The 142183-nt window shown below is 43.5% G+C and overlaps 8 protein-coding genes and 1 pseudogene across 18 annotated transcripts in view; 6 read left to right on the top strand and 3 right to left on the bottom strand.

Annotated features, from left to right (window-relative positions):
• The first annotated feature begins 38 nt into the window (after positions 1-38).
• Positions 39-36504, top strand: skib (v-ski avian sarcoma viral oncogene homolog b). The gene is made up of 7 exons (XM_014166256.2): positions 39-1394; positions 32288-32401; positions 32667-32770; positions 32974-33227; positions 33558-33841; positions 33981-34211; positions 34361-36504. Exons 1-7 carry the CDS (start codon positions 495-497, stop codon positions 34571-34573), a joined length of 2100 nt encoding a protein of 699 aa, XP_014021731.1. The 5' UTR covers positions 39-494; the 3' UTR covers positions 34574-36504.
• An 8711-nt stretch (positions 36505-45215) lies between these two features.
• Positions 45216-59915, top strand: plch2b (phospholipase C, eta 2b). Its single transcript, XM_014166251.2, has 21 exons — positions 45216-46498; positions 47645-47791; positions 48064-48307; positions 48622-48751; positions 51389-51559; positions 51659-51752; positions 51924-52127; positions 54588-54708; positions 54814-54985; positions 55147-55254; positions 55691-55765; positions 56150-56250; positions 56361-56449; positions 56584-56769; positions 56924-57031; positions 57183-57307; positions 57416-57500; positions 57679-57825; positions 58006-58085; positions 58238-59444; positions 59649-59915. The coding sequence occupies exons 1-21, from the start codon at positions 45793-45795 to the stop codon at positions 59663-59665; spliced, it is 4317 nt and encodes a 1438-aa protein (XP_014021726.2). The 5' UTR covers positions 45216-45792; the 3' UTR covers positions 59666-59915.
• A 23-nt stretch (positions 59916-59938) lies between these two features.
• Positions 59939-65222, bottom strand: si:dkey-183j2.10 (glutamate receptor U1). Of its 3 annotated transcripts, none has more exons than XM_014166253.2 (10): positions 64944-65222; positions 64695-64780; positions 62973-63007; positions 62648-62827; positions 62253-62476; positions 62039-62136; positions 61718-61935; positions 61322-61541; positions 60907-61151; positions 59939-60761 (listed from the first exon to the last, which is right to left on the bottom strand). In XM_014166253.2, exons 2-10 carry the CDS (start codon positions 64762-64764, stop codon positions 60651-60653), a joined length of 1401 nt encoding a protein of 466 aa, XP_014021728.2. In that variant the 5' UTR covers positions 64765-64780; positions 64944-65222; the 3' UTR covers positions 59939-60650. The 3 variants fall into 3 exon arrangements, with proteins under 3 accessions (XP_014021728.2, XP_014021729.2, XP_014021730.2); XM_014166254.2 differs by having other exon boundaries at positions 64695-64815; positions 64944-65067; XM_014166255.2 differs by lacking the exon at positions 64695-64780 and having other exon boundaries at positions 64944-65103.
• A 2381-nt stretch (positions 65223-67603) lies between these two features.
• brpf3a (bromodomain and PHD finger containing, 3a) lies at positions 67604-88326 on the top strand. 3 transcript variants are annotated; one of them, XM_014166244.2, is made up of 13 exons: positions 67606-67950; positions 73873-75381; positions 75625-75781; positions 75871-76002; positions 76187-76315; positions 76430-76742; positions 76857-77144; positions 78323-78892; positions 80850-80919; positions 81016-81092; positions 83695-83792; positions 86624-86778; positions 86997-88326. In XM_014166244.2, the coding sequence occupies exons 2-13, from the start codon at positions 73892-73894 to the stop codon at positions 87190-87192; spliced, it is 3675 nt and encodes a 1224-aa protein (XP_014021719.2). In that variant the 5' UTR covers positions 67606-67950; positions 73873-73891; the 3' UTR covers positions 87193-88326. The 3 variants fall into 3 exon arrangements, 2 of the variants coding, with proteins under 2 accessions (XP_014021720.1, XP_014021719.2); XR_006761429.1 differs by lacking the exons at positions 86624-86778; positions 86997-88326 and adding an exon at positions 80615-80668 and having other exon boundaries at positions 67604-67950; positions 83695-83794; XM_014166245.2 differs by lacking the exon at positions 78323-78892 and having other exon boundaries at positions 67604-67950.
• Positions 88327-88383: 57 nt separating this feature from the next.
• On the bottom strand, positions 88384-95528 carry mon1bb (MON1 secretory trafficking family member Bb). 3 transcript variants are annotated; one of them, XM_014166248.2, is made up of 6 exons: positions 95374-95528; positions 94462-94565; positions 93292-93858; positions 92332-93124; positions 89990-90137; positions 88384-89725 (listed from the first exon to the last, which is right to left on the bottom strand). In XM_014166248.2, exons 2-6 carry the CDS (start codon positions 94547-94549, stop codon positions 89504-89506), a joined length of 1818 nt encoding a protein of 605 aa, XP_014021723.2. In that variant the 5' UTR covers positions 94550-94565; positions 95374-95528; the 3' UTR covers positions 88384-89503. The 3 variants fall into 3 exon arrangements, with proteins under 3 accessions (XP_014021723.2, XP_014021724.2, XP_014021725.2); XM_014166249.2 differs by having other exon boundaries at positions 95378-95523; XM_014166250.2 differs by lacking the exon at positions 95374-95528 and adding an exon at positions 94679-94782.
• Positions 95529-96884: 1356 nt separating this feature from the next.
• Positions 96885-110272, top strand: LOC106582802 (T-cell leukemia translocation-altered gene protein homolog). Of its 2 annotated transcripts, none has more exons than XM_014166242.2 (3): positions 96885-97299; positions 102950-103004; positions 109877-110272. In XM_014166242.2, the coding sequence occupies exons 1-3, from the start codon at positions 97089-97091 to the stop codon at positions 109917-109919; spliced, it is 309 nt and encodes a 102-aa protein (XP_014021717.1). In that variant the 5' UTR covers positions 96885-97088; the 3' UTR covers positions 109920-110272. The 2 variants fall into 2 exon arrangements, with proteins under 2 accessions (XP_014021717.1, XP_014021718.1); XM_014166243.2 differs by having other exon boundaries at positions 102950-103038.
• A 925-nt stretch (positions 110273-111197) lies between these two features.
• On the bottom strand, positions 111198-113276 carry LOC123729724 (glycerate kinase-like; annotated as a pseudogene).
• Positions 113277-124151: 10875 nt separating this feature from the next.
• Positions 124152-127920, top strand: LOC106582801 (WD repeat-containing protein 82). 3 transcript variants are annotated; one of them, XM_014166240.2, is made up of 9 exons: positions 124152-124290; positions 125541-125638; positions 126053-126119; positions 126293-126392; positions 126513-126629; positions 126828-126983; positions 127170-127239; positions 127441-127583; positions 127664-127920. In XM_014166240.2, exons 1-9 carry the CDS (start codon positions 124199-124201, stop codon positions 127691-127693), a joined length of 873 nt encoding a protein of 290 aa, XP_014021715.1. In that variant the 5' UTR covers positions 124152-124198; the 3' UTR covers positions 127694-127920. The 3 variants fall into 3 exon arrangements, with proteins under 3 accessions (XP_014021715.1, XP_014021714.1, XP_014021716.1); XM_014166239.2 differs by lacking the exon at positions 124152-124290 and adding an exon at positions 124467-125001; XM_014166241.1 differs by lacking the exon at positions 124152-124290 and adding an exon at positions 125036-125061.
• A 3047-nt stretch (positions 127921-130967) lies between these two features.
• LOC106582800 (twinfilin-2) overlaps positions 130968-142183 on the top strand; it is a 16274-nt gene continuing 5058 nt past the window's right edge. The window contains exons 1-5 of one of the 2 annotated variants that reach the window (XM_014166237.2): positions 130968-131309; positions 141107-141285; positions 141386-141481; positions 141613-141717; positions 141843-141857. In XM_014166237.2, the coding sequence (XP_014021712.1) occupies positions 131213-131309; positions 141107-141285; positions 141386-141481; positions 141613-141717; positions 141843-141857 (492 nt within the window). In that variant the 5' untranslated portion in view covers positions 130968-131212. The remainder of the gene's footprint in view (positions 131310-141106; positions 141286-141385; positions 141482-141612; positions 141718-141842; positions 141858-142183) is intronic. The other variant, XM_014166238.2, reaches the window with a different exon arrangement.

Below are 142183 nucleotides of genomic sequence, written 5' to 3'. Positions count from 1 at the left end.
TTGAGGGAACAGCCAGCTCGGCGAGTCAGTCACATTCCTGGCCGGGATTCAATGACTGAACCAGACACAAACAAACAGAGAGAGAGAGAGAGAGAGAGGGAGAGAGATGGTACAGCTAACTCACTTCACACATTCGCTTAGAGCTAGAGAGCGAGAGCGCCAGACTGCGCAGACTGGGCATATTTGAGGATCACATCGTGCGGACTAGACTGCAGTGGAGAAGAGAAAATGTGTTTCATTTTGACGCTCTTTTTGTGAGTGGTCCGAAGGATTTCCCTTACGTATCTGTGAACTGGGAATTTTGTTTCAGGGTATTAGAACTCAATAGTGTCTTATCCTCGTTTTTAAATGGATAACGCCCCGGTGGTAACCTTCTCTAGTGACATGGAAATGCGCCGCGGTGGATTTACTGAGTCTCTTGCTGGATTTTGAAGACAACTGATTCAAATAGATCGCCTACATTTGAACTCACTTCTCTATATAGTGGTGAAAACATGGAGGCCCCGTCAAGCTTTCAGCCTCATCCCGGACTTCAGCAAACTCTGAAGCAGTTTCATTTGAGTTCCATGAGCTCTCTTGGTGGACCGGCGGCGTTCTCCGCTCGGTGGCACCAGGAAATTCTCTTCAACAAAGATGGAAAAACAGCTGAACTGATGCTGGCCATGCCTGTCCAGACACCACCGGTTATGTCGGGGCCGTTATTCATTCCATCCGACCACACCACCGAAAGGTCCGAAACTGTCCTGGAGCGTGAGCCAATTTCGTGTTTCGTGGTAGGCGGCGAAAAACGTCTGTGTCTGCCGCAGATTCTCAACAGTGTCCTGCGGGATTTCTCGCTTCAGCAGATCAACTCGGTGTGCGACGACCTGCACATCTACTGCTCCCGGTGCACCGCGGACCAGCTGGAGATCCTCAAAGTAGTGGGTATCCTACCTTTCTCTGCCCCATCATGCGGACTGATCACCCAGACGGATGCTGAGCGCCTCTGCAATGCCCTCGTTTACAGTGGTTCCTACCTTTCTCACTGCAACAAGGAGCTGTCTAGCACCATGGAGTTGGAGAGGACGGAAAAAAGTTTCAAAATATACCACGAATGTTTTGGTAGGTGTAAGGGGTTATTTGTCCCAGAACTGTATACTAGTCCCAATGCCGCCTGTATCCAATGCATGGACTGCAGGCTAATGTACCCCACTCACAAGTTTGTGGTCCATAGTCACAAAAGACTAGAGAACCGGACAGTTCACTGGGGGTTCGACTCAGCTAACTGGCGGGCCTATGTTCTCCTGGACCCGGACTATACAGGGAAAGAAGAGAAGGCTCTCCTGGAGCAGCACCTCAAAGAAATCAAAGGCAAATTTGACTTCGTAAACAAGCTCTCAAACAAATCATGCAGGGTAAGTCTGATCAAGTTTATTAAAGTGTGTGTAAAGTGCCTAAACGTCTTTGATGACAGAAATGTAATTTGATTGTAATAACTTGTTTAATTATTAATTCATTATTGGCAGTGATTCCATGATTCAAATAATGGTCCTATTCTATTGGACACCCCTTGTTCTTGTTCTTGTTCTCTCTCTCTCTCTCTCTCTCTCTCTCTCTCTCTCTCTCTCTCTCTCTCTCTCTCTCTCTCTCTCTCTCTCTCTCTCTCTCTCTCTCTCTCTCTCTCTCTCTCTCTCTCTCTCTCTCTCACACACATATATATTCAGTACCAAAAGTTTGAACACACCTACTCATTCAAGGGTTTTTATTTATTTTTGCTATTTTCTATCTTGCAGTGAATAATAGTGAAGACATCAAAACTATGAAATAACACATATGGAATCAAAATATATTTTATATTTGAGATTCTTCAAAGTAGCCACCCTTTGCCTGGATGACAGCTTTTCACACTCTTGGCATTCTCTCAACTAGCTTCACCTGGAATGCTTTTCCAACAGTCTTGAAGGAGTTCCCACATATGCTGAGCACTTGTTGACTGCTTTTCCTTTACTCTGCGGTCCAACTCATCCCAAACCATATCAATTGGCTTGAGGTCGGGTGATTGTGGAGGACAGGTCATCTGATGCAGCACTCCATCACTTTCCTCTGTCAAATAGCCCATACACAGCCTGGAGGTGTGTTGGGTCATTGTCCTGTTGAAAGACAAGTGATAGTCCCACTAAGCGCAAACCAGATGGGATGGCGTATCGCTGCAGAATGCTGTGGTAGACATGCTGATTAAGTGTGCCTTGAATTCAAAATAAATCACTGACAGTGTCACCAGCAAAGCACCCCCACACCATCACACCTCCTCCATGCTTCACGGTGGGAACCAAACATGCAGAGATCATCCGTTCACCTACTCTTCATCTCACAAAGACACAGCGGTTGGAACCAAAAATCTTAATTTGGACTCATCAGACCAAAGGACAGATTTACACCGGTCTAATGTCCATTGCTCATGTTTCTTGGCCCAATCAAGTCTTCTTCTTATTGGTGTCCTTTAGTAGTGATTTCTTTGCAGCCATTCGACCATGAAGGCCTGATTCAGGCAGTTTCCTCTGAAAAGTTGATTTTGAGCTGTGTCTGTTACTTGACCTCTGTGAAGCATTTATTTGGGCTGCAATTTCTGAGGCTGGTAACTAATGAACTTATCCTCTGCAGTAGATGTAACTCTGGGTCTTCCTTTCCTGTGGCGGTTTCATCATAGCGCTTGATGGTTTTTGTGACTGCACTTGAAGTTCTTTACATTTTCCAGATTGACTGACCTTCATGTCTTAAAGTAATGATGGACTGTCGTTTCTCTTTGCTTATTTGAGCTGTTCATGCCATAATATGAACTTTTGACCAAATAGGGCTATCTTCTGTATACCACCCCTACTTTGTACTGATTGGCTCAAACACATTAAGAAGGAAAGAAATTCCACAAATTAACTTTTAACAATGCACACCTGTTAATTGAAATGCATTCCAGGTGACTACCTCATGAAGCTGGTTGAGAGAATGCCAAGAGTGTGCAAAACTGTCATCGAGGCAAAGGGTGGCTACTTTGAAGAATCTCAAATATAAAATATATTTTGATTTGTTGAACACCTTTTTGGGTACTACATGATTCCATATGTGTTATTTCATAGTTTTGATGTCTTCACTATTATAATACAATGTAGAAAATAGTAAAAATAAAGAAAAACCCTTGAATGAGTAGGTGTGTCCAAACTTTTGACTTGTACTGTATATACACACGCATTATTTATTTCCTTCTTTCCCCTGGCTGATTTTTTTGCACATGCACATATATTGGTTTAAATTCACATTTAAAAGGTTTGTTTTAAAATAGAACATTAACATCAACAGAATCTCAAACTACCACACCATTGAGTGGCCCTCCAATCCACTCCCCTTGGGGGAGTTAACCGGACCAGAACCCCCCAGGGTAACTCAAGGGCATCTGCATATGACAAATGGAGCCTCAATTATATATTTTATTCGTCCAAGAGGGGAGGGGTGGGGCTGGGGAATTCATTTTTGGGGTTAGGTTATTAGAGTTTAATGAGCTTTGGGTTATCAAGATGTCTGTGAGAAAGGGCTGTGTTGAACAGGATAGTGTGTGTGTGTGTGTGTGTGTGTGTGTGTGTGTGTGTGTGTGTGTCAGAGGAGACCGGTGGGTGGAGATATAGCAGGACGGCCTCTTCATAATGACTGGTATAGAGGGAATGGAATGATATCAAAACGTGAAAACCATGTGTTTGATACCTTTCCATTCATTCTGTGCCACCAGCCGCCTGTGGTGTGTGTGTGTACATTGACGGATGTGGCGGTGGAAGGTTTTCAGGTTGACCACTTGCCTGTTCTGCCTCTGCCTGGCTCCACGCGAGGATCACAGACGTTTGGAGCGGACAAAGGACGGGGCGACATAGTGGCTGTTTCCCTCAGCTCACAGCAGCTGTTGAGTGGGACTCTGCTAATGACTGGACACTATGTATCACCATGGTGTAACAGCTCCACTCTGAACAGGAGACAGGGCATTTCTCGTAAATTTCGCTCCCAGTGACTTTCAATTTCACTATCAGTGCTACTCACGAAATTGTGGCATTTTTATTGTGCAGTTATAAATGAATGGAGGTCTTTCTCGATCCAAGAGAGGGTTGGTTGAATATTGATGCAGTTCCGTTGTGATGGTAGATGTTCAGACGAGGCATCTCAGAGACAGTTTGCGATGTATTATTTAATGATTAGGTACAAAGAGATGTAAGGACCTTCTGTTGTTGAGGAAACGGAGATCCACTGTACTCGTCCCTTCTGTTATGGTTCCGATCAAACAACATCCTGAATTAGTTCCTAACAAACTACATTGCATTGCAGATTCCATGCATACATTGTCCTCTATTTGTGATTCTACATACATTCTTCATTTATAAGTTGCTTTGTAAAATGGCACCAAATCACACAGCAAACAAGTGAACTTAATCTGTGTCGTTTCGATTTAAGAAATGGACAAAGGAAACTAGACTACAGAGTCGCGGACCTAAAGGGAAAAATGTCTGAGGAAAAACCTCCCCCACCTGTGACTTATAGCTGGTCTCTCAACTGTAGCCATCATGTCATGATATATGTTCAGTGTGTTTCATATTTTCCAAAACTGTGAGGTCTCTGCTGACAGCCTTCGAGTGTCTGATGAAATATATACAGACTGAGCTGAGGCAGGCAGCATCAGGGGGAGTGGTCTCTGTGTGTGTGTGTGTGTGTGTGTGTGTGTGTGTGTGTGTGTGTGTGTGTGTGTGTTTGCCTGCCTGCCATGGTTCACTGTCAGTAGTGTCCCAGTTAGCAGACAGTCAGGCCTGATCCTTAGGGAGCAGCACACCAGTGCTCCCATACATCACTCTGACAGGGGAAGCTGGTGAGAGGCCGGACAGCCGCCAGCAGCCGGCCTTGGCTCGCTTACCCATGAAACAAGAACTCAATATTATTGCCCTGCCTCAGACCAACACTGAGGTCGAGGTGTTTTATCAATCAGTCCAGGATCCACTGTCTGTCTGTCTGTCTGTCTGTCTGGGCCTTCACTTACACTACTGTACATGCAGCGCTGTAAACTAGGCTCAGTTGAGAAACACCTTTTTGCTATTTTTGAGTATTCTCTTTGACTAAAAAGAAAGTCTAGTGATATAATAGATAATAATGAATCAAATGATTTAATTCAAGTACTGTGGAAAATTGGCACAGGGTTTCCACATAGCTAAAGACTTTTATATTATATTTGGTCGAATATCATTGTTCGGGTACAAAGCAGACAGGGATCAGAGGGGGGATGACACCAGAGGACCAGTTGTGTCTGTTTTGAATCAAATCCTGCATTTGGTCATTAAGCCGTTGCCTAGCGTACATATGGGGGCAGATTGGAAGAGAAGAGGCTGTAGGCTCTGATTGAGGAGATGCAGGCCCAGTGGGGCAGGGCCTTGACATGTGTTGTCAAAGGGCCGTGACACCTGACCTCTATCCACAGAGAGTGACCCCACCCACCCCCACTGTATTCACAGCATTCAATCAGATGCCCTTGTGTCCAGTCCACTGGCCAGATGGCTGTCTGATAAAGGACTGAGAGACACAGCAAATGTTTAAATACAAATAACAAACGTTATTCCCAACTACACTACCAACCATGCAAATAAAACAAAACATAGTCCACCAGTCTCCATCATACAGGAAATAAGTCATGAGAGTTAGTACACCAGAATACAATATAAACCTATATGATACACCAAATATTATCAGTATACAAAATAGAATTCAGCCTGTTCTTCTATTTGGTAAGAAAAGTACATAAAATAGGTTTTGTGAGGAATGACAAGAAAATATTTTCTTCCCTATCATTTTCCAATATTTCTCAGTATACGTTTAAGAGGTAAGGGCAACAGCATTAATCTCGTGACTGAGTGGAGAGAGGAAGCGGACTCTGGAGACCCGTGTAGTCTTTACTTAATCAAATTAAACCTCTTCATGCGAGGCCAATTTATTACATTTCTCATCCCATTGTTCTGCTCACTCCATCAAATTCGCCTCAAACCTGGGACCAAACCAATCAACTGAGTATTCTCTGGATGGTGAGGGATGGTGTGTGTTGTATCTGTGTGCCTTTGTACGGGTGTGTGCAACTCAGGGCTAGCGAGACAGTGTGTCTGTTTCGTGATTTGTGTATGAGCGCGTCTTTGTTTAATAGGGATGTGCATTTCTCCTTACAAGCGCGATTCGATACGCATCTAAGATACATGGACTCCAATACGATACAGATAGGAACGATACTTTTAGTTGGAAACGATTCGAATCGATGCGCGAACAATTGTTCTATGACCCCATTCTAAATGAATTTCTGATATTGATGGAGCTCAGGAGCTGGATCTGTCTGAGCTGACTTCTCTGAGCCGAGTGGGCCTGTGTACAGTGTGTGTGCGTGTGTGTGACTGATGTAGTGTGTGGGCTGAGCCATAGGGAGAAGATTTACCATTTACCACTCTCAGATTAGGGGGTTCAATTTATGTTTTTGCGCCGTGACTTTTTTAAATCTGAAATCCTCATCACCGACTGATTAACTTGTCGTATAGCAGATTCAAATGTTTTGAGCTAGTAATACGTCAATATTTGTTATTAGAAATTAGCTATGACATACAAAGCCGATTAATTTAACACCGTTTTGGATTTCACCCGTCTCCAAAGCGAATGGTTTTCACCATTTTGAATTTTATGGAGGAGAGTTGCTCACTTCTCCTGTTCCAACCTGTGAGGCTTGCAAAAAGGATTGCTGTCCTTGTTATGAAATTACACCTTTACCCCGTTCATGTGAAAATGGCCGGATGCACTGACTGTTTAAAGCCGAACTACCCAAACTATTTTGTACGGTGAACCTGGCAATCAATCCAAAAGCCCCATTCAGCAGATAGATCAGCAAGATGTGAGTTGTGTCCATTCTGGTAGCCTACAAAGCTCTGCCGTTAAAACTCAATTTTCTACAGCGCATTTGATAACAATGACCCAGCAAATTAAATTGGTTGTTCCTCACTTAATAAAGCCTATGATTTAATATTGCGACAGCCATTTTTACAAACATCTGAATGCTGAAGGTGCCGCGCAGATATAGCCGACCAATATTAGAACAGGGAAAGGGTAGGTCTACCTATCACGAGCAGTTGCGTCTGCCGCACTGTGCACACACTTATCTGACTTTGAGATCAACGTCACACGCTGTTACATGCATAAAAGTTCGATAGGCTCAATTCAGTCACAACAGAAAAGAGGAATAAAGCAGAAAATAAAATATGAGTAAAAAACTTTTGTGAACCTGAGATTTGTAACGCTTGAATGCTTTTATTTTTATTTTTACCGATGCATGCTTAATTTGGATCGGTTTGGGCTCCCGCGCACCAATGCACTCTCATCTTAAACATTTGAACAGGGGACCGGTGTGTGCAGTATGTGCGTCTAAGTTGTTATGTATTATGCCTGGATCAGCTGGACTGGAAGTTAAAAATGAGCTCACTGACTGCTCATTTCCATTCCCATCTGTTTGCTGACCTCTGGGAAGCCCTGAGGGCACACATGGTGCATCCCCCTGGCCCCTGGCCCCTGGTCAGCCCCTTCTGACCACCACTGACCCAACACAACTCCTCACTGACCAGCACCTCCTCGAAACGGAATAGCCAAGTCCGACCAAGACTCAGTATCTCCAACCCCTGCCTCCAGTCCAACCTAAACCATAGCCTAGTCCCTAAACAGACAGATAATGCAGTGGATAACACACCCAGTCCAGAGTGTTGGTAGAATTCATTGTTTGGAGCTCTGTTCATTTGCCTCTTTTCTAAATCCTTTTGAAAACATGTCCCACTGACCACCAGCTCCCAAGAGAAGTGCATCATGCCATCTCTTCTGTGATTGAAGGCGAGTGGGGGTCAGTGTGTCAGAAAGAAGGTGTGAGGAGCTCACAGGGGTCTTGCCCTCCATTCTCCAGGGGTTGACCCCATGTTAAAAGGGCGTCAGCTGGAGTTCTGTGATGGGTGCTAAAGACCTGCCCCCTCCTTTGTTCCAGAGCCCTGCCATTCAGAGGCTGTGAAGTGCAGCTATCCCTCTTTGTTAATGTCTTGTTTATTTGGGTGGTGCGTGGGTAAAAGGTTGGGGACAGACAGGTAGAGTGGCAATTGAGATGAGACCCTCACCTCCCTTTAAAAGGAGCACTCTCGCGCCCTGAGGTTATTCTCAAGCGTGCTTCTCTTCCTCACGCTCTTGCAAGCTGGGGAATGCGGTGCGATATCTCACTCGTGATGTCAGAGAACCGGGGTTACGCAAGTCACTTTGAATCGTTATTTTCGAATAACAAACAAAAACTCATAACAAAGTGAGGGGATGTCCAATACAAGGCGTACACAATCTCAGTTTAATAAGATATGTCCCAAAAACAGTACTCAAGAGGTAAACTCCTCTGTAGGAGAAGGCCCTTCTAGCCCCATCTAAAAAAAAACGGGACGAGGAAAAGCCGAAGCTTTGTGGACTCAGGAGTACCAGATAGCTGTCTGGGGCTCTGACTGATCTCTAGGTCAATGGAGAGAGTTCTCCTTAACAGAGCCAAGTGGTCTTTGCCATTTGCAAAAAAAGGTGTTCCAGGTAGACCTCTTTTGGGTTCCACGTAGAACCATCTGTGGAAGCTCCTTTTTTCCCCAAAGAGTGTAGAGAGAAGAAACGCCCCTCAGAATCCTATAAAGGGCTACGAGGGTTTGTCAGTGAGCCCTGGAAACCTGTCCTCCCTTAGAACAGGAGAGCAGAATATTTAGGGTTCCCTGCCTTGACGTACAGAAGATCAGCGCCCTCTGGTGGGGAAACCAGAGCGGCACATACCGGAACTGGCTTGACTGTGATAGCTCGCGTCATAGCAATCAGAGGCAAAAGGCCATAGGCACGGGAAAAAAGGGGAACAGTGGATGGCGAAAGACAGATTGCCGTCCTGCTCCGTGTGTCAGTGAGACCGGATGGAGGGCTGACATGCTGACTTCTACCCCTGGCTGAAAACCTGAGAAGACACCGGGGGGAAAGCCTGAGCGAGGAAGGCACTTGGGGGGAACAAACTCGGGTGGGGGAACAAAAAGTGAGTCTCCTCCATTTTCTCATGTGAGAATGGTCACAAAAGTGAGCTGCTGCACAGAGAATAGGATTTTGTCTTAACGCAGGCCTGCCTTCCCACTTCTGCGAAACTGTAGAAACTGTTAAATCCGAAGACAGAGGGGTAGGGCAGAAAGCCCTAGGCTGGCTGACCCTTCTTACCTCCCTTAGGAGTGTTAGCGGAGGGTTAGCGGGGCAGATCCTTGTTGCCGCTGCAGCATAAGACTGCTTCTCTGCAAGTTTGCTTTGGTTCAGGAGCCTGAGTTTTGGCAGACTGCTGCGTTGCTGGGGACCTCTGTCCCCCAAGGCCAGCTTGTTGCCCCTTCCCAGCTGTAAGACTGGGGCAAGATGCAGGAACCAACATGCTGCCATGGGGCCCAGATCTGAGGGGCAGGCAGAAGTTGAAGGCTTCACCTTTCTTTTTTGCGCATGTCACATTTCTGTCACAAAAGTGGGCCCGAACAACTCCTTGGGTCACTGGGGCATCAAGGAGGTCCACTTTTTATTTGTCTGTTAAGCTGGATAAGCTCAGCCAAAGTGCCCCTTCACTCACCACTGCAAGGCTCATAGTACTACCACAGCCTTGAATGGCACTACGAAAGGCAGGGAGGTTCAGGTCTGTCATCATACAGATCTCCTCCCAAGCATCTGGGTCTAGGGTGTCCGATTCCAGTTACTTCCACACTTCCTCCAGTAACTGAACCTGATACGCCAGCAATAAAGAAGTCACATTGAGAGCTCTAATTGCTTGGGCTGAGGTAAAGCGCTCCGCCTTCACATGGAGTGAGGTGCTGGTTTCGTTAGGAACACGGTGTAAGGGGCTGAGGTGGTAAGCCAGTGACGGCTCCACCGTGGGAGGGTTGCCAAACCCAGATTCCTCCATATTGTCCAGGCTCGGGGTACCCCTTGCAAGAATCTTGCTAGTGCGCGGTTTTTCCCATGAGCTCTTAGCTTCCCTGGGGCAAGCTGGTACTGCGGGGAGCAGTTCCCTTACCAGGTATGGGACGGGAGTCTCTTCCCATCGTATAGGTCCCTTAACAGGAGTAGGGGCTCTCATTGCCGAGTCTGGCCACGGCCCGCTTGCAGACATGAAGGAGCCCAAACTCAGGCCGTTAGATCCGCTGGCCTGAGAGGGCGGGAGAACGGGGTCATCAGCGCAGGAGATGCGGACTATCTCACCTTCCCCTGATACTACGTCGTCAGACAATGAGGCGAGGGAGTTGAGGCTTTCCATGACCTCGCCCCAACTGGGCTTGGTTGCAGAGAGCTGAGCCTCAGCTGTTGCTGTTGGCTCGAAGGCAAGAGGGACTATGGAGATAAAAGCATTAAGCCTCCTCTCCTCAGACCTGACCTCATCAACAGTCTGCAGTGCTCACAGGACTCAGGGTCCTTGAACATCTCTTGGGCATGTTCCTTACACAAGAAATTGATGCATAGAGGGTGGAAATCTTTCCCCGCAATCATGGAACCGCAAGCACAAGAACGAGACGGTTTGAGTGCTGGGCTAGGCTCGTCTTGGGATGGGATAGCAGTGGCCATTGTCAGGAACAAGGCTTGCTAGGGGGACGGAGCAACGCCTGTGTTGTAAGAACAACTTGTAGACGGCGCAAGCTAGCTAGTACCTTGTGGCTGGTGGCTAGCAAATCATAGCTTGTGTAAATGGCGTACTAAGCTAGCTAGTTAGAAGCCTTGCGGCTAACAGCTAGCCATAATGAGCATCATATAACACAATAGCCGCGAGGCTAGTGGGGCGTTAGCTAGCTCAGTGCTAGCTGAAGAAAACCACGTGGGGGCAAAGTTAGCCTTCAGATAGAGTGCTCCCGTGACCGACGGCGTCGTGAAGGCTGGGATGGTCGGTCTAGTTAACACAACAGGCGAATGTAGGTTAAGCTATATGAGAGACAGGAGCTATCAATGTTACCGTGCTAATGAGGTTAGCTTGCCTCTCAGCGAGCTAGCCAAGTTAGCCTTGCAGAGTGGGCTCACTGAATCGCAATAGCTAGCCATGATGCTAGCTACCAACGGAGACTGATAAGTAGAAAGGAATTTCTACACAAAACAAAAACCTTCCGGTTAGTACTCAACCTCTTGACAGGGTTAGAAGACCTGCGATATCCTTCTCGGTTCACTTGTGAGCAGTTAAGCAGGAAAACAGGTAAACAGGTATCCAGAAGATCTGAGGAGAAGAGAAGCGAGAATAACCAGAGGGCGGGAGAGTGCTCCTTTTAAGGTAGGTGAGGAGCTCACCTCATTCGCCACCCTACCTCTCTCTCCAACAGACACTTTTAATAGGTACTTCCGAGAGTAGGCGAACCCCACATGTGAGATATCGAAACAAATAAATTGAAAGAGAACCTATGACTTAGCGCTTTGCTGTGTCCGTCTGTGCCAATGGCACCCTGTTCCATGTTGGGCAGCCAGTCGCCACTGACTGGTCAGTCTGCTGCAAAGCATGCACACCAACCTGAAACTATAGCAACAAGCACACAGCATTATTCCCATTTTTCATAGACTATGAAAAATAGATGAGACATGTTTTTTTGATGGAGTGTAAGTTCTCTTAAGGCGGTGTGCTAGTCAGTCAGAGAAGAAGGAGATTAGGGAGGAGGAGAAGGTATGGCGGAGGAGTAGAGGAGGAGTAGATTATGTAGTCATGCTGAGAACAGATGCCTGGATGGGGTTTGGGGAAACTGTACTGTTCCACTTCCCTCTGTCTGACCCTGATCCACTCACATGTTTTGTAAGACTTACTGCTGCTGACTCTATCTGTGAATTTTGCTTATTTGCTTATTAGAGAACAGGAATTAAAAATATAAGAATATGTCTTACGGACTGGACTGGCTTGCTGCCTGAGACACACACAGGCTTAGTCGTATTAGGAATGATTCAAGGTGTTTCAAGATTCTACCGTTTTTTTGAAGCCACAGACAGTAGAATCTATTTTTCACTTATTATATCCATCTTGGTTTGCCTGTATTTGAACTGGGCTGCAGTGCTAGTCTGTGTTTTGGATCTGTCAGACCACATTGGTGCTGTGCTAGTGTAGCTCCAGTCAGAACGGAGCAAAGCCAGGGCCTGCCGGTGCCATATGACAAATCGGCGTTCTGCTCTCGCCTACATTCCACCCACCAACCACCTCCAAAGCTATCAGGAGGATTAGCTCGCGCAGCTAAACCAAACAGACTGCTCAATGTTCTGACAGCATTTGTTCCAAATCTTGTACATGCCTCTGGTTTGATGGATAATAGCTCACGAATCATGCATTCATTCCAGTTGTAGCTGGTGTCAATTGTAGGCTACGCTACGGTAATTGGATTCTGAAAGGAAAAGTAGTGAATGTTTTAAGGATTTACCACTGCACTCCAGGATATACATAATTTATTTTAGGATTAATTGGCACAGATTAACGTTGAACTCACTGTGGGGTTCAGTACAGAATTCAAACAGACCGTGACGGACAGGAAAGCATCTGTTAGCAGCCAACGTTATAGCAGAAATCGCTAAGTTAAAAAGCCTGGTTTGCCTAAAATGTTGTTTTATAACTGAGTGCAGCATTCAGAGTTCTCACAGAACACACACACGCACAGTCAGTGAGGACACACACACACACACACACACACACACACACACACACACACACACACACACACACACACACACACACACACACACACACACACACAGGCTGGAGTCTCCTCCATACAGTAGGCCTGTGATTGGAGGGACGATGTGGTTGCTAAGCAGAGCTGCTCTTCCTGTGCTAAATAAGAACTTCATACTCTCTCTCTGGCTGGTGGGCTGAGAAGAGTGTGCCAGAGCTGAGCTGCAGAGCACAGCACACACAGTCAGACAAGCAGGCAGGCAGACCTCCCCACATAGACTTACTCACAGCAGAGCAGAGAGACTGTAGGCTACCCTCCTCCACCCTGCACCACAGAGACATCTTCCTATTCCATATAGAATACACACATCTTCCTCCTACAACACATACAGTGGACCTCCTCCCACCTTCTCCTTCTCCCCACAGCACAGAACTCCTCCTCCTCCGTACAGCTCCTCTTCTACCGTATAGAACATAGAAAGCACCTTCTCTACCCTAGCCCACAAAGCTTTTCCCAATTCTCTCAGTCTGGACTACACAGGCCGGTGAGAAGTGAGTGTTTCACTTAGGAGGGATGAGAGCCCACCACCATCCATTTTTGCAGTCGTCCCGCCTTTCCCTCTGCAAATGAAGAGAAAGGGTGACGGTGATGTCAGGATGACCCAGTACCCAGCCTCCATCTCCCCGCTAGCTGAATGAAGGAGTGGGATACTCATTTTCACTCTCTTTCCACTCTGTTATATCCTATCAGGACAGGCTACCATCTTGTGTATCGGCTCTGCCTTGAAGGCAGTGCATTTCATAACTTATAGTGTGGTGTCTTTGCACATCCACCCTGCCTGCAAATTAATAGAGAACCAGTCCTATTAACTACCTCACGACATAGCTAGGCAATCTAGTATCTCCCCTGTGCTACTTTTGTCTGGGCCACAGCTTTGGGATCCGCAGAGCGGCTATTGTCTATGGTCAGTTACAGTGCCGGGGCAGTGCAGTGCTGTTGGCAGGCAGGCTCCCCATATCAAATGAATTCAGCACAGCTGTCTGTATTCTACTGGTCTGTACTAGTCTGAGTTAGACTCGTTTATTCAGTATTACAGGCCCTCTGGGTCCGTCATGGTCACCCCTGTTACTGTGTCCTTTACCCTTAAAGCATCTGCCCAGTTGGACCTTTCTCTCTCTTTTGTTCCTAATGTTTCTCACAGGAAGTGCCCTTATTCAAAAGCCATGATGTGTCGTTGCAGACATGCCATTTCTGATTACTCACCGAAACAGGGCCCAGTCTCTCTCCTTTAATCCCCCCACACACTTCCTCGTTCCCTCGCTGGCATGGCGGCGCTCGCGTTTAGAGAGACAGGCGCACAGATGGGGATGCTATAGGCTCAGAGAGAGAGAGCGAGAGAGAGAGCTTCCTCCCTCTGCAGGGGCCTGAGATGAGGCGGTGACCCTACCAGGGTGGGGCCCTTAGCTGGCGTTGACGGGTGTCTGGCTGGCTTTATTTCAAGCAGGTCACCGGGCCTGGCCAGGCACGGCAGAGAGACACAGACTGGCTCAGCCTGAAACAGAGCTTGGATGCAGGCTTGCCCTTTCTCCCATAACGAGGAATCTATTATAAGCCCAGTGTGGAGTCTCTTATAAACCCAGTGTCTTAAGGCAGGGAATGGGACAGTATCAGGGGAGAGGTTAGCTTACACATCATCTTCGAAATCTGCAAGCTGCTTTTCAGATGATCATCATATAAACTGGGTAATCACCTCTCCTTTTGGCACCAACAGCTTAACCTGCTGCATAGTGAGGAGGAGAGACAAACGTATCCAACTGCTATTGAAGGTGCAGTGACATGACCTTTCTGGATGTGATGTGCCATTTGGCAATGGGGAAGATGAAGGACGGTCTCCTGAGAGGGACAAAGTGAATAAGGAGATGGAATAGGGATTAAGAGATAGGTTACCTTTATGTAATGGAACGTTCTGATTTCACAAATAAAGGTTGGGGAAATTGTTAATACAATGCTATACAGTTACAGTAGTGAAATTACCCTTGACAGAGACAACAATAGAGTAGGTCGGTCTGTGTCCAAAATGGAATGTATGAATTATTCCAGGGCTATGACAGGGCCTTGTTGGGGCCCATCTCCACAAAGACTCCCATCTCTGCATGTCCATATTTAATTCAGGCCTTTCAGCTGCTTAACTGTACAGGCTGTTGATCGAATGAGTCTCTCCAAAGGGATTAGTCACCCTATCGTCAGCCCAGTTCCCTAATTTCTCTTCCTTTGTTGTGGTTCAGGCTGCACTAAATGGGATAAAGGACCTTGGCCGGACACAGTGGGAGGAAGTGGCTTTTGTGTGTCTGGCAGGTGCAGTGGAGTGTGGATGGAGTGACGGTGGGGTTTTTGGTTGTGTGTGTGTGTGTGTCTTTGTTTGTGTGTCTGTGAGTAAGTGTGTGTATGTGCCTCAGCAGGCCAGCAGGCTGTCTTCCCTGTGGCTGAGTGCTGCTGAGATAGACCAGGAACTCTGGATCTGGACTTGAACCCTCAATCACAGGGCTCCTCAGGGGTTTGCAGTAAATTCTTCAGGCGAATGGTTTTCTCTCTCCTTCCTCCTCTCTTTCTCCTCACATCTGGTGAGCAGTGCTAGCGCCCCTGTCATCTTTTACTGCGCTGAGGTCATTTCCACCCTATCGGTAAAGTGGAAACACATGATGTACTGGGTTGGGCCTTGATGGGGCAGGGCTGGCATGGACCAACACGGACACAGGCACGCATTAAATCTACCAACAGCTGCCCAAAACAGCCTTTCTAACTAAGGCAAGTCTCAAACGGCGCAATCAGAGACTTTGAATGTACGTGTTAGAAAGTTTTCGGGAAAAGATAAGTCTCGTCGAGTGAATGCATTAGTACCAATATAATTATCTTCAAAGTCATCTGCAGTATTAAGAGATGTGACGGTGAAGATTCCAGGCATGCTGCAGTTTCCTTTTATCGTGTAAAAAAAAAAAGAGCTACTCTGCAAAAGTATCAAGTAAGCAGTGAGCTCCAGCACCCAGGGCAGAACTGAAGTCTTACTGGAAAACGGATGCATGACTTCTATTTCTGTTGTCCGACAGCTAGGAGGACTCTGTCATAGGCTGACTCTACCAGGCAGCGCTCATTATTGAGGGCACCCTCTTCTCTTCTATATGCCACTGTCTGTCTGTCTGTCTGTCTGTCTGTCTGTCTGTCTGTCTGTCTGTCTGTCTGTCTGTCTGTCTGTCTGTCTGTCTGTCTGTCTGTCTGTCTGTCTGTCTGTCCTCATTCCCTCTGCAGCAGTTTAGCTCACTGCCTTTGTTCTCTCACTTGGCCTGAAACTGGAGAGTATGGAGAGAAGTGCTGAGGCTGCAGTTATATAGCCTGGCTGCCCACAACTCAGACAGTACAGGAGAAACACAGCACCACAGCACATACCCCCACCTCAGTCCCCCTTTATACATACACAGCAACGCCAAGATACAGTCAAATCACGCTAGACTAGAGCCACAGCCACTTGGGTTATGTTTATGTGTTTTTACCGCTTTTACATTTTTTTCTTTTCTTTTTTTTTCTTCTTCTTGGAAGGTACTTGAGCGTTTGTGACACAATGCGGTAAAAAAAAAAACATTTAAGTGCAATCAGGATAATTTTTGGTTTTGAAATGAGCGCAATTGAACTCATTTAAAGTATGTGTGTCTTGACCAAATGCCACCCCAACAAACGATCTATCTGGAAGTCTTTGGGCTAGTAGTGTGAGAGAGATGTTCCATAGACTAGTTGAGAATCCAGCAGGCGTTTTAACAGCAGCCTTGTCAAGTGGCTGGAGAGACAGTAAACTTTTATCACGCTAAATAGCCTGAAGTCACATCCAGCTCTAATGGCTTAGGCAGCCATGGCAGGGGCAAGACCAGGGGTTGCCTGGAGGTCAGGTTGAATTGCAGTACATACATGCTAGTTTCCAACTGGTAGAACAAATAAAGGAGAGAGAAGGAAGGGCATCTGAGGTGAGGAGGGGGAAAGCAGTTGTTATTGGCAGAGCAGATAATCACTTCAGTTGATTAGCTGTAAAAGGAAGACATTCATTGAACCTGACATTTTATATAGAGTTATCCGCGCTCTTTTAACCCTCTCAGACTGCTCTTAATTCAACACAGCCTCTAACCTGGGATGGGAATGAAGTTGTGTCCTGCTTTTTAAATGTGACTCGGTGATAAGAGTCACTGACTGAAAAACCACTAGAGGGTAGAACATATTTCCAAGCTTGTTTGTTAGGGGGAGGTAGTCGCAGAAACTATTGAACGGTTTAGTCGACTTCCTCTATATTTGTTTGTCATTTTTAATTCAACTTTTTTTGACCAAAACTTTACTTTATCAAATGACCTGCTTATGAAACAGTGTTAAGAGAGCTGAAATGTGCTACATTTCATCCAGATTGCTCATTTGGAATCCCTCTAGCCCAGGTGGATATTGTGGATGGGACTGTTTGTTTGTTAGAGAGGTGATCTCAGCACTGGAACAGAATGAAACCATGAGCCGGTCTGTGGGATACCAACCTGAATATAGACCGCTGCGTTTGTTTTGTTTCTCCGTTTCTCAGGGAGAACGTTAGAGGCTGCCAAGGACTTGCATTCACACCCAAGGCACGCAAATAAAACCTCTCGCATATAAAGCCCTACCTGGGTGTAGCCTCTAAATCTGCTGGAAAACATATACCGTCAGTGTTCATGTGTGAGAGGCAGATTTCCACCTCTGTGCCTCTTTCTGGGAGACTAAATGGTGTTGATTGTTTCAGTGGCAGGATGTTTGTGTGTTTTGTTCCAAGCCCTTTTCATAAATGCCCGTTTTTATGTTGCCGAGGTCAACTGGTTTTACTAGACTGGAGAGGCAAGTCCAGAGGCAAGAAGGCTTCCCTACCATCTGGCAGCCATAAAATGGAGAGCGGGAGGGTTTTATAGGACGGCAGGGTGAGACATGGAGGGGAAGAGAGACGGAGTGGATGGTGGACTCTAGTTGCCCCCAAAGCTTCAGAGCTTCCTCCATAGTCTGCATGACAGGTCAGAAGTTCATCGCCTTTTTTTCTATTCCGTTCTTCAATTCCTTGTCGGAAGGTGAAGGGAGGTGGCAACTGATTCAGCAGTCAGCTGGAGTGTAAATGGAAATGAGAGGAGAGTCTTTTGTTGTCGCTGTCAATGTTTTTTGCCAAATGTTGTTCTACCTGAGAGACTTTGTTTCATTAGTGCCTGTAGAGTGCTTAATGTTTTAGCTATGCGCGTTGCTTGTCATTGTGCTGTTGCTATTAGCTTGTTAAATCAGGCAGAGCACCAGCCCCGAGTATCACAGATGGTGCAGAATGATGTGGATGCGTAAACACTGGTGATTCAATGGCTTTAGTGTTGTTTGGGTATGTGTCACCTTCGCAAGGCTCTCTGTATAATGAATGGCTTTGTTTCAGCAGACTATGGGCTCCCGGTCGAATCATCTTTATCATAGAGACAATCTAATAGATGTCCAGCTGTTTTCTTTAAACATCAGCCTGAGATGAAATCACGGCGTTGTTGAACGTGAAAACGGGTCGGTGAGATTCTCAGTTATGTGCTCCTAGATGCCTCTTTTCCTGCTTTAAGAGCCTGAAGTGGAACTCTTTTGGCCCGTCTGTAGCTGGATGCTTTGCCCATTGGTTTCCCAGATTGGGGTTATCGTTTCAGAATGCTGGGGTTCTGTGCTGACTCTGGTACTGATACCTCCCATAGAGACTTCATCGTTTGTAACGCTGCAGCTCAGATATGTCAATCCCTTAGCCCCTCCAAGACATGTGGCTTATATCGAAGCGCAACCTATTCAGTTCATGTCGGGATGTTGGTTCTTTCTGCTATTCTAGTAAAAAAAAAAAAATGTGACGGCGATGAGGTTTCCTGTATTTCCAGATTTATGTTTCAAAATAAATGAACATCCAGTCCTCCAGTCAGTCCTCCTCACAGGAAAATTGAAAGAATTAAAGTCAACATTGATGTTATTTGAATTAGTTAGTAGGCAGGTTGACCTCTTTCCTTGTCTGTCATGGGTTGAGTTTTCAGACCCATGACTTTCCACACAGTTTATCCAGAGAAGAAAAGTGCTGACAGCAAAATAATGAAAGTGTGTTTGGCAGGCACACCCTTGTAGGTTTCTGTTTCACTCAACCACATGAAATGTTTGATCGTTTACAGCTCCACATACAGCACTCCACAGTCACACTGTTTATACAACACATGTAGTGCTCTGGTTGACACAGTGAGCTTATAAAACTGATGTGGTTCATTTTGAACTCATTCAAACCGAAGTTCTACCATGCCTATTTGAGGTAGGCATAGGGTTGTGTTTGATGAGTGGGGTGTGTCTTCTGTCCGTACTGCGGTGATGCATTTCCTACCAGGTCTGTGGTAACCAGATATTCACCACATCACTTTGGATGCATAGTAGAGGTCTTCACGGGTCTATCCGAGACAAGACCTGGGACCCGAGCAGGGTCCAACTTTTCCCTGGGCCCGGGTTGGGTCCTGTTTGATTGTCATCAGCTGATAGACCCGAGTGGACCCGAATGGACCCAACCACAGCTCTGCATAGCCTAGAGCATATTCATTTTACGCTAATAACGTATAGAAGGCCTAGCCAACATATAAAGATCTATTTGTTAACCAGAAGAGCTGATAACTGATAAACATCATTTTTTGTCACTCGGGCACAATCGGGTCTGGTCTAGGTCTGGTTGTCATTGGGTCAATTCGGGTTCAGGTCTGATTGTTCTCAGGTCCGGGTCCCCCCTTTTTTTAAATGATCGGGTCCGTTCGGGTGCGGGTCTGATTGTCTTCGGGTCCAACATTTTGACCCGAAAAGACCTCTATTACAGAGTGAAACTTTGTATGGTGGACTGTAACTGCATTTAATACGAGATACATTCTGCTCTTCCTGTATTGCCGGCAGCAGTAATGTAGTCTGTGTTGATTCACGAGAGGGCCGAGCTACCTCTTATAGCCAACCCCAGGGTGGCAGCAGTTTCTCTTTGAGGTCTGTCTGATGAAGTTTATTGGATTGTCCCTAATGATTATCATAATAATGGCATCAAATACACTTTCATGGCCAAGACCGTTGATTGCACTCGACAAACCCTTCTCCTTCTTTTGAAAGAAAAGCATCAAAGGGTCTCTCACAAGCTGCTGCAGTGAAATAATTCTGCCTGAGATCCACTTAGAGCCTCTTAACATATTTCAGTCTGTGTTTCTCCCTCACTTTCTGTGTCTTGTTGAGATCTCTTGAGTTCCAAGCAAAAGCTTGAGAGAAAAGAAAAGAGGCTGGAAATAATGGGCTCTGCTCTGAGTTAGTGGGTGTATCCACTGCAGTGAATCAGGGGAGAAAAATGTGTCCTGTGTCTCTTTAAGAGCGCTGGCCTGTCTGCAGAATGCATCAGTCCTGTGGAGCAGACACAGGCCAGGAGGAGGGGGGTGGAAGGGAGGAGCGTGGGGTCCAGCGGAGGGAGGGAGAGGAGCAAGAGGGAACAGCCGCAGTCTGGGCCTCCAGCCTCTTGGCTAGACTGCTGAAAGTTATTATTGAGTTCCTGTGCTGGGCCTCCCCTCCCTGTGGCATACTACTCTCTGCTCGCTACTAGACAGACAGGCAGGCAGGCAGGCAGGCAGGCAGGCAGGCAGGCAGGCAGGCAGGCAGGCAGGCAGGCAGGCAGGCAGGCAGGCAGGCAGGCAGGCAGGCAGGCAGGCAGGGAGCGGCGGCAGGCAGGCAGGCAGACAGGCAGACAGACAGACAGACAGACAGACAGACAGACAGACAGACAGACAGACAGACAGACAGACAGACAGACAGACAGACAGACAGACAGACAGACAGACAGAGAAAGCTTATCATGCCCTTTCGCAATGGCCTTACATGCAACAAATAAAGTATAATTTAGTTTGATACTATGTGTTGTAAAGTCTAAAAAAGTGAGTGACCCACACTCCACACAATAGATGAACTGCCTCACAGCTGCTCCTACGGCCCGGGCAGCAGCTGAAAATCCCAGCCTAGCATACTACAGTCTTGGGTTACAGTGTAGTAGACCTGTCCTGTTGTCATTGGGAACAGCCTTAACCAGTCAAGACAAGAAGAACAAGGAGGCTGACTGCTCTTCAATCAGCATTCAGCGCACTAAATTCTCTGCTGGCTGGCTGGCTTGCTAAATGATGAGTATGATTCATGGCTAGTGAGAGGAACACTATACTGACAGCACAGAAACTCTCCGGTCTTTTACAGCGGTTTTCAAAAACGCCTCCTATTCAGGGCGCTTAACGAATAGGGCTTAAGAGATTCAAAAAGATAGATTTAAATTTGCAGTAAAAACAAAAAAAGATATATTTTTTCGATCAAATAAATTGTAAACTGGGTGTTTTTAGAAATCACCGACAGAATAAACCAAGCAGTCTCTCTCCCTCTACCTTGTACTTAACACCAGTGAGAGCTGTAGTAGCTGTGTGGTGATAGAGTTTGCAGGCGCTTGGCAGCTGTCAATGGTCACTGGTCAGAGCTCAGCCACGAGGTCAGAGTGGATTTGCTGCTAGAGAGTTTGGGGCCAGGACCCGGGGAGGCCGTGTAGGGATGACATACTTACACCGTGGCCTCTCCTCAGGCCTGTGCCTTGCCTAGCTGGTTGCCTGTAATCCCCATGCTGGGTTGCAGGCAGCATTAGGCCACAAAGCGCCTGTGTCCTTACGGCTCAGGGCTGAGCTGAGAGACAGGAGACATTTATATAACGCTGTGACTGTACTGGCCTGTCTATCTGTTCTCTTGCTGGCCAGGCCCGACCGGACAGCTCTAAGCTCCAGCTAGCCTGTCTGAGTGACCAGGTTCCCTAGGGTCAGCTGTAGTGACCAGCTGCTGGCTCCGGCCCCGACCCTCCCCGACCTACTGTTCAGTGCTGTTGGCAGGAATACAGACTGCACCACATCACGCACCTGGGGCTCACAGGAACAATATGACGACATTTACCCCCCCCCTCCCTCCCACCCCCATCTCATATACAGTATGTACCAGTGTACCTATGCGCATGTGTTGATTTCAACATGCGTCTCTGTTCATTGTTTCTGCAATCATACAGTCTCCGTTTTAAAGCTGTCTTCATTCATGGTCTGGGAGTGTTTGCTGCTCTGCTCCGTTTGGGGAAAACCCTGGCGTTGAAAATGGGGATTTTTGTCGAGTTCTGTTTGTTAACTCAGAGTTTAGCTGTGCTCCACTGTTTTGTGGTTGCTATGGAGAAAAACACTGGCCCCAGATTCAGAAGAGTGTAATAAAATGATCCAGGAAAAAGAAATGTCCAAGTATTTTCAGGGTCATGAAGCAGACGAAGCGTTACTATGAACTGAGCGATGCTGTGGTCCATCCAATCCCCCCACCAGCCTTCCATTTTAGAACACTCGTATTTATTTTATGGAGGCTCCGAGACCAGGCCCTCTCACCCACATTTCTTGTAAGCAGATCTTGCCTTCCTGTTAATGGGGGGAGGAGGGAGACGAGCCAAATGTTTAAGTATGGAATGTGCCATCTGAGGAACGGATGTTGTGGGTGTTTTTGTCCCCTATTTCCCTCCGAGACAATTCCTTGAGCAAGTGGAAACAAGTGAAATGCTATTTGATCTCTGTCGAATGTTACTATACACACAAAGAAGCACTGCGTTCGTCCTATTACGTTTAAGTCATCCTGCAAGTGGAGCATAAATGAGGAGGACATACACAGACTAGAAACCTTCATGTATTTTGGAAAATTGGTCAGCAATTACTTGGTAGCACACACACACATGCACACACACACACACGCGTGCGCACACACACACACACACACGCGCACACATGCACGCACACACACACGCACACACACACAGACACACACACACACACACACACACACACACACACACACACACACACACACACACACACACACACACACACACACACACACACACGTATAAACCCAGTGATTTTGGAGTAGAATTTTTTTCCTGGCACTCAGCCTCACAGCCACATGCTGGGGCTCCTTAGTTCTCTAAGTGGAGACCTTCACATTTAGAATGTTTCCTGTCATTCTGCATGGGACCATTAGCACCCCTTCCACACTTGTGTTTGTTTTCTGGAAACAATGATTAAGAGGTTACACTCAAAGCGCAAAATAATTAAGCAATTCCGATCCTGTTTTCCAAGTCCCCCCTCACATCTCTGTCGCCAATCACACAAATACAGCCCCATCTTCTAAAGTCACAACATTAGAGACTAAGAACTCATTGGAGTGCATTAGGGCAGGGAATTGCCACGCGCCTCACAAAAGTATGTTGTCACGATACTTCTGGGCTGATACGACATGTATTGTGATTATCACGATTCTATATGTATTGCGTTTTAATACTGTTATTTTATTGCGATTCGATGTTCCTAACATAATGCTCACCATATGTCTGCTGCAGAGAGACAAGAGTCATGAGAAAACGAGTTTTGATCAGTCGTGGAAATAAAAGTGCTGAAAACAAATTGGCTCATTATTTAAAAAGACAATGGAGAACAAGCTATGAAGGGAAAATACTGGAGTTTTGGTGCAGGTACAGCCAACTAGCGCAAAAATAATATTGTGATATTGTCGATACGATACATATCGTCATAAATAATGAACCGATATGTAACTATTTTTCCTTTCCATCATCACTAGAGTGCATATCATGTATTTGGACCCGTTGGGGAGCCTACACTGGAACAGAACAGCCTGAATGGCTTTTATACATTACAATAAGATTTATCACCTTGGTTCAGCCAATTACCTCAAACCCAGTTCCCAGTGCAGACACTGTGTCAGTGAAATGACATCATATGGGACACTGAGCAGTGACGCTAACTTCACCCCACCCTCTTACATGTTTTTTATGACCTCCTCTGCCCCATATCCCGTCCTGTCCCATCCCCTCATACCTCTTAACCTCTCTCTGGCATTCATCCCCTTTTTCATCCTCCCAAATAAACCTGCCACCTGCCCAGCTCCCCATTGGCCTGCCAGGGACCATGTGGTCATGGGGCTCAGCTTACCAGCTCAGGCCAAACCTCAAGTCAGCTGCCCCAGTACTGTTCTCTCTACCTTCTCTAACGCATGTTTCACCGCTGTTTACTATTTGTATTTTGTTGATTTCATTTGTTGGCCAATTCTAATCCAGGCATTTGATGAATTACAGCTACTTGCTAGATGACAGTAACAGCGATGATTCACTATAAAATGGCATAGCACATTTTGGACATCTAATAGATTGCACCAGCAGCCAGTTGGCCAATTCCAGGAGATATCTGTGCAGAGTGCTCTGGAGTCTACTCTCTAGACCAGACTGATCGATGGGCGGCTGGGTGGGGAGACAGCCAGATTATGGCAGGATAAATAGAGACTGAGGGTAGGGCACAAGCAATCCTTCAGACTTTTTCAGACACAATGGATTCTGGGAAGCAGGTTGCTTCCCATGTTGACTCTTTGTCCGCACATAACATTCACAGCGGGGACTAGACACAAGAGTGATGAATTCGGCAAGACAAATTCAATACAAGAGGCATACTCGACACTCGCAATGTAACGTCTCCGTCCCTTGTCGTCAGAGTGAGTTTCAGTTCATTTTGAGTGAGTGCAGAACCCATCACCTCAGTCCAACAGCCAGATGATGTCAGACAGGGGTGCCACTATCACACTTAACTCTGTGCCTGTCCATTTGGCCTGTCAATCACTCAGACAACAGAGGGCCAATCCCCACTAAGTAGCAGTCTCCCTATCATCAATCATCCAGCCCTCCACTTGAAACTCTGTACTGTAGTGTGTAACCACTGTAGCCTCTCTGTTTGGTAGAGTTCTAACTCCCTAATGGAATTGCCTGGTACCTGGTATGTGATATAATGGTCTGTGTATTTGGAGCAGTAACTATTTGGGTTGCGGAGAGGTTAGTCAGTAGGTGCAGAGTGGGTGAAAACACGCTTCGGTGGTGAAATTTCTCATCCTTATGTTTTAAAATACATTTTACCAAGACAAATATGATTCTTCGTGTTCTGAATCGTTCGGTGGGGTCTTTCTCTAACATATCATTAAACATTATATCCAAGAGGTTTGATTTCGTAAGCTAATGCATCCCATAATAAGCGGCGAGTTCTGTTGACAGAGTGGCGACCGCTTTCTCGCAGCGACTTTCGAGGATTTGACATGTTGTGGCGGTCGCCTGCAAAGTTGTTTCCGCGGGTCGCAAAAAGTCGAGTGAACATATTATTATAATTAACACAGAGATACGCTTGTTTCTGTGAGAAATCTTCGGAAAAAGAAAAGATTTGGCATTAATATGAAAAGCGTATCCTAAAATGTGAAAATACTACATGTCATGTTTCATGTCCTCCGGATTCGAGAAGAAAGATGACGAGTTCAACGGTCAATTAGCCTTAATCTTAATCTTCGCATAGTATCCAGCCTAGTTGACGCAATGCTATTTTCCCGATTTTTGACCAGATGTAATTAATTCACCCTAGTTTTGGACATCCTACAAGGGTAAAAGCACCAATAACTTTTGAACTGATTATGATAGAGACATGAGGTTTGGGCCATTCTTTTTCTTAGAGGAGTATTTATTTTACCCATTGGTAAAAAAATAAAAGATGCGTTTTTGATTGGTTATCCAGTGATATTTTAATCGTGTTGATATTACTACTAATCTGTGGGATTCAAATGTAGGCAGTCCAACACTGGATTTACTGTCTCATGATGGTGGCAGTGTGCTTATTGCTGCTACAGTGTGCAGTGTGCTTATTGCAGTCTTTCATGTCGAATGGCCAGATTGACTAATCTGTGGAAATTCAGGTTCTCAGGCAGGACACGTTAGGGGATGGGAGGGATGATGGGTTCTCTATGTGCATAATTTGGCCTAGTTCCTCGCTGGAACTGGGTGGAATTATTATCACCAATGGAAAAGATATTTCTATGACTGAATGTGCATTATTGTCATAGGTAGAAGAGCTCACTAATCTGGACGGCTAATCATATGCATAACATACAATTTGATATATTGGAATGATATTATAATCATCTGCAAAGTAGGTGTAAATGTGCCAGTAGCGCTTTAAGAAATCGTTGTTCGTGTATAGTATGGGTTGAATCCTAACACAATCCTAACATCAATGCATCGTTTTCAGTAGGTCTGCATTGACTGTGTGCATTTTTGCCCTATGAGAGCCTTAATGGCGTATTATAAATTAATGTCATAAAGGGTTGGTCATCTTTCTTCCTCTCATTAACCAACCAGCATCCCCTTTGGCTTCCTGGTTAGCACTGCAGCTGTTCCTGCATTGTAAGTGAACTAAATGTGAATAGAAGCATAAACGTGTGTGTGTGTGCGCACGCGCGTGCTCTCAGTTGCACACAAGCACAGCACTGTATGTTCTAGCACATCAAACCAATAGTGTACTGTTTAATTTTCCAATGCAACAGACACAGTCCATATGGACTGCTCCGAACAGGCATTCTGGGAATTTGACACTATGTCTGTCTAAATATATACCACTCACAGAACGCGTTTCATGTCCAAAGATATCTGGGACTCAGAACCATACCAAACATGCTCATACTAATAACATGTCATCTGTGAGGATATCTTTGTCGTGTCATTTTTAGCCATGTTTGGATAAGGCCTACAGCACATGGAATTATGAACCAGCCCGCTTCCTTTAGTGAAATCCCTCTGTTTTATCTAGGAGGCCAGCTGTTTTAGCCATAATGAGAAAGCGGGTACAGACATGTGATGTTGTTTTGGTTGCTATATTTGAGCTGAATTGGATTTGCTTCCTCCTAGTTACACTGTCTGTTGCCTGCCTGGGACCATTAGAGGAGTCCACTCTTGTCCGGCTCATTCCTGATCTACATGGAAATGTGATATATGAATGTATTTGGATGTCCGAGTAATGGTTCTCTCTACTGCGAAAGCAGCAGCTAATGGGGATCCTAATAAAATACTGAAGTCTGACTGGTTCCTCTGTTTATAGACCTAGACACTCGGCAGCGTTGATGGGTCAACTGCAGCTCACTTAGGGAGTGTGGAAAGGCTGGGGAATATGATAGAACCTTTCATCCTCCGACGTGGCTGTACGTGTCACACTCGCTGCTGTTGGATACAGTAGGTCAGATATGTAACGGACAGACCAGGTCTCGGTCTGTCCAGTCTGCAGCTCAGACCTATCCGAGTCTCAAATCCCAAAGACAATTAGGACAAACAAATCAAGGTGGCTTTGCTGCCGTGCTGTTCTCTTCTCACGACAGCCCCTATCCCTTTCTGTGTGTTCTTTATGGCACGTTGACGGCGTGGCCATGTCGTATGTCACAGTGTTACCATGCTGTTGCAGCTCAGGTTACCTTCTCCCAGAATCCCCTATTGTTGTCACGCTTCCATAGCCGTGTCACCCTGACACACTTTAGCTCAGACAGTGTGAATCAGGATGGGAAGTAGCCTAGACACTTTAGCTCAGACAGTGTGAATCAGGATGGGAAGTAGCCTAGACATTGGAGAATGGTAAAGGAGGATTCGGAAGTCTAGACACTCAGAGGTTTGGTAGCATAGTGCATTGTATTTAGGCGTGGTGCATGCACATGTAAGCCTGACACCAATCAGCTAATCCCAGCCCAGCTGTCATTTAGGAGGTGACCACCAGGCTTAACCTGAATCATGGGACTGTCCTTCCTACACACAGATACCATGAGCACTGAATAGAGGCCTATAGACTTTCCCCCTGACATCCCAGCCCACCCCAGCCCTGCCTCAGACCTCTCTGCCAGAGAGGAAGGGGCGATGCGAGAGGTTCCACTCTCGCCAAAATCTGTCCAAAATAAACCCAATGCGTTTCTACGGGCTTATTTTAGACGTGAGCTTGTCCCCTGCCTTGCCGCCTTTGGGACAACGACTCCAGGGTGGACACGTGAGCATGTGGATATTATAATACAGATCTCTGCCCACTCTCATACGTCCCACTAAGGCTGTTTCCCGGGTGAGCTCTGCCAGTTGGTGTGCCCTTGAGCGAGGCAGAGCCCTTCTAAGCACACTCAGATCTAGGGATTACAGTGAGGGGTTTAGTAGGGGAAAGGAGTCTGAAATGTGAAACTGTTGTGCCTTGTTGCTGTGTATTTAATGCCATGCAATCATGCAGCATGCTGTGGTATTGTGTGACGGAAGCCCGGGGAAGTTCAGCTGGGGAATCTATTTTTGGGCCTTTTCTAAGTGCACTCCTGTGTTTTGTTTTTAGATCATTCCATTTGAGATTTTAGCTTGTGCTTCAGCAAATGCTAAAGGATTAGACGTTTTAGCACTGCTTTCACAGCCAATAGCGTGACAGACATGAAACATTCAAACAACGAGCAGCTGGGACTGATTCAATTAAATTGATCGTACCCACGTTGTACTTTAAATTTAACCTAGATATACAGTGTATTCAGAAAGTATTCAGACCCCTTGACTTTTTCTAAATTGTGTTACATTACAGCCTTATTCTAAAATGTATTAAATACATTTTTCCCCTCATCAATCTACGCACAATACCCCATAATGACAAAGCGAAAACAGTTTTTTTTTATAATGTTTTGCAAAAAAAGACCTTATTTACATAACTATTCAGAGCCTTTTGAGCTCAGGTGCTTCCTGTTTCCATTGATCATCCTTGAGATGTTTCTACAACTTGATTGGAGTCCACCTGTGATAAATTCAATTGATTGGACATGATTTGGAAAGGCACACACCTGTCTATATAAGGTCCCACAGTTGACAGTGCATGTCAGAGCAAAACCCAAACGATGAGGTTGAAGGAATTGTCCGTAGAGCTCCGAGAGAGGATTGTGTGAGGCACAGATCAGGGGAAGGGTACCAAAACATTTCTGCAGCACCCAATGGTCACTCTGACAGAGCTCCAGAGTTCCTCTGTGGAGATGGGAGAACCTTCCAGAAGGACAACCATCTCTGCAGCACTCCACCAATCAGGCCTTTATGGTAGAGTGGCCAGATGGAAGCAAATCCTCAGTAAAAGGCACATGACAGCCCGCTTGGAGTTTGCCTAAAGGCACCTAAAGGACTCTCAGGCCATGAGAAACAAGATTCTCTGGTCTGATGAAACCAAGATTGAACTTTTTAGCCTGAGTGCCAAGCGTCACATCTGGAGGAAACCTGGCACCATCCCTACGGTGAAGCATGGTGGTGACAGCATCATGCTGTGAGGATGTTTTTCAGCGGAAGAGACTGGGAGACTAGTCAGGATCAAGGAAAAGATGAACGGAGCAAAGAACAGAGAGATCCTTGATGAAAACCTGTTCCAGAGGGCTCAGAACCTCAGACTGGGGCGAAGGTTCACCTTCCAACAGGACAATGACCCTAAGCACACAACCAAGACGACGCAGGAGTGGCTTCATGACAAGTTATTGAATGTCTTTGAATGGCCCAGCCATAGCCTGGACCTGAATCCGATCGAACATCTCTGGAGAGACCTGAAAATAGCTGTGCAGCGACGCTCCCCATCCAACCTGACAGAGCTTGAGAGGATCAGCAGAGAAAAATGGGAGAAACTCCCCAAATACAGGTGTGCCAAGCTTGTAGCATCATACACAAGAAGACTTGAGGCTGTAATCGTGCCAAAGATGCTTCAACAAAGTAGAGTAAAGGGTCTGAATACTTCTGTAAATGTGATCTTTCAGTTATTTAACAATTTCATCCATTTTAGAATAAGGCTGTAACGTAATAAAATATGAAAAAAGTCAAGGGGTCTGAATGCTTTCAGAATGCACTGTACATTTGTGTTGCCGTAGCATTTTGCAGTTCTCACCCAGCAGTTTGCATTTTACTATAATACTCATTTGTTGATTGGGCCTGTAGTTGGATCAATAAACTCAGTCAGTCATTGCTTATCAGATCCATGTCAAATGAAGTAAAACAACATTCTCATCTTCTATCACGCTCCAATTGGCATCTATTGGCAAAGATGCAGATAGTCCACTTGGAATACATGGTGTTTATGTGTCTGTTGACAGTTATAGTGGTGTTAGGACGATTTGCCGTGTGGATATTTGCTTATCACTGTATTACCACACTATTATAGGACCGTCGTTTCCAGACAAAGCATGTCTGCACTGTTAGCTCCTGTTTAGCCTACAGGTTTACTTTGAAATGGTCCCCCCTTTATGGCTCCTCAAAGAAATGTCCTACAATAGCGAGTTGAAAAGGACATTGCTTGAATGGACTCTTTAAGAGGAGGCTGTACTTGGCCTTCAAGTATACATTCCTCCAGCTCAGTGCTTCCTCTGTGGTCCCGCTCCCCCCCCCCCACAGCCCGCCCCCTCCCTCGCACTCACCACTCCGTTCCCACAGGGGCCCTGGCCAAAGCAAACTCCTGCGAGGAAGTCTCCCCCTCCCTTTTTCTCTACCTCCCTCTTTCCCTCCTTCTCTCTCTCTCTCCCTTCACTCACTCACTCCATCCTTAGCGGGGCCATGTCGGGTGGTTTGGGCTAGGATTGCAGTGAGGATTGCAGTCATGGGATGTGGTGTGCATCCAGGAGGAGGCTGTTATGTCTCTGATGCTGTGTCTGTGTGGCCTTGTTATGGCTGTGATGTGGTGCTGAGTAAAGCCCGTGTGGCTCCTCTCCTGTGAGATCAGTGTCAGATTTAGCCAGCAGGTCCCTTGTGGTGTCTGGGAGGGTCTGTTTTCTAACTCTGTTATGTCTAGGGCTCCACGTTTTCCTGGAGCTGCAAACCTCAGTGTAGGAATAGTACCAGACAGACTTTGTTGGGAAAACAACAGCGATGGCAGTAATTATAGACTCCGGGTTTCGACCACTCTCCGCTTTTTACAAAAACTCTGGCCTTGAGTGAGGCAGGTGAGGGTTGGAGTCATCGTAGAGTCAGCTGGAGGTCGGGGTTAAATGTCCCGGGCACTAACCTCACAGTCTACTGCCTAACTGTGTGTGTGTCTGTTTGTGTGTGTGTGGTTAGACACTTAGAGAGGAGACAGATGTTTGAGTCAGGGAGGGAGACATGAGAGGAGTGTCCAGACAACTACAGTCATGCCCTCTGCACTTGGGCCTTGTATGATTGTAGCTTTGTGGGCCAGAGGCGCAGCAGAAATGACAAGGTTGCGTGGCATGTTTTAGTCTGAGCACCATCGTACGGTCGACCGAGGCTGGCAGTGCAGTGTGAGACCTAACTGACTGACACCTCCCCCTTGTGATACATTGCCAGAACCACACACTGCTTCTAAGCTAATCAGAACCGTGAGACAGGGTTCATTTACACCAAAGGCGTCAGTCAGTACCAAAGGAAATGTATCTTTCTCCCCTCAACATTATTACAATGTCAAGTGATACACCCTTCAAAAGGATATAGTGGAGTATATTTTCCATTCACGCCTGTCTACTATATACTTTTGTGTTACTTTTATGGGGCGGCAGGTAGCCTAGCGGTTAATAGTGTTGGGCCGGTAACTGAAAGGTCGCCGGTTCGAATCCCCGAGCGGAATAAGTGAGAAATCTGCCGATGTGCCCTTTGAGCAAGGCACTTAACCCTAAATGCTCCTCTAAGTCGCTCTGAATAAGAGCATCTGCGAAATGACTCAAATGTAAACGATACATCCACAGTATATTCAGTCGTGATTTCAACTGAATCATCCACTGACAAGAGGGCCTCTTTGAGGGAGAATGTCATAGCAGTGAGATAAGTAAGATAACTCACAGGTCCGGGCAGGCCTCTCCCACTGCCTTGGTAAACTTATCCGCATCCTGACAAGTGCAGACCTGTGGCTAGATTACTCACCACTGAAGCCAGAAGAGCTGCACGCACTGTCACTTCCTGGATCACTGTTACATGGCCAAACCCGCTGCTGTGTGAAGCCCCTTTGCTCAGTAGGAAAAAGGAGAGCGAGATGTTAGGTTAGCTAGTCCTGTCTTCATCTGAAAACCTATACACTCGCTCTGGATAAGAGCACCTGCTTAAATGACTCAAACGGCAAAAGAATTCCACTGTAATCTTGCTCAGCGGCGCCAGTTGGGGGAAACATTGCGTGACTCTACGATCCGTGCCGAGGTACAGCGGCACCGACAGAACGTTTCACTCCAGTTGTCCGTCAGGTTACAGAAACACTATTCTCAGCCTTCTCTCCCACACAGAGCAGAGAGTATCTCCACTGCACCTGCTGGCGCCTCCCGTACTCAACCCCAGAGCCCCCAGCTCACAGACAGACCTCACCCTGATAGAAACGTCTACCATTCCCCTCACACACTGGATTAGGGCCGCTAGCCGATTTTGTATGGATGAGACTATTTGGACACATGGATGTTTCTCTGAAATACACCTCAAGGTGATTGATGCCAATTACAGTATCGAACACCTCTGAAGGGGACGTTGCGTAAAGATATTTAAACTATCTATCTACGACTTGTGCAGTACAAGTGTGTTACAGACTACTCCGGTAGATGAAGACGGTGATCATTAATAGTCTCTTCCGTATCTCTTTCTCTTCTCTCTATAGCCGCACAGCCCAGTTCCAGCCAAGAAGTTCAAACTGGAGAAAATGCACTCTCCATCTGCCGACAAAGAGAAGCAACCCGATTGGCTACAATCTCTATCAAAGTCAGGGAACAAGGTTTGCTGCTCATGTTCTCTCTTGATTGGGATACATGTGATTTGCTGTAAGGTTAAGGGTCAGGGCCATCCTATACAGAGAGTCCTCGTTGCCTTACCTTATACATATGAGCCCTGTAATTCAGTCAGTTAATTACGTTGTCAATAGTCTCTTTACAAACCAGTCTACATTATGCGATATGATTTCACTGTACCTTTCCAAGGATGTTTTTTGAATTCCCTGTTTCATAACTGTATTATAATGTAAGAATCCTATCTGTTTCCAGGATCTGAAACCGGTCCAGCTGAAACAGAGGCCGTCAGCCTTCCGCCCCTGGTCCCCCAGAAGTACACCTGCTGAGAGGCAGAAGTCTACCAGTCACAATGAGAGGTGAGTCAGAGACAGTCATGCTGTCATGGTTTCTCTCATCCTTTTCACCACACCACGGTAATGGACTGTCAGCCTTTAACACATTGAGGTAACATTCCTAAGGAATTATCATATAACAATGACCAATAACCACATTTTTAACCCGTTGCTAGGATGTCTTACTGTATATTGCTGAACTAACTTGTATTTTCTTATCATAACAGATCAAACCACAAAAATGTGGACACGTCTGTGGTGCCCAATGTGGCCCCAGCTCCGTTGGCCTACCAGAGAGAGGAGCAGGCCCCAGTGGGCCACAGCCAGGCTCCAGGCAGGGGAGACCAGCACATCAGCTCCGGACCAGCATCACAGTGTGGAGACTCACAGCCTGTGGCCAGACTTGTTCACATCAACACAGCCAACGGTGTGGAGGAAATGGAGACTGATGGGGAGATTGAGGTGGATGACTGTGATGACTGTGAGTATGACACACTGTTGTTCAGACATTCTGTAAGAGAAATAGGGCACTAGGACACACTCCAATACTCAAGGACAGGCAACCTAACCCGAGCTAATACGGCAGCAAGACTTTCTGTGGAAATTAGTCTTTACGATACTGGAAGTAGGCTATGGTTAGTTTGCCTGATCCCTGTGAGAGGGTGCCATCTAGTGGCTGGTTTTTGCAGCACAGAGCACACAGGGCAGTCTCAAGTCAAAAGATTTTACTCAGCAGCAGATGTCACTGCTGTTCCAATACTTTTTTAGGCTTCACCCTATAAACATATTGTTTTATTTTTCTGTCTTTCAGACCCACCATCGGTCCCCTCCTTGGCATCCCCTCCATCTGCTTGCTCCAGTATGTCCTGGACCCTGACCCCCCAGACCACAATGAGGCCCCTGGAGGGCCCAGTCCGGCTGGTATTACCAGGGGCACCTTCATGCCCAGAGCTGGACACACTGAGACAGACCCTGTATGGAGGTCTTGACTCCAAGGAGGCCAGGGAGAAGTTCCTGCAGGAGATTGTTAAGATGAGAGTGAAGCAGGAGGAGAAACTAGGGGCAGCGCTGCAGGCCAAACGCAGCCTTCAGCAGGTAAACCTCCCACTCAAGATCCAAAATGGCCGCCTTTTGGCACAACATTTTCAACCGTTTCTCCATGTGTACAATGTGTTTATTTGTGACACAATCTTCAGGACACAACAGAATATTAACCTTTTTTTTTCACCCACAGGAGTTGGATTTTGTGAGGGTGTCCAAGAAAGGGCGTCTTCGAGAGGCCATCGAGGCCAAGCGCAACCTGAGGAAAGAGATAGAACGCCTGCGCATGGAGTGGGACAGGAAGATGAGGGAGGCGGATGAGTCCCGTGGCCATCTGAAAAGAGAGCTGGAGAGAGAGAGGCAGACACGAGTCTGCGACAAAGGCTGTGAGGCTGAACGCCTGCGAGCCAAGTACTCCACACAGGTAGGACCAAGATCCTTCTGATATAGCCTGCACACATAGGTTATCATACAGAAAGAATCACACACACACACACACACACACACATACCTAATCAAGAATAGTTGAGTCACTGCATGTGCTTCCTGACTGATGTGTACCTTCCTTTCCAGATTGAGGAGCTGCAGGTTCAGCTGCAGCAGGCGGAGGCGGACCGAGAGCAGCTGAGAGGGGAGCTACAGCAGGAGAGGGAGGCGCGGCAGAGCCTGGAGAGGGTGGTCAAGGACCTGCAGGCTCAGCTGGGAGGCCCACAGGACAACGCCATGAACCCCCAACACACTAACGCAGAGACACACAGACAGACACAAATTCCCAATGGATCCTGAAGATGCGTGCGCTAGACAGTGTGTGGTTGGAACTAGAGACTTAATGCAAGAGGGTGGATACAGAATGCACTGCGCCTCTTGTTAAGGAAACGAAATTCACCAAATTGTAAGATGTTTGTGGGAGACAAAGACAAGAGGTTTTCATAGAATGAAAAAGACATCTTCCGGTTACTGATATGATAGAAATGGACGTTATTATAATAATATATGATCTTTATAAAATGAACTGGATAAAAGTATGAATACTCATTGTTGTACAGCCTACAGAAGATAAGAACGAAAGTCCATGGAAGACACCTCACAACTGACTTTAGAGCCCACAGTCAGATCTCTGAAGCTGTTCAAGGATTTTATTTTGGTATAAGCTATTTAAAATGTACGAATATAGCTATATAGTGTTACTTGAATATATAGGGGAAAGAGAAGTGATTGTTTTCATGAAATGACAGTAGCAGGTGTAACTCTTGCTAGTGCCACGGAATCTCGGTACACTTTAAGGTATTACAAAGCCACTGGAAACAATGGACACCAGTATACCACTATTGACTTTTTTTCAATCAATCAGCTTGCTTAATTCAAATGTTTTCTCTTTTTTTTGAGGATGTACAGGACATGTTGCATCAGCAGCACTGCTATCCTTCAGGCAACGCTCACATACGTACATATTTACACATTCACATACGAACATATACATGTATGCGCCAGCTTCTCTACCGTGTGTATTTGTGTTCTTGTATTTAAAGCCTGAAGTATTGGGGATTGTGTGGCCTGGAATCAGTTCCACCCACCTTTTGTTCTCATCTTAAATATTTTATGAAAGTGCTACTTTTTACAATTCTTATTCCTTACACTTAATTAGTCTTTTTGAAAATAGTTTTTTGAGATACAGTATATTGTGTATGAAACCAAACTATGTGACAACTGTTTAAATGTGCTTGCCCATGCTAGAATGGAGTTCTGCCCAGTAAATCTAATGTTACCCACATAAAACACCTTTGATATAGCTTTCTCTTTGGTGAATTGAGGTATTTTCCGATTTTGTATCGAGTACTGTAAAATAATTTATATTCCGAAAGAATTTGCTGCTTGTCAACTATAAGCATACATTTTTAGTCACTGGTTTTCGGGCTCTTTGAAAAAGCAACATGTGCAGTTTCAATGAACAACATTTCTACATATATATACAAAATATGGATATATATTTTTGTACTTTACGAAAAGGAATTGCACTTTTTAAAAAGAAAATTTGCATTGTGCATTAAACTCCCTCGTGTTTTTCAACTCACAAATAAACATGAACATAGAACACTTTCATTCAATGAACTCTTATGTAAATACAATGTTCAAGGATGATATTGTAAATAAGATATTTGTCAATAAGTTTGCTTGCTTCACACTTAAATTGCGTATGAATATTATTTTGCCTCTTACTTGAAACCAATAGAAACTCTATATTTGAAATGTTAGTATTATAGTTTCATTATTGTTTCCCTTCGATATCATCTGAAATCAATGGGCATTTAATAGAATGGATTATGCTTCTCTTATTTGATGTATTGTAAGGTGTCTCCCAAAACCCAGACCAAAAATTTTACCCGAAGACGATATCTCACCATCAACCGCTTTATCCGACTTATCAGACAATGCTAAAGCTCCTATTAGGATAAATATTACCCCTTCCTTCTTTGGGTTTCATTCCTAGGTGCCCTCATGTATTGACGAAGAAGATACTTTTATGTCTTACGTATCAGTTACTTTTATTATCTCCCACTGAATACCTGTTGGGTACAATGTACTAGCAATATACGTCGTGTTTATGCTCTTTATTGTAGTTTTGGTTTGGAAGTGGGGTTTGTTTTTGCCGCTTGTTTCAATGTTTCTTTTTTCTTTGGAAAAACTGTATAATAGCCATTAAAATCAAATCAACCATATTCATGAGTGTGTTTTATATCTTATTACAGTCAATGAGTTACACAAAGTGTAACACTGTTATCACGTTTCAAGTTGTATTAGTTGTATGTACAATGGCTTCAGCAAGTATTCATATCACTTGACTTACTCCACATTGTTGTTTTTCAGCCTGAATTCAAATGAATTAAAAATGTATACAGTACCAGTCAAAAGTTTGGACACACCGACTCATTCAAGGGTTTTTTTTTATTTTTATTTTTTACAATTTTCTACATTCTAGAATAATAGTGAAGACATCAAAACTATGAAATACAGTTGAAGTCGGAGGTTTACATAGTGAAGACATAGACAATGACGTAGTAACCAAAAAAGTGTTCAGCAAATCAAAATATATTTTATATTTGAGATTCTTCAATATAGCCACCCTTTGCCTTGATGACAGCTTTGTACACTGTTGGCGTTCTCTCAACCAGTTTCATGATGTAGTCACCTGGAATGCATTTCAATTAACAGGTGTGCCTTGTTATAAGTTAATTTGTGGAATTTCTTTCCTTCTTAATGCGTTTGAGCCAATCAGTTGTGTTGTGACAAGGTAGCGGTGGTATTAGAAGATAGCCCTATTTGGTAAAAGGCCAAGTTCACATTATGGCAAGAACAGCTCAAATAAGCAAACTGGCTCTCATGAGGACCGGCACAGGAAAGGAAGACCCAGAGTGTCATGTCCTGACCATAGTAAGATGTTATTTTCTATGGTAGAGTAGGTCAGGGCGTGACAGGGGGTGTTTTTCTATATTTTGTATTTCTATGTTCATGTTCTAGTTTTGTATTTCTATGATGTTTTGTTTGGGATGATCTCCAATTAGAGGCAGCTGGTCCTCGCTGTCTCTAATTGGAGATCATACTTAAGTAGGGGTTTTTGCCACCTGGGTTTGTGGGAGATTCATTTTGAGTAGTGTATGTTTCACCTCTGAGTCACGGTTTGTTGTTTTTTTGTCATTCAGTTTATTTATGTATTGCATAGTTTCACAGTATAAATAAAATGTGGAACAACACACACGCTGCACTTTGGTCCTCTCATTCCTACGGCAACCGTGACAGAATCTCCCACCACAAAAGGACCAAGCAGCGTGCCCAGGAGGAGCAGGGATCCTGGGCCAGGGAAAGGAGAGAGTGGAGGACGTCCTGGACATGGGAGGAGGTAATGGCAGGGGACAAGACCCTGCCATGGAAGCAGGTGGAGACAGCGAGGGAGGAACGGCAACGTTACGAGGAACATTCACGGCAACGACGGAAGCACAAGAGGCAGCCCACAAGAGATTGGCAGAGTCAGGGTGGAGACCTGAGCCAACTCCCCATGCTTACCATGGGGAGCGAGTGACGAAGCAAGCACCGTGTTATGCGGTGATGCGCACTGTGTCACCAGTGCGCATTCATAGGCCAGTGCGATCTGTGCCCGCGCCCTGCATTTGTCGAGCTAGGTTGAGCATCCAACCAGACCGGGTTGCGCCAGCTCTACGCTCAAGATCTCCAGTGCGCCTCCACGGTCCAGTATATCCTGTGCCTGCCCCACGTACCCGGCCTCCAGTTAGTCTATTCAGCCTGGTACGACCTGTGCCTGCTCCCCGCACTCGCCCTGAGGTGCGTGTCATCAACCCGGTTCCACCTGTACCGGTCCCACGCATCAGGCCTCCAGTGTGCCTCCTCAGTACAGTACGTCCTGTGCCTCCTTTCCACACTCGCCCTGAGGTGCGTGTCATCAGCCCGGTGCCACCTGTACCGGTCCCACGCATCAGGCCTCCAGTGCGCATTCCCAGTCCAGAGCTTCCGGCGACAGTTCCCAGTCCAGAGCTTCCGGCGACAGTTCCCAGTCCGGAACCTCCTGAGACGGCCTACGGTCCGGAACCTCCTCAGACCGGCCTGCGGTCCGGAACCTCCTCAGACGGCCTGCGGTCCGGAACCTCCTGAGACGGCCTGCGACCCGGTACCTCCAGCGGCGGCCTGCGGCCCAAAACCTCCAGCGGCGGCCTGCGGCCCAGAACCTCCAGCGGCGGCCTGCAGCCCAGAACCTCCGGCGATGATCCACGGTCTGGTGGCACAGAAGCAGAGGGATCAGCGGGCGGAGCGGGGGTTACGCCGCGAACCAGAGCTGCCTCCTCTGTTGGAGGATCTGCAGGATAAGAAGGTGATGTGTACTGCACCAGAGCCGCCATAGACAGTAGTTACCCACCCTACCCTCCCCTTTTTTGGGGGGGGGATTTTGTTGTTGTTTTGTTTAGGTGCGGTCGGAGTCCGCACCTTTGGGGGGGGTACTGTCACGTCCTGACCATAGTAAGATGTTATTTTCTATGGTAGAGTAGGTCAGGGTGTGTTTTGTATTTCTATGTTCATGTTCTGGTTTTGTATATCTATGTTGGTTTTGTTTGGGATGATCTCCAATTAGAGGCAGCTGGTCCTCGTTGTCTCTAATTGGAGATCATACTTAAGTAGGGTTTTTTTCCACCTGGGTTTGTGGGAGATTAATTGTGAGTAGTGTATGTTTCACCTCTGCGTCATGGTTTGTTGTTTTTTTGTCATTCAGTATATTTATGTATTGCATAGTTTCACAGTATAAATAAAATGTGGCACGACACACATGCTGCACTTTGGTCCGCTCATTCCTACGACAACCGTGACAGAGTTACATCTACTGCAGAGGATAAGTTCATTAGAGTTAACTGCACCTCAGAAATCGCAGCCCAAATAAATGCTTCACAGAGTTCAAGTTACAGACACATCTCAACATCAACTGTTCAGAGGAGACTGTGTGAATCAGGCCTTCATGGTCGAATTGCTGCAAAGAAACCACTACTAAATAAGAAGAAGAGACTTGCTTGTGCCAAGAAACAGGAGCAATGGACATTAGACCGGTGGAAATCTGTCCTTTTGTCTGATGAGTCCAAATTTGAGATTTTTGGTTCCAACCGCTGTGTCTTTGTGAGAGTCAGAGTTGCCTGCATCCGTAATGGGTCAGCTGTCAAACGACCCCCACTCATCACTGTCAAACGCTCCCTGAAACATTTCAGCGAGCAAGCCTTTCTAATCGACCTTGCCCGGGTATCCTGGAAGGATATTGACCTCATCCCGTTAGTAGAGGATGCCTGGTTATTTAAAAAAAAGCCTTCCTCACCATCTTAAATAAGCATGCCCCATTCAAGAAATGTAGAACCAGGAACAGATATAGCCCTTGGTTCTCTCCAGACCTGACTGCCCTTAACCAACACAAAAACATCCTGTGGCGTTCTGCATTAGCATCGAACAGCCCCTGTGATATGCAACTTTTTAGGGAAGTTAGAAACCAATATACACAGGCAGTTAGAAAAGCCAAGGCTAGCTTTTTCAAGCAGAAATTTGCTTCCTGCAACACAAACTCAAGAAAGTTCTGGGACACTGTAAAGTCTATGGAGAATAACAACACCTCCTCCCAGCTGCCCACTGCACTGAGGATAGGAAACTCTGTCACCTCCGATAAATCTACTATAAGCGAGAATTTCAATAAGCATTTTTCTACGGCTGGCCATGCTTTACACCTGGCTACCCCTACCGCGGTCAACAGCACTGCACCCCCCACAGCTACTCGCCTAAGCCTTCCCCATTTCTCCTTCTCCCAAATCCAGTCAGCTGATGTTCTGAAAGAGCTGCAAAATCTAGACCCCTACAAATCAGCCGGGCTAGACAATCTGGACCCTTTCTTTCTAAAATCATTTGCCGAAATTGTTACAACCCCTATTACTAGCCTGTTCAACCTCTCTTTCGTGTCGTCTGAGATTCCAAAAGATTGGAAAGCAGCTGCTGTCATCCCCCTCTTCAAAGGAGGGGACACTCTTGACCCAAACTGCTACAGACCTATATCTATCCTACCCTGCCTTTCTAAGGTCTTCGAAAGCCAATTCAACAAACAGATTACCGACCATTTTGAATCCCACCGCACCTTCTCCGCTATGCAATCTGGTTTCAGAGCTGGTCATGGGTGCACCTCAGCCACACTCAAGGTCCTAAAAGATATCGTAACCGCCATCAATAAGAAACAATACTGTGCTGCCGTATTCATTGACCTGGCCAAGGCTTTCGACTCTGTCAATCACCACATCCTCATCGGCAGACTCAATAGCCTTGGTTTCTCAAATGATTGCCTCGCCTGGTTCACCAACTACTTCTCTGATAGAGTTCAATGTGTAAAATCGGATGGCCTGTTGTCCGGGCCTCTGGTAGTCTCTATGGGGGTGCCACAGGGTTCAATTCTTGGGCCAACTCTTTTCTCTGTATACATCAATGATGTCGCTCTTGCTGCTGGTGAGTCTCTGATCCACCTCTACGCAGACGACACCATTCTGTATACTTCTGGCCCTTCTTTGGACACTGTGTTAACAACCCTCCAGACGAGCTTCAATGCCATACAACTCTCCTTCCGTGGCCTCCAACTGCTTTTAAATACAAGTAAAACTAAATGCATGCTCTTCAATCGATCGCTGCCTGCACCTGCCCGCCCGTCCAGCATCACTACTCTGGACGGTTCTGACTTAGAATATGTGGACTACTACAAATACCTAGGTGTCTGGTTAGACTGTAACCTCTCCTTCCAGACTCACATCAAACATCTCCAATCCAAAGTTAAATCTAGAATTGGCTTCCTATTTTGCAACAAAGCATCCTTCACTCATGCTGCCAAACATACCCTCGTAAAACTGACCATCCTACCGATCCTCGACTTCGGCGATGTCACTTACAAAATAGCCTCCAATACCCTACTCAATAAACTGGATGCAGTCTATCACAGTGCCATCATTTTGTCACCAAAGCCCCATATACTACCCACCACTGCGACCTGTACGCTCTCATTGGCTGGCCCTCGCTTCATACTCGTCGCCAAACCCACTGGCTCCAGGTCATCTGCAAGACCCTGCTAGGTAAAGTCCCCCCTTATCTCAGTTCACTGGTCACCATAGCAGCACCCACCTGTAGCACGCGCTCCAGTAGGTATATCTCTCTGGTCACCCCCAAAGCCAATTCCTCCTTTGGCCGTCTCTCCTTCCAGTTCTCTGCTGCCAATGACTGGAACGAACTACAAAAATCTCTGAAACTGGAAACACTTATCTCCCTCACTAGCTTTAAGCACCAGCTGTCAGAGCAGCTCACAGATCACTGCACCAGTACATAGCCCATCTATAATTTAGCCCAAACAACTACCCCTTCCCCTACTGTATTTATATATTTATTTTGCTCAATGCACCCCATTATTTATATTTCTGCTTAGCACTTTCTTCCACTGCAAATCTACCATTCCAGTGTTTTACTTGCTATATTGTATTTACTTTGCCACCATGGCCTTTTTTGCCTTTACCTCCCTTATCTCAGCTCATTTGCTCACATTGTATATAGACTTATTTTTCTACTGTATTATTGACTGAATGTTTGTTTTACTCCATGTGTAACTCTGTTGTTGTATGTGTTGAACTGCTTTGCTTTATCTTGGCCAGGTCGCAATTGTAAATGAGAACTTGTTCTCAACTTGCCTTCCTGGTTAAATAAAGGTGAAATAAAATAAAAAAATAAAAGAGTAGGTGAACGGATGATCTCTGCATGTGAAGCATGGAGGAGAAGGTGTGATGGTGTGGGGTTGCCTTGCTGGTGACACTGTCAGTGATTTATTTAGAATTCAAGACACAATTAACCAGCATGGCTACCACAGCATTCTGCAGCGATATGCCATCCCATCTGGTTTGCGCTTTGTGGGACGATCACTTGTTTTTCAACAGGACAATGACCAAACACACCTCCAGGCTGTGTAAGGGCTATTTGACCAAGAAGGAGAGTGATGGAGTGCTGCATCAGATGACATGGCCTCCACAATCACCCGACCTCAACCCAGTTGAGATGGTTTGGGATGAGTTGGACCGCAGAGTGAAGGAAAAGCAGCCAACAAGTGCTCAGCATATGTGGGAATTCCTTCAAGACTGTTGGAAAGGCATTCCAGGTGAAGCTGGTTGAGAGAATGCCAAGAGTGTGCAAAGCTGTCATCAAGGCAAAGAATCTCAAATATAAAATATATTTTTATTTGTTTAACCCTTTTTTGATTACTACATGATTGCATGTGTGTTATTTCATAGTTTTGATGTCTTCACTATTATTCTAGAATGTAGAAAATAATCAAAATAAAGAAAAATCCTTGAATGAGTAGGTGTGTCCAAACTTTTGACTGGTACTGTATGTTCTCACACAATCTACACACAATACTCCCTAATAACAAAGTGAAAACATGTTGTTTGACAATTTTGTAAATGAATTGAAAACTAAATACAGAAATATATAATTTACATAAGTATTCACACCCCTGAGGCAATACATATTAAAATCATCTGTGGCAGTGATTACAGCTGTAAGTCTTTCTGGGTAAGTCTCTAAGACCTTTGCACACCTGGATTGTACAATACTTGCCCATGATTCATTTCAAAATTCTTCAAGCTCTGTCCAATTGGTTGTTGATCATTGCTAGACAACAATTTTGAAGTCTTGTCAAAGATTTTCAAGCAGATGTAAGTCAAAACTGTAACTTGACCACTCAGTAACATTCACTGTCTTCTTGGTAAGCAACTCCAGTGTAGATTTGACCTTGTGTTTAAAGTTATTGTCCTCCTGCTGAAAGGTGAATTAATCTCCCAGTGTTTGATGGAAAACAGACTGAACTAGGTTTTTCTCTAGGATACGGCCTGTCCTTAGCTCCATTCTGTTTATTTTGAATCCTAAAAACTCCCCAGTCCTTAACAATTACAAGCATACCCATAACATGATGCAGCCACAACTATGCTTGAAAGTATGGAGAGTGGTACTCAGTAATGTGCTGTATTGGATTTGCCCCAAACATAACACTTTGTATTCAGGACCAAAAGTGAATTGCTTTAGTGGCTTGTTGCAAACAGGATGCATGTTTTGGAATATGTTCATTCTGTACAGGTTTCCTTCTTTTCACTCTATCAATTAGGTTAGTATTGTGGAGTAACTACAATGTTGTTGATCCATCCTCAGTTTTCTCCTATCACAGTCATTAAACTCTGTAACTGTTTTAAAGTCACAATTGGCCTCATGGTGAAATCTCTGAGCAGTTTTACTTCCTCTCTGGCATCTGAGTTAGGAAGGACGCCTGTATCTGTCAAGGTAACTCTAAATAGCAGGAGGGGTGAAGGCGCAGGAGACCGAGGTACGTGAAACACACGTTTAATTAAATAAGTCCAAAAATGCCGAAACAAGGCAGGGTACAAAACTCCAACAACAGGAATAGAATCCTAGAATGATTCGGGACGCAGCCCAGCAACCCTAATGCCCAAATAGACAGCGGCAGAGGAAAAACAAATCCCCAACCTACTAAAAGACGACACAAAATAATCCCGCACAAACCCCAACCAAAAACAGACAGACTAAATACCCCACTAATGACCTAACACAAAAACAGGTGCTAACCTAAACAGACATCACCAAATGACACAGAAACAGTGGCAGCTAGTAGGCCGGCGACGATGACCGCCGAGCGCCGCCCGACCGGGGAGAGGCGCCACCTTCTGTGGACGTTGTGACAGTATCTTTATAGTGCCTGGGTGTATTGATACACCATCCAAAAGGTAGTTAAAAATGTCACCATGCTCAAAGGGATGCCTTTTACATTTTTTCCCATCTACCAATAGGTGCTCTTCTTTGCAAGGCATTGGAAAACCTCCCTGGTATTTTGTGGTTGAATCTATGTTTCAAATTCACTGCTAGACTGAGGGACCTTACAGATAATTGTATGGGTGGGAATCAGAGATGAGGTAGTCATTTAAAAATCATGTTAAACACTATTATTGCACACAGAGTGAGTCCTTGCAACTTATTATGTGACTTGTTAAGCAAATTTCTACTCCTGAACCTATTTAGGCTGCCATAACAAAGGATTTGAATACTTATTGACTCAAGACATTTCGGCTTTACATTTTGTCTTAATTTGTAAACATTTCTAAAAACATAATTCCACATTGACACTATGGGGTATTGTGTGTAGGCCAATGAAAAAACATCTACATTTAATCCATTTTAAATTCAGGCTGTAAACAACAAAATGTGGAAAAAGTCAAGGGGTGTGAATATTTTCTGAAGGCACTGTACGGGATACACATGGTATACACCGTCCAACGAAATGCTTCCTTGCAGGTTCCTTCTCGACAATGCAACAACAATAAGAAATAAGAAAAGATAAGAATACAAACATAAAGTAAATGGAATAAACATTTTAGCATAAGTATAATACAGGATGGCACAATTTATAGTCCAATATTATGTATTCATATCTAAGAAACAGGGATAATTCAAAGCACAATTTGTAACTTATTTGATGCTCAGACAAAAACACACATACAAAAACAAACATAAGCCAATCAGTGTGCAGAACATAAGACCTCCTCCTGCGGAGTCAATACTTTAATTCAATTAAATACTTTGGTATCTCTGATAGGTCAGTGTGTTTTTCATAGAACAGACACCAAAAATACACAGCAGAACTAATTCACAATTCTCATGTTAGTGTTATGACATGCTGATTGCAAAGACGGTAATTGTCTCATGAGGGAAGTGCCCACAGGCTGCTGAGAAGGGGAGACTTAATCTCATTTGTTTGACTGCAGCTTACACTCAGAGTCACGCAACAAAAACTAACATCCCATTCCTATCTGAGAGTGTTTGGATACTCTGCATTCAGCTACTTGATTGGACTTCCCTTTTGTGCTACTGAGTGAACATCCCTTCCCATCCCCACCTCTTTCCCTTTCTTTAAGAGCTTAAATTTTGCGTGAAAATCCTTCAGCGAAGGCTGTGGCCTCCCTTAGCCCAGGATTACAGCTTGAGGAAGATTTAGAGGTTGACGCGTGTTGCACACTTCTCCTGCTGCCACAGTGCGAAACACACTTGTGTGTACAGTGGCTGCGTCACTGGGACCTGTGCTGTGGAATGTTTGGTGAAGAATGGGAATGAATGGAGTAGCCAGGGGCCTTCACTCCCTGTCCTATGGCTAGTTCTTCTGGAGACACACATACAAACTGAGGTGGTGGTACATGACAAGGTTTTTTAACTCTGCGTGATAAAATACAATTCTGAAAATGGATATACTTCCTGGATTATGGTAGGGAGTTTGAGTTGTCTTCAGGATGTTAGTTTTGGTTTGAACCACAGTCCAACTGGAGAGACGAAGGCTGTGTGAGGGTGATAGACACTGGGTAGAGGACATGAGCGGGAGGCAGGTGTGTGGCTAAATGAACGGTACAGGAATGAATGTCAACTCAGCCATGGCACCGCTATCTCCAGGACTAAATGCCAATTTATCTCCAGGACTAAATGCCAATTTATCTCCAGGACTAAACCCCATCAACACCCCACTGATGACAGCTCCATCTCCAAGATCTCCAAGACTGAGTCTCACCACCACCCCACCGATGACAGCTCCATCTCCAAGATCTCCAAGACTGAGCCTCACCACCACCCCACCGATGACAGCTCCATCTCCAAGATCTCCAAGACTGAGTCTCACCACCACCCCACCGATGACAGCTCCATCTCCAAGATCTCCAAGACTGAGTCTCACCACCACCCCACCGATGACAGCTCCATCTCCAAGATCTCCAAGACTGAGTCTCACCACCACCCCACCGATGGCAGCGATATTTCCAAGACTGAGCCTCACCTCTACCCCAGTTATGGCTACCTCGTCTACAGTGAAGAGTACCTCTCCATCCTTTGCTTCCTTGTCTCCTGGACTCTTGTCCCCCTGTCTGTCCTCTCTGAGCGCAGAGAGAAGGACCTCCTCCCCCTTCAGCAGGTCCTCCAGCAGGTCCCCCACCCCATCCATCATGACGTCCCCAAAGCTGTGGCAGAAAACCTCCATCTCCAGACTGGCAGAGGAGTTCTTCTGGATTGGTGGAAGCGTCGTAGCACAACCCAAATGGAGACTGGGTCAATATGGTAAGCGACTGATGGAGATATGATATTTGACATATATTTTGTCTTCCCTCGAATGACTTAATGACTTATTATTTGGGGAGGATACAGAGCTGTAAGTCATTAGCCACTGAGTTTGAACAAAATGTACGAAATAAGGTAGCATATTCTATAACACCTGCAATTGCCTCCTAAACCTTGGGTTTCCCACCATAATAGTGTGAAAATGCAGGTGACATGTATGCAGGTAACAGTGAGTAGATGATGGGTATATGGACTCCAGGCAATCCCTAGAGATTAGACTGAGTGATGCAGACTAGTGGGCATCACGTGTCTCTCTCTCTACCTCAGATTACAGAGGAAGGTTAACTGCTCTTACCGTCATGCTCAAAAATAACATACAAACATGAATGCCATACATGTCATGTCGTGGGACAGGGGGTCCTAAGAGAATGGGAGCCAGCTCAATTAGAAAGACAAAGTCAGCTGTAGGTAGGCCAACAGTATGCACTACCAATGAGTCAGTATAAGAGCAGAATATTCTACACTACAGATATTGCAAGGATTAAAGATCTATCTCAGTTGTATGAAAAGAAACGTATTTGATGCGCAAGGTGCAGGTTGATAACATAAACAACCCCTTAAATCCTGGCCCTGACGTTGTCAGCTAATCTAATAATCAACTGCTAGTTGGTAAATCTCTGCTTTAACCCTGCTATTCTCCTCAATTAATCTGAAAGGGATTATATGCGTGGCTACCCCAGTGCTGTGAAATAACATTTGTAAATTCACCTGTTGATTGAAAGATAATTCAGTATTGTAGGACATATGGGGCTACACATGCTTATGACACGTCTTCTCTTTGTTGCCCCAGTAAACAATTACTATATGGGCTCAAATAGATTAGTGTTCTGTGCAGGGGTGTACTTGTACTTCAAGCTGCCTCACGCTACAGAAACAGGATATAGGCTCCTACTCCTATGAGCCGTTCCGGCTCTCACAAGCCAAGGCTCGTGCAAGGCTATTTACTTACTCGATATGGGCCCAAACGCTATAATTTTAGTGCACACAAGTACAGTACATGGACAGGGCGCCCTGTACCGTATGAGCACAGAGGCCATCTGATGTTGACCCAGTGTGTGTGCCTTCCTCCCTGTGGCCTGTCTGCAGTGGAGAGGTGTATGTGCACCATGCAGACTGGCACCCAGATGACCAAACTGAAAGGGAAGAAGAAGGGCCTGGTCAGGTTCTTCTACCTGGATGAACACAAGTCCTGCATCCGTTGGAGGCCCTCCAGGAAGCACGATAAAGCTAAAAGTGAGTCAGACAGGGAATGTTTCAGATAGGGTTTCATACTGGTACTGTGAGGAATACTCTAGTATTTTTACTTTGTCTACATTCAACAGTTTACCAGCCCTATGCCATTAGATATTTGAACATAATGTACAAACGTGCATACCGCATGTGTGTATTACCATCTTGTAACTCATATGAAATAGCTATGAGATTTCTGAAAAATGAACAGGTTATTGCAGCTGATTGACTGCTAGAATACATTCTTATTCATTTTGACGTTGATTCTATCCCAGTAACCATTGACTCCATCCACGAGGTCTGTGAGGGCAAGAAGTCTGAGATCTTCCAGCGCTACGCAGACAGTTGTTTCGACCCCAACTGCTGCTTCAGTATTTACCATGGCGACCATGTGGAGTCTCTTGACCTGGTCTCCGCTAACGGAGATGAGGCCCGTACCTGGATTACTGGCCTGAAATACCTCATGGCTGGCATCAGTGACGAGGACAGTCTGGCAAAGAGACAACGCAAAAGGGACCAATATCCTTTACTCTGTCACTATGGAGCATGTCACTCATAGGGCCTTATGACCGATTGATGAAAGTAGAACATAGACCATCCTATAAAACCATAGAATACATATATTTGACTGATTGAATAGGACCTGAATATCATCAGCCTGTGGGCATTTGATTCAATTAGGACATGATACCTTCCAACGTTTGTGTAAAATCACATGTAGCAACACATATAATTCCAGGGATGTCTTGTCACATAGGATGTATTTTGATACACACTAAAACAAATGTCGTTGGTCAGTGGTCTCCGTGTCTCATCCTTAACTCTTATTTCACATGGTTACAGCAGACCTTCTCAGAGGCAGACAAAAACGGGGACGGCAATTTGAGCCTGGGAGAGGTTCTTCAGTTACTCCACAAACTCAACGTGAACCTGCCCAGGCAGAAAGTCAGAGAGATGTTTAAGGTAAGATCATATTCAGATGTTCATAAATCTGGGGATGAACTCACCAAGAACATTTTGATGTTCTTGTATCTCAATGTTTCTCATTACATCCTAGAATACAATAACAAGTAATTGTAATCTTTTAAAAGTAGTTTCACAGAAGCTCATTAAAATGCAATTTATAACATTTTTGACATGCGGTTTTCTGGATTTTTTTGTTGTTATTCTGTCTCTCACTGTTCAAATAAACCTAACATTAAAATTATAGACAGATCATTTCTTTGTCAGTGGGCAAACGTACAAAATCAGCAGGGGATCAAATACTTTTTTCCTTCACTGTACGTGTTCAGAATGCTACAGTAATTCATACTAAGGCACATTGCATTACCTGTCTTCTATCTTTTTTTAACCCCTCATGTCAGACACAGTTTTGTTTTGTGGCTGTGCAAGAAGGATTTGTTCTGTGTCTTTATCTCAATCTGTCAGTGGCTTGGAAATACAATGGCATTTCTAAAGGGGGCAAGTAATTATACTGAGCAAAAATATAAACGCAAGATGTAAAATGTTGGTCCCTGAAATACACACAAAAAGCTTATTTCTCTCAAATTTTGTGCAGAAAATGTGTTTACATCCCTGTCAGTGAGCATTTCTCCTTTGCCAAGATAATCCATCCACCTGACAGGTGTGACATATGAAGAAGCTGATTAATCAGCATGATCATTACACAGGTGTTCCTTGTGCTGGGAGTGTGCAATTGACTTGCTGACTGCAGGAATGTCCACTAGAGCTGTTGCCAGATAATTGAATGATAATTTCTCTACCACAAGCAAACTCCTAAGTTGTTTTAGAGAAATTGGCAGTACGTCCAACCGGCCTCACAACCGCAGACCATGTGTGACCACTAACTGTCTGAAACCGTCTCAGGCACGCTGGAGAAGTATGCTCTTTACAGATGAATCCCGGTTTCAACTGTACTGGGCAGATGGCAGACAGCGTGTATGGCAGTGGTGGGCAACTCCAGTCCTTGGGGGACTGATTGGTGTCACACTTTTTCTCCATTCACAGCTGACTAATCAAATTGCATTCTAAACTGAGGATTATGATTAGGTGATTATTGGAGTCAGGTGTGTTAGCTGGGGCTGGGGCAAAACTGTGACACCAATCAGGCCCCTGATGACTGGAAATGCCCACACCTGGTGTATGGTGTTGTGTGGGCAAGCGGTTTGCTGATGTCAATGTTGTGAACAGAGTGCCCCATGATTCTGGTGGGGTTATGGTATGGGCAGGCATAAACTACGAACAATGAATGGCAATTTGATGGCACAGAGATACCGTGACGAGATCCTGTGTCTCATTGTTATGCCATTCATCTGCTGCCATCCCATCATGTTTCAGTATGATAATGCACAGCCCCATGTCGCAAGGATCTGTACACAATTCCTGGAAGCTGAAAATGTCCCAGTTCTTCCATGACCTGTACATTCACCAGAAATGTCACCAATTGAGCATGTTTGGAATGCTCTGGATCGACGTGTACGACAGCAGTTCCTGCCAATATCCAGAAACTTCGTAAAGCCAATGAAGAGGAGGCCACAGGCCACAATCAACAGCCTGATTAGCAAAGGAGATGTATCGCGCTGCATGAGGCAAATGGTAGTCGCACCAAATACTGACAGATTTTCTGATCCACGGCCCTACATTCTTTGGAGGGTATCTGAGACCAACAGATACATATCTGTATTCCCAGTCGTGAAATCCATAGATAAGGGCCTAATTTATTTATTTAAATTGACTGATTTCCTTATATGAACTGTAAATCAGTAAAATCTTTGAAATTGTTGCATGTTGCGTTTATATTTGTGTTCAGTGTAGTTGGAAAAACATTTGTCATTATTGTGATGTCACCAGATTGACTTTAGATGCAGTATAACTTTAGCTAGCTAGCTAAGATTGAGGGGAGACCATCGGATTTTAGCTAGCTAACTTTAACATTGCTAGCTATTTCTGACAAACTTTGCTAGCTAATAACAACTTTGTCATCTGTCTAAAGTAAATTTGACAACATGATAATCATGGCAAAGTTGATTCCTACTAAATATTTGTCTACTTTAGCAATGTCATCATATTTCCATTCCACTATAGTTTAATTTAGACTAAACAGTCATTAGGCCCGGTTCAGAATGAGTAGGCATCACTGGACTTTTGGGCACCAACATGGCTGCGGCGTCTGTAGAACCTTCATAACAATGGCAATGACGCAACAGAGTGACGGTGGTGCAACCCATGACAACAACAGAGTGACCCATGGATATAGCACCAAAAATGGTTCTGCTATTGTTACAACCTTTCTTGGTGCTGTATAGAACCCTATTTTAATGGTTCTTTATAGAACCTTTATGGAGAATGGTTCTATAAAAGCCTGTTCTTAATCTCAAAGGTTCTACAAAGAGCCTTTTGAAGAATCATACAGGCAGAGATGGGCAGTATTTTCTGAACTGCAAAGAACCATTGAAGGGTTCAAATGGTTCTTTGAGTCATTATTGTTTCACATAGAACCATCACCCTTCTCAAATAACCCTTGAGGAACTCTCTTTTCTAAGTGGTTAACCCTCCCCCGAACCTTAACTAGAACCCTACATATTTTCTTTCCATCCTCAGAAAGCAGACACAGATGACAACCAGGGTTCGTTAGCTTTTGAAGAATTCTGTACCTTCTATAAGATGATGTCTACACGCAGAGGCCTCTATCTCATCATGCTCTCCTACAGTAATAACAAAGAGTTCATGGACCTAAATGACCTGGTCCGTTTCATGGAAAATGAACAGAAGGTAAAACTGAATTAAAAGCAGAACATAACGTTTAAAAAATATATATATATATATTCTGCATTATTGTTCATTTTTCATCACAATGTTTCTGTTTGGTAGATGGCGGGTGTAACCAGAGAATATTGTCTGGAGATTGTCAGCCAGTTTGAGCCATGTTCTCAAAACCTACAGAATATGGTTCTGGGCATCGATGGTAAGGATTTTACATGATTTTGAAGTAGTTTTCATGACACAAGCGCCTATAACTTTAAGTATCACAGTCCACAGAAATAGCCAAATACACATGAACAGACATGGTGTATCTCCAAGTACAGTAACAGTATGTCAATCACAGGAAAGTCCCATATCCTGTTTCTTACCTCAGGTTTCACCAATTACATGCGAAGTCCAGCAGGAGACATCTTTAAACCAGACCACCATCATGTGCACCAGGACATGACCCAGCCCCTGTGTAACTACTTCATAGCCTCGTCCCACAACACCTACCTGACAGGGGACCAGCTTCTGTCTGAGTCCAGGGTAGACATGTACGCCTATGTGCTCCAGGCTGGCTGTCGCTGTGTGGAAGGTAAGCTTAGACACTACAAAGACCGTTCAACTGCCTCCCTACTCAAAACATTGCAGTGCTGTACTCCTACTTAAGTGTTATGCCAGAGAAGCCGGTGTTTGCTTATTTGTTTAAGAGACTTTATAGCCATTTACACAGATGATTCAAAAGATCCAAGGACAGGACGTACTGGGTCAGCATTTGTAGTGCAGGAATGTGGGGGGGCAGTCAGGAAACGTATTACAGATCATCTGGCTGTATATACAGTGGAGCTGATGGCCATATTGTTGGCCTTGCAGTGGGTGAAGGAAGTCAAACCAGACAGAGTAGTTATTGCTCTGATTCATGTGCAGTGTTGATGAGTCTCCAGTCCTATAGGTCATGTAGCAGACAAGACCTGCTTGATAAGATGCTACAAACCCAAGACAGGATTAGACAGATGGGTATACAGATAAGATTTACTTGAGTCCCTGTCCATGTGGGGGTAGAGGGGAACGAGGCAGCTGATATACTGGCTAAACAAGCACTTAGTAGTGGGGATGTTGATGTTGTAGTTTTAATGAGCAAGGCAGAGGCAAAAAGCCTGATATGGACAGTGATGGTGCAGAGATAGCAGGAGCAGTGGAATAGAGATAATAAGGGCAGGCATTTATTTCAAGTACAGAGGAAAGTCGGGGAGGGGAGGACAACAGGAAGGCACAGAAGAGAGGAGGTTATTTTTACAAGATTAAGGGTGGGACACAGCCGGTTGACTAAGACTTTAAATATGATAGGAAAGCATCCAACAGGAAAGTGTGATTATTGCCAGGAAACAGAGACTGTGGAGCATGTATTGCTACAGTGTGGGCAGTATCAGAGGGAAAGAGAGACTGAGATCTAGTATGAGGGAGAAGAGGATACAGGAAATTATTTTAAAGAGTATATTGAGTAGAACGTCATTAGATATAGTCTCATATGTTGTTATATTTTTTAAGAGCAACATGGCTGGGAGGTATGATTTAGAGGAACCCTATCTCTGGCCCACACTCCAGTACAGTAGGTGGTGATAATGCACCATAACGTTGGATGCCAACCGCTGATGAACCCCATCAAAGAAAGCCGGTGTTTGGAGGATATATTGGCACGGTTGTTGTTAGGCCCGAGATGCACTAGCGGTTCTGGGGGGGGGCTAAATGTGGAGTATGAAATCATTTTTACATAACTAATGCCTGCAATGCAGTGAAGAAAACGATATGACAACAATAACGTCTAATGTAACTGGCCCCTCTAACAGTACAACTGGCCCAGCTTGGCCCCCCCAGTTGAAATGGTCTAGAACCGCCACTGTCGAGATGAGGGCATTATTACTTTTAAACAACGGGTTACCAACATATTCAAATAGTGATTTACATAGGTTTCATTAAAAACGTTATTTTGATTAATTTCTTCATGCTATTTCATCATTCCACAATATATTGTCCCGACACAAATCTAGGGTTGCTATCCCAGCCGGGTGGTCGTTTGTTCTATTGGTTCGGTTGCCAGAGACATGACCTAGTCGTTAAGTCTTTTTGTTCTGTATCTATGGATGCGACCCAGACGTTCGCTCTAAATGTTCCGTTGCCATAATGGCTGGCAACGTTCTTATCCCTTGCTTGCTGTCTAGCCAACTTTGGCTAACACAGTCACGTCAAACAGTGTTACCATAATAGTAGCAAAGTAGCTGCATTTGCGTTTGTTTAAGCTGTTTTCTAGTGAACCAATGATGTGCGATTTCGCCTGGCATAGAACATTTGCCTGGCTGGGCTGATGAGAGAGTGGATTGTGCAGTGAGATGGGACAGAGTAGATAGGCATTTAACGTCATAGCTTTAGCTAGTGGTAACTTCTGGAATAGACACCAGCTGGAATGTGATTTTAACCAGTTAGCATCTAGGATTAGACCCACCATTTACCATGGGTATGACGAAACATTTATTTTTACTGATCTAATTACATTGTTAACCAGTTTATAATAGCAATAAGGCAACTCAGGGGTTTGTGGTATATGGCCAATATACCACAGCTAAGGGCTGTTCTTAGGCACGCGGAGTGCCTAGATACAGCCATGGTATATTGGCCATATTTTTTATTTAACCTTTATTTAACTAGGCAAGTCAGTTAAGAACAAACTCTTATTTACAATGACAGCCTAGGAACAGTGGGTAACTGCCTTGTTCAGGGGCAGAACAACAGATTTTTACCTTGTCAGCTCGGGGATTCGATCTAGCAACCTTTCAGTTACTGGCCCAAAACTCTAACCACTAGGCTACCTGCCGCCCTAATATACCACGCCGCCCCATATACCACACCGCCTCGGGCCTTATTGCTTAAATAGACACTGGCTGGAATGCCGTTTTAACCAATCAGCATCCAGGATTAGACCCACCCGTTGTATAACAGTATTTACCATCCTCATCACTCACTCACTCACTCACTCACTCGTTCGTTCTCTGTCTGTCAGTGGACTGCTGGGATGGACCAGACGGGGAGCCTATTGTCCATCATGGCTACACCCTGACGTCCAAGATCCTCTTCAAAGACGTCATTGAAACCATTAACAAATATGCCTTCACAAAGAATCAGTGAGTACCTTTCTTTTGTCACCATGTCCTGCCCAGGTATAGATAGCAATAGAAAACCATTCACGGGCAACACACATTCCAATATGTTGTGCCATACATCCCCAGGTACCCGGTGATCCTGTCCATAGAGAACCATTGCACAGTGCCCCAGCAGAAGAAGATGGCTGAGTATCTGTTGGAGGTGCTCCAGGATAAGGTGGACCTTTCCACGGTCAACATGAATGAATTCAGAAAGTTGCCCTCCCCAGAGCTCCTGAAAGGGAAAGTTCTAGTCAAGGTAAAGCCATATTTCTTTATCGATGTACCGCGCAACCAATAGTAGCAGTCAGTCATTTCCATAGCGGCGGTTTCCAAATCATGAGACTTTAAAACAACATTACAGAACACTTTCTGTGAAAAAAAAGGAATGTAGTAAACAGACTGGTTGTTATTCCTCAGGGAAAGAAGCTTCCAGCGAACATTGATGATGATGCAGAGGAGGGGGATGTGTCGGATGAAGACAGTGAGGAAGAGGAGGATGAAGATGACACCCAGATAAACACTGATGTAAGGACATTACTACCGTTTAGCTAAAATAGACTGAGGGTAAAATATCAATGTTTTGAGTAAAACTATCCCAGGACATTTGTAGTGTTCCTAAAAGCCCCTATAGGTGGCATAATACCCAAAATGTGAGGCATCAATGAACGTCTCATTATTGTAAGCCCAGTGCCCTTATTCTTTGTCTGAAAACTATTTCAATTAATGGCTGTTTTACAGTGGATGTTATGTGAATTTCACGTGTTTCAGTTTACCTAGATACAAATATCTGATTGCTGACTTCAAAGAACAATGAAAAGCATACCACATGATGTTATCAGGTGCTCTGTCATAAGACGATGCCAAAGCCATTAGGCATTCCATCAGACAGTGAGATAGCTAGGTGGCTGATTGATTGTGTCTGCAGGGAGTCTAGAGTCTTGAATATGTTTGACTATTCAAGGGGAACGCTGCTGGCACTGCAGATGAATCCAAACCCAAGAAACGCAGGTCTATCATGGGCAGCTTCAGACGCAAGGTCAGCCTATTCTCTCGTACAACTACCTCCCTCCCTACCTCCTTACCCGGTCTGCGCTTCACAGCGCTTTCCAATCATGTTTATGCAAATTAACTTCGCTCCTCTTCACCATTCCCTCCACCATGCAAATGACTCTTACCTCACCAGCACAAATGCAAATCACGAACTCCCTTCACCACCCCCCTTTACCAACACTAGCGTGGGAAAATAGTCGTTGTCATCATAGGCCTGCATCAGCTTTTCTGTGTGATTTTCCTGACAGCGCAGTGTATTGCTTTGAGAGACATTTTCTACTGCTGTAACATGCTCTTGTTACAGTAGAAATGCCCCCATCTGGAAGACCCTTGTTGCACTAAATGCTGACTGTTCATTTCCTGTGCTTAGAGGAAAAAGAAGAAGAAAAAGAAGCTAATGCTCAATTTAGACCATGCAGACCAAGAGAACCCCATCATGAGAGACAAAACACAAATTGTGTACCACAACAAGTAAATCCAATCAAACATGACTGTTATACTGTTATCAAACCATTTACTTGAACTTTTAAACATTGACCCATGCATCCACTTATCTCTGGCCCTCCCCTATTCACCCTCAGGAAAGGGAAGACGATGAGGTTATCCCGAGCCCTGTCTGACCTCGTCAAGTACACCAAGTCTGTCCGGGTCCATGACATTGAAACACAAGGTGGGGAGTAGTGTCCATATACAAACAAAATAATTTCTGCTTTATTCAACAATAGCACAAGATCTTTCAGCATGGGAGTCATTCTACCTCTTGGTCGTCAGTGTGTCTGAACCTATGTGTTTTCTGGTCGGCAGCTTATATGACCAGTTGGCAAGTGTCTTCCCTCAATGAGAGCATTGTGAACCAGATCATGGCTCTGAAGCCAGCTCAGTTGGTGCGATTAAACCAGAGACAGCTACTACGTGTTTACCCCTCCAACTACCGTGTGGACTCTAGCAACTTCAACCCACAGCCCTTTTGGAACGCAGGATGCCATATGGGTAAAATACCCTGCTCATGCAATACCTTAAGTGTGCTTTGCTTTGCTTACAGAGAAAAACAAGACAGTCTAGAGGCAAATATCTAGACTTCAGTCTGGTTCAGAACAGTGGCCGTACTCTAAAATGTATTTCTTATCTCGTCTTATCTTTTCAGTTGCACTGAATTACCAAACAGAGGGCCGCATGCTTGAACTGAACAGAGCCAAGTTCTCAACCAATGGCAACTGTGGATACTTACTGAAGCCCAGGTGCATGAATAAAGGTGGGTACTATTAGAAAATATGGGTAACTGTAGTTGAAGCCAAAATACAGACATGAGCAAACGGATTATACAATTAAACACTATAAATGCACAGTAGTTGTTTCTCAGACTAAGAGTTTGCTGGCTGAATGTTGCTTTCTGTGTTGCCCAGGTTTCTTTAACCCTACGCTGGAGGACCCTCTGCCAGGACAGAGTAAGACTCAATTGGTACTGAAGATTATCAGTGGGCAGCAGCTTCCAAAACCTAAAGACTCAATGCTGGGGGATAGAGGGGAGGTGAGACATATCAGACAACTTCAATTGACCTCTTGTATATGAGGAGACTACAAGGCTATTTGTCTTGTCACTCGTGCGTTGTATGTGAATGTGTCTTTGTTGTTGTAGATTATTGATCCTTTTGTGGAGGTGGAGATCATCGGTCTGCCTATTGATTGCTGTAAGCAGCAGACAAGGGTGGTGGACGATAATGGTGAGCATTGACCTTAACTCGACAGCTATTTAGTTTCCGTATTTTATTTTTTTAACAAGGTGCTCATTCAACTACGCATTTTGATATTCTGTTAAACCTCTGTTGAATGGAAAGCACTAAAAGGTTGTGGAAATGCAATTGAAGCTAATAGTCTCCTTCCTTCTCTGTGCCATTGTAGGCTTCAATCCCATGTGGGAGGAGAGCTTGGTCTTCACCCTCCACATGACCCAGATTGCACTGGTGCGTTTCCAGGTGTGGGACCATGATCCGATAGGACAAAACTTCATTGGACAGAGGACCATAGCATTCGTCAGCATGATGCCAGGTAAGGTAGATGGAGGGATTAACCAGGTCTCTACTTCATCAGACAGAGGACATTTGGATTGTCCACATAACAAGTGTACCATTATCATGGATTGCTCTATGAAAATAAAATGCATGTGATTTTGGGATTAATGTGATAAATGGTTAATTTTACCTTATAATCTTTTAAAAACATGTTAAGGTTATCGCCATGTCTATCTTGAGGGCATGGAGGAGGCCTCCATCTTTGTTCATGTTGCTGTAAATGACATCACAGGAAAGGTAGGCCTAAGCACTGGGTTGAGTTTTGCTTTACCTGTATTGCTGTAGTTGAAGACTAAGGCTTAGATTTTCTTAACAGTGAGTCAATTCACAACTCACTTTCTCTTGAATTCAACACTTGATGAAAGCTTGTCTTTTTTTCTGTCACGTAGGTTAAGCCAAGTAATGCTGTAAAGGGTTTTTTGAAAAAAGCTACGAAGAAAGGGTCAGCCAAGGAGCCAAAGACGGTCTCTATGCACCTCTCCACTTACTCATCAGAGGACGTCCGTCAGCGGTACCGCAAGGACCTGGACTCCTACTCCCAGGAGAGCAGCGGGAACGGCAGCATGTTACTGACGCCTGCAGGTATAGACTACCTCCATAGAGGGACTCAGAGCGAACCACTGAAGCGAGCTCACACAGTGCAAATTCTGGAGGAGGAAATCCAGGGTGCTTCTCCGAAGGAGGAGAAAAAGACGGAGGGGAAAAGGAAGGGCATCCTTGTCCGCATGTCCTCCACCTTCTCCAACTCTGGGGCGTCCATCCCGTGCATCACAGCAACAAGCCCAGACCTGGAGGACGTGTTTCAGTCATCTCAGCCACAGAGTCCAGAACCAGAGAGCCAAATGCAGTCGTTCCAGGCAGCCTGGCCAGATCTGGAAGACCAGGTTCAGTCTTTCCATGCACACTGGCTGGGCCGGGACAACTCGGGTCGGTCATTTGAGCCTGAGTGGCCAGACCCACCTGAGATTGAGGACATAGCAGGAGAACCACCGACAAAGCTTAACAGTAAGCCTGCACTCCAAACTGTAACAGAACATCTGAATCAGCCCCAACCCCAGCTCCATCCGCAGCCCCAGTCCCTACCACAGGCCCAGCCCCAGTCCCTACCCCAGGCCCAACCCCAGTCCCTACCCCAGGCCCAGCCCCAGTCTCATCCTGAGGTCATTCTCCGGAACCGACACCCACCATCCTCCCCTGCAAGAGTTAGACGGACCCTGGAGACCCCAGCCAGCCAACGCCCCTCCAACACGTCACGGACAAAGGCCCGCTCTCGCAGTGTTCCACGAAAGCAGCATACCTCCCCCATCACCCCGGTAGTTAACCGCAGGGCTGCTGTGCACTGGCAGCCTCAGACTCCTTCCCCTCCCCCCCAGAACCATTGCCGCTATGGCCACCAGCCTATACCCAACGGCCTCTACCTGTCTGACAGTGACTCCAGCAGTGTTGGCAGTATAGACAGTCTGAGTCTGGAGCTCCTGCCCTCGCGCGTGCCAGTCAGTGGGCAGAGGGAAGTGGGTACCCTGCAGAGAGAGATGAATGCCCTCTTTGACCAAAAGATGAAGGAGATCCGCTGTAAATCGCCACTATTTTTTTACGGTAAAAGTGACTCTTACTATACGATATCTTATTCTGTTATTATATCCCAGCTAGAGAGCATGCCAGTGTTAAAGATGTATTGTTTTTTGAGTCACAAAGTATGTGTACCTGTATGCTCAGATCATCGACATTACAAAATCGATGTTGATTGATGACCCTGGAATTATAGTAATGACAATTTTGTTCGCTGTGTTTTATTTGCAGATTACTCTACGCTATAGTAACCGGACACTACAAGGACCACAGCAGTGAGCAGCCAATTGGAATAAGCATGGGAGTAGGAAATACACTTGTAAACATATAGCGTTCCCTTCTATGTATCTAGATGTATGTACAAATGTCATCACATTTTGAGACCGAACAAGTTTATTTTGTATAAGGTAATCACTTACTTTTTATGTGGATATTGTGATTTTTGCATCACGATGCATCTATTGTAAATAGGACTGAAAACCAAAGTGAATCGTTCTGAATGGAACAGAATGGAACATGCATTCGTTACTAGACTGGTTTTATTGAAAGATGTGCAGTAACTTTTACATCAACATTGTTCTGTGACATAATGCTTTTTTTATGTGTCGAGTTCTATAATGACAAAACATGTTATTTAAGTGAACTGACGGTTTTATAGGTTTGAAACGAATGTGCGAAATGTGTGCTGCCAATTGTACAAAAACAGTTAAGTATACTTGGTATCTGTAATATGTGAATGTATAATCTACTTTAAAATGAATGTACTGCATCATTTCATTAATAACAGTAATATATTGCTCTCAGTATTTGTGCTGATCAAAAGTACTGAAATGTAAACTCTTTGAAAGTGATGATTTTTCATAATTTACAGATGACTTGACTTGGACCTTCATGTTTCATTTCTATTTTTTGCACCGCTCTTAAATCTTTCTAAATCAGTACACATGAAATCATTTGTAACAGTAAATAGACATGTTGTTTTTCTCAATAAAATATCTTCAACATAATACTGTAGTATTGTTAATTTACTCCACCTCTCCAGTATGTTATTTATTACTCTGTTAATAAACACATGTCATATAACAGCCTGGAAACAGTCTGTAAGCATATCTGATACACAGTGTTTCTTTGTGGTTAAAAAAAAGTATCTAGAACAAAACTCATGTCAAGACCTACATAGTGACATTTGCTTTGCTAGGCCATATATAATAGAGTATCTACTATCATTTGTACTCATGCTTTGTCTTTGTCTGCGGTTTCCTGGCTTCTCTTCTTGGTGGTGGTGGTGGTGGTGGTCCTCAAGCGCTGACTCAGTTCATCAGACAACACTGTGCAATATGATTTCTGTGGGGAGCAAATTGGAGCGATATGTAGAGCAATCTTGACCAGGCAAATCTGCTTATCTATTCATATGGAATATTCCCACAATCCACCACTCTTCATTAAACCAGTGTTAGACCGTGTGAGTGTGTGCATATGTGTTGCTCACCCTCTGCTCCCCGGCATTGCTCCGGGACTTGGTGGTGAGCTCCAGGACAGCCAGCAGCACCCCTAGCCCCAGGCCCAGAGCCAGCACCAGGAACATGCCCTTCAAGCTGTGGGGCTGCAAGGGGGAGGCCTTGGCTGGGTCTGCCATGCAGCTGCTGGCCCACCACTTACTGCGCAGGTAAGCCAACTCTCCTGCCTCACTCAGCTCCAGGATGGCCACACTGAGGTTCTTCAGCATGGGAGAGCCTGGATGACACAGACAGTACCATTTGCACATCAGCGGGCTTGTTAGAGAAAGTATTTGTGTCGCATGAGTACGGTGAGTGTAAGAACATTATCACGTCTAAATAAAGTTCAGAGGTTTCAGTCAATGTGTGTTGCCGTATGATATCTCACTCCCTAGACATGTGGCTCACCCAGGGTGCCTGCGATGCTGTACCCTCTCATGCCGATGACCTCATGGACACGGACCAGCTCACAGTGACGAGCCACCACCAAGTCCAGTGACACAGACTCTCCAATGAAGGCAAAGTTGCCCTCCTTTGCCCGGCGAACACCCTCATCCATTGATGACACAAAACTCTTGGCTCTCTCCATGTGCTCATAGATCCTACGGTAGGTTGGGTTATTAGAGTTCTACACCAAGGAAAAGAAAAACCACGGACAGAGAGGAAGAGAAAGTCAGCATGCCGCTGAGAGAACTGACAGAGCTGAGACACTGACACGTGAGCCTAATCATTTGAGGGCAAAGAGCGAAGGGGAAAAGAAGGGGATAGGAGGGGATGGGGTGTGGCAGGGTGCACTGGCCTCACCTTGAAAAAGGCAAGTGTGGAGGAGCCAGACAGGGTCCCATACTCAATCCCTTGCTGGTTGGCCAAGTCCTCAAACCCTTTCACCATCAGTTGATTGGAGTCTGAGCCCTGAGAGGTGCTGAGGTTGGAGAAATAGCAGGCCAAGAGGACCAGACCAAACAACCACCAGGTGCAGCATATTATGCGTCCTGATAAAGCTTTGGGGTGTGGACCGGCACCTGAGAAGAAGAAGAAGCAATACTTAATCAGAACACCAAACCACACAGACACAGTGCTGGTACGCTATTGGTTGAAATGCCTGGTTAAATCCCTGTTGGTTACCCTGTAGAGTGAGGGCTCCTGCAGTGTACCACAAACTGTGGCTGAAAGTGAAGCTGTTTTCCTCAGTCTGGGGTTGACTCCACTCACATGGGCTGAGTCTGTGTTGGAAAATGTTTGATTAACAGTTTTTAAATTACACTTGTAAAAGGTTCCAGCCAGGCTCAGTACATGATAAATGTATTTTCTGATGAAACTTCATCACATCATAATTCACCTGGCTACTACACAGATGGAGATAGCAGTCCCCAGGTACGCAGCGAGGATCCCCACCCAGGTCTCTACCGAGAAGGGGGTCAGGAAGTCAAAGATGCCAGCCTCTTCTGAGATGTCTTTCCTCAGGAGAATACTGATGCCTGTTTGCATGAAGGGTTTGGTCATCCCCACAGCCTTCTCCCGGGCAGCAGTAAGGGTCAGAGGAGCAATCGCCAGGTCTGCCTCCTACAGGGATAAGAATATAGATTTATATTTTACATTTGCTTTTTATCTGCACGAATAATTTCCCACATGGTATTGGTCACATTAGAATGGACAGTATCAATCTTAAGCAGAAATGTGAGCAGATGTTACGCACTGTAATCACTAATCTATGAAAAAGTTATCTTTACTCACCTTTCTCACCACCTCTCCGATCATCCCATTCCAGGCCCCACTCTCATCCTGCCTGCCATAGGACCCATCTTTCACCAGGTGCACGTTGTACTTGAAGTCCAGTTTCTTGGCCAGTTCAGACAGCAGGTCCATGCAGTAACCTTCCATCTGAGAGCCTTTGGACATGGTGTATGGATCTTGCTGAAGGGTGAGGCACAGAAGAACGATTCTGACTTCTGAATCATCATCAATCTTGTTTATACAGCAGCAAATGGGTTGAAATGGAGTAGAAAATGCTTGCTGTCAATACAGTATAGAGTGACAGAAACATGCATCCTTTAATTACCTTTATTGTAGTGATTGTCAAGTCTGGTCGCATTGCTAAAGGAGAAATAGATATTAGTGAGATGTAGAGGTTACCTTGATTCACCCGCATCCAAATCAAAGAGGATAAACTACTTGAAGTTGCATTTGAACCTTGCCAATGACATTCTTAGGTGAATCACTTATGATTCACAGCATCTCCAACAGCGGCAGCATTGTGAGTGCTTTCTAAGTACATCAACACATCAATTGAATAAAGGCATATACACAGGAGGACAACAGCGTGCATGCTTACACACTGAACAGAGAGGGGAGAGGGCACTGGCAGACCTTCTCCATCGGCATTGAAGCATTGCCAAAGCGTCTTTCCGGTCCCACTGGCTCGACATCCCTGAGTCACAAATCTTTTTCTTTCATTTGGAGTGCAATTGGAGTGCCTTCCAAATGTAGCCGGCGAATTCAAAGAGCTCTTTGTGCTGTGGCCATCTTTAGCCCTTATACCCTGAGTCGGTGACCCCTTTGCAGATAGTGAGAGGTAAACATGGGGGTGCATTGATGCCTTCTTAGTCATCACAACTGGTTTCCGGCATCCCAGAGAGCTGGCCACTCTCCTTTCCAACTTGAAAGTGTTCAAAACCGTTAAGATCTATTTACAGCCATATTCCAGTTTGTGAGTTATTTCAAGCCATCACAAAGACATGGCACTATGGGGTAGGAGGGCAGTCAGAGTATCAAAAGCCTTGATTCAGGCCAAGGCCTCAGGGCTCCCTCAAAACCATAGGGAGATCCTGACACACATCAGCTCCTCCTATTCAAAATATGACACCCATACAAGCTCTTCAAGGGCCCTGTCACTTTTTGGCCACATTTAAACACAAGGCTCCTTGTTTGTTGCATTGAATTGATTTATTAGCATTTTTGTGAGCATGTCAGTTGGCTCGCTTCTTTTTCTGTCAGAGTGGAGTGTGTATGCCAGACAGGATGCGGCCCCTCACTTTGATGCCATGCCCAGCTGACAGTCTCCTCATTCATAACTCGTCAAGCAGAGAGAACATGAGGAGTCTGGCACCAAAATAAGCATATACACTGCCACACTGCCAACACAAGCGCATCGACTGGTCAAACGGCTAAAGAAAAACGTCTACATTTTGTCATTTTACATTTTCACATGTTTTCTCGTGAATTTAGTCCGAGTGGCAGTCTGTTTCTGTTATCATGCCAATCAGAGGTGGACTTAGCTATGTTTCATAGATTTCAAATTAAATGGACGCCAGCTACCCAAGGGTCCCCGCCCACTGACTGATTTACACAAATTTCAGCTAATTCAACAGATTTTTAAGACCTATCTATAAACATTTTAATTGTTGGATAATAATAATAATAATCAAGCAGTAAATGTATAGGGGTGTTAGAAGGCCCCTCAACAGAATTTGAAATGGGCCCCCAAATTGCTGTCTGTCCCTGATGCCAACTCCTAGTCACTCATTGTCATACCAAACAAATCCTCTATTTTATTCTCAAGCTCATTAGTGGTCATTAATGAAAGAAAGTTTAGAATTGAAGATTGCTTTGAGGCCAGACTGTTTGGCTTGACAATAACAGCGTTTGGACCAGGTTAAGGTGAATCTCATGCATGTCAAGATTCCTGTTTTACACAGTTTTGCTTGCTTTAGTGACCGACAAACAGACAAAGATTTAACTGGATTTATGAGCACAGTAAGATGTACATTAAACAGTGTATTACCCGCAGCACAGCTCCTTAGGGACAGTAGAAGCACCATGGTGCACACGATGACACCCAACAGCACCTTCATGGTTTCACCTCTGATCCTAATGATGTAGTGGTATCAACGTGATTTCACAAACTATTACATTCAGAGAACAAAAAAGCTAATGTCGTACTCAAACTGAACAGTGGACTAAAAATACAGTAGTTATGAAGCATGGATATATTACATCTATGACAATACACAAATGAAAGAGATCACCATACCTGATAAGATTGTGAGCTGTAAAGTGAGTCGGCTGTGTTGAGGCTTCCAGCTAAAGACTGATCCTGATGAACTAGGGCAAATGATGATGAGAAATATTCATCCCAACACAACAGAGCTGCTAAAACAGCCAATGGACTTTTTTGTGGGTGGAGAATGAGTTTGGCCCCTGTGACGGTGTCACTTAACAATATGTTTGGAAGATTCAAACGCCTGTGTTGCTATAACTAATGTTATCTTCCCAATTGCTTGCTGGTTTGATGTTCACCTCAGATTTACACCTTCTTACAGAGAAAGGCTATATATAGGCTATAGACCAGCTGGTGAGTATAGTATGGAAGCTCGTTCCTGACACACACAAAAAAAAATCTGACTACGAGTTATGAGATTGTAAGTCATAATTATGAGATATTAAGTCAAAATTATGAGATATAATGCCTTCAGAAAGTATTCAGACCCCTTGACTTTTTCCACATTTTGTTACATTACAGCATTATTCTAAAATTGATTAAGTTGTTTTTCCCCCCTCATAAATCTACACGCAATACCCTATAATGACATATATTACATTGACATAACAGTCTGATGGCCTTGAGATGGAAGCTGTTTTTCAGTCTCTCGGTCCCAGCTTTGATGCACCTGCACTGACCTCGCCTTCTGGATGGTAGCAGGACTGTTAAATGTCCAGGATCCAGACTTACTATCTCACAATTATGACTTAGTATCTCATTATTATGACTTACTATCTCATAATAATGACTTGCTATGTCATAATTATGACTTACATATTTTATAATAATGACTTACTATGTCATAATTATGACTTACAATCTCATAATCAGTGGTGGAAAAAGTACCCAATTGTCATACTTGAGTAAAAGTAAAGATACATTAATAGAAAATGACTCAAGTAAAAGGGAAAGTCACCCAGTAAAATACTACTTGAGTAAAAGTCTAAAAGTATTTGGTTTTAAATATACTTAAGTATCAAAATAAAACATTTAAAGTATAAATTGTTTCAAATTCCTTATATGAAGCAAATATTTAGAATTTACAGATAGCCAGGAGCACACGCCAACACTCAGACATAATTTACAAATGAAGCATTTGTGTTTCGTGAGTCAGTGAGATCAGAGGCAGTAGGGATGACCAGGGATGTTCTCTTTATAAGTGTGTGAATTGGACCATTTTCATGTCATGCAAAATGTGACGAGTTCTTTTGGGTGTCAGGGAAAATGTATGGAGTAAAAAGTACTTAATTTTCTTTAGGAATGTAGTGAAGTACCAACCACCCGAGCCACTGCCTGTTCACCCCGCTACCATCCAGAAGGCGAGGTCAGTACAGGTGCATCAAAGCCTGGACCGAGAGACTGAAAAACAGCTTGTATCTCAAGGCCATCAGACTGCTAAACAGCCTATCACCAACACAGAGAGGCTGCTGCCTACATACAGACTTGAAATCATTGGCCACTTTAATAAATGGATAAGTAGTCACTTTAATAATGACACATTAATAATGTTTACATATCTTGCATTACTCATCTCATATGTATATACTGTATTCTATCCTATCTATTGCATCTTAGCCTATGTCGCTCTGACATTGCTCATCCATATATTTATATATTCTTATTCAATTCCTTTACTTAGATTTGTGTGTATTAGGTATTTGTAGTGGAATTGTTAGACATTACTTGTTAGATATTGCTGCACTGTCAGAACTAGAAGCACAAGCATTTCGCTACACTTGCAATAACATCTGTTAACCATGTTGATTTGATTTTAAGTTAAAGTAAAAGTTGTCAAAAATATAAATATTAAAGTAAAGTACAGATACACAAAAAAACTACTTAAGTAGTACTTTAAAGTATTTTTACTTAAGTACTTTACAACACTGCTCATAATTATACCTTACTATCTCATAACTAAGACGTGGATGTCGATTAAGGCAACCCCCCGGATCTCTCTGATTCAGAGGGGTTGGGTTAAATGCGGAAGACACATTTCAGTTGAATACATTCAGTTGGACAACTGACTAGGTGTCCCCCTTTCCATTTAACTAGTAGTCAGATATATTTTATTTTGCGGCGGGAATGGGCTTCTATAGTATGGAGAACAAATAATAAAGAAAAGAAAGGGGAACATGTTTTTTCTGTTGTTAAATTGACAAACGAAAGGGGGTGGGAATGTTTATAGTATAAACAGTGAAGGGAGCTGGCTGGTTCAGTTGCATGCCGCTATTATTCTTACGTTTCAAACTCTTGCCTGCAGATATTACCCCCTTCACGAAATCTATGTCTATTTTGTTGTATATGGAATACATTGTGACAAGTTCAAAAACTATGCCGAAATAACCTAGAAATAGGCATAGCCTACATTGTGCACCTTGTTCACCTATTTAACCGTATATATTAAAAGGAATACAACTTCTAAGCAGCACCGTGTGTGGACTGAACTGAATGTAACAGGTGTCAAATACTGTTGTCCGTCGATAATGAAGACAAGGCGCGCAAAAGAGAGGTCGAGTAGTTTTTCTCAACGCTTTGCGATAATGTGTTGTCCCGTTACAACTCGATGCGATGGGTTCTCTGTGCTGGCCAATCATAATCGAACGCGCGTAGTGTACGCGGTAAAATTAGGCTGTGCTCGTTTTTTTTTCTCCAAAGGGGCGTTTTTTTCAAGCCATCTTGACTGAATATCTAGCTACATCCCAAGGTAGCTAGCTAGCTACAACAATCTGACACATCTTGCATTATTGTGTGTACCATTTAGTGTAGGTGTTTCAATTTGAAGACGTCCAAAAATCACAGATATGTAACCAGGTCGAGTTTGAGCATTTGTCTGAAGTCACCATGGAGGACTGAAGTGCTGAAGATGACGCTGTCGCCCCTGAAATTACCGGGTAGCAATGGCATAGCTTGTTACTAGCATGTCGGTCGTATTTCAACATTAGTTAGCTAACGTTATCTTTCTCTGGCTCGCGCATATCATAGGATCACGTTAAACAAGGTAAACACTTCCGACATTTTGGCTGACTTGTTTGTTTTTGCTTCATAAAATATGGCGCTCGTCATGTCGAGCTAAATGTGCCCTGTGAAAGCTAGCTATCAAATAGTAACGTTAGCTACTTAAAACGTTAGCTAGCGTTCGAGTTGTGTTTGAAGGGTCTGTAGCCTGCGTACACATACGAGGACACATATTGCGGCATTCTAGCCGACATGATACTTGTAGTTGTGCACAGTGTTAACCCAACAATAGTGCCACGGTTATGTTGTTGCCACTGTTTTATAGGTTACTTATCAGTTCACAATAATAGTGACTGCAAATGTTGTATGGATAAAATGGCTGACAGTCGGGTCGGTTTGGTATTTAGCGCCCTGCAACCCAACTATGTGAGCAGAAAAATAGATACGAGCAGTTGATTGGTTACATATAGATGTGTGGAATGTTCTCGAGCTGTGATTGGATGTAATGTTAGATATGCAGCATAGAAACTGATGTCTTTTTTATTTATTTAACCAGGCTTGTCAGTTAAGAACAAATTCTTATTTACAATGAACATTGGGTTATAACAGCCTTGTTCAGGGGCAGAACGACAGATTTTTACCTCGTCGGCTCGGGGATTCGATCTAGCAACCTTTAACCACTAGGCTACCTGCAGCCCCGTAATCATACCTCAGTGACAATAATAGCTACCAAATTGCTTTTAGTATTTTTCTGATACAAGATGAATCTGTGATAATTTGTTTGATTGCAAATCAGTAGGCCTAATGTCTCTTCTGCTGTGTGGCTATTGGTCATTTCCATGTGAAAGGTCCCAGGAGCACGAACATGTGAAGTTCATAAGAGCATGTCAAATGAAAGCTAAGAGTCTCTCTTAGACTTTAAGGCATATATACATTGCCATAGAAAGTATTCACACCCCTTGACTTTTTCCACACTTTGTTGTGTTAGTCTGAATTTTAAAATGGATTAAATGTAGATGTTTTGTCACTGGCCCACACACATAATGTCAATGTGGAATTATGTTTTTTCAAAAATTTTACAAATTAATAAAAATGAAAAGCTGAAATGTCTTGAGTCAATAAGTATTTGACCCCTTTGTTATGGTAAGCCTAAATAAGTTAAGGAGTAAAATGTGCTTAACAAGTCACATAAGGAGTAAAAATGTGCTTAATTAACAAGTCACATAAGTTGCATGGTCACTGTGCGCAACAGTGTTTTTTTAATGACTACCTCATCATTGTACCCCACACATTAAATTATCTGTAAGGTCCCTCAGTTGAACAGTGAATTTCAAACACTGATTCAACCACAAAGACCAGGGAAGTTTTCCAATGCCTTGCAAAGAAGGGCACCTATTGGTAAATAAAAAAGCAGACATCGAATATGTTTGAGCATGGTGAAGATATTAATTACACATTGGATGGCGTATCAAAATACCCAGTCACTACACAGACACAGGTGTTCTTACTAACTCCGCTGCCGGAGAGGAAGGATGCCACTCAGGGATTTCACCATAAGGCCAATGGGTGACTTTAAAACTGAGATGATCAACAAAAGTGTAGTTACTTCACAATACTAACCTAACAGACAGAATTAAAAGAAAGACGTCTGTACAGAATACAAATATTCCAAAACATGCATCATGTTTGCAGCAAGGCACTAAAGTAATACTGCAAAAAATGTGGCAAAGCAATTCACTTGTCCTGAATACAAATTGTCAAGTTCGAGGCAAATCCAATACATCACATTACTGAGTACCACTCTCCATATTTTCAAGCATATTTAAGGACTGTGGAGTTTTTCAGGAGAAAAAAAGAAACCGAATAGAACTAAGCACAGGCAAAATCCTAGAGGGGGGAAAAAAACTGGTTCAGTCTGCTATCCACCAGACACTGGGAGATGAATTCACCTTTCAGCAGGACAATAACCTAAAACACAAGGCCAAATCTACACTGGAGTTGCTTACCAAGAAGACAGTGAATGTTCCTGAGTGGCCAAGTTACAGTTTTGACTTAAATCTATGGCAAGACCTAAAAATGGTTGTCTAGCAATAATCAATAACCAATTTAACAGAGCTTGATTAAGTTTGAAAAGAATAATTGGCAAATGTTGCACAATTCAGGTGTGGAAAGCTCTTAGAGACTTGCCTAGAAAGACTCAGCTGTAATTGCTGCCAAAGGTGCTTCTACAAAGTATTGACTCAGGGGTGTGAGTACTTATGTAAATTAGATATTCTTGTATACTGAACAAAAATATAAATGCAACATATAAAGCGTTGGTCCCATGTTTCATGAGCTGAAATAAAAGATCCCAGAAGTGTTCCATATGCACAAAAAGCTTATTTCTCTCCAATTTTGTGCACACATTTGTTTACATCCCTGTTAGTGAGCATTTCTCCATTGCCAAGATAATCCATTCACCTGACGGGTGTGGCATATCAAGAAGCTGATTAAACAGCATGATCATTACACTGATGCACCTTGTGCTGGGGACAATAAAATGGCCACTCTAAAATGTGCAGTTTTTGTCACAACACAATTCCACAAGTTTTGAGAGCGAGTGCAATTGGCATGCTGACTGCAGGAATGTCCGCCAAAGCTGTTTTTACTTATTTTATTTAAGTAGGCAAGTCAGTTAAGAACAAATATTTTTTTTACTGACAGCCTACCCCGGCCAAAACCTAACCCAGACAACACTGGGCCAATTGTGCACCTCCCTGTGGGACTCTCAATCACAGCTGGTTGTGATACAGCTTGGACTCAAACCAGGGTCTGTAGTCATGCCTCTAGCATTGAGATGCAGTGCCTTAGACCACTGCACCACTTGTGAACCCTCTGTTGCCAGAGCATTGAATGTCCATTTCTCTTCCATAAGTCACCTCCAATGTCGTTTTAGAGAATTTGGCAGTACGTCCAACCGGCCTCACAACCGCGGACCATGTGTAACCACGTCACCCCAGGACTTCGACATCCCCTTTTGTGGGGGAAAACTCATTCTGATTTGCTGGGCCTGGCTCCCCAGTGGGTGGGCCTATGCCCTCCAGGACCCTTCCATGGCTACACCCCTGCCCAGACATGTGAAATCTATATATTAGGGCCAAATGAATTCATTTCACTTGACTGATTTCCTTATATGACCTGTAACTCAGTAAAATCGTTGAAATTGTTGCATATATATTTTTGTTCAGTATATTTAATTTTCAATACATTAGCAAACATTTCTAGGAAGTTTTTCATTTTGTCATTATGGGTTATTATGCGTAGATGGGTGAGAATTTTTATTCATCCATTTTGAATTCAGGCTGTAATGCAACAAATGTGGAATAAGTCAAGGGGTATAAAAGCACTATACATTGTTCAACCATTTTCAATCCCCAAAATTATAATGGAATAATTAAAGCCTTTCATTTCTTGGAATACATCTACCAGATAAAACCTTAAAAGGTATTAGAAATACATCGAAACACAATTTTGAAGTAAAGAATGGCGCAGCTGTCTAAGGCACTGCATCTCAGTGCTAGAGGTGTCACTACAGACCCTGGTTCAATCCTGGACTGTATCACAACCGGCTGTGATAGAGAGTCCCATAGGGCGGCGCACAATTGGCCCAGCGTCGTCCGGGTTAGGGGAGGGTTTGGCCATCATTGTAAAATAAGAATTTGTTCTTAACTGACTTGCCTAGTTAAATAAAAAGACCCTTGCCGACTAATATCACTATTTAGATTAGGATAAGTTTCTTTGCCTTCTGTAAGTTTAGGAAACATTGCATTGTGCCTTGAATATACGTTACCAAAAACCCACATATCTTTAAGATAATTTCAAATTTCTCTCCCTCATGAGGAGGGAGGATAAAGAAAATGAACAGAAGTAACAAGTAAAAGTAGACCTATCAATTAGTCAGTGTTTTTACTCATTCAAATTTAGTTTATGAATTAGTAAGTGATTTAAACTCAATTCTGTTACAAAATCAGTAACAGAATTTCCCAAAAAATCATTAACGGAATTTCTGCAATTGATTTGGCTACAATGGGAATATCATAATAGTCACACCACATTTGGGTAACCTGCTACTGTCCTCCCTTCCACTGGCATACTGTTATGTTCAGCTGAACTGTTTCACAAGAGTGTGAAAAGTCTGGACAACCACTCACTCACATACATTTTTATTACTGACACCTACCCCATGAGCCCCCTCTTTCCATTTACTGTAACCAGCCCTCTCAACCACTGAGCACCGACCGCTAACGGACGTTCACAAGTAGTTAAAATTTGGTCAATCCGCCCTGAACTTGATTTCAACATCCACAGACGTCTGGACCGGCCTTGATTTGGCCCAAACATAGACGTCCATGATTGGTTCAGATTTGGTCCGGAACAAATCTGAACCAATCATAGACGTCTAGTTTTCACAAGTTTGTACAGTACAGTATTGTAGAGCGCAGTACAGTTAAGAAAGTAGTATAGTTCAGTACATTACAGTACAGTAGAGCACAGTACAGTAAAGAAAAGTAGAGTACAGTCCTATAGAATGGAGTAGAGGTCTGTACTGTACATAGTAGAGCACACAAGCATGGGTAGGTTACACTATAATGTATTGAACTATACTTTACTGTACTCTACTGTATGGTACTGAACTGTACTCTACTTGACTATACTCCACTGTTCTGTACTTTTATCTCCAAACTTGTGAAACATAGATGTCTATGATTGGTTCACATTTGGTCTGGACCAACCAAATTTGGTCTTGATTGGTGGCAGAGCTCATTATAATAGCCAACGTGTAGAATAATACCCAAATATGCAAAGGAGGATATTAAATATTTCTACGTTTGTGCACCTATTTAGGATACATCATCATGAACTATACATAATTATGCATTTCTGTATAGTACAGATCAGGGACCCATGATGAAATTCCGTTTCTGCAATTCTGTTACCGTGTGTAAATCTACTTCACTTACTGTAGTTTAATTACCAAAGATATGTTTTCACACTCAGGGTGCCATGTCATAGCAGACATCATTGAATCTTAATTCGGAGCAGATATTTAAGAGTTGTTTTTTTTAAATGTCACGTAAAAAGCAAGGGAGATTTTACAGAAATTCTGTTACCAAACTTGGCATCTGCACAGTTCTTCCATTAAATGTTTTTGTAAAAATGTCAGTGTAAAAGTTGCAGAGTTGTATGGTTTGTTGTACTTTGAAATGAATGTTTTTTGTTTGGCATACATTTTAAATGTTTATCATGTTGTGCTGCTGTCATGTTATGTTGCTACCATGTTGTTGTCATGTTATGTTGCTACCATGTTGTTGTCATGTTGTGTTGCTACCATGTTGTTGTCATGTTGTGTTGCTACCATGCTGTGTTGTCATGTGTTGCTGCCTTGCTATGTTGTCTTAGGTCTCTCTTTATGTAGTGTTGTGTTGTCTCTTGTCGTGATGTGTGTTTGTATTATATTTTTATTTATTTTTATTTTGAATCCCGTCCCCCGCAGGAGGCCTTTTGGTAGTCCGTCATTGTAAATAAGAATTTCTTCTTAACTGACTTGCCTGGTTAAATAAAAAAAATTGAAATCTGAGTCTCAGTACTATTACCGTTGAATTGCCCTATTTTGAGCAGAAAATGTAATGTGCATGTTCCTGTGAGTCTCTCTTGCACAAACTTGCAGCAGGCTGGCACTGGTGAGTGCATTAGCTACTGTATGTTGATAAGTTGGTGTTTGACTGTTTCAAATCTCCTCTGGTGGGTTGTCTTCCTTATCTCACATACATTTAAGTTATAGTCTCTCTATCCTAATGTGCTATGTAATCATCATTCATGACATTTCAAATGAAGGATACCTTCTAATTAGTTCCTCTTTTGACTTATTGTGAATTGCATAATTGCTTTCTTTTGCATAACTCCATCCTCACCCTCTTCATTCTAGGAAACTAGTGCAAACCCCCATGAGGAGGCTGCGGAGGCGGGGGTGCAGTGCTGGAGAAGTTGGGCTTGAGATGGGTCGGGGCCGGGGAAGGGGAAGGGGCAGGGTCTCCAGTGTTAGGCCACGGCCGCCTTCCCCCTATAGACTGCAACTATCTCCATCTAGAGAGACTTTGACATATGCTCAGGCCCAGAAGATGGTGGAGGTGGACCTGGATGGAAGGCTTCACAGGATCAACATCACAGACCCTCTGCCAGTCATCACAGAGGACGAGATGATGGCTCAGGACATTGTTGAGTGCAACAGTAACAAAGAGAACAGCGAACAAACCCAGAGCAGAGCCAGACCAGGGCGCAAACCTCCCAACCCAAAGGGCCGCAGGAGGGAGAGCAAAACCTCGTCTCACCTGAGCCGACGTTCTGGCGGTCAGCAACACACGCAAAGCCAAACCGATCCTTCCCAGCACCCTTCCCACCAAAGCCCTCTCCCTGAGCCCACCTTCCGCGTGCTGGACTCCCTGTGTCCTTCAGCCGCACCTCCCCTCCCTGCAGCCTACTACCGGTTCATAGAGAAGTCAGGAGAGGAGCAGGACTGTGAGGCAGAGTACGACATGGACGAGGAGGACCTGGCCTGGCTGGAGATGGTCAACCAAAAGAGGGTGTCTGATGGCCACGCCTCCGTCTCCCCGGATACCTTTGAGCTGCTGATCGACCGTCTGGAGAGGGAGTCCATCCTGGAGTCACGGAGCCAGGCCCTGTCCCAGAGTGCCATAGACGAGGACGCCTTCTGCTGCGTCTGCCTGGACGACGAGTGTCTCAACAGCAACGTCATCCTGTTCTGTGACATCTGCAACCTGGCCGTCCACCAGGAGTGCTACGGCGTGCCCTACATCCCTGAGGGTCAGTGGCTGTGCCGCTGCTGTCTGCAGTCCCCCTCGCGCCCCGTGGACTGTGTGCTCTGCCCCAACCGGGGAGGTGCCTTCAAACAGACTAGTGATGGACGCTGGGCCCACGTAGTCTGTGCCATATGGATACCAGAGGTGTGCTTTGCCAACACGGTGTTCCTGGAGCCCGTGGAGGGGGTGAACAACATCCCCCCAGCCCGCTGGAAGCTCACTTGCCACCTGTGCAAGCAGAAAGGCTGGGGCGCGTCCATCCAGTGCCACAAGGCCAACTGTTACCGGGCCTTCCATGTCACCTGTGCCCAGAAGGCTGGCCTCTTCATGAAGATCGACCCGGTCCGAGAGACCGGAGTCAACGGAACCACCTTTTCTGTAAAGAAAACTGCCTTCTGTGAGAATCACTCCCCGGTCGGGTTAAGGCGAGATGGGTCTGGTGATGTGGAGGGGAGGCTGGTGGGAGGAAGGGGGAACAGAGGTCAAAGGTCATACACTCAGAGCCCCCTGGCACCACCCAGTAAAAAGACTCCCAAGGGCCAGAAGAAGAAGAAAGGTCAGACGACCCGTCGCTCTGCTGTGCCTGTACTGCTGGTGCCTCAGATCCCGTCTCACAGGTCAGCCCTCCCACACCCCTTCTACCAACACAACACTCCCAGTAGAATTCTTCTCTTTTGTCTTCTTACTACCGGTATATTTGCTTTGAGTAATCTTCAGTTTAGAGAGCACATTTTTATAGCCTAATAATAATGTATGTTTAACGGAACAGTACAACTGCCTTGTACTAACTACTAACACACTATCTATACAGTGGGAAGATGCCAAAATATGAATAACAGTTATTGCAATGTCATGAACAGGCTGAACAAGATTTGCACTGGGGTTGCTGTCCAGAGGAAGAACCAGTTCATGCAGAGGCTTCACAACTACTGGCTGCTGAAACGTCAATCCCGAAACGGCATGCCTCTCATCCGGCGCCTGCACTCGCATCTGCAGGCTCACAAGACTGCTGAGCAGGTCAGGAAAATACAGGGGGGGGGGCTTTATGTCAATTATAGATCCCGTGTTGATAGTGAAATGTAAATTGTGTGTTTGCATGTGTTCAGAGGGAGCCTGATGAGAAGCTTAGTGCGCAAAGGGAGGAGCTACGGTACTGGCAGAAGTTGCGGCAGGACCTAGAGAGAGCCCGACTTCTGGTGGAACTCATTCGCAAGAGAGAGCGACTAAAGAGAGAGCAGGTAATTTGTCAGTCGGTGGAGGCCATGCTTTTACATACTGTATAATCATGAGTTGCCATTTGCATATTACGTATGAAAATAATGCATTTTTACAATCTCTGTATCTGTCTAATTGCTTTCCTTAAATGACTCTGCACCCTTTCATATTACCTCTTTATCTCCCCCTCTTTCATTCTCCCTCCAGATGAAACTTCATCAGGCTGCTCTGGAGCTGAAGTTGACCCCTGCGTTAATACTGCTGCGCTCCACCCTGGACCAGCTTCAGGAGAAGGACACGGCACAGATCTTCTCTCAGCCTGTGAATCTAGCAGAGGTTAGTGGAGTTAGATACATTTTTTGCATTGCTTTACAATTCAGCTTCTAGAAATGATTTTCTCACCTGCTTCTTTCTTGAAAAGTTTGTTCACTTGTATGTTTTTAATTGAAGGTCCCGGACTATCTGGAGTTCATCTCCAAGCCCATGGACTTGTCCAGCATGCGTGCCAAACTGGAGGCCCATGCTTACTGCTCCATTGCAGACCTGGAGGGCGACTTCAACCTCATGGTGTCCAACTGCCTGAGGTACAACTCCAAGGAGACCGCGTTCCACCGAGCCGCCCTGCATCTGCGGGAGGTGGGAGGGGCCGTCCTCCGCCACGCCCACAGACAGGCCCAGAGCATCGGGTTGGACCCCAGCACGGGCATGCACCTCCCAGACTTTCCCAACATGCACGGCTTCTACCAATGCACCTGGGAGGACGGTGAGCACAGCTCACAGGTTGGGTTGACCGTGGAATGGAATTCAGAGAATAAAGCTTCACAATCATAACTCATGTCCCTCTTCTCTTTCTCCTCTTTTTGTGTTCTCTCTACAGTGGACTCTCTCCTGGACCCAGACAACAGGCTCCACCTGTCCACAGAGGAGCAGCTGAAGGCCCTGCTGGAGAAGCTGGACATGGTGACGTCCATGCGCTCCAGTGGAGGGAGAACCAAACGTATCCGGCTGTTGCGCAGAGAGATCAACACGATCGGGCACAAGCAGCAGCGCTCGCAGTCTCTCAATGGGAAAGAAGAAGAAGTCGAGGAAGAGGGGGAAGAAGAAATGGGAGAGAAGGGCAATGTGGAGAACGGCCCTTTAACATCAGCCTCTACCCCGGGGACAGGTAAGAGAAGGGATTTAGTTGCTTTCCAACCCTACTAATCTTTCTAGAATTGATTTTTGATTATTATTGATTTGTTGTTGTGCAATTCTGATTTTATTACCCTAAAGCAGGTATTCCCAAACTGGGTGAGGTATGCGCAATGTCGTGGTGGGTACGCCAAATAAAAAAGTGATTTTTTTATTTTTTTTATTATATATTTTTTGCCAATTTTTTCTGCACATTTTCAACAGTACATTTATATTTTCCAACGGAGCTATACATTTGGGTGAGGTTTTGTTTCTCACCTGAGTAGCCTCGTTTCATTGCCAAAACTTTTATTAAACCATCTAGTGTTCAGCGAAATAACAACACAATGTCAACCACAGGTAGCCTAGTCAAATAATTAACATCTAATCACATTAACCGTTACTCTCTCGTGGGAAACCTTCACTCTTGCGCAGACATTTAGAAACAAAACATGGCAATTTGAAAAATAAGCCACAGGCGTTCTTTGATCGAGAATAAAGATGACTTTCGATGAAATGTAAGACATGTATAAAAGCAACAGATACCATTAATAAGAAGGGGCTAGAAGCGTCTTATATGGTGAGCTACCGAGTGACTAGGACACGCAAGCCCCATACTATTGTGGAGGACTTAATTGTCCTGCTGCCGTGGATATGGCCGGGACAATGCTGGGGGAAAAGGCCAAAAAACTATACAGACAATGCCTTCTTTAAACAACACTGTTTCACGACGCATCAGTGACATGGCAGGAGATGTTTTAAAATTGTACAAATATTTAGGTTCTATGTGGTAAATGGCAGGTCTCGGTTTATGGAGAGTGAATTCAATTGTCTCTTCGTCATCTTGCTAGGTAGTTATCTAGCTGTGGCCATCTGGCTAGTAACAACAAGGGCTTTCTACAAAATAGCAACATTAGTGCAGATATCTTGGATTCTAGACCATAAGCAATAAACATGGATATGCAAACAACGCTACTGCCACTTTCTGGCTTGGAGTATTTTAACAAGGCTGAGTGGCTGACGACTTCCATTGTCTTTGCTGTGTGAACACAAAAGAGATTGACTGCCGACATTGTTCAGAGGTGCTAAGTACTGTCGGGAGGCAAACATTGACAATCCTACCGGTGTGTCTGAGCTTTAACAAAGTGATAAATGTATGTTTCCTTCTTGTAGATGACTCTCCACCAACACTAGAGCCTTCATGCCCAGTGTCGTCCCCCCTGCCAGTCGATGCCCCCCCTGAACCACCCTTACTGGGCCTAGTGACCACAGGGCGAAGGTCACCAGGGCGCTCCTACAAGCGCCAGAGATCCTCCCGTAGTGGGGGCAACGGGCGGAGTGATGATGATACTGAAGTTGGGGAGACACCGACACCGTGCAAACATGAGGAGGCTTCTCAAGAGGTCTCTCCTTTGGAGACTCCCAGTCCTCCCATTAACGCCTGTCCTTTGGTTGGAGTTGGCCGCCGTACATCCGTTCTGTTCAAGAAAGCTAAAAATGGAGCAAGACTCGCAAAGAACAAGGCGGCTCAGTTACAGAACAGACGAACCACTGAGGGTAAAACCAATGGCTTGGACCGTACCCCCACCATTCCAAAACCTCCCAGTGTGACCACCCACTCCAACCCTGCCCCTCCCCCCACGCCGCCCACACCCTCCTCACCGTCATCCCACCACCTGAGGTCCAGAGGGTCCAACTCTGACAGCGAGGCAGACAAGCCCCTCCATCTCGTCAAAGAGGACGGTAGATACAAAACATTTAATTTACATTTGCTCTGTCATTTCATTCCAGCTCTATTTTGTATCGTCTGAGATCCCCAAAGATTGGAAAGCTGCCGCGGGCATCCCCCTCTTCAAAGGGGGAGACACTCTAGACCCAAACTGTTATAGACCTATATCCATCCTGCCCTGCCTTTCTAAAATCTTAGAAAGCCAAGTTAACAAACAGACCATCGACCATTTCGAATCCCACCGTACCTTCTCCACTATGCAATCTGGTTTCCGAGCTGGTCATGGGTGCACCTCAACCACGCTCAAGGTCCTAAACGATATCATAACCGCCATCGATAAAAGACAGTACTGTGCAGCTGTCTTCATCGACCTGGCCAAGGCTTTCGACTGTCAATCACCGCATTCTTATCGGCAGACTCAATAGCCTTGGCTTCTCAAATGACTGCCTCGCCTGGTTCACCAAGTACTTCTCAGATAGAGTTCAGCGTGTCAAATCGGAGGGCCTGTTGTCCGGACCTCTGGCAGTCTCTATGGGGGTGCCACAGGGTTCAATTCTCTGTATATATCAATGATGTCGCTCTTGCTGCTGGTGATTCTCTGATCCACCTCTACTCAGACGACGCCATTCTGTATACATCTGGCCCTTCTTTGGACACTGTGCTAACAAACCTCCAAACGAGCTTCAATGCCATACAACTCTCCTTCCGTGGCCTCCAACTGGTTTTAAATGCTAGTAAAACTAAGTGCATGTTCTTCAACCGATTGCTGCCCGCACCCTCCCGCCCGACTAGCATCACTACTCTGGACGGTTCTGACTTAGAATATGTGGACTACTACAAATACCTAGGTGTCTGGTTAGACTGTAAACTCTCCTTCCAGACTCACATTAAGCATCTCCAATCCAAAATGTAATCTAGAATCGGCTTCCTATTTCGCAACAAAGCATCCTTCACTCATGCTGCCAAACATACCCTCGTAAAACTGACTATTCTACCGATCCTTGACTTTGGCGATGTAATTTACAAAATAGCCTCCAACACTCTACTCGGCAAACTGGATGTAGTCTATCACAGTGCCATCCATTTTGTCACCAAAGCCCCGTATACTACCCACCACTGCGACCTGTATGCTCTCGTTGGCTGGCCCTCACTACATATTCGGCGCCAAACCCACTGGCTCCAGGTCATCTATAAAACTCTTTGCAAAGTAAAGCACCGCCTTATCTCAGCTCACTGGTCACCATAGCATCCCCCACCCGTAGCACGCGCTTCAGCAGGTATATTTCACTGGTCATCCCCAAAGCCAACACTTCCTTTTGCCGCTTCCTTTTTCCTCACTTCCTTCCAGTTCTCTGCGGCCAATGACTGGAACGAACTGCAAAAATCACTGAAGGTGGAGTCTTATATCTCCCTCTCTAACTTTAAGCATAAGCTGTCAGAGCAGCTTACCGATCACTGTACCTGTACACAGCCCATCTGTAAATAGCACACCCAACTACCTCATCCCCATATTGTTACTTATCCTCTTGCACTTTTGCACCCCAGTATCTCTACTTGCACATCATCATCTGCACATCTATCACTCCAGTGTTAATGCTAAAATTGTAATTATTTTGCCTCTATGGCCTATTTATTGCCTTACCTCCGTACTCTTCTACATTTGCACACACTGTACATAGATTGTTCTGTTGTGTTACTGACTGTATTTATGTGTAACTTTGCTTTATCTTGGCCAGGTCGCAGTTGTAAGTGAGAACTTGTTCTCAACTGGCCTACCTGGTTAAATAAAGGTGAAATAAAAAAAATGAAAAGAAAAGCTGTATGTGATTGTATTAACAAGTTACTTGTAAACAACAAATTACTTGTTATAAAGGAAAACATGTCTTCACCCTTTATTTGTGAGGGTTGAATAAGGGAAGAGAGGGTAGATAATGATGATGATATCAATTAACAGAATTTGTATTCTACTAGGCTTGACAAATGGGCTAGGAAAGCACAAAGAGGACTCCTCAGACCCACCATCCAATGACCAAAAACACAGGTGAGGATCTCTCTGAACACCTGATGCTCTGATATTCAAGGTGGAATATATTCAGAAATATTATACATCTTCCCTCTGTTCTGTCTATGGATGTAGTGCCCCCCTGCTACCCAAACGCAGTCGTGGTAAACCAGCTCTGGCTAAAGTCCCAGAGAGGCAGAATGGAGGCTCAGGTGAGTGTGTCCAGGCACCACATACCTTAGGGTCAGACATAATAGCTTTGTTTTCGCAAATATGGATGTATACAGTTGGGTAGAAAATGATTGGCACCCTTGATAAAGATGAGCAAAAAAGACTGTATAAAATGAAGAATACAAATACCAAGCTATATTGTATTCTACATGTTTTTGGGGAAATTATATTATTTTGTACTAATACAATTTCTCAGAGAAAAGGTAATCATTTTTTTCTCTCAAAGATAGGGGTCAACATGATTGCCACCTCTAAAGTGTTATAAATAAAATCTGCATTAACATTCTACTTTTAAAATGTAATCTCAGTTTAAGGAACCGTATTGTGGCCTTCCATGGCTTCTTGTTTCACCGGGGTATAAAAATGAGGTAACACCCATGTAAAATCCCTTTGTCAACCATCACCATGGGAAAAGGCAAAGAACTTACAAATGAAAAGAGACAAATGTTGGTTGACCTTCAGGCAAAACATTTCTTTGCTAAAAAAACAATAATACACTTATTAAAGGTCAATTTCCCATGAAAATCAACTTCTCCTTTTGAAAATGGCCTATGTTGCATCTATATGAGTCAGAAGCATTTATTCTAGTTTCAAAATTAACTACAAAGTTTAAATAGGATCATTTTGGTCATCATGTCGGTCTCGTCTGCATCATGATTTACTTGAGGGTTTGGATTACAATTATGTCAACAATTCATGCCCCTTTTGCCTATAAAGACGTAGGGGGCACCGTGTTTTCTGGGAAAGACTGGACGAGTTCGCCCGGTGCCCTGGGCGGGTGCAGACCTCATCTTAGGAGCACCAATGAAATGGTCGAAAATGAGCAGACCCGGCGCACCAGGCCATGCAAAACAAATTCCACAGACAACACGAGTATCTTTGGCAGTAGCGTGATGTGCAATGCTCATGTCCTACCTATGCCCGTGACGTTTAGGCCCTACCATACCCAGGCCCGCGACGTTTAGGCCCTACCATATCCAGGCCCGATTGCTTCTGCCAAATTTACCACCCAAATCAGAAATAACTTCCTCCTTTAGTAAATCCATTACCTGCTCCTCTCTCTGTCGCTCGCTCCCTAGTTGCAATGCGCTCTGCCCATGGTGCTCTGAGTCGCCATAGTAACGTCTTCGCTTGGGCTGCTCTGCTCAATGTAGAGAGATGAGAGAGTAGTTCGCTGTAGCTACTTATCGTCATTCTAAACTCTGACAAAAGTCAAGGAACATCTCTCCATCTCTCCTGTCTTATATTTGACGAGGTTGAAGCACTTCTGACACCACGTTATGATCTTAGTCAGAGCACGAGCAAATGGCTCTGCTTCAAAATGTTAGTGATCAATTTAGTGATGCCTTGCCCGTACCCTAGTTATTGATGAAAAAAAACTGGCCTTACCGGCCCTAACCCGGTGCAAAATGCTGGGATCTGTCAGGCTCGGGTTGGATAGCAGAGCACTACTGCACATATTGATCAGGAAATAGCTACTCTAGTGAAAATGGGCTTCCGTAGAAGTTGTTCAACAATCAGATGTCCAGGAAAGGTATTACAGCCAATGCTAGCTACAAGTTTTTCTGGCTGTCAACCATCAAACGTAAGACTGTGCCTGGTGTTGTTGCTGACGGTGAGTTGGTTACACTAGCTAGCTACATTATTTGATTATACTAGCGAGTAGCAAGGTGTTGTAGAACGAGTGTCTCAAGAAACACATTCCAGACACTAGTTCTTGCTATCTTGGCATAGCTGTGATTTGACTGAGAAATATCAGCTAGCTAACATGAGATAGAAAAAAGCCTTTATTGAGAGCAACCAACAAATGTAAACGCCTGGAGTTTGCTAAACGGCATTGGCACTTGGAATGAACCGGTGCTATGGTCAGATAACATGAAAATTGAGCTCTTTTGCACACACACACACACCAGTGGTGGGTTTGGTGTGATTATAATTTTTTTTTTATTGTATGCAGAAAATAAACTCATATTTACTTTAAAATATGGTAGTATTTGATGTTCTGGGGCTATTTTGCTTCTGGTGGTCCTGGGACCCTTAAGGTCAATGGCATCATGAACTTTACCAAGTACCAGGACATTTTAGCCAATAGCACTGTTGCCTCTGCCAGGAGGCTAAAACTTAGTGGACCTTCCAGCAAGACAATAACCCCTAGTACACATCCAATTCCACAAAGAAATGGAAGATTCGGTATGGAAGAATAGCCTAAGATCCCTCCCAATGCGTTCTACAATCTCATCAAATATTTTAGAAAAAGGTTCAGTGCTGTTGTCATCGCAAGGGGAGTTTTGCAGAGTATTGAAAACAGTGGTGCCAATTTTGACCCCTATCTTTTTAAAACTATTTTTTTTGTATTACTTGTTAAACAAAATCTCTCTCTGAGCAGTTGTATTAGTATAAAATAATTGTATTATTTATTTTAGTCTTTTTTTACTCATCTTTATCATTTTGGACCTGACTGTCCATTTTAGAAAATTCTATAAAATTCTAGAATTCCATGATATATATATATATATATATATATAAAAAATAAAATAAAATCCATGTCAATTTGAGTTAAACATCCCTTGTCTTTGTCCTCAGGGATGAGTATGCTTTTGCCCTTTGAAAGTCAGACAGAGCTCACACCACTGGACCTGGTCTGGGCTAAGTGTCGTGGATATCCATCATACCCAGCAATGGTGAGAGAACATGAGTTATGTCATTCATTCATTGTATGTGCCTTCAGGAAGTATTCACACCCCAAAACTTTTTCCACGTTACAGCCTCAATTTAAAATGAATTAAATTTAGATTGTGTCACTGATCTACAAACAATACCCCATAATGTGAAAGTATGTTTTTACATGTATTTATTTTTTTACTAATTAATCAAAAATGAAAAGCTTAAATGTCTTGAGTCAATAAATATTCAACCCCTTTGTTTATGGCAAGCCTAAATAAAAAAATTTTTATACAAAATTGGGTTGCTAATGTATAAAGAAAATACAACTGAAATATCACATTTTCGTAAGTATTCACACCCTTTACTTAGTACTAAGTTGAAGGACCTTTGTCAGCGATTAGGTATGCTATTAGTCTTTTTAGGTATGACGCTACAAGTTTGGCACACCTGTATTTGGGGAGTTTATCCCATTCTTCTCAGCAAATCATCTCAAGTTCTGTCAGGTTGTATGGGGAGTGTCGCTGCACAGCTATTTTCAGGGCTCTCCAGAGATGTTCGATCGGGTTCAAGTCCGGGCTCTGGCTGGGCCACTCAAGGACATTCAGAGACTTGTCCTGAAGCTACTCCTGCTTTTTCTTGGCTGTGTGCTTAGTGTTGTTGTCCTACTCACCCTAGTCTGAAGTCCAGAGCAGTCTGGAGCAGGTTTTCATCAAGGATCTTTCTGTACATTGCTCTGCTCATATTTCCCTCAATCCTAGTCTCCCAGTCCCTGCCGCTGAAAAACATCCCCACAGCATGATGCTGCCACCACGCTTCACCGTAGGGATGGTGCTAGGTTTCCTCCAGACTTGGCATTCAGGCCAATCTTGGTTTCATCAGACCAGAGAATGTTGTTTCTCATGGTCGGTGAGTACTTGAGGTGCCTCCAAGCGGGCTGTCATGTGTCTTTTACTGAGGGGTGGCTTCCGTCTGGCCCGCTCTACCATAAAGGCCTGATTGGTGGAGTGCTGCAGAGATGGCTGTCCTTCTGGAAGGTTCTCCCATCTACACAGAGGAGCTCTGTCAGAGTGATCATCGGGTTCTTGGTCACCTCCCTGACCAAGGCCCTTCTCCCCTGATTGCTCAGTTTGGCCGGGCAGCCAGCTCTAGGAAGAGTCTTGGTCGTTCCAAACTTGTTCCATTTAAGAATGATGGAGGCCACTGTGTTCTTAGGACCTTCAATGCTGCAGGAATGTTTTGTTACCCTTCCCCAGATCTGTGCCTCGACACAATCCTTTCTCTGAGCTCTACAGATAATTACTTCGACCTCATGGCTTGGTCTTTGCTCTGACATTCACTGTCTCATAGCAATGGGTCTCAATACTTATGTAAATAAGCTATTTCTGTTTTTTATTTTTATTAATACATTTGCACAAATTTTTAAAAACCTGTTTTTGCTTTGTCAAATATTTTATACATTTTAGAATAAGTCAAGGTGTCTGAATACTTTCCGAAGGCACACTGTAAGTTGCATGAACTCTCTCTGTGTGCAATAATGGTGTGTAACATGATTTTTGAATGACTACCACACATACAATTATCTTTAAGTTCCCTCAGTCGAGCAGTGAATTTCAACCACAGATTCAACTACAAAGACCAGGAATGTTTTGTCAATGCCTTGCGAAGAAGGGCACCTATTGGTAGATGGGTAAATATCCCTTTGAGCATGGTGAAATTATTAATTACACTTTGGAAGGTGTATCAATACACAGTCACTACAAAGATACAGGTGTCCTTCCTAACTCAATTGACGGAGAGGAAGGAAACCACTCAGGGATTTCACCATGGTGATTTTAAACCAGTTAGAGTTAAATGGCTGTGATCGAACTGAGGATGGCTCAAAAAGATTGTAGTTACTCCACAATACTAACCTAAATGTGAAAAGTGAAAAGAAGGAAGCCTGTACTGAATAAAACATCTTCCAAAACATGCATCCTGTTTGCAATAAGGCACTAAAGTAATACTGCAAAAAATGTGGCAAATACAACACATCACCGAGTTCCACTCTCCATATTTTCAAGCATGGTGGTGGCTCCATCATGTTATGGGTATGCTTGTCATCCGCAAGGACTAGGGAGCTTTTTTAGGATTAAAATAAAAAGTCCCAGAGGTAAACCTGGTCTGCTTCCAACACATTGTGAGACAAATCCACCTTTCAGCAGGTCAATAACCTAATACGCAAGGCCAAACTGGAGTTACTTGCCAAGACAACATTGAATGTTTCTGAGGGGCTTAGTTACAGTTTACTTAAATTGACTTAAATATATGGCAAGACTTGAAAATAGCTGTCTAGCAATGATCAACAACCAACATGACAGAGCTCGAAGAATTCTAAAAAGCATAATGAGCAAATATTGTACAATCCAGGCGTGGAAAGCTCTTAGAGACTTACCCAGAAAGACTCTCAGCTGTAATTCCTGCCAAAGGTGCTTCTCATATGTATTGACTCAGGTGGTTGAATACTTGTGTAATAAAAAATATATTAGTGTTTTGTCCATTTAATTAAAAAAATAATGTACATTCTTCCACTCTGACAAGAGTATTTTGTGTAGATCGTTGTCACAACATGACAATTAAATACATTTTAATCTTACTTTGTCACACAACAACATTTAAAAAAAGTCAACGGGTGTGAACACTTTCTGAAAGCACTGCAATAGACTTCGCTTGATTTTCAAGAGTTTTTGGTTTGGCACACGTAATGGTTGACAAGTTACCTTCTTTTAGATGTAGTTGATTTTGACTTTACCAGTCGTTGTTGTAGCACAGAGAGTTACAGGATACATAAACTTCCAATTGATTTCCCCAGGTTGTTGACCCTGACATGCCTCAGGAAGGGCTTCTTCACAACGGCATCCCCATCCCCGTGCCTCCTGGGGACGTGCTCAAACTGGGGGAGCGGAGGCAGAAAGCGACAGGGGAGAGGCACTACCTCGTGCTGTTCTTCGACACCAAAAGGACCTGGTAAGAAAGTAAAGATGAGCGTTCTGCTGAATGATAATTCACATAGTTGCTGGATAGTTGATGTGGGTGTCTATTGATTCCCTCATATTGTATCCCAAAAAACATTCCTTACCCTAGGACACTTTAACGGGTGACTATCCAGGAAAATAGAGCTGGTCTAAAGAGCTTTCCCTCCTATTGTTTTTGTCGTTCTGTTGAACCATCTTGCTGCCTTTCAGGCAATGGCTGCCACGGGACAAGTTGCTGCCAATGGGGATGGATGACACAGTGGACAAACTGCGGCTGATGGAGGGAAAGAAGCCCAGCGTCCGCAAGTCTGTACACACGGCATACGACCGTGCCATGATACACCTGAACCACGTTATGAACCACGCCAAGGGGAACCTCAGTTTCAACCCCTCCAATTTCATATGAAGGATTTTTATCAGTGTGCAAATCCACCGCAATCTGTCTGGTTAGGAGGGATCAAACCAATAACAAAGAGCTTGAGTGAGAGAAGAACGACCCGATCTTCATTAATTCACCAGAAGGTGGACATGGAATTTGAGTGGTTTGATATACTGAAATGAGTGATGGTCTGGTTGACTCTCATCTCTTCGGGTGAACATGATCATTTTGGAATTTGGGGGAAATGTGAGAGGAGTTCCTAAAAGACATGATAAAATGTGATTATTCATTGTGACTTAGTTTTTAATGACTTTTACACAACCACTCCGTTGCAATGAGTCTAGTAATATTATGGTTGTTTTAGGCCAAGTGAATCAACACATCAAGTAAATACATTGTATTTATTTTATCGTCAAAAGGGATTTGCTAGATTCAAAGCATATTCAGATTGTATTTTGTCATTGAAATACCATGCTTCTTCAACATATTTTTACACATTGTGAAGCAATTTTCTGTTCTTTTATTATTATTTTTTTAATATGAAATGAAAATGGGATGCTTGTTGCAGCTATTTGATGGAACATGAGGACTTTTGAATGTCTAGTCAGGACAATGGAGATGATGCTGTTTCTCACCGGTCATGTCAGCGGTCACTGCAACCACTTTTAACAAGGTCAATAACTTGGCTAAATATTATTTGCCAAACCTCCAATGACTTGAAAAGCACAATCTGTTAGTTAGAAAAGGTTTATAGAATATATGAGCTGTGAAGCCATAGCTATAAAAAGAAAATGTGATATAACTCTTATGTGCATGTGTAGAAGCATATGCACATCCTTTTGTAAATATGTAAATGTCTGTGTTTATAATACACAAAGTAATTTAAGGAATGCAAAAAATCAAAATAGATTTTAATTTACATCGTGTGACAATTTGAAAGTGTTATTTAAAAAATAAATGTATGTACGAAGCTCTGTAGCTATTTGTATCAGTGACAATACTTATTGAGATGTGGTCAGTTGGCACGGCATAAAAGTGCACCAGCCTCCTTGACTGAGGTGGCAAAGGACTTCTGGATCTTCTAATTTGAATTGTACCACAAGATCTACAATCTGTCTGAAACAATATTTTCTCACAAGAAATAAATTGTTTTAAATGGTTGTTTGTTCTTAGTCTCAGAAAAATCGAACATGCCGTTATAAAAGAATGACAAGGTGGTTTGTGCAACCTGGGATTTATTTAAGAACCGAATGAACATGAATACTGTAGATAATATTCCTAACAGCCAAACCTGAACAGCCACCACTCAGGACGTGACACAAAGTCCAGTATAGTTGATCCTGTTATCCAACAAGAATTTGCATGAAGTGTCTCTGAATAAAGAATCCCACAAATTGGGACTCTAATGTGGGATTTTCTGAGTGTGCTGGACAAAGCATTGAACCATCAGGTACTTAAAAGTATATGAGGATGACAGAGTAGACTGTGGGTGAAGAATTTGGTTCCCAGCAATAAAGGATAGAATGACAATGTAACTGAATATTTACATTACCAGAGCATAATTAACTGAGTTAACATTATTTACAAACTAAACTGCAAAGATAACATGCAAGTCAAACAATTGTATCAATTGAGAACATGTCGAGATCATGTCATATCAAAACAAATATCCACAGAAGTGGTAATCCTTCCAATTTTCATGAAGATGACATTTCAAAAAATCAGACTCATGATTTTTAATTTCCTGTTCATCCCACCAATAACCACACTTAAACTAAATCCTATGTCCAATCCCTGTCAACATCTAAGGTTTCTAGCAATAATTATGAAGGCAGTTGAAAACAAATTCAAGAGTAGTTCTTGTCGTTAATGTAGGTAGTCCCATTTAATTTGTGTCGTGCTACAGTGTCAATGACCAAGCTTGAAATGAAATAGTTATATGTAAGAAGTATTTGATATGATGCATTCGAGAAGTTCTCACCTTTGTTACAATAGAATAAAACAATATAAAAACTCAATATCATTGAAAATGACCTTCAATGTTTCACCACTAGCCAATTTAAAAATGTTTGCCTTCTCTTCACAGATTCCCTGAACATCAACTTGTTCGACTGTAATCTAAAGCGTTAATGCAGTCCCTGTACATGCTTTCTCATAAAGGTACAGAAGAGTCTGAAAGTGTCAAAGGCAAGTTCTCCTTAAATAGTCCAGTGGTCAAAGTTCAATGAAGTACCCAAAGATGTAGGATGTGGTCAGTGCCAAACCTCTTGTAGAACCAGTGTACAAACTACGTGTTGACAGAGTGGAATAGCCGGAGCTAAGCAGAGACAGAGCAGCTCTATAGTAGAGACATGAAGCCATTATCTGTTGAATCCTGCTGGTCAGACCTTCGGGAGCTTTTGCTGGGGTTGGGCGTGGTTGAATACTTGGGTGGGTATCGGATAAAGAGACGGTCCTCCTCCTTCTTGATCCACCGTAGAAGCTTGGTTATGGCGTTAATGGCACAAGCCTTAGTCACCAAGGGGCTGAAGCAGGTGTACAATTCAAATTTACTTGTGACCTATAGAGGAAAGGACAAAGATTGCAATAAGCTGACTTAGCAGATCCATTTCAACAGTTTCAAATACTTTGTAAATTACTGTTACGTTCCATCGAACTGAAAAGTACGCAGCATAAATGCTAGCAATAGCTCACTTCATATCTACACCGGAATGAGGGTCAGTGAGACCAACACTCCAGACTAAATCAGCCTCCAGTACAGAGAGCTTCTTGGAGCTTCCCATAGTAACACTTCCACGTGTAAATCCTTGTGGGAGTGACATACCCAGGCCAGCAGCGTTTCCCTCTCTGCCACGTGGTAGATGAGCTTGAGGGCCCGGGAGGAGCTGTGGATGCGGCCGTGCATGTAGCGGTACAGGTCCAGCAGCCTCATCCTCTCCTCCTCCGTGCTGTAGGGAGCCTCCATCTCTGGGCTGAAATCGACAGCACACAAATGTCAAAAAATAAATAAAAAGACATCAGACATTATGCAGTGCATTTGAAAAGTATTCAGACGTTACAGCCTTGTTCTAAAATGTATTCAATTAAAAAAAGGATCCTCAATCTACACACAACACTCCATAATGACGAAGTGAAAACATGTTGTTAGAAATGTTTGAACATTTATTAAAACGTATAAAACAATAATATCTTATTTACAAAAGTATTCAGACCCTTTGCTATGAGACTCAAAATTGAGCTCAGGTGCATCCTGTTTCCATTGATCATCCTTGATGTTTCTACAACTTGATTGGAGTCAACCTGTGGTAAATTCAATTGATTGGACATGATTTGGAAAGGCACATACCTGTCTGTGTAAGGTCCCACAGTTGACAGTGAATGTCCGAGCAAAAACCAAGCCATGAGGTCGAAGGAATGGTCCGTAGAGCTCCGAGGCAGGATTGTGTCGAGGCACAGATCTGGGGAACAGTACCAACAACTTTCTGCAGCATCGAAGGTCCCCAAAAACACAGTGGCCTCAATCATTCTTACATGGAAGAAGTTTGGAACCACCAAAGCTCTTCCTAGAGCTGGCCGCCTAGCCAAACTGAGCAATCAGGGGAGTAGGGCTTTGGTCAGGGAGGTGACCAAGAACCCGATGGTCACCCGGACGAAGCTCTAGAGTTCCGCTGTGGAGATGGGAGAACTTTCTAGAAGGACAACCATCTCTGCAGCACTGCACCAGTCAGGCCTTTATGGTAGAGTGGCCAGACTGAAGCCACTCCTCAGTAAAAGGCACGACAGCCTGCTTGGAGTTTGCCAAAAGGCAGCTAAAGACTCTCAGACCATGATAAACAAGATTATCTGGTCTGATGAAACCAAGATTGAACTCTTTGGCCTGAATGCCAAGCATCACGTCTGGAGGAAACCTGGCACCATCCCTACGGTGAAGCATGGTGGTGGCAGCATCATGCTGTGGGGATGTTTTTCAGCAGCAGGGACTAGGAGACTAGTCAGAATTGAGGGAAAGATGAATGGAGCAAAGTACAGAGAGATCCTTGATGAAGTCCTGAGCGCTCTGGAACAGGTTCTCAGACTGAGGTGAAGGTTCACCTTCCAACAGGACAACAACCCTATGCACATGGCCAAGACAACGCAGGAGTGGCTTCGGGACAAGTCACGGAATGTCCTTGAGTGGCCCAGCCAGAGCCCAGACTTGAACCTGATCGAACATCACTGGAGAGACCTGAAAATAGCTGTGCAGCAACGCTCCCCATTCAACCCGACATAGCTTGAGAGGATCTGCAGAGAAGAATGGGAGAAACTCCCCAAATACAGCTGTGACAAGCTTGTAGCGTCATACCCAAGAAGACTTGTGGCTGTAATCACTGCCAAAGTTGCTTCAACAAAGTACTGAGTAAAGGGTCTGAATACTTGTGTGATATTTCAGTTTTTTTATAAATATGCAATCATTTCTAAAATCATGTTTTTGCCTTGTCATTATTGGGTATTGTGTGTAAAACAATTGAATCCATAAGGGAAAAAGTCAAGGGGTCTGAATACTTTTCCGAATGAACTGTACATGAAAATGGAATTGCCAAACAGCGTTCAGCAAAATATACATGTTTGCTTCCCCAACTTTGATCAAGCTCTAATGTAAGTTAGACAGGCTAACATTTCAGTCTAACGCAGCATCGCGTGGGGAATATTTATTTCCCCAGTTGTATAAGATTTTGCAAGGTTGTGTTCACTGGTACAACTCGTCTAATAACAAACCCAAAGCTACCAATCAAGATAAATAGGTCATTTGGCTTTTTCTTACAGTGAGAATTATACAATCTTGTTAGTATCATTATAGATATCATGCACTTTCAATTTCTATGATTCTTTAATATTAGGATGGTAAAATGCAACAGGCCTACTGGAGGTTGCATATGATCTGACCTGAGGCACATGTTTTTCACATATTACACATCTCCCCTTTGACATTCCTTTTTTGAGTAATTATGTGTGTAGGCTCATCTGTCTGCACATTAAACACATTGCAGAACCAGTATCCAGAATATATTTAGTCCAAAAAGTACATAAAAAAAGAAAAGAAGTTACATGAACTAGACCGATGTGTATCATTCATAATCATTCACGGGGTAAAGGTTACAAAAGGACAACAGAATAGAAAGCACCTACCTGGTGAACTGGGTGAGCTGCTTGTGGTTGTCTGGGACGTCAAAGGGCTTGTACATGAAGTGCCTGAGGTCTGAGACGCCCACCTGGCTCACGCTGTAGGAGTGGGCCTTGGCTATGAGGCTCAGGGAGCTCTGAGCCAGCATGGCCACCTCTATCCTCCTCTTACACTCTGCCACCGCATAAAAGGCCTCCTTATCCGTGGAGAGCAGCAGCAGACACACAGTGCATTCTGGGGGGTCCAGGTAGGAGATGTAGGCATAGAAGTAACAGTCAGGGTTAAAGAGAGGGAGGCAGATGGGAGTCCAGATCTCTCCGGCCTGGAAGGCAGAGGAGGCCCCAATGAGGTTGAGCAGGAGGTGGACGTCAGCAGGCTCCAGCCTGGCGTCCTCGATCACCGTCTTCTCCTGAACGATGGTGAGCAGCTGGTTCTTGGCGATGAGGATGGAGAAGACCAGGTTTGGGGTGATGGCCTTCTGCAGGATCTGGCTGAGGGAGTCCCTGAGAGAGGAGACCAATGGCAGGCAGTGCACCGCTGCCAACAGGAAGCTGGGGTCCGAGTCCACCAGGTTGAGGAGGCCGTCTAGGATCTTCTCGGAGCCGGCCAGTAGTCGCCGCAGGTCATAGTTCTTCTTGTGTTGGAAGATGCGAGCGATGCTGGCCTGGGTGAGGATGCTGATGATCTGGTAGTAGACGTAAAGGAGCTCACCACGCAGCTGCTTCTCTGATTGACGGCTGCTTGACACAGACACCAGCACCAGAGGACCCTTCTGCATGAACACCACTGTGTGCCCATCTGAGGGTGAGGGGGTAGAGAGTACAGACATGGAGGGGAAAAAAGGATGTAAAGCTGTACAGGGGGAGCAAATAATGATGAATAAACACCTATAGTGAACAATTCATTACACTTTCAGTAACAGTTATTGTCAGTCATGAACGTAAGGAAATTCTAGAAATTCTCACCTGAGTAGACAGAGCGGATCATGTTGTCACTACTCTGGACAAAGGACACCAGTGCCATCATGACTCCCATGGTAGACGACAGTGCCTCTTCACTGCCGTAGCGGGAGTATATGGGCTTCCCTGCTTCACTCAGGACAAACACATGCTTCCTGTGCTGCCTCCAGCTCTCCGCCGTCACGTCTTCGTCCCGGTGGGATGGGGGGGCCTCTGGGGCGCCAGTCTCTGACAGTGGAGAGGAACGCCTCTTCACTCCCACACCTTGCTCCTCCAATTTACTCCTGGCCAAAATAGTGACCATAAACTCCCCTGAGTCATCCTGCCCATTCTCAGCTGAAACCTCCTCTGGGACAGTCTCTGGTTGACCACCTGAACAGTTCTGATATTCTATCTTACCGCACGCATTAGTCTCTTCCTCCTTTACCAGAACAGGAGCCTGTTCTAGATCCTGGTCAGGAGCTGCTTGTAGTCCCTTCTCTCCCATAGAATCTGATATAGGTGGATATGTAGGCTCCTCTAAAGTCACATTGGTGTTTTTGTCTCCTCCCACTGTTCCAGCAGGCTCAGGAACTGTGTGATTGTCAGAGGGCAGGGCAGGAGTGTGATAAGAAGAACGTGGAAATCAGACAATACTCAGTAAAATAATCACAAACACTGCAGATCTCCCTACTTTCTTTGTGGAAGCATTTCAAGATCAGCTACATTGCCATTAAACCTCAAGTCAATCTCCACAGCCCAGCGGGAAATCGAATTAGTATAATACAACAATCCCCATAAAAATAGTATGTTGAAGCTAGAGATATGGTTTTTTTGCATGGGCTGCGTCTCAATCCACCGCATCCTCCGATACAGGCATTCCGCATCTGCAGTGAAAAGTGTGTCAGATATAGCACAGACACTTCAAAACAAACTTCCTTCTGTTTTTCCATGTTTGAATCTGTAATTCAATGCGTTTCTATGGGCTAATAGCAGTAAGGCCAAATTCAATATTTCATCAAATATGTTGTACACCTAAGAGGTCCTAAATTTCCAACTGAAATATCTAAATGATCCTTGGTATGACCATCTTAAAACAATTCCAGATGTTAGTTTAGTAGACTCCAGAGGGTTAAAGATGAGCTAACTTTCATTCTGGATTAGATGTCACATGACATAAGAAAGGCATTTCATTACCAGTTGACGGGATGCAGTCAGCAGAGGGTGGATCACAACTTGTTATCTCCCATGTCTCTCCTTTTTCTTGACTGTCATCTCTCTCCATGTTGACATCACAGACACTGTAAATCACAGGAAATGAAGCATTCATTGGCATACTAGTCATTCATTTGATATTCAGTTAACAGTTCATGTCATCCTACAACAGCACACCACTTGGGTTCGAGCTACGCACCTGGCCACAAACTGGTAATGCAAGTAGCTAACGCCTAGATGACGAGCCAGGTTCAAAATGGGTCAGCAGATGTGGCTTTAGCTTCGGTAGCAAGCCTTCAATGGCATCTTGATAAGATTAAAGCCCCTGCAGTAAGAACATAGCTAAGTAGCCGTATGTTACTCGCAACGTTAGCTTTATCGACTAATAACGCTTTAAAACTTCAACTTGAGTCGTTCGTTTCTTAAAACAGCTAAAGCCACAGACAGGGGGAAGCACATTTGCATCCAAACCAGGGCATCTTATTGTTAAGTTCATATAAGTTCATAATTTGGAACTAATATATATATATATATTTAGCCGTAAGATGCTTTTGGAAAACCGGGCCCTGAACACATCATCATCATTGCAATGCCAACGTTAGGTCTAAATGAAAACGCCTTGTAATCTAACGTCATCATAGCCAACTACCATAAGGTTTAAATGAAAACGTATCTTATTCTAGCTAATTGGATTAATTTACCTACCTAGCTAGCTAGCAAATAAGATAGTTAGCTAGATTTGATTCATTTAGCTTTTCTTCCTGCATGTTTTTATTGCAGGCTACCCCTCACTACACACACTAGCCAGCAAAATACATTCCAGTGCTCCCGAAAACCCCAGTTTTGACGCACACTGATATAACTTGAAATATTGTACAAAAAAACAAAGCTCACCTACGTTTTGATATTCCGTTGTTAAATCGTGTATAACGGGAATTTAGGCCATATAACTGGTAGGCAAATTGCCGAAAAACAATTTTTACACTCAACAGCACATCCGGAATCCCAATGGTGACAGCAGATAGGATACGTTGGCCAATGGTAATTTAGATGGAGCAAGTAATAAACCAATGAGAGGAACTCCCCCTCCCCAGTCAGAGTGCGTGCCAGAGCCGGTCTAGAAGCACGGTTTCGACTGCTCCTGTAGTTTTGCTACAGTACTGCAGTTTAAACAAAGCTTTTTATAACTCTCTTGCACAGGCTCGATGTACACTCACTGGACTCAAACTACAAACATACTACACTGACACTCATATTCACGCCACAAACACACATGCTGCTGCTACTCTCTTTTTTTATTATCTATGCATAGTTACTTTACCCCTACCTACATGTACATATTACCCCGACCAACCCGTACCCCTTGTATATAGCCTCATCATTGTTATTTTATTGTGTTACTCGTTTTCCTTTAGTTTATTTTGCTAAATGTTTCTTACTTAATTTTTTTTAACACTGGATTGTTGGTTAAGGGGTCGTAAGTGAGCATTTCACGGTAAGGTTAACTCTACACCTGTTGTAGACATTGGCCCAATCTAGGTTGTGCCTTTTAGATTTTGAAAAAATTAACTAAGAATTTTTAACTTCTCTTGTTCGACATTGCAGGCGACTGCCGACTGACTGATCTACAAATCACCTTGCGTCATGAATAAATACTGATTATTAGTTGTAGATCAGTCAGTCAGTCACAATTTACCAATGATACATGTGATGGGAAAGTCAGCTCTTTTAACTGACTGATCTTTTCAAATCATTCAGTCAAAAGAATGAATCTTTCGACTAATTTTGTTCATTTGAGTCAGTAATACCCACAGCATGCAGGACCCCTTACCGGTGGATAATGAACTGAAAACTCGAAAGAGTTATGATTCTACAAGCCTCTCGTTCACATATCATAGCGTGCAGGCAGGACCCTATTCCGGCGAGCTGAAAACTCAAAAGAGTCATGATTCTACAAGCCTGTCGTTCACCATAGGGGGCTTATTGGAGATGTAATTTGTGACTGATACTTTAAACAGTGTACAATTATTGATTGTTAGGCAAACAAATAAAAAAAATGTATACACTGGTTGTGCCTCAACCGGACTAGATTGTGAACGACTCTTGGCGCAATGCATTGCTTGAATGCCAAACGATTCGAAGTTCGGGCTGTGTATGTTTTGCTGTTACAAAGCTGTGTCCATCGATAACATTCAATAATCAATTATTTGCAGTCATTCTTGCACCATGTGATCAATTATCAGTTCTAAACATGTATTTTTATTCTCTATGCTCATGATCTATTTTTGTGCGCGAAAATGACAGACAGTTGTTGGTCGGAGCATGTCTCTGGAGCCGCTGAGCCGGAAGAGCGTGTATTAATCCTGCTGTATGACTTATTGTGGCCTGGTCTGCTTCATCTGTTTCGCAAGCGTTCCCGGAAGTCTCGCGATGTTGCGTCTCTGGGTTTAGAATCTCTGAAATATGTAGCTAACACTAAAAGCAAATATTTACATCTCTGAGTTCACTCAAATATTTTTGACGAATTGTAACAGTCAGCCCTAACGTTAGCTGGTTTGGGTAAGGCATGTTTTTTGACAAATCATACACGTTGGGTGGCGTTTTATAAAATGGAAGAGCCGTGGGATTTCGAGTTTTTATCCCGTATTGTGGACGGGTTTGTGTCGTTTCTTTCCGAATTTGTGGATGACTGGTTGGCTAATGATATGAGAGTGTCAATATTCAAGATCTTGTTTAGCTGGCTTGTTGTCAGTCTCATTGCCATCCACTTCGCTTGGAGAGTTTACGGAAACACTGTGAACGATATGTATTACCGACAAGGTGAGCGCTACAGGAAACTAGTTAACATTCATCATATAATGTTTGCCCCCATGACGTTTAGGTCCATGCTAGCTAGCTACAAGTAGCTACACTTTGAAACGGTGGTGATTATGTGAACGCTTCCATACAGCCGTTACACAGTAAGTAGTGTAAAGCATATAGTACAGAGGATTTTCGTCCAACCGATACTTCCAATTCCTGACTTGAGTCCATGTGCCAGACCACAACAATTGGGTAATCTGACTCATTTGGGCCGACAATGTTTCATATAGAAATTATTTTTTAAAGGTTGTCCCTAGAGTTCAGGGTTGCCAGGTGTAGCCTTGATAAATGACTACTGACAATCTGCCCACAAGGCCTGAAATTGCAGCACAGTCGAGTTGCCACATTTAGCCAATTAACTCTCCATAACCTTGACAGAATTACGAAGGAATCTCGATGTAACTTTTAACGACCTTAGAAGCAAAATTCGTTTTTCCATTAAAATAAGAATTATTGCGACCTAATGTGACTAATAAAGAAATACACTTCAAAAAACGAATGTTAGGCTATTTTCTGGCAATTGTGCCAGATGTTAAGACTATAAACCGTTAGGAATGGCTTATTGGAAGATTGATTTGTCATAGGCTAGGCCCACTGACTAAAATCTGGGTTTATGATTGTAATTCCATTTTGCCATGGTTTGGTTAGCTAGATGCAGGTAGCCTACAGCCCCCAATAGCCTACGCAGTAGATTTAGCAGCTTGCTTAGTTCAAATTGGCATTCAACATGAATAGCAAGGCGATCTCGTGGTAAGAAGTGCGTCCGTTGCCCAATAGGCTACCGAGGATGGGGGTCATCATTTCAATCACTGAATCAAATATTAATAATATGGATATGAACTGCAGCTAGCAGTATTCATGAATTATTTTTCACAAAAACAAATCCCCCAGAATATATATTTGGTTTACTTATACTTTCCATTATTATTTAACTGATAAGACAAGACTTGATTATACATTTTTTTGCTGACATATGATGGGGATTCCTGGTTTGCCTGGGCTGGGGTCACTGGGCAAGAAAAGTTGACTGATAGGGGTGCTGTACAGCTGTGTTGAAGCCACTGTTCCTCCATCTTGGCACTCCCCCACCCCACAGTGGTGTAATGCAGTGGTTCCCAACCCTTTTTGGTTACACTACCACCAACTGCATTTTGTCTACCTGGAGTACCCCTGAAGTACCCCCTCATGTGCATTTTACCAGTAGGCATATGGTCTCATGAATCTTCAAGTACATCCAGGGTTCCCAGTACCCCTGGTTGGGAACCACTGATATAATTTAACAAAGTAAAAAATACTTTGAAGTACTACTTAAGTATTTTTGGGGGTATCCAGAGCTTGATATTAAACCTCTTACATCTAGCGGAACGCCTCACCAATATCCAATGGTATAGCGTGGCGCGAATTACAAATACCTAAAAAATGCAAAAACTTAAATTTTTCAAACATATGACTATTTTACACCATTTTAAAGACAAGACTCTCCTTTATCTAACCACATTGTCTGATTTCAAAAAGGCTTTACAACGAAAGCAAAACATTAGATTATGTCAGGAGAGTACCCATCCAGAAATAATCACACACCCATTTTTCAAGCTAGCATATAATGTCACAAAAACCAAAACCACAGCTAAATGCAGCACCAACCTTTGATGATCTTCATCAGATGACACTCCTAGGACATTATGTTATACAATACATGCATGTTTTGTTCAATCAAGTTCATATTTATATCAAAAAACAGCTTTTTACATTAGCATGTTTTGTTCAGAACTAGCATACCCACCGAAAACTTCCGGTGAATTTACTAACTTACTCACGATAAACGTTCACAAAAAACATAACAATTATTTTAAGAATTATAGATACAGAACTCCTTTATGCAATCGCGGTGTCCGATTTTAAAATAGCTTTTCGGTGAAAGCACATTTTGCAATATTCTGAGTAGATAGCCCGGCCATCATGGCTAGCTATTTTGACACCCACCAAGTTTGGCACTCACCAAACTCAGATTTACTATAAGAAAAATTGGATTACTTTTGCTGTTCTTCGTCAGAATGCACTCCCAGGACTTCTACTTCAACACCCAATGTTGTTTTGGTTCCAAATAATCCATAGTTATATCCAAATAGCTGCGTTTTGTTCTTGTGTTCAAGACACTATCCGAAGGGTGACGCGCCGGCGCGTATCGTGACAAAAAAATTCAAAATATTCCATTACCGTACTTCGAAGCATGTCAAACGCTGTTTAAAATCAATTTTTATGCGATTTTTCTCGTAAAATAGCAATAATATTCCAACCGGGAGACGTTGTATCCGTTCAAACACTGAAAGTAGAAAATGGAGTCGTCACATGCACGCGCGTACCAGTGTCATTGTTCTCAGAACGACTACTTTCCAAAACCCCTACTGTTTTTCGCCCAGGGACTGCAGAGTTATCATTCCACGTTCTGGCGCCTTCTGAGAGCCTATGGGAGCCTTAGAAAATGTCACGTTACAGCAGAGATCCTGTATTTTCGATAAAGAGGCTACAGCAGGCCAAGAAATGGTCAGACAGGGCACTTCCCATATAGAATCTTCTCAGGTTTTGGCCTGCCATATGAGTTCTGTTATACTCACAGACACCATTCAAACAGTTTTAGAAACTTTATGGTGTTTTCTATCCAAATCAAATAATTATATGCATATTCTAGTTTCTGGGCAGGAGTAATAACCAGATTAAATCGGGTACGTTTTTTATCCGGCCGTGAAAATACTGCCCCCTATCCTAAACAGGTTAAGGCTTGTCCACTTGCCCAGGGCAAGTACAAAAAAAAGGGATAAAACAGATTTATGTTGTCCAAATGGACAAGTAAAAAAAAAAATTCACGCAAAAAACACTATCAATCAATTTAGGCTACTCCGATCAGAATTGGATCCGTGTCCTCCGGATCCAATGTGTTTGCACTGTCCTCTATCTAACCAATCTCTGCAGAGCACATGGGAGTATGATTATTGTAGGCCTGCATTGACAGGCACAAGCGGTCTGTCAATCATGCAGTCGGGAGATGCGTTTTTGAGATCACAGCAAGCTTAGCCGCATTTTGTTCATATTCGTTGATAGTGAGTTATTTGCCCAGTTATAGCAAATTTCTGGTCAGCAATAAAAATCCTGTAAAAGTCATGATGTGTGTGCCAGTGGGCCGTTGCCAGAGGAGCGAGAGACATTGCGCAGCACGTAAATTATATACAGATTAAGCAAGGTACTAAACCCCCCCACAAAGTAAAATACTGCACTGATAGGCTACAGTATAAAACCTGTCCATCAACCCTCCATCTGGAGAGCTACTGGGTGTGCAGGCTTTTGAACCAACCCTGATCAAACACACCAGTCAACTTATCAAGGTCCTGTTGAGCAGCTGATTTTTTACGATGTGTACGATGTGTTGTGTTCGAGCAGAGCTGGAGCAAAAGCCTGCACACCCAGTAGCTCTCCTGGAGGATGGTTGGCCACCCTGCAACATTACAACTACAACAAAATACTTTTTTGTAAAATAATTTCCTCATTCAATGAACCAGGGATCAAATGGCTAAGATGGGCGAGGTAGCTAACTAAGATGTTTATCTATTTGTAAGGCTAAAATATTCAGTGAACAGGGTAGATCTTCACAGCATAGGAGTTACTTGTCAATTAGGCTATTCTAAGAATATTTTCGTACTTTGTCAAAATTACATGGCCAGTATTGAATAGAGGAGAATCCTAGATGATTTTGAGTGCTTGATTAACGGTTTTACAACCTGAGTATTCAGCATTGGTTTCATCAACTTCGCACCCCGTATCAACTGCATGTCGGCAATTTGCGATTATACACAAGTGCTGGTGAAAAGTAATTTTAGGACATCGGACATAACAGTGACATTAATACATGCTAATTGCTAAATAGTCAACTAGCCAATTTAAACATATTGTGTAGTTAGGCTTATTATCTAGTTAAGGCCACAACGGCAGGAGATATATACCACATGGGATCAGAGACCAGCAGCCTTCCATTGTCAATACCAGTGATAATTATGAATGTTATTTTGTGAAGTGGTTCCTTGCATTATACAACACAATTTATTAATGTATTTGTTACAGACCATTTTTGAGGGGTGGGACAAATGACTTGACTCAAGTAAAAAGGCTGTTGTACTTTTCCGGAGGACAAGTGGCTAAAAAGTTAATGTCAAGCCATGGTATCTGTACTTTATTTGACTATTTATATTTTTGACAACATTAACTTTTATAGCACTACTTTCCTAAAGAAAATATGTACTTTTTGCTCTTATACAGTTTCCCTGACACCCAAAAGTACTCAATACATTTTGAATGCTTAGCAGGGCAGGAAAATGGTGAAATTCACCTACCTCTGACCTACCTCTGATCTGGCAGACTCACTAAACACAAATGCTTTGTTTGTAAATGATGCATGAGTGTTGGAGTGTGCCCCTGGCTATCCATAAAATATAATTGTGGTGTCTAGTTTGCTTAATATAAGGAAGTTGAAAGGATTTATAGTGTTTTGATACTGAAGTATATTTAAAACCAGATGCTTTTAGACTTTTACTCAAGTATTTTACTGAGTGACTTTTACTTGAGTCATTTTCTATCACAATTGGGTACTTTTTCCATCACTGCCAGTGTAAAACATATATTTTGGAAACTTTAGAAAAGCATTTATTAATGTCAACATTTGTTTTTACAATGTTTATTCTATTACAGACACGAATGTATACTTTGAAATTATATTATTTGAGCTGAAAAAAAAATCAAAATTTTCCTTAGTATAATTTTGAGATTACTAATGTTACTGTCCCCACTAAAATAAAAAATACTTATATACGTGTAATTTTGTTCTTGAAATACTGTAGAACTCCATTAATTTCTATAATTTAGAGGACTGCTCAGGAGTGCCAATATGGCTGACCGGTGGCTTCAAAGCCTCGCAATTGCCGAAACATACAGTAGCATCAGCAATCCAGGGTTTATATACATCATTGGATGACACTCACTTGTCTTGATCATTGATAAGATTTGAAATAGACAAGATCGCGGCGTACACATTGTTGGATTACTTCATGTAGCAAAACATATATATATTTTTTGAATAACTGACCACTTGCAACAGAAACATGGAAGTTTAGAAGACATGCATTGTCTTCCAAGTCGGGAATTGAGGAAGTATCAGCAAGTAAAGTTTGGTCAAATTCCCTGTGCTATGCTTTACACTGGGAAAATCCATTTTGCATGGCCCAGTGCCCCAGGTGGGCAGTTTGCTCATTTTAGACCAATCCATTGGTCCTGAAGTGAACACCACCCACTCGGGGCACTGGGCCATGCAAAACGAACTTGACCGCTACCTACTTTGTAACGACTGTATGGAAGCATTCAAATACCATGCCGTTTCAAATTGTACTAGTTCTATGTCTGAAAGGCATACTGCCATGTAGTTTCAACCGCAACTGGATTCTGACAGGACATTGGGCTTGATCTGTATAAACCCAATGTCCCGTCAAATTGGAATCCAGTTGCGGTCGAAGCTAGCTGCCATGAAGTGCTAGCTAACATGTATTGTTGTGCTCTAACATTTTAGGTACTAGTGGACAGAATGGAGGCACACCTGACACTGCACCTCACCGCAGTGGATGGTAGGTGTCCAAGCATCCATGTGTCTCCCTCCAGGTACCCATAATACTGACTTGTTCTCTACAGTCACAATACAGTGTCGTTTTCTCTAGCTATTCACTGGACTCCACACATTTGATTTTCCCATTATGAGTTTAGTTAACGCTAGTTGGTTGCTTCCTACTGTTAAAAGCAGTGTGTGTACCTAAATGAAAAAAGAACCTTTACAAATGTAGATAGAGAAAAGCTGACCCCCCCTATATCATTTGGGATGCTTTTAAGGCGTACATTAGGGGAATGATGATCTCATACTCTGCAAAAGTTAGACATTTTTATTGAACAAAAATAAAATCACTATTTTCGAAAAAGTCCATAAACATTTTTTATTTACAAGGTAAGGAAGAAAATAACATTTCTGAACTTAAGCAGGAATATGATATTTTACTTTTGAAGAGAGCAAACAACTACAGGCTGAACTCCAATAAAGCATACTACTTAATGGTAAACAAACCTGGTAAACATCTTGCAGCAGTCAAAATGAATACACGCCAATAGTTATAATTTTAAGATAAAGATGCGTTAATTAGAAACAACACAATTAATTACAATTTTAAAAGCTATGAAAATCTATATAAATCAGAAACAATATTTCACTTTAAAAAAAAAAAAGATTGCCGTTTTGAAACTACAGTAAATGTGCAGTATGGTATTTTGGAAGCAGGTTTTGCAGATTCATACTGCATTTAATGTACTGCAGTTATGCAGTTATACTGCAGTTATACTGCACTCTGACTGCAATCTTTTTTCTTAAGGGTTAGACTGATCCTACAGCCTTAGACTCATCAACCCTCAATTATCAGAAGATAAAATAAACACTTAAAACAGACTTGATACATATCAATCAAACTGTTTTATTAAAAATAGACGCACAAATACAAAATGTTTGGAACACCTTCCATAATATTGCCCTCAGAACAGCCTCCATTCGTCTGGGCATATGGACTACAAGGTGTGAAAAGTGTTCCACAGGGATGCTGGCCCATGTTGACTCCAATGCTGCCCACATTTGTGTCAAGTTGGCTGGATATCCTTTGGGTGGTGGACCATTCTTGATACACACGGGATACTGTTGAGCGTGAAACCCAGCAGCGCTTCACTTCTTGACACACACAAACCGGTGCGCGTGGCACCTACTACCTACCATACCCCGTTCATAGGCACTTAAATATTTTGTCTTGCCCACTCTGAATGGCACACATATACAATCCATGTCTCAATTGTCTAAAAATCCTTATTTAACCCGTCTCCTCCCCTTTGTCGACATTGATTTCATGGGGATTTAAAAGGTGACATCAATAAGGGATCATAGCGTACACCTAGGTTCACCTGGTCAGTCTGTCATGGAAAGAGCAGGTGTTCCTAATGTTTTGTACACTCAGTGTACAAGAACGTTTCAGTTTAATGCATTGTGCAAAAAAACAAGATATAGATTTGATGCAGAAAAAGGCTTTTGACTGTTTCGAATGGCCTTTTCTATTCAAAACTTTGGAAGCTTTCAACTTTCCAGCTGAAATAATGAATTGAATAAAAAATATACACATATTTTAAAGCAAAAATATACACAATACATTATCTGATTAAATTGCTTTAGAAAGGGGCATAAGACAGGGATGTCCTCTCTCTCCCCTTCTGTTTGCACTGGCAATTGAACCTCTTGCAGAAAGAATTAGACAGGACCGAAACATAACAGCTATCATTATTGGTAAACATATATATATATGTGTGTGTGTGTGTGTGTGTGTGTGTGTGTGTGTGTGTGTGTGTGTGTGTGTGTGTGTGTGTTTACCAATAATGATAGCTGTTCACACACACACACTTATTTGCAGATTATCTCCTGATATTCCTGACCAATATTAAACTCTATGCCCCCCCCTTGCAAAAAAATATTTTCAGAACTTTAAAATATCAGGCTATGCCATTTACATGGGCAAAAAATGAAATCATGGCAATAGGAAAAATAATACTCATGATCTACAGTAATCCTTTAAGTGGACCACAAAAAAATGAATTAGGATGCTTAATAAGTGACAACAAACCACAAATATATAAAGATAACTTTATCCCATCACTCAGCAATATGAAAGCAGATCTAATTAAATGGAAAAATCTTCCCATAAATCTTACAGGTAGAATAAACCTCTTCAGAATGGCATGGCTCCCAAAGTTTTTATACTTATTCTCAGTAATACAAATTATCCCACTGAAGACATTCTTTAAAAAAGTATACTTGGTCATAAGACTTTTATATGGGCAAATAACACTCCTAGAACAAAAAGGAAAGTTTTACATCTTCCTTAGTCTGAGGGTGGTTTTAACTTTCCAGACTTGGAATTGTAATCAACTCACCACCCAGGGCTTTTTTACTTGCGACATATAGTTAAATGCACTAAAGAGGAACGATGGGTACATATTGAAGATGCGCATGCTCATTCCAATAATCTTTTCACGTGTCTATTTTCAAAGGATAAAGCGAAAGAACATAAACAAATTCATAGTTAAGAGCACTATAACAATATGGGAAAAAATTCAACATATTCTACAAGAACCAATATCACTCCCTAAAAACGCATCCTTATGGAACAATCCTTGGATAGCTTTTCAGAATTCACTGATAAATTGGTCCACATGGAAAACTAAAGGCATAGAAACCGTAAATTACTTGGTAATAGGAAATACATTTATTTCCATGACTGCATTAAAAAGCAATTTTGGACTGACCAATAAAAAAATGTTTTTTCACGTACATGCATTCAATTTTCCTATGAAGAAATTTCATTTCAAAATCTTTTGAACATCAGAGCAATCTTGAGGGAATCCTATTTGAGTCAGAAAATGATATTCATATGACAAGTAAGATATACAAAACCTTGGAGAGAGCCTACCCAACTGACTATCTCTTTAAAAAATATATAAACTATTGGAACCAAGACCGAAAAACTGAATGTTGGAAAATAACTAATGAAATTACAGTTAATGAAAATGTACGCTTAATACAGTATACAGTGAGGGGAAAAAGTATTTAATCCCCTGCTGATTTTGTACGTTTGCCCACTGACAAAGAAATGATCAGTCTATACTTTTAATGGTAGGTTTATTTGAACAGTGAGAGACAGAATAACAACAACAAAAAAACAGAAAAACGCATGTCAAAAGTGTTATAAATTGATTTGCATTTTAATGAGGGAAATAAGTATTTGACCCCCTCTCAATCAGAAAGATTTCTGGCTCCCAGGTGTCTTTTATACAGGTAACGAGCTGAGATTAGGAGCACACTCTTAAAGGGAGTGCTCCTAATCTCATTTTGTTACCTGTATAAAAGACACCTGTCCACAGAAGCAATCAATCAATCAGATTTCAAACTCTCCACCATGGCCAAGACCAAAGAGCTCTCCAAGGATGTCAGGGACAAGATTGTAGACCTACACAAGGCTGGAATGGGCTACAAGACCATCGCCAAGCAGCTTGGTGAGAAGGTGACAACAGTTGGTGCGATTATTCGCAAATGGAAGAAACACAAAAGAACTGTCAATCTCCCTCGGCCTGGGGCTCCATGCAAGATCTCACCTCGTGGAGTTGCAGTGATCATGAGAACGGTGAGGAATCAGCCCAGAACTACATGGAAGGATCTTGTCAATGATCTCAAGGCAGCTGGGACTATAGTCACCAAGAAAACAATTGGTAACACACTACACCATGAAGGACTGAAATCCTGCAGTGCCCGCAAGGTCCCCCTACTCAAGAAAGCACATATACATGCCCGTCTGAAGTTTGCCAATGAACATCTGAATGATTCAGAGGACAACTGGGTGAAAGTGTTGTGGTCAGATGAGACCAAAATGGAGCTCTTTGGCATCAACTCAATGAGCCGTGTTTGGAGGAGGAGGAATGCTGCCTATGACCCCAAGAACACCATCCCCACCGTCAAACATGGAGGTGGAAACATTATGCTTTGGGGGTGTTTTTCTGCTAAGGGGACAGGACAACTTCACCGCATCAAAGGGACGATGGACGTGGCCATGTACCGTCAAATCTTGGGTGAGAACCTCCTTCCCTCAGCCAGGGCATTGAAAATGGGTCGTGGATGGGTATTCCAGCATGACAATGACCCAAAACACATGGCCAAAGCAACAAAGGAGTGGCTCAAGAAGAAGCACATTAGAAAATCTGTGGAGGGAGCTGAAGGTTCGAGTTGCCAAACGTCAGCCTCGAAACCTTAATGACTTGGAAAAGATCTGCAAAGAGGAGTGGGACAAAATCCCTCCTGAGATGTGTGCAAACCTGGTGGCCAACTACAAGAAACGTCTGACCTCTGTGATTGCCAACAAGGGTTTTGCCACCAAGTACTAAGTCATGTTTTGCAGAGGGGTCAAATACTTATTTCCCTCATTAAAATGCAAATCATTTTATAAAATTTTTAACATGCGTTTATCTTCATTTTTTTGTTGTTATTCTGTCTCTCACTGTTCAAATAAACCTACCATTAAAATTATAGACTGATCATTTCTTTGTCAGTGGGCAAACGTACAAAATCAACAGGGGATCAATTACTTTTTTCCCTCACTGTATAAACTAATGTATATAATTTATTACACGGGGCAGAATTCGCAAATTCTACAGCACAACGGCAGAGTCATGTCTTAGTGTAAAACTAACAATGACTCAATAATCCATGCCTTCTGGGAATGCTGTAAATTCCAAAAGTTATGGGCGGAGTTAGGTTGGCTGTCAAAGTATTACAATATAAAAGTACTTTTAATCCGTCTGTCTGCATATTTCAAGACATGGCTTATGAGGTTGCAGTCCAATGATTTTGATGATACTTTTCTCGTCAATCATCTTGAAAAAACGTATACTTAAACTGGAAATCAACCAATCCTCTATTGTTAACACAATATAAAGGTCAATTTCTTTATTATCTAAATGTTGAAAGTGCTTGGGGGACGGAGAGGGAAAAAATTGTGCAGTTTTAGGCCATGTGGCAGAGAGTGATGTGGGCGCTGGAAATGGGGGTGTGAGCAGGTGGGTCTGGGCAGGTGTGGTGATGTACAGTTGAAGTCGGAAGTTTACATACACTTTAGCCAAATACATTTAAACCCAGTTTTTCACAATTTAATCCTTGTAAATATTCCCTGTCTTAGGTCAGTTAGGATCACCCCTTTATTTTAAGAATGTGAAATGTCAGAATAATAGTAGAGAGAATGATTTTTCAGCTTTTATTTCTTTCATCACATTCCCAGTGGGTCAGAAGTTTACATACACTCAATTAGTATTTGGTAGCATTGCCTTTAAATTGTTTAACTTGGGTCAAACATTTCGGGCAGCCTTTCACAAGCTTCCCGCAATAAGTTGCGTGAATTTTGGCCCATTCCTCCTGACAGAGCTGGCGTAACTGAGTCAGGTTTGTAGGCCTCCTTGCTCGCACACGCTTTTTCAGTTCTGCCCACAAATTTTCTATGGGATTGAGGTCAGGGCTTTGTGATGGCTCTCCAATACCTTGACTTTGTTGTCCTTAAGCCATTTTGCCACAACTTTGGAAGTATGCTTGGCGTCATTGTCCATTTGGAAGACCCATTTGCGACCAAGCGTTAACTTCCTGACTGATGTCTTGAGATGTTGCTTCAATATATCCATATAATTTTGCTCCCTCCTCATGCCATCTATATTGTGAAGTGCACCAGTCCCTCCTGCAGCAAAGCACCCCCACAACATGATGCTGCCACCCGCGTGCTTCACGGTTGGGATGGTGTTCTTCGGCTTGCAAGAATCCCCCTTTTTCCTCGAAACATAACGATGGTCATTATGGCCAAAAAGTTCTATTTTTGTTTCATCAGACCAGAGGACATTTCTCCAAAAAGTACGATCTTTGTCCCCATGTACAGTTCCAAACCGTAGTCTGGCTTTTTTTATGGCGGTTTGGAGCAGCGGCTTCTTCCTTGCTGAGCGGTCTTTCAGGTTATGTCGATATAGGACTTTTTTACTGTGGATATAGATACTTTGTACCTGTTTCCTCAGGCATCATCACAAGGTCCTTTGCTGTTGTTCTGGGATTGATTTGCACTTTTCGCACCAAAGTACGTTAATCTCTAGGAGACAGAACGCATCTCCTTCCTGAGCTGTGTGATGGCTGAGTGGTCCCATGGTGTTTATACTTGCGTACTATTGTTTGTTCAGATGAACGTGGTACCTTCAGGCACTTGGTAATTGCTCCCAAGGATGAACCAGACTTGTGGAGGTCTACTATTATTTTTCTGAGGTCTTGGCTGATTTCTTTTGATTTTCCCATGATGTCAAGCAAAGAGGCACTGAGTTTGAAGGTAGGCCTTGAAATACATCCACAGGTACACCTTAAATTGACTCAAATGATACCAATTAGCCTAACAGAAGCTTCTAAAGCCATGACATAATTTCTGGAATTTTCCAAGCTGTTTAAAGGCCTTGTCAACTTAGTGTATGTAAACTTCTGACCCACTGGAATTGTGATACAGTGAATTATAAGTGAAATAATCTGCCTGTAAACAATTGTTGGAAAAATTACTTGTCATGCACAATGTAATGTCCTAACCGACTTGCCAAAACTATAGTTTGTTAACAAGAAATTTGTGGAGTGTTTGAAAAACAAGTTTTAATGACTCCAACCTAAGTGTATGTAATCTTCCAACTTCAACTGTAGATGTTTGTGAGCTTAGGTATGTTGTCATTTGTATGTGTGTTTTTCTATTCAAAAATATATTATAATTACAACAAAAAAAGCAGTAGGTGTGTGACTCCTTTCTTTGTCTGTTACATTGGTGAGTTACATTGGTGCGTGATTGTGATAATGTTTTCTATCTGTCAGGGAGAGTGCTGCAGGAGACACCATCAAGACACACCGTGAGTGACAGACGGGACATAACAAGTTGGACTACATTCTACTTGCTCTCTGTCTAATCAGACAGAGTTGCTGAGGGGACACAGACTTGATATGTTGTGCCTTTTCAAATGGGCTGGAGTTCATTGATGAGGTGGGCCTGCAGACGCTTCCTTACTCTACGCTGAAAAATTATTTTCCCCCGGACGGTTGTCATGAAGAGGTAACTGTTATCAGGCTCAGTTTACATCCAGACAGCCACACCATGCGATAAGCTAAGATATTCTCTCATATGCCATATCTTTTTAAATCTCATATTTTAAAATGTAGCTCATGTAAATTTGTACCGCCTTTGATTGGTGAGCCATTAAAATATCTATCCAAGTCTGTGTCCTCTGATTGGTTGTAGCTTGAACTGAAATGTTATTCTAATCTACCGGTAGACAGAATCTGAAAAGACTCGACAACTGCTGTGAGTTGTGACTGCTGTTATGTTCATAACATATATTATTGTATAAATAAGGAGCTGTTTTTATTTCCACTGGAGCAAGGATACATAGTAATTCATGAAGAGTGCACTGGAGCAAGACTACTGTGGAGAAAGTGGTCAGAGATAGAAGCCTTACATCAAATGGCAGCTCCCCTCGAACTCTGATTTCTTTTTCTTGACAGACTTACATTATTATACTCGTTGTACACCCCTTCTATGGCTGGAACCTCCATATTGAGAAGGAGCAAATGCATGAGGCCTCTGACTCTTCTGATTGCTATAAAAATATAAAACAGTGAAGGCCATTAATGCCTTTTATTGTCTCAGGTGCAGGTAGGTACCTGGAGAAGGCTATTTAATTGTACATTTTGTAATTTATGGTCTTGTGCAATTGACTAGTAGATTCTAAAGAATTTTATTTTTTTAATCACATTTAGTAATTTTTTTTCATTTTCTAATATGATGTCCAGCACACAACCCACAATTGCTCTGTACAAGAACACTCCACAAATAACCAAAAAGTAAACAATTTACGGTATTCATTATTTATTATAGACATAACTAACTGCGACTTTTTAAATTAAACGTGGACTTCCAGAAGGGCTTGCTGGGAAGGGGTATAATTGGCAAGGTCAACTTCGAAAAGCTGCGCTCTGAATATATTTAAGTCTACTCTGTATGGATTCATACTGAAATGTGTGCTTAGCTGCTTTCAGGCCATCGTCTTCATCAACGACCAGACACGACTATGGGGATTGGTGGGATCAGCAGGATGTGCACATCCATCACATTGGTACCCATTAACCCTGGTAGGAGCAGTCACTGCCGACCAGACAGGTGTGAAAAGGTGAAGGAATCATTGTTAATGAGGATGCCTTCAGTGTCTAGCCCCTGTGCTCGTGGTTCTTCTCCAAGCCCTGCGTCTATGACCGCCCCTGCTGCCTCAGTTGGCCGTCCTGACCATCTGTCCCACCACTCAGGAACAGGGGACCCTTCGGAGGGAGTGCCATGCCTCCCAGCTCCAGCCCCACTCGCAGGGCTAACTCTTGGTTCTGCCCACCACGCCCCTTACCTGTCAACTGCGCAGTGGGCTCTCCCCCAGCCAGCAGATGGTGGCTCTCCAGCCCTCCCCACGCCAAGCACCTGCATGGCACGCACAAATCCCAACTCTCCACGCCCGTCTCGGGCCCCAGCTTCAGAATCTCAGCAGGCAACTCAGGAGGGGGCTCGTCACGGGAGCAGGGAAAGTGAGCCAGTAGACCATAAAGGCGAGACAGACTGTACGTCCCCACACACCACTGGCGACAGCACAACTGGACGGAATCCGAGCTCCCCCACACGTCACCCTGCGCATTCCAGAGCAATGCTGTTGGAGCCAATCACAGCATTGAGAACAAATGCCACCCTGTCTGACTGCTCTCCAGCCTCCTCCCACCGGGGACCTGCTTGACGGAGGTGGGAAGAGAGGCTGCGGTTAGCCCATAGCGGTCCAGCACCGACCAAATCTCCTCAGGCCACGCCTCAGTCTACAATGTGGGGCCGCTGGGCTTTTAAATCCAGGGGATCTCAGATTACATCAGGCAGAACCAGGGCCACCACCTGTTTAGAAAATGTTAACAGGGAAATTGTATTTTACCAAATATGACCACAATATAAAAGTTAATGTGCACGAAGTTTAGGTTTTTGGGTGAAAGCTCTATAATGAGCTAGTAGAGTTAGAGTCTTATCTGAGCAGGGTGAGCGCAGTGTGCAAGTCCGCCTCCCTTCAATAACGACGGCATGGCGAACAGAGTTAAGCTCCTGAATGGTAGCCCCAACACCAAGCCAGTCTGTGTGTAACATTCTGTTTTTCTTGAAGAGAGATGAGTGGGACTGGGGCAGGCAAGAGTGCAGACCCTCCTACATGTGTTAAATGTCCAATGCAGCAGAATGTATCTCTATAAAATCATTTCTGGGTAACAATTAAGTCTTACTGTGATTGTTTAATTAAAATGGTGTAATAAAATGTTTTGTTTAGCATAGAGCAATTTTTCAAGCAAGAATTTAGCCTAGGACTGACTGAGTGGAGAGAGAAATAAAACAATTGTTTTTGGCATAGTTTTGAACTTTTTCTCTGTGGTCTAACTAATTTATTGCACGGTGATGTCACCATAGAAGGTCAAAACAGGTAGACATTTAAGGCGGTCTTTTCAAACAGCTCTTACACTAAATGGGCATTATGCTATTTTCACAATTTAACAGTATTACTCCAACTTCATAGTGTGGAAATATGTATAAAATACAGTAAAATCAAGTGTTTGACTGCACTGGGCTTTAAAGATATTTATGGACACCCTGTAGCTTCGGTGATTTCAAATGAAGTAATAACTATATAGTTTGTTCGACAATTAAATTGTGGTAGTAGTTCGGTATCAATTTACTTGAAATTAGTACAAGCAACAGGTCATTCTGTCAGTGTGCTGGCCAGCCTCTTGATACATTCGGCTGCTCCCTGGGCATCAGTATCAGCGTCTGGCAGGTTGTGTTTAGCTCCCTCCATCACTGTGATACGACTTCCATTCTTCAACCACATCTGGCTGAGGAGAAATTAATTTACCAACCAACCCATCCCACCCACAAACACTTATTCTAGTTTGAGTTGCTTACTCTTTCCCATGCTGCTGAAGTGTCTCCTTTATCCCGTGTGGCACTCACTCCTCTCACCAAGTGGTCTCCCACAATCCTCTCTGCCTCGGCAGCCATACCTGACACATTTTTGCCAAAGTCCACAAGGTGAAGGTTGTTTCTGAGCGTGAAGCTGTGGCCATTCACTAGGAAGGTGTCCCCTGTATGCTCCAGACCCCGCCGCACCACAATGTCTGGTTGCACACCTGTAGCAAACACCTCCCATGCCCGCATGTCTGAAAACCGTGGATCCCCTTACCCCCACAAGGGCCAGTAAAGACAAAGGGGCCTACTAGTTGACCTTCTGTCCCTTACCTTGAGATGCCCACACAACACATCAAATAACCACATATTCACTCAGCATTTAGTTGACAAGACTCAAGTCATTATGAGAGAATCCTAGTGAGGTTGCCTACACAGGGTATGGGGAACCTCTGGATTTCCTCTGTGTGAGAGCTGTGTACTTGCAGAGTCAGGATCAGCACTAAGGCAGTGTCGCAAAGTTGAATGTGTATCTTCCGTGTAATGATTGACTCAAGCTTGACCATAGGGCAGAAAAAAAGTGAGCAGGCTGTGTGTTTGTCTTCAGATGATTTTGTACAATCAGGGACTATACAGGGTCAACCCAACAGCAGTGCTGCTCAGTTTGAGCTAATTGGTATAAAATATTGGCTTTGGAATGAGGACAGGGCCACCTGTGCCACCTTGTGGAGTGAATGAGTGGTTAATGTTCAAACCTCTTTCACTTATAACTCTAACATCAAGATGGGCGAGAAGGGTGCAATTGCGGCCTGCAATTTGGGGCATTCCTGCATCTGCAGGAACCCCTCTTTATACTTCTATTGGTCATTTTTTTAAGTTGTGGGAGGCGGGGGTGCTCCAGTGCAGTAGGTGGCGTTAACTTTGCACAATAACCTTGGATGCCAGCCACCAATAAACCCCACAGAAGAAGGGGCGGGGGCGACAATGGTAGCTAGCTAGCTGTACGCTGGTAGACAGTGTCCTTCGTCCCCGCATGTCGGGCACTGTTTTCCTACAGATCTGTTAACGACGGCAAAGGCAGGTGGGACCGAAGGACACTGTGCTAGCTTAGCCAGCTAGTCCGGTACACAGCAGGTGGGAAGCGACACCAAATCTGTGGCGACACCATTTGCTAGCTAACTAGCATGCTAGCTAGAAGACGGTATCACTAACTAGCAAGGTAGCTAGTTAGCTAGCACATGGTGTGTCCCCATCCTCCCACCTGCTGTGCTAGCGGGGCGACCGGGAGACCGTATCTTTTTCCCCTGCCCGTCAGACACTGTTTTCCCGTAGTTCTGTTAATAACAGTGAGGGCAGGTGTTCGGCAGGCGGGAGGGAAGGACACTATCAGTGTTGCTCCCGCTAGCTGACATGGAGGGGTGGGGATTCAAATCAAATATATTTATAAAGCCTTTTTTACATCATGTCACAAAGTGCTTATACAGAAACCCAGCCTAAAACCCCAAACAGCAAGCAATGAGTAAGTAAGATGGCGCCAACAGATATGGCAGCTCTGCTTCTAGCTCCTAAGCAACTATTGGTTTTTTGTGTGTTATTTCTTACATTATTAGCCCAGGAAATGTTTTGTGTTATTACATACAGCCAGAAATAACTTTTGGATATCAGAGCGACGGTAACTCACCAGAATTACGACCACCAGCATTACGACGGCCTAGAATACCTCACAATCAAATGCCGACCGTATTACCTCCCAAGAGTATTCTCTTCAGTTATAGTCACAGCCGTGTATATCCCCCCTCATGCTGATACCACGACGACCCTCAAAGAACTACACTGGACTTTATGGAAACCCCATATCCTTGAGGCCGCATTTATTGTAGCTGGGGATTTTAACAAAGGAAATATAAGGAAAACGCTACCGAAGTTCTACCAACACAGTGACTGTAGTACTCACGCTGGTAAAACATTGGACCACTGCTACTCAACTTTTTGAAATGCCTACAAGGCCCTCCCCAGCCCTCCCTTCGGCAAATCTGATCACTACTCAATTTTGCTTCTCCCCTCCCATAGGCAGAAACTCAAACAGGAAATACCCGTGCTAAGGTCTATTCAATGCTGGTTTGACCAATCGAAATCCAGGCTTCAAGATTGTTTTGATCATGCGGACTGGGATATGTTTCGGGTAGCCTCTGAGAATAACACAGACAAGCCACAGATTTTTTTTCATTTAACCTTTAAGAACAAATTCTTATTTACAATGACAGCCTACCCCGGCCAAACCTGGAAGACGCTGGGCCAATTGTGCGCCGCCCTATGGGACTCCCAATCATGGCCGGATGTGATGCAGCCTGGATATGGTGACTGAGTTAATCAGGAAGTGTATAGGAGATGTTGTACCCCATGAAAAAAAATATACCGGGCCCCTAACATAGAAATCAGAATGTTTCAGATTAAAATAACGTACTGATTTAAATGTACTAACTATAAGCTTCTGCTGCTCTATACTACAATTGTGCAGATTCTAGTTTCCACCTTCATCCTTTACCTATATTAACAGTATTGCAAAAATGTTTGGTTCCTAATGTTAACAAAAGCTGTGTCATGAGATTTTTTATGCTTTATTATAAATAACTACACAATTGGTGATCTTTTTTTTAATATGGTATTGTAGTCAGTTTTAATGAAGAAATTACCAATGATCCATTCAGATGAAATAATTTATTACATTCTTATAAACAAGGCTAACCCTCTTCTGCCCTATGCATAATTCCTAAATATATGCCTAAATAACATACCCAAAATAAATAACAATTCCTGACCTATGTGGACTGCAGGCATAAATGTGGTACCTACAGAGAACAAGCATCTGTGAAACTGCAACTGTAGTGTCGAGACATTATGTGGGCATTCCTGAGTAAGTTCAACAGGAAATAAACCATAGCAGAAAATACTCACACAGTATTTTGCCCATCCCTGGGCAGGCTTGGGTAGAACAGGTTATGTCATTTGTCCTTGTTTGTTCCCTGTAAACAAAACTCAGAGGTTACACTGCACCAAGAGCCCTGTGTCGAGTCTTCTTGTGAGCAAACTCATTTATAATGTCTTTAAAGTAACATTTTCTTGCTATCTGGTTTTCAATTGAAAGGATGGCAAGGCTGTTCAACCTGTCTTAGAACATTGTAGATCTTAGTTCTTTATAAGTTTGAGCTTACTGAAGGCACGTTCACCTCCAGCAACTGTTACAGGCATTGTACAGAAGATTCGCAGTGCAATGCACACCTCTCCAAAAATGCACTTTAGCTGCATCTTGTGTATGGCATTTAGTAGCTCTACAGGTGAAAGACCATCTGAAAAGTGGCACCATATATTGTCTTTAGATGTCGCACTTCATTTTCAAATCCATCTGTGAGATCTTTGAAGTACTTGTTTCTCAATTTGTGGCAAGATACACAAATTTGGTTTTCAGTCATTTTGCTAAATGTAAGTATTGGTGAAAACTCTTCGCATATAGCTGCAATCGTGTAGAACCGCATGTCCAAATGACTGATTACACTATCCAGAGCCACATAAAACACAGTTGCGAAATCCAGTGTCTGACTTCTGTTCATCTGCTGTCATCTTCAGTCTCATCAGGGAAACATTTTCTTTTTTTCTGACGGCTCCTCTGTTCACTGAGTAGTTACACCCATTTAATTTGCCATCGTGGAGGCTTCTGCCAGAAGAGTGTCCCATTGACTATGCAGAGCCTGTATTTCTTCCTGTAGTGCCTTAATGTGAGCTGCTTCCATGAGAGAAATATTTCCTGACTGAAGAGTTAGGCTTCTATTCTCAATACTCTGCAAAACTTTTACCCAGAAAGTGAGCAGGAAGATTGCCTTGAAAGACATGAAGTAGCTTTTCAGACTTTTTGCCTCAGATTTGTCTTGGTTTGTCAGGCTGCAGGTAGCAAGAAGCACGTATAGGGCCTTGATGATAGGCGGTAAATGAGTTGCCACTGGTCGGACCGCAGCAATACGCACACTCCATCGCGTGTCTGAAAGGAGGTTAAGACAGCAGCCAGTCTTTTCCTTGAGAATAGCCCATCGCTCTGGGCTGGCACTGAACAGATTGTAAAGACGATTCACACAGCCAAAAAAGGTTGATACTTCTTGGCACGACTGTGCTGCATGTACACCCACAAGATTCAAAGTATGGGAGGCACAAGGTGAGTATGTGGCCAGTGGATTCTTTTGCAGTATGTGTGCTTGAACTCCCTTCACTTTCCCTGACATATTTGCACCATTATCATAACCTTGACCAAGGCAATCTGCTATGTCAATACCATGCCCTTCCAATGCTCTCAAAATCATTTCAGAAATTTCACTGCCTGTCTTTCTAGCAAAGTCTTTAAATTCAAGAAAACGTTCAATTATTTTCCCATTTACCTGTTCCCTGAACTTTATCTTTGTGTACATATCTCACCAATAATACATTTTGCTCAGTATGGGAAATGTCTGGAGTTCCATCACATATAACCGGGTAATAGATTGCATCTTCTCTTTCATAAAGTATTGTTTTCAAAACCCTTTGACCACATATTCCTATGAAGTCGTTTTGTCTCTCAGGGCTGAGGTAATGAGTCAGTCGTGCTCCTTTCTTTTTGTCCCTGACTTTCTGTATGTGCTGACGTAATAGCGGGTCATAATTTGACAACATAAGCCTACAGTAGGTAATGTCCATTATGCACATCATCAAGATTAAGTGATTTCCCCCAGAATGGCAGATTCCTAGATGCTATGTACAGTGTCACATCCAAAATCCTTTCTACAAGTACTCTGTTTTCATACATTTCAGACTGGATTTGTTTCTGCAGCTGACTGTCTATCCCTGTAGCTGTTGTTACAGTATGCTGCAGATTTGTCAATTTCCAGTAACAGTTCTTGTGAGACACCATCCCCAAGCTCTGGTAGTGTGTCATACATTCTCCGCCATTTCACTGATAATTTATAGCCGTCCTTACTATTCAGAGAGCTGGGTGATGGTTTACTTTGCTCATGAGAAAAAAAGAACACATGGAATGCAATATAATTTCTTTACACTCTTACTATAAATAAGCCAGTCTCTGTACCTTTTCTCTTCCATTTGCTGACTTACTGTACTGTAAATTGGGGAATGGTTTGCCTTCTGAGTCTGGGGGCATGATTTTATACAGTTCTGTCTCCTCACCACACCTGTTGGCTAGTCTGCGAACAATAGCTTCTCTGTCATGGTCTTGTACTTTCTCTGGCCACAGTGCTGGATCATCTAAAACCTTATCTTCTTCACTTTAAATCTGTCCATACTCTTCCTTTCCCTTATTACCTGCTTATTCAAACTCTTCTGTCACTCCTTCTCTGGCACTGCTGCTACTCTTTAACTCCTCTTCCTCCTCTCTGCATCAGTCTGTCTGACAGCTTTCCACTGAGATTCCGCCTACCTGGGGCTCTCTAGGCACTAGGAAGTGAGTAAACAAAGGGAATTTTAGGTTTAATGTTCGCTCCTACAAAGGTTACCATACTAAAAATCTACTACTGAAAGAGAACTTAATAGTATACATATCAAATACACACTTAAATATGTATTCTAAGTCATCGTGCCTAACTTTACAATTTAAAAATGGTCTAGTTATGCTGCTGCTGCTACAAAACTGCCTCAGCTCCAAGGTTCCGCTGTTTCAACTTCATGTTGGGATCGTTGTCTACAGCAGCAGTAGTAGTAGCAGCATCTACAGTATGGATAGGTAGGCTACATTAGGTTAGGTGTTACATTTTAGTCTAGCTAGCTAACAAATATCACACATATTGGGGAATACAGTTAGAATATTATCTAAATAATAGCTAATTAGCTATCCATAGCTGGTAGTGGTAGCTCATCATCATCATGTTAATAATTACTGCTCTGACCGAGCCGAGTGAGTCCACGGTAGGCAGCTACCTGTAGCTAGCAAGCTATCAAGCTAGCTATATTGGCTAGCTAGGCTACTCAGTTCAGCAGGCCGTCTGCACTGACTTACCATCCATCCTTCTCCTCCCGAAACGGGATGGTTGTGTAGAGATTTCTAATCTGATTATGGTTATACGTTTAATTTTCATCACAGATGTTTTTGTCTAACATTTTTTCAATTATAAACAAATAATTCTCTAAACATTACGGGCCCCTACCAGGCTAGGGCCCCATGAATCATTCACGTTTCCCCCCTCCCCTTAACGACACCCTTGGTTGTACCCATTGTGACTAAAACATACCCAAACCAGAAACCGTGGATAGATAGCAGCATTCGCACAAAACGTAAAGTGCAAACCACCGCATTTAATCATGGCAAGTTGACTGGGAATATGGCCATATACGGAGGGAATAACTACACTGTTTGTAAGGCAATCAACAGGCAAAACGTCCAGTACAGAGACAAAGTGGAGTCGCAATTCAACAGCTCACATACGAGACGTATGTGGCAGGGTCTACAGACAATCACGGACTCCAAAGTGAAAACCAGCCATGTCGTGGACACCGGCGTCTTGCTTCTGGACAAGCTAAACACCTTCTTCGCCCACTTTGAGGATAACACAGTGCCACCGACATGGCCCTCTACCAAGGACTGTGGGCTCTCCTTCTCCGTGGCCAATGTGAGTAAGACATTTAAGCGTGTTAACCCTTGCAAGGCTGCCGGCCCAAACCGCATCCCTAGCCACGTCCTCAGAGCATGCGCAGACCAGCTGGCTGGAGTGTTTACGGACATATACAATCTCTCCCTATCCCAGTCTGCTGTCCCACCTGCTTCAAGATGTCCACCATTGTTCCTGTACCCAAGAAAGCAAAGGTAACTGTACAAAATGACTATCGCCCCATAGCACTCACTTCTGTCATCATGAAGTGCTTTGAGATGCTAGTTAAGGATCACCTCTACCTTACCTGTCACCCTAGACCCACTTCAATTTGCTTACCGTCCCAATAGATCCACAGATGATGCCATCACACTGCACACTGCCCTATCCCATTTGGACAAGAGGAATACCTATGTAAAAATGCTGTTCATTGATTATAGCTCAGCATTCAACACCATAGTACCCTCCAAGCTCATCATTAAGCTAGGGGTCCTGAGTCTGAACCCCGCCCTGTGCAACTGGGTCCTGGACTTCCTGACTTGCCGCCCCCAGATGGTGAAGGTAGGCAACAACATCTCCACTTTGGTAATCCTCAACACGGGCCCCACAAGTGTGTGAGCTCAGCCCCCTCCTGTACTCCCTGTTCACCCATGATTGCTTGGCCACGCACGCCTCCAACTCAATCAAGTTTGCAGACAACAACATTAGTAAGCCTGATTACCAACAATGACGAGAGACAGCCTACAGGGAGGAGGTGAGGACACTGGAAGAGTGGTGCCAGAAAAATAACCTCTCACTCAACATCAACAAAACAAAGGAGCTGATCGTGAACTTCAGGAAACAGCAGAGGGAGCACGCCCTTATCCACATTGATGGGACTGCAGTAGAGAAGGTGGAAAGATGCAAAATACCTGTCTTCCAGGACACCTACAGCACCCGCTGTCACAGGAAAGCCAAAAAGATTATCAAGGACATCAACCACCCGAGCCACGGCTTGTTCACCCCGCTATCAACCAGAAGGCGAGGTCAGTACAGATGCATCAAAGCTGGGACCGAGAGACTATCTTAAGGCCATCAGACTGTTACATAGCCATCACTAGCCGGCTTCCACCCAGTCACGCAACCCTGCTCTTTAGAGGCTGCTGCCCTTTATACATAGACTTGGAATCACTGGAAACTTTATTAATGGAGCACTAGTCACATTAATAATATTTACATACTGCTTTACTCATCTCATATGTACAGTTGAAGTCGGACGTTTACATACACCTTAGCCAAATACATTTAAAATCCGTTTTTCACAATTCCTGACATTTAATCCGAATAAATATTCCCTGTCTTAGGTCAGTATTTTAAGAATGTGAAATGCCAAAATAATAGTAGAGAATTATTTTTTCAGCTTTTATTTCTTTCATCACATTCCCAGTGGGTCAGAAGTTTACATACACCCAATTAGTATTTGGTAGCATTGCCTTTAAATTGTTTAACTTGGGTCAAACGTTTTGGGTAGCCTTCCACAAGCTTCCTGCAATAAGTTGGGTGAATTTTGGCACATTCCTCCTGACAGAGCTGGTGTAACTGAGTCAGGCTTGCTCGCACATGCTTTTTCAGTTCTGCCCACAAATTTTCTATAGGATTGAGGTCAGGGCTTTGTGATGGCTCTCCAATACCTTGACTTTGTTGTCCTTAAGCCATTTTGCCACAACTTTGGAAGTATGCTTGGCGTCATTGTCCATTTGGAAGACCCATTTGCGACCAGGTTTTAACTTCCTGACTGATGTCTTAGATGTTGCTTCAATATATCCACATACTTTTCCTCCTCATGATGCCATCTATATTGTGAAGTGCACCAGTCCCTCCTGCAGCAAAGCACCCCCACAACATGATGCTGCCACCCCCGTGCTTCACGGTTGGGATGGTGGTCTTCGGCTTGCAAGCATCCCCCTTTTTCCTCCAAACATAACGATGGTCATTATGGCCAAACAGTTCTATTTTTGTTTCATCAGACCAAAGGACATTTCTCCAAAAAGTATAATCTTTGGAGCAGCGGCTTCTGCCTTGCTGAGCGGTCTTTCAGGTTATGTCGATATAGGACTTGTTTTACTGTGGATATAGATACTTTTGTAACTGTTTCCTCCAGCATCTCACAAGGTCCTTTGCTGTTGTTCTGGGATTGATTTGCACTTTTCACACCAAAGTACGTTCATCTCTAGGAGACAGAACGCGTCTCCTTCCTGAGCGGTATAACGGCTGCGTGGTCCCATGGTGTTCATACTTGCGTACTATTGTTTGTACAGATGAACGTGGTACCTTCAGGCATTTGGAAATTGCTCCCAAGGATCAACCAGACTTGTGGACGTCTACAATTTTTTTTCTGAGGTCTTGGCTGATTTCTTTTGATTTTCCCATGATGCCAAGCAAAGAGGCACTGAGTTTGAAGGTAGGCCTTGAAATACATCCACAGGTACACCTTCAATTGACTCAAATGATGCCAATTAGCCTAACAGAAGCTTCTAAAGCCATGACATCATTTCTGGAATTTTCCAAGCTGTTTAAAGGCACAGTCAACTTAGTGTATGTAAACTTCTGACCCACTGGAATTGTGATGCATTGAATTATAAGTGAAATAATCTTTTGTCATGCAAAGTAGATGTCCTAACTGACTTGCCAAAACTATAGTTTGTTAACAAGACATTTGTGGAGTGGTTGAAAAACGAGTTTTAATGACTCCAACCTAAGTGTTTGTAAACTTCCGACTTCAACTGTATATACTGTATTCTATTCAACTGTATTGTAGTCAATGTCCCCCCAACATTGCTCAATCTAATATTTTTATATTTCTTAATTCCATTCTTATACTTTTAGATGTGTGTGTATTGTCGAGAATCATTTTTAGATACTACTCCACTGTTAGATACTACAGCACTGTTGGAGCTAGGAACACAAGCACTTCGCTACACACGCAATAACATCTGCTAAATATGTGTATGTGACCAATAAAATTTGATTTGATGCAGATGTCGAAGCACGGTGGCTAGGAAAACTCTAGAATGGCAGGAACCCAAGAAGAAACCTAGAGAGGAACCAGGCTCTGAGGGGTGGCCAGCAATGTTCCCTCTAAACGGCGCCCGTGAAGTAGCCCCGAGACTGACACGCAGAACTATCAGCCTACAGAGAGAAGCACAAGGTTGAACTTCACACAAGCAGTGGTCACCAACTGGGACTGGTCGATCTCCAAAGCATTCCTAGTCGATCGCCAAACATTTCTGTAAAAAACCCAACGATAAACCCTTGTGTTCCTATTCTTTTTTATTTGGCTCGGGCTGTTGCGATAGGTTCACCCGATTCAGCTGTCCTGCGTGTCGGGTAGGCAAACTGTTGTCATTTTGTACTATTTAATGTGTCTGAAGGTACATACTCTGCCTTCCCGGTGGGCCCGGAGAGCAAATCAAGTGCACTATAGGCCTACTGTTGGCCAATCGGATGGCTCAGATGACTGTCTGCAGTAACGTAGCAGGCATAAAAGAAAGCTACAACAAAGTTGATACTGTGAGATTTCAAAACATTTAAAACTGTTCATGTTTAAGTTATCCTCGTTTATTTGGTTAACTGATTTTTGTACTGCGACGTCCTTGGGTAGGTGGAGGGAGTCTGGAAGGGCATCAAGGAATCTTTGAGTTGTCTTGAGAATTTATAAGTGCAGATTATTTGTTGCGATTGCAAACGTAATAAAATGGTGGTACAATTCTCCATGATTATGAGTAAAAACACTTAGATCCACAATATTTATTCCACGGAACAAAACTAGATCCAGGGTGTGACTGTGACGGAGACATGTTGGACAAAACCCACTGAGTCGATGATAGCTCTGAAAGCCTTTTGGAGTGGGTCTGTGGACTTTTCATTGTGACTATTGAAGTCACCAAAAATGTGAGTTGTATGCCATGACTACAAGGTCTGATTGGAATTCAGGGAACTCAGTGAGGAATGCTGTATATGGCCCGTAAACTTACTTTTAGTTTATTTAGTAAATATTTTCTTAAATGCACTGTTGATTAAGGGCTTGTAAGTAAGCATTTCACGGTAAGGTCTACACTTGTTGTATTTGATTGAACAATAGCTATAAAAAGTGATTGAGTAGGCAGCATAGATTTCATGTCTGGAAGCTTAAAAGACAAAAACGCAGAAATTTTTTGTTGTAAATTTACATTTGCTGTCATAAATGTTAGCAACACCTCCGCTTTTGCAGGATGCGGGGGAGATATAGTCACTAGTGTTACCAGGAGGAGAGGCCTCATTTAACACAGTAAATGAATCAGGCTTGAGCCATGTTTCAGTCAGGCCAATCACATCAAGGTTATGATTAGTTAATTGACTATGACTGCCTTGGAAGTGAGGGATCTAACATTTAAGTAGTCCTGTTTTGAGATATTATCACAATCTCTTTCAATAACGACAGGAATGGATGAGGTCTTTATTCCAGTGAGATTGCTAAAGCGAACACAGCCATTTTAAGTTTTGCGCGACCTAGATCGAGGCACAGAGACAAGCTCAATGGGGAAAGCTGAGCTGACTGCAATGTTCATGCAGGAACCAATGAGATGCTCGAGGGGTGGTGTTCATGAAGGAACCAATCGGATGCCCAGGTCCAGAACAAATTCAAGGAAACGTACAGTATTATACAGAGCTATGAATGCATGTAACCGCCTTTCAAAAGCTGCGAAAAAGAAGGGTCTGCAATCATTTTCCGAAAGCAATGACTGCAAACTCATTTATCCTTGATTTGACAGGCACCGCACGGGTTATTGTATGTCGGATAAGTTAGTTACAAGTATTGTAAATATGCGTAGTTAAAAATATTTATCTGCTCGCTTTTTTTTCCTGTGCTCTTTTCTTGTCGATTAGCGATTGGTTGTGCGCGAAACATGAACTGACTACCGCGATAGTTGTATGTATCGCGAGAGTTATTGATGCGCGTGTTTGTGGAATTTGCGCGTAGCAGACGTGTCGAAGGCGGTGCTTTTCCATGACTCGGATAACGAGTATCCCAGGCGGGCTTTCTTTAAATTTTTTGAAACGTTAAGTTCTATTTACATAATAGTAACGATTGTATTTTAAAAAGCACTGAAATACATTCTCAAATATTACATTCAGTAAAAAACGAGGGTCTGCGCCCCCTCAATCAAAGAGGCCATCATGAAGCTGACGGACAATGTGCTGCGGAGCTTCAGGGTTGCAAAGGTTTTCCGGGAAAATTCAGACAAAATCAACTGTTTTGATTTCAGCTCAAACGGCGAAACCATCATTTCTAGCAGCGACGACGACTCCCTAGTTTTATACGACTGCCAGGAGGGAAAGTAAGACATACATAAAATGAACTTAAATCGACTGATTTTGCCGCACTGCATGTTATTACGGTAGGCCGACCTATGTGCTGTAGTTAGCATCTGTTCCGCTAGTTGTAGTGAGGCCTACTGCGTAATGCACAATCCTCGGGCTCGAGTTCAGAAGCTAGCGGGGTTTGAGAGGATTTATGTCTGGCTTGGTAGATCGGTAACAAAACGATGACTTATATTTCATCTCATTTTCACACAAGCGTGTTAGGTGTAGTATTGTGTCCGTAGTCGACGTAAACAAAAAAACGTGTTAGTCCAGATATTTGTGGCAATTGTTACCCGCTTATTAAGATTGTCTGATTGAGGGGTTGGGTTAAATGCGGAAGACACTTTTCGGTTGAATGCATTCAGTTGTGCAACTGACTAGGAATCACCTTTCACTTCCCGTTTTCATACCTTTATGTTATGGGGATTTTAAGATGTACATTGGCTTGGCTAGAAGTTTCTGTGCCAGCAATCTAATGTTATTTTGTTTCTTTCTCCATCCTGTGCTGGTCCAGACCCAAGCGGACCCTCTATAGTAAGAAGTATGGAGTGGATCTCATCAGGTACACACATGCAGCCAACACTGTGGTGTACAGCTCCAACAAAATTGATGGTATGTTAGTGCGAAGAGGAGATTTGTAATCAGGCTCTTTAAATAAGCAGTTGTCCATGTAATTCTTGTCTTGCGTCTTTTAGGAGTTACTTATTGTATTCATGCTGAAGATTGTTCTCATGGATTTCCCGACAGCCTGACCGTGTTGACTTCTGCCTGAGGCGGTCGGCCAAGCTCACCCTGGTCTGAGGTAGTTGTTTGTACAGTTTGAGGGTCTGTGATTCTGCCCAATACAGGAGCTAACTGTACAAGCCACTGCCTTGCCTAGGGTGGAGCCCACTCATCCAACCTGCCCAGTGCACATTGCTTCCAGCATCGGTAGCTCTACTTGCTCTTTAGTGGTGTGGTGATCAGTTGAAATGTCATGCTGTCTTGTCTTCTGCCCATAACCCCATGCCGTTTTGATCATTTCAGACACTATCCGGTACCTCTCCCTCCATGACAACAAGTACATCCGGTACTTCCCCGGACACAACAAAAGGTGAGGACTGAAGCAGAGAGACCCAATTGGCTGAGGGATAGTTTAGGCTGCATTACTGTACTATTACTTAACTATTGTTTGTATAACCATTTATTTTTTTATATATATAAATATCAGGTGTTAATTTCATCATGGTAGATGTTTCTGTACCTTTAACTTGAATGTTGTTTCAGAGTGACGTCTCTCTCCATGTCCCCTGTGGATGACACGTTTATCTCAGGATCTTTAGACAAGACAATCCGGCTATGGGATCTGCGGTCTCCAAACTGCCAGGTTGGTTCCCTTCTCTAATTCTCCTTGACATTGCAGATCAAGTGACTCTAGGTAGCCTCTCTAATTGTGCTGGAATAAATGTGCCTTTCCTCTGTCTCTTTCTCTCCATCACACTACCAGGGCCTGATGCACCTACAGGGGAAGCCAGTTTGCTCATTTGATCCGGAGGGTCTGATCTTTGCTGCTGGCGTGAACTCGGAGATGGTCAAACTGTACGACCTGCGGTCCTTTGACAAGGTAAGTCATTTCAGGACTATGACTATTTTGAGTTTTTAGGAAAGAATGTATGATGTGGTACAGATGGTGGCGTGTTCTCTGTTTTGTGTGTTCTATTTCTGTGTGTTTGTGTTGGTCGTTTGTATTTAGAGCTTCAGGTGGGGGCTGGTGGTAGATGGCTGTCTTCAGAGCGTTTTTGTTTTGTTTGCTTCTCAATAGGGTCCTTTTGCTACCTTCAAGCTACAGTACGACCGTACGTGTGAGTGGACAGGACTCAAGTTCAGCAACGATGGGAAGCTCATCCTTGTCTCAACCAATGGGGGTGCTCTCCGCCTCCTCGACGCCTTCAAGGGAGCTGTGATGCATTCCTTTGGGGTGCGAGTTCATACACATTTACAGACACTTAAAATCACGACGGACACTGTTGGATACTCTTGATATAGATTTAACACCAACAGCAAGTTGTACGAGACGTAAATGTTTATTAGTAAATGGATATTGTCATGCAATACAAGAGAGATGACCGGCCTATACTTATAGAAGCTCTCCTCTGTCCTGTAGGGCTACAACAACAGCAAAGCTGTGACGCTGGAGGCCTCCTTCACTCCTGATTCTCAGTTCATTATGATTGGTAAGTCCACACAGACTGGGTAGGTGAGGTGACAGGCTCTATGTTCTGTAAAGTAAGACGGGACAGTTCCAATTGTCTTCCCATTCTACCACAGTATTGTTTGTTAGTAGTTATTTGAAACTGCAAATTAAACCTAACCTAAAAACAGTCTAGCTCAGCTCCCTCTTTTTTTCTGTGGTCTGATGGGTGGTTGTTTCTCAGGCTCTGAGGATGGGAAGGTCCATGTTTGGAATGCAGAGAGTGGGATGAAGGTGGCTGTTCTGGATGGGAAGCACACGGGTCCTGTCACCTGCCTTCAGTTCAACCCCAAATTCATGACTTTTGCTAGTGCTTGCTCAAACATGGTAAGATTACTTGGGTTGAATGCACACCAATCTCACATATAGTACATGAATACTCAGTAAGTCTGTTTTGTCCTCTGCAGGCATTCTGGCTGCCCACCATTGACGATTGATTGAGAGAGAGAGAGATGCTCTTGAGTGGGTCACTGATGGAGGCCACAGGCGAAGTGAGATCCCATTTAAAACCAGCAGGTGTCAGCACATCCAGCTCTAGGAAAAAATGTCTATGGCTTGTGTGATAAATCAAGTTGATTGTAAATATGTAGGACTTCAGGTATATAAATGGTCTGATTTTCTGTTATTTTATACTTGTAACATTAAATATGTTTTCATTTTCTAACAAGTGTCTGACTTCTGTGTGTGAATGAATGGTGAAATGTGTGTTCTGTTTATGTTCCTAAACAGGTTCTACCATAATCTCATGTGGAAAAGATTCTCAGTTTACATGCACAATCTGTTGGGACTGAATGGGATGCGTAGGATTTGAGCAGCAGTGGGTTTTATGTTCTGGTTTTTCGTCACTGGTTATTTGGACAAATCATGATTTCGCAGGTGTTATCTTTCGAACTTCTGAAGGGTATGGAACATTCGGCCCGTTACTTGCAGAGGGGGGGTGGAGTACCTCGGTTCAGTTCCGCTCCTCGTTATAGCATTTCACGAATCCCTTAACATGTATGGACCCAGAACTTAATTGAGCAGCTGGCCAATTCCGTGAGACTTTAGTTCTGGGTTAACCAAGATTACTTCTACCTATACACTGTCAGTGAACAACACATCATTAGCACAGTTGGTGAAATAATGTACTAGCACAGTACATTTCTAATGGGAAGTGAAAGGGGATACTGTATCTAGTCAATTGCGCTAAAGGTGCAGGGGGCTGCCTTAATTGAAGTCCACGACATCGGTGCCCGGCGAGCAGGTGTTGGAGGTTAACTGTCTTGCTCAAGGGCAAAACAGCAGATTTTTTTTCTCCTACCTTGCCGGCTTGGGGATTTCAACCGGTGACTTTTATGTTATTGACCCAATACTTTTAACTGCTAGACTACCTGCAGTGAAGTGTGTATGTCTGTAGACTCGTATCAACTGACGGGTTCATATCTACAGGAGGGAGTGCTTTACCTCTGGCACAATCTACCCTTCACGTATTATTCAATAGCCCCTCCCGCCATACCTGCACAGCCACTCAAAGGGCGGCGCACATTACTGAAGTTATGGAAGTATGACAAAGCAAGCAGGGACATGGGAATGATTAACCCACCAAGTCATAAAAGTCTACTGAATGCCCCTGAAGTAAGGCTAATAGGCCAAAGATGAGATACAAGTATGCATGTGCCCACAGAGAAACTCAAACTTACTAGTGGTGATAAAAATAAAAAACCCACAAGATTTACATTAGACTGCATTATCACTGTCTTCTTGGAAAGGAGCATGTTTACCTTTGAACAATGTCAATTGGCGATGCTCTGAAAGCTGTGGTTTGACGTCACGGATGTGGAAATTGACTATAGCTGTTTGCTGCAACAAACAACAAAAGAGTTCTTGTGAAGTGGGAAATTAAAATGTACAATTAACACGATCTTGGGTTCTATTACAACAACGCTCTTATATACTTTGGTTTGATTTTGACAGTCCACAAAAAAGAAACGGTCATTCAAAAGCAAAATCCTTCCTGGCCCATTCAAGAGATGAGCGTGAGTGAATTTGCTGGAGTAGAAGAGGATGTACACAAATGTACAAAATATTACAAAAACCTGCTCTTTCCATGACATAGACTGACCAGGTGAAAGCTTATTGATGTCACCTGTTAAATCCATGTCAATCAGTGTAGATGAAGGGAAGGAGACATGTTAAACAAATATTTTTAAGCCTTGAGACAATTGAGACATGGATTGTGTATGTGTGCCATTGAGGGTGAATGGGCAAGAAAATATTTAAGTGCCTTTGTACAAGGTAAGGTAGTAGGTGCCAGGCACACCCGTTTGAGTCTCAAGAACTGCAATGCTGCTGGGTTTTTCATACTTAACAGTTTCCCATGTGTATCAAGAATGGTCCGCCACCCAAAGGACATCCAGCCAACTTGATACAACTGTGGGGGGCATTGGAGCCAACATTGGCCAGCATCCATGTGGAACACTTTAGACACCTTGAGTCCATGCCCTGAATATTAGGAAGGTGTTTCTAATGTTTTTTCCATTCAGTGTATAGTTCAATTAAAACTGTCTAACGATACTCATGACAAAACCTGACTGTTGATGGCACCTCATGAGTCTGACAACACCTGTATCAGAAACTCACTTAACAGTTTCACTTTCACACTTAAACCTAACATAATAATATGCAAGGGGGCTTCTTATTTTCTGATAATCCATTTAGTGTAGCTTTTCAGTAGAACACACACTTTGACGTCTTCTATAAAAGGTGACCAAAAACCCCCACTAACTAGTTACATGCCTAAAACCACTGTGGAGAGTTCATGCAGGTGTCTCAGGAGAGACGAACACTCAAATGGCCGGAACACACTGTGACGTTCATAGGTCCATCCATGAGCTGAGGTGTTCAGAAGACAGTCAACGCTTCCAATTAATGAACAGGATTTCAGTCAACACATGATCATTTTGATCTGGTTTAAACAATACATTTAAAAAAAACTGGATCCTAGACATACAGTAGCAAATAAACTGGGATAGAATGCTGTTAATATTCATGGGATTCTTTCATGATCTGAATTCCTTTCGGTATTAGACAACCACGCACCAGGGAATGGCCTGCCACGGCTGAACTTAGCACAGCTGTTTATGTCACAGGGGTCATATTCATTGATTTGACCAAGGCCTTTGGTCTACTTGGTATCGCATTCTCTTAGATAAACTGAACATACTTGGGGTTTGCCCAAAGGCTTTGGAAATGGTTTTCTAGGTAATAATAGAAATCAGTGTTACAAAAGGAGGGCATTAAGTTCAATCACTTAGAAATATAATTAACGGGTGTTCCGTTAGATTCAATACTTGGACCATTGTTATTCTTCATTGTTGTTAACTGTGCATTAACACAAATGTTCCCTTGTGACAGTGTGCCATAAACATACCATACATGTCCACCAAAGACATATCTTTGTCAGTCTTTGTCATGGGAATCCTCAGTCCTCCAACCACTTCACTCCAGTGCACCAAATCACATTTAAACATAGTTGAAAACCCTTTAACAGAAATGTCACTGGGTCAGGGGCTCAGGTGAGTGTGATTATAAGGTTTTCGGGTCACTTTTTCGTCTCTCAAGCAGACCATGGTGGGGTGGGGGTGGGGAGCACAGTCAGTGGCAGCTAAATTTGGGAGAGAGGGGATCAGGTTCCCTCTCTGAACGCACATGATCCTGCCCCAGTTACTCGAGCTGTGTCCCCCTCTCATACTGTCCCACTCACTCAAAGACCTCATACACTCACGCAGCGATTTCAGACACTTAGACAGGCTTTATCAGCGCTTTTATTGCCACAGGTTATCTCATTGTGTCTCTCTTTGTCTGGGCTGAATCTCCACCGTCCGCTCTGGGACTTGGCTTGGCTCTACCGTCTCTGTCTCTCAACCCCTCGCCCCTATAGCACCCGGAGGGTGGGACAGACTTCTTGCTGACCCACAATGTTTCTGGTTCTTGTTGTGACGCCGGAACTAAGGGAGTTCTTGGCCAGAGCAAGGGGTGGAGCTGTCCGCCTCATCCAGGTGCGGATCCAGGACGGTGAGTAACCCAGGGGACAGTGGTTGGGTCAGGAGCCAGGGGCGGGAGGGAGGGATCTTGGCAGGACTGGAGGGATCTTGGTCAGGCAGAGTTGACATAAGATCTATATTAAATTGATAACTTTAATTATTTAACCTATTATGTGATTCAATTGTTCTAACTGTGTGTTTGTATTAGGATGTGTGTATTTGTGAAGGTGTGTGTGAGAGTTAACCCAAAAATCGAATCAAATTTTATTTGTCACATGCGCCGAATGCAACAGGTGTAGACTTTCCCGTGAAAGGCTTACTTACAGGCCCTTCCCAATGATGCAGAGTTAAAAATAGTAACTCAATAAAATACACAAGAATGAAGCTATATACAGGAAGTACCATATCACTGTGCAGAGGTACAAGGTATTTGAGGTAGATATGTACAAGGCAGGGTAAAGTGACTAGGCATCAGGATAGATAATAATAACAGTAAAAGAAAGAACAGCAGCCGCGCACGTGTGTGTGTGTGTGTGTGTGTGTGCGGTGTCGGTATGTGTGTGTGAGTTTGTGTGAGAGTGCCAGTGTAGTGTATGCGAGTGTATAGTATTGTGAGTGTGCACAGGTAGGGTCAATACAGATAGACGGGTAACCATTTGATTAACAATATAGCTGTCTTATGGCTTGGGGGTAGAAGCTGTCTCGGAGCCTACAGGTCCGAGAGATGATGCTCTGGTACTGTTTGCCCGATGGTAGCAGAGTAAACCGTCTTTGGCTTGGGTGGCTGAAGGCTTTGGCAATTCTTTAGGCCTTCCTCTGACACCGCCTGGTATGTTGTTTGTTGTTCTGCTGTTCAGTCCCTAAATTGTGTGTATGATGTTAATGGAGATGTCATTGAGTTGAACAAAAAACAAACATTTCACAATGTGTTGGGTAACTGTGGCCACGTGTGTTTGGTCAGATGATGTCTGATGAAAGGGATTGCAAGAGAGACTGACAGCTTTACTCAACTTTGTAATGGTCGGCATGTTGTCAAGGTTTATATGATCCAGTTGAGATATGAAGTTACATTGAACTCTCATTCAGAAGGGTTATGGAAAATATGATCTGAGCCCTCATTGGACTCACTGTCTAATGATGCCCATGACAACACCTGTTGATTGCACCTCAGCACCTGAGGTGCAATCAATAAATATAACATTCATTAGACATCATGATTTGTTTTCCAATAAGAATTACCATGTAGGTAGTGCAGCTGTTCATTAGCTGTGTGAAAGGCATTCATTCTATGTGCCAGACTGTGCATGTGTGAAACAGACCATGAGGCAACAGGACATTTCATGATGTACATCTGGGATGTTTACATTTTGTTTGGGACATCTTGTCTGGGCCTACTGACACTCTATCTGGGCCATTTGTCATATTGTAGTCATCTGAGACTTTCTGACTGATATGGATGTGGTGTCTGGCTCTTTTTTGGGTTGTCTCTGGGTAGTTTAAGGGCTGTGTCTAGACTCTGATGTCTGGGCTTGTTTCCAGGAGGCCTATGGGCCAACAGTCAGGCAAGGATTTTTTATTTATTTTTATTTCCCCTTTATTTAACTAGGCAAGTCAGTTAAGAACAAATTCTTATTTACAATGACGGCCAAACCCGTCATTGTAAATAAGTGTGTGCCGCCCTATGGGACTCCCAATCACGGCCGGATGTAATACAGCCTGGAATCCAACCAGAGACTGTAGTGACGCCTCTTGCACTGAGATGCAGTGCCTTAGACCGCTGCCCACTCAGGAGCCCAGTATGCAAGAGGGGTACAGTGACACTGTCTTAAAAGTTTTTCTGGACAGTTTTTTATATCCTGTTTGAGGTCTCCTGTCTGTCTGCTGCTTTTTGGGGCTGTTACTGGGTTATTGGGCTTTTTGGGGCTGTCACTTGGCTATTGGGCTTTTTGGGTCTGTCACTGGGCTATTGGGCTTTTTGGGGCTGTCACTGGGCTATTGGGCTTTTTGGGGCTGTCACTGGGCTATTGGGCTTTTTGGGGCTGTCACTGGGCTATTGGGCTTTTTGGGGCTGTCACTGGGCTATTGGGCTTTTTGGGGCTGTCACTGGGCTATTGGGCTCTTTGGGGCTGTCACTGGGCTATTGGGCTTTTTGGGGCTGTCACTGGGCTATTGGGCTCTTTGGGGCTGTCACTGGGCTATTGGGCTCTTTGGGGCTGTCACTGGGCTATTGGGCTCTTTGGGGCTGTCACTGGGCTATTGGGCTCTTTGGGGCTGTCACTGGGCTATTGGGCTCTTTGGGGCTGTCACTGGGCTATTAGGCTCTTTGGGGCTGTCACTGGGCTATTAGGCTCTTTGGGGCTGTTACTGGGCTATTAGGCTCTTTGGGGCTGTCACTGGGCTATTAGGCTCTTTGGGGCTGTTACTGGGCTATTAAGCTCTTTGGGGCTGTTACTGGGCTATTGGGCTTTTTGGGGCTGTTACTGGGCTATTGGGCTTTTTGGGGCTGTCACTGGGCTAATCGGCTGATAGGCATACATGGAGTGGTAGGTACCATGTTGTATCCCGGTGTTCACTCATATTTTTATGCCGATGTTGAAAGAGAATATCTTACATTGTCGTCACCCTGTGCGCTGGCTAAGTATGTCATTTGTGTTTCTGTTATTTCATTGACTGGTTTCATAGGTCACATGTTCTCTCAGTAGTCTGGTATCCTTAGCAGTGTTGTGTTCGAGACCACCTAAAGCGAGACCGATTCAAGACCAAGACCAGAGCAAATCAAGTCCGAGTCAAGACCAAGACCGGAGGGGGCCGAGACCGAGTCAAGACCGAGATGGGGAGGGGGACAAGGGGTCCAAGACCGAGTGAAGACCGAGACCAGAAAAATGCGAGCCCAATTCAAGACCATGATTGTAATTTTGTCAAATCATCACCATAATAAGAGTAAAAAATGTCCAGTATTTATGTGTTCATATTTCAGAACAATGTATGGATTCTTCAGAAAAATGCATGCTGAGGGAAAATTACTAACCCAAACACAGTGGGGAACAATGGGCCTTCTGTGCCTTCAGAGAAGGGCTAACACGGAACCCAAACCGGCTGCGCGTGTGCGCCATCGTGCATACATTTATTTTGTCCCCCCACACCAAACTCGATCACGACACGGGACAGATCGAAAAGCATTAAACATTTATGGCAATTTAGCTAGCTAGCTTGCACTTGCTAGCTAATTTGTCCTATTTAGCTAGCTTGCTGTTACTAGATAATTTGTCCTGGGATATAAACATTTAGTTGTTATTTTACCTGAAATGCACAACGTCCTCTACTCCGCCAATTAATCCACACAGAAAACCGTTCAACCGAATCGTTTCTAGTCATCTCTCCTCCTTCCAGGCTTTTTCTTCTCTTGACTTTATATTGCGATTGGCAACTTTCATAAATTAGGTGCATTACCACCACCGACCTCGTTCGTCTTTCAGTCACCCACGTGGTTATAACCAATGAGGAGATGCCACGTGGGTACCTGCTTCCATAAACCAATGAGTAGATGGGAGAGGCAGGACTTGCAGCGCGATCTGCGTCACAAATAGAACTGACTTCTATTTTAGCCCTTGGCAACGCAGACGCTCGTTGACGCGAGTGAGTAGTGTGGGTGCAACAATTGAATAATTTAGATTTCTAAATGTATTTTATTTTGCAATGCACGCGACGCGAGCGGTGTAGTCCGCTTGTAAGGTTTTTAAAAAAAAATATTATTCGATTATTATTTTCAATGGTGTTCTGATTTAATCTCCTCCATTTGTGCTTGGGAAGGAAACAGTAACACTGAAGAGAAAAAAATATCCAGTCAGGATTTTTCTTTGCTGGTCTCTGGGGAGATAAATCTAGTTAGCTAAGTCAGCCATTGGCTAGGCCATCAGAAGCTACAGTAGATAAAGGTATCTTTATCTACTGTAGGTATTAGGGCACCATTTTGGAGTGACAGTGGAATCAACCAATCACATTTTGACTTAATGTGTGGGACCATTTTTACAAAAATGTACGCAAACTTCTACGTTCTTGAAGGCCAACAGGTCACTGCGCGATAGCGAGCAGTAGTTTTCCCACAGTCTACCTAGATAGCTAGCTAGCTTTTGTTGTCAGCTAGTTTGCAGCGGCTGCAGCAGGCGTTATCAAAGAGGATGTTGTTGCTAATTTGTTAGCTTCTCCCTTTTCAAGAATAACTTTCAACAAAAAGTTACGTTTCAAATGATTATCGTGTGGTGAGTGGAACTGTAGGTTTTTTTGCAGCGCACTTGCTGTTGTTAGCCATCTCTTTGAAAATAACTTGTGTGTGAAACATTGTTGCATTTAAAGTGAAACTGACAGCATTTTAGCAACATGAATCTTATTCAAATATGTTCATATACACCCCCCAGGAAGAATATGACAAAATTTGAATAAACAACCACTTAAATGGTAATTTTCACGTTTTCATAAATTCTTAGAATGTTTGGGAATTATGTATACTAAGGCATTTGTGAAAACTCTATAGCAATATAGAGTGGGAAAGTGGCCATGCGTTTGGACAACTAATAGACACTGCAGTAAATAAAACCGAATATAAACATGTCTTGTCCAGGACCGGAGTCTACACAGACCGATGCATTATAGCCAATCAGAGCCACAGTAGGCTTTTGCCACATGGGCCTGCCATCATTTACTTTGAACTGAACTGTGTGTTCACAGGTAGTAGCAACAGCATGGCTTTAGATCATTAGAACGCATTCGCCAAAAGCCACAAAATACACCTGAATGGATTTCTGCAAATATATAAACATCTTACATTTGGGAACTTCACAGTTATATTGATCAAACAACCATGAAAAGGTAGGCTCTCTCTGCCTCAGTTATGCACATCAACAACAACATCAGCAAGATGAGCTCAAATCTAACGAAGGAACATTAGATAAACTCTCTCAAACTTTTTCAGCTAGTTGGCTGTCAAAATTGCACTGATAAACGATGGGGAACTGTAGCCTCCTCATCTTTCTGCAGCTTGCCTGCCAATACATGCTTGTCCCAACCAAGCACCCAAGCTAACTGGCTAAAGTTGGCTAGTTTGCTAGCTAGCTACATCCACACACAAATAAGAGAACACCTCACTCTGACTATTTTACTCTTGTAGCAGAGCTGGTTAGGCTGTTTACATGTTATCTGGAGCGTTCTTGACTAACTATTACCTTTTTTTGCCTATGTTTACTGACACTGGTCATATTCAGTGGGTGTTGCGCATTCGTAAATTCATCAGTATTTCTGCACTCTGGCACACTCAGACAAGAGTGCTCTGATATCGGAGTAGATAGCCAGAGTGGTAGATAGCCAGAGTGAATTTGCGAACGCAAGAGATATGCTAACTGGATAACAGTAGCTCAAGTTCTTGCTAGCTAACCAAATGACATCTGCATCTCTAGCTGTGTATAGTCACCGAAAAACTACATGAGGGGAAAAAGTCAGTTACTCACCCACTCCTCCAATGGCATGACATGACATCCTCCTAGCCAACTATCTAGCTAACGTTAGGCTCCGTGTTTTTAGCTTGCTACATAAATAGATACGCTAGCCTATTATCTACGTTATGACTGACTTGTGATCATTGCCCTTGCTATTTTGACTGTATTGACATTCCCAGCCTTAGTTACATTCGTCCGTTTTTGTCCAGAATATTGAGTCATTGAAACTGAAACAGTGCATCCCGAATGGAGGCAGCAAACAATGTACCAGGCCAGCTGTGATTTACAACCTGATAGCAATGTATTGGTGAATTATATTAATCATGCATTGAACTCCATACATCTATTCTGCCAACAATGCCTTAGTGTTGGAACATTGAGACAAATATAACCTATTTTTAAAACCTTTTATAAATTTGGTTTTGTAGCATTAACTGGGATTTTTTTTTTTTTTTACAGATATTAGGATTGTCTGTTTGTTTCATATCTTGTTTCAGATTGGGTGGGCCTATCAGGGCCCGGCTCCCCAGTGTCCACCCAGGCCTATCCATGTATGTACTGTATACGCCCCCTGATGCAAACAGCGCATAATGACAATTGTGCATCACAAATAGCCTAACCAACACTTCAGAATACACTTTTTCAATACCTGGTTTGCATACCCATTGTTTCCTTAGTTAGCATTTACTGGTAGATATCATAAATTGAAATGTCTTTCCTACCCTACCGGCTACTGATGTCATTCTTCTGTGAGCTGCTTCATGCCAAAACCAGTTGAGAGCTGCATACTCTTGCTGCCTGCAGATGATATTCCACTGAAACTAGGCTATGTGTGTGTCGCGCATGTGAATATATTTCACATACTTTGCGATTGTGTAGGCTACTTTGTGCATGATTTCTCTACTGTACTACATCATTGATAAGTCGTATACCTCCACTCATTGGTTATTTTAGCATGTAAATCTTGGTGAGGCAAACTCAAAAATAATTATGCATGCCGGCAAAGCCACAACACTAAACAATAGGTTCATTGCACTATAAGGGTGACAAACGGTGGCCACAAACTGTTTGGGCCTACACATAAAGCTGTCCCAACAGCAGAGTCTCAACAGCAGTCCCAATAATTTACCACTGCTACACCTGGATATCAGCGGAGCCTTGTCTGACAGCGAAACAGTTCATTCAACCTCATTTACTGCATTTAAAAAAACATAGCGGATATGGCTGACTTGCTTAAACAAATGTGGTTTCTAATGACAATTGAGATGTACAAACTATGGCATAAGGAGACGACAAGTGGATAAGAGGCAATCCGTAATTTTGATTAAGACATGAGCGCGCTAGGATGGACTTGGTCAATTTAACTATATGTTCAGCACTTTTGAAATGTACTACGACAGAATTCGGAACATGGGCCTTTCTTACAGTATTCTCCCTGTACACCAAGTAAGAACCGTAGGATAAATATATTTGATTATTACATTTCTCTAAAACAAGCTATAGGCTACATGTGCACCACCAAGTAAGAATAGTAAGCTAAAGGGCAAAGGGACCAGATTATTAGGTAGAGGCACATGGGATACTAACAGCTTACTACTCAACATACACTTAGTATTACTTTCTTAGCTACAGTATACATATCTCCCTGGAATATTACATAATTTATGCAGCAGCATGCAATACATTTTTGGACTTACCTTGTTGTGCTGTGCTCACTTGAACAGGAAGGTGGCGCGGCAGTCCTTCGTGGGCAAATTTTGTCATCAAAGTCTGGCATTCAACTGGGAACTTGAGAAAAAAAACAAGGTCGAATCATGATGACGTCAGTGATCTTCAGGTCAGAGCTCTAGAAAGAGGCCCAGGTTCCCGACTTGCAATTCCGAGTTGGATGACCATTCAAAAGTTATATTCCTATTCGGAGCAAAATTTTTTCAGAGTTCTCAGTTGGCTTGAACTGACTGAAGTCTGAGATTTCCCACTTCCAAGTTTCCAGTTGTTTTGAGCGTGGCAGAAGTCATGCTGGATTGACAGCATGGCCAATGTTAAATCTTTATCCTTTTAAGTTTGGAAAAGAGACCCTTAAACCCAGACTTGGACCAAACACCCATTCCACTGAATAGCAGGCTAGTGATTGCTTTGCAATGCTTGCAGTTAGCCACTGATTCCTTCCAAACCACTCATTATTGATTTTGCAATTTCATTTTGTAATGTTGATGTCCAATGGCCGATGAGCACTGATACGTTTTATTATTAATTTCTCTTCATTATTTATTTTCATATGACAAGGATTGAAAAGGATTTGCCAGTAGATTGTCAACTTGATTCATGATGACGACTGCTAGCTTGCTAGATAAGATTATGAAAATATGATGTTGACATGATCAGTACAATCAAATCACGGTAGATATAACGTGATTTGACGTCATTTTATCTGTGGCCAATGACCTTGAGCCTTTTTGGATGGACACTGCTAATGTAACTCTATGGTAGCACCTAAGGGGCTTGAATTTTTTAGCTCTACCCGTAGATTTTGTGGTGACTTAGTGTCCCCATGAGTGACAGAACACTGAGCCAATCCCGGTGCAACTAGAGAACATTACCAACCCCTACCCACCTGCATTTTGGAGCTGCCTTACTCAAGAAAACAAAAAAGAGACCATGTTTGTATGTGGCTTTATTAACTAAATTATGATTACATTTTTTGATATTGTTTGCAAACTGATATGTGACACGTATTAATGCCAAAATAACATGCAAAACAAGTGGGTCTCTGCCCCGAATGATGGGTCGCCACTGCCTCTACTACACTACTTTGATAAACACCAGTAGGGATTAAGAAGTGCCCATTGAAAACAAATTGGGTATACAGCGTATACCTGCCTATACCCTCCACTACACCACTGGTCCTTTGGGTTTTACAACAAGTGCATTACTCACTACATGAGTGAGCTGGTATTACGGTTGCTGTCCTTTCAGAATCACGAACGTGTCACACACTGAAGGCCTATAGGTTTGCCACTGCCAAACATGTCTGTAATAGATTCATCTTTCAATAAGTGTATATATTTGACCTGGCGAAGCAGTTTTATGAGCTGACTGAATGGAAGAGGATAATTTAGTTTTTTTCTCCGCTGGTCTCAGGAAGAAATGATGTGTCCTCACTGTCCGAGACCGATTTAAGACCAAGTATAAATGTATCCGACACCGAGACAAGCCCGAGACACTTAATATGTGGTCTCGAGACTGGACTCGAGATCTCGAGTCCTACAACACTGGTCCTTAGTAGCTGGTCACTCAATACTATCCTCAGACAACTCTCAGCAATATGACAAAATATATATGTGTGTGGGGGGGGGGGGTATCGGTGTGGGGGTTGGTTCCACAATCTAAAATCCCCAATAGTCCGTACAAGGATAGTTAAACAAGGAAAATTCTATCTCATGGGGACATTTCCCACGTTCCCATGAGGACAAAGGGTATTTTTAGTTTAGGGTTAATTTAGGGTTAAAATAAGGGTTTAGGGTTTGGGTCAGGGGTTAGGGAAACTAGGATTTGGAATGGAAATACATTTTATGTCCCCATGAGGATAGAAGAACAAAACGTGCGTGTGTGTGACTGGCTGATGGAAAGTATGTGTCTGTGCTGATAGTTGGAATGCGTTGGGGCTCAGAATAGCAACTGCAGTGATAGATGGTCAAGAAATCCCCCTGCACCCCTCAAGGACATTGGACTTTTGGTCTATGTGTGTATGCAGGTTGAAGAATGGGCATGTGTGCACTTGCCTTCATGTTTTGATCCTCTGTTTGTGGTTGGATGTTGTTACGTTATTCTTCGTGAGTGTATGTGTGCATTCTTGTCTGTGACCTCATTTGATAGTCCTAGCAATTAGTGAAAGATTTCTAGTAAATACCACCAACGGATCACATTTTAAACACAGAAGCTCCTCTGTTGTTGTGCATGCCAAACTAAGTGACCCTGGATCATTTCGTGACACTCTTTTCAGATGTTATAAACATTATTGAGAGAGGATTTGCTAAAACTGCCATCGAGGACAGGACTGCAAGGCCACTGTCCATCAGTGACAGTTTCAACTCAATGGCTGGTCTCCATACACCAGTGAGATTAATATCCTAGATCCCGACACCTGATGAATAGTTCATTGAGGTGTTGAGGCTAATTTAAGCAAAGTGTTGACAAAAAGCACGAGAGGGGTTGAAAGATGAGCCCCAGAAGAGTGCATGAAGTGAAAGAGATGAAGGGTGTGTGTGTGTGTGTAGCTGAATAATAAAGGTTGAAGCATGGGTCAAGGTGTGTAATGAGTTGTGCTCTGTTTTTTCAGAGCAGCTGGTGCTTGGGGCGTTCAGAGAGCCGACACAGAGCTGGGACCAGGACTATGACCACTTCCTACTTCCTCTGCTGGACGACCAGGAGCCTTGCTACATCCTGTACCGCCTCGACTCCCAGAATGCCCAGGGATACGAGTGGATCTTCATCTCCTGGTCTCCTGACCAATCTCCAGTACGTGCAAGTTGCACCTGTGCAACACACATATTCTCATGTTCACAGCAAACACATTTCACTGATCCATGTCTCATTCACCCATTGATGTCCACTGCAGGTGAGACAGAAGATGCTGTACGCTGCCACCCGTGCCACAGTGAAGAAAGAGTTTGGTGGTGGTCATGTGAAGGATGAGATGTTTGGCACAGTGGAGGTACAGTAGAAGCCATTTGAAACCCCTTTGACGTCATCTTGGTTATTCTGTCTCACATGACTAATGATGAGGCTAGAACTGTTGGCTCTCAGCCTTTCCTGAATGACTGGCCTCTTATTTGCTCTCACTAGGAGGACATCTGTCTCGAGGGCTACCAGCGTCACGTGTCCTCCAGCTCTGGCCCTGCCCCACTCACAGCTGCTGAACAGGAGCTGCGGAGAATCAAAATCAACGAGGTGAGGGGACAAACATCGCCTACAGTGATGTCGTCAACCCCACAGCTTATTGCAGTCACAGTGTATGTGTACAGTATTCACCCAGTGTCTCAGTTTCTAACGATTCGTTGTCGTTACTTTTCTAGGGAAGGGTTAAGCAGGTGAGTTATTATGACATGCATGCTTGTGTCTGTGTGACCATGTGTGTTTTCACAAACTGAGGACAGAACGGTGAATTTCCCCGTTAGTTAAGATAAAGAGGCTCACACATTCCCCTTAAATAATGACCATGCTTTTTACAGTCACCCTGCATGATTGGCAACTGGGATACAGAAAACTGCTAATCCTAGTATACTAAAAACCACCAGCCCAAATAATGGAATGTATCAACTTTAACAATGATTGTAAACCAAATTCAAGATTAACATTATTTGAGGGGAATTAATAACTCTAGCCTCCTCTTTGGAGAGGGAGAGGGAGAGAGAGG

Source organism: Salmo salar, chromosome ssa22 (genome assembly GCF_905237065.1).
Source record: "Salmo salar chromosome ssa22, Ssal_v3.1, whole genome shotgun sequence".
NCBI classification, from domain to species: domain Eukaryota; kingdom Metazoa; phylum Chordata; class Actinopteri; order Salmoniformes; family Salmonidae; genus Salmo; species Salmo salar.
The sequence above is the reverse complement of the archived record's forward strand: the minus strand, read 5'-3'. Positions and strand labels throughout refer to the sequence as shown.

What these genes read in the sequence shown, in the direction of transcription:
- si:dkey-183j2.10 (XM_014166253.2), bottom strand. Translation starts at nt 64,764, where the DNA reads ATGAAGGTGCTGTTGGGTGTCATCGTGTGCACCATGGTGCTTCTACTG. An exon ending in CCACACTTGCCTTTTTCAAG is followed by an intron (nt 61,542 to 61,717) that starts GTGAGGCCAGTG and finishes TCCTTGGTGTAG; the next exon opens with AACTCTAATAACCCAACCTA. An exon ending in CAGCATCGCAGGCACCCTGG is followed by an intron (nt 61,152 to 61,321) that starts GTGAGCCACATG and finishes TGTGTCATCCAG; the next exon opens with GCTCTCCCATGCTGAAGAAC.
- mon1bb (XM_014166248.2), bottom strand. Translation starts at nt 94,549, where the DNA reads ATGGAGAGAGATGACAGTCAAGAAAAAGGAGAGACATGGGAGATAACA. An exon ending in TGACTGCATCCCGTCAACTG is followed by an intron (nt 93,859 to 94,461) that starts GTAATGAAATGC and finishes ACAATCACACAG; the next exon opens with TTCCTGAGCCTGCTGGAACA. An exon ending in CAGCTCACCCAGTTCACCAG is followed by an intron (nt 90,138 to 92,331) that starts GTAGGTGCTTTC and finishes TGTCGATTTCAG; the next exon opens with CCCAGAGATGGAGGCTCCCT.
- LOC106582801 (XM_014166239.2), top strand. Translation starts at nt 124,841, where the DNA reads ATGAAGCTGACGGACAATGTGCTGCGGAGCTTCAGGGTTGCAAAGGTT. An exon ending in CAGCTCCAACAAAATTGATG is followed by an intron (nt 125,639 to 126,052) that starts GTATGTTAGTGC and finishes TGATCATTTCAG; the next exon opens with ACACTATCCGGTACCTCTCC. An exon ending in TTCCCCGGACACAACAAAAG is followed by an intron (nt 126,120 to 126,292) that starts GTGAGGACTGAA and finishes ATGTTGTTTCAG; the next exon opens with AGTGACGTCTCTCTCCATGT.
- plch2b (XM_014166251.2), top strand. Translation starts at nt 45,793, where the DNA reads ATGAACGGTACAGGAATGAATGTCAACTCAGCCATGGCACCGCTATCT. An exon ending in TCATGGAAAATGAACAGAAG is followed by an intron (nt 51,560 to 51,658) that starts GTAAAACTGAAT and finishes TCTGTTTGGTAG; the next exon opens with ATGGCGGGTGTAACCAGAGA. An exon ending in ACACCCAGATAAACACTGAT is followed by an intron (nt 55,255 to 55,690) that starts GTAAGGACATTA and finishes TGACTATTCAAG; the next exon opens with GGGAACGCTGCTGGCACTGC.
- LOC106582802 (XM_014166242.2), top strand. Translation starts at nt 97,089, where the DNA reads ATGGAAGAGCCGTGGGATTTCGAGTTTTTATCCCGTATTGTGGACGGG. An exon ending in CGATATGTATTACCGACAAG is followed by an intron (nt 97,300 to 102,949) that starts GTGAGCGCTACA and finishes CTAACATTTTAG; the next exon opens with GTACTAGTGGACAGAATGGA. An exon ending in GCACCTCACCGCAGTGGATG is followed by an intron (nt 103,005 to 109,876) that starts GTAGGTGTCCAA and finishes TCTATCTGTCAG; the next exon opens with GGAGAGTGCTGCAGGAGACA.
- brpf3a (XM_014166244.2), top strand. Translation starts at nt 73,892, where the DNA reads ATGAGGAGGCTGCGGAGGCGGGGGTGCAGTGCTGGAGAAGTTGGGCTT. An exon ending in TCCAATGACCAAAAACACAG is followed by an intron (nt 80,920 to 81,015) that starts GTGAGGATCTCT and finishes CTATGGATGTAG; the next exon opens with TGCCCCCCTGCTACCCAAAC. An exon ending in TTCGACACCAAAAGGACCTG is followed by an intron (nt 86,779 to 86,996) that starts GTAAGAAAGTAA and finishes GCTGCCTTTCAG; the next exon opens with GCAATGGCTGCCACGGGACA.
- skib (XM_014166256.2), top strand. Translation starts at nt 495, where the DNA reads ATGGAGGCCCCGTCAAGCTTTCAGCCTCATCCCGGACTTCAGCAAACT. An exon ending in TCTCAAACAAATCATGCAGG is followed by an intron (nt 1,395 to 32,287) that starts GTAAGTCTGATC and finishes TTCTCTCTATAG; the next exon opens with CCGCACAGCCCAGTTCCAGC. An exon ending in GGTGGATGACTGTGATGACT is followed by an intron (nt 33,228 to 33,557) that starts GTGAGTATGACA and finishes TCTGTCTTTCAG; the next exon opens with ACCCACCATCGGTCCCCTCC.